General features: G+C 36.3%; 1 protein-coding gene and 1 pseudogene across 2 annotated transcripts; both read right to left on the bottom strand.

Annotated features, from left to right (window-relative positions):
• Positions 1-22,244: 22,244 nt before the first annotated feature.
• On the bottom strand, positions 22,245-41,679 carry LOC124235236 (SWI/SNF-related matrix-associated actin-dependent regulator of chromatin subfamily B member 1-like; annotated as a pseudogene).
• A 6,752-nt stretch (positions 41,680-48,431) lies between these two features.
• Positions 48,432-80,917, bottom strand: LOC124236085 (cytochrome P450 2C42-like). 2 transcript variants are annotated; one of them, XM_046654756.1, is made up of 10 exons: positions 80,781-80,917; positions 80,464-80,660; positions 79,103-79,268; positions 78,785-78,934; positions 68,872-69,032; positions 67,506-67,682; positions 60,126-60,267; positions 57,131-57,318; positions 50,621-50,762; positions 48,432-49,022 (listed from the first exon to the last, which is right to left on the bottom strand). In XM_046654756.1, exons 2-10 carry the CDS (start codon positions 80,629-80,631, stop codon positions 48,841-48,843), a joined length of 1,476 nt encoding a protein of 491 aa, XP_046510712.1. In that variant the 5' UTR covers positions 80,632-80,660; positions 80,781-80,917; the 3' UTR covers positions 48,432-48,840. The 2 variants fall into 2 exon arrangements, with proteins under 2 accessions (XP_046510712.1, XP_046510713.1); XM_046654757.1 differs by lacking the exon at positions 80,781-80,917 and adding an exon at positions 50,240-50,356 and having other exon boundaries at positions 48,936-49,022; positions 80,464-80,684.
• Positions 80,918-123,572: the final 42,655 nt, after the last annotated feature.

The following is a 123,572-nucleotide window of genomic DNA, read 5'->3' on the forward strand; positions in this document are numbered from 1 at the left end:
ATTAAGCTATAATCAAAATAAAATAAAGTTGCCAAGAACAATGAAGTTATATTTAAATATAGTATTGGGGAGATATCCACCAGTAATTCATATATGAGAGGACTTGGAGCCCTCCTTACACTGGAAATAATGAAGAGGCTTTACAGTGTCCCTGATACCCTCAAAATGTGTACAAAACTGGAAGTGCTGCATACAAGTAAATTCTTCTGAAAGGTGGTGACACATTCTGGGGAGATCTCTCTAGTGTGTTGGTGTGTTGGGCAATGTAGCCTTTGTTGAGTAACGGATGTTTCACTTGTTGTATATTGAAGGGGAGAGATAATGAGACCTTCTCATGGTGCCATGATGATGGCATTTCCCAGGAATACGTTTTTGACAGGAATACTGTGTAAGTTATCTAGTGGCCCTAGCACTTTGTATGAGGAAGCACTTGATTTAAATTTGCTTCACTATGGGTGATGTTCACTTTGATCACTTAGTTAAGGTTCTGTCTACAAAATTTCACCCATGTGATTACCATTCTACTCTTTGTAATTGTGGCGGACAGACAGCAAGGTGACCTTCAATAATCCTTGACTCCCAGTATTCATGCCTTTATATCGAATGTGGACAGAATCTGTAGTTTGCTGATAACTTATATGGGAAAGGTGATGGCATGTCACTTCCATGACCATATTACATTATATAAGACTCTGTATTAATAGAAGATTTACTTACACTCTCCTGCTGTACCTGCATAATTAAGTGGCCAAGTTGGAGAAACCCAAGTTGAAAGGAACTGTAGGTAGGTTAAAGGAACTGTGGGCATCTGGGAGCAACCTCCATCCTATAGCCAGCAAAAACCTGGGAACCTTATTTGTATAGACTCAAGGAAACAAATTCTACTAACAACCTGAATGTCTTTAGAAACATATTCTTCCCCAGGACAGCCTCCATACAACAACAAACCTGAGCAAATGCTTTGATTGTAGCTTTGTAAGTCAGTGAACAGAAGACCCAGCTAAGTGTGCCTGGACTCCTGTTCATCAAAGCTGTGAAATATTAAATGTGTTCTATTAAACCACTGTTTAAGGCAATTTGTTATGCAGCAATAGATAATGAATACAAGAATTAATTAGGGATTAATGAGGAGAGGATTTGAGATTCCATCAATATCTTGTATCTCATGAAATATCTCATGAAATTTTTTTCTTGATTTTAAGAGGTATTAAAGATATTTGCTTAAATTGATTATTAGTCTAATGGTGGAAAAATGGTAATTTTCTAACACTATCAATTCTCCTACATACAATAGTTGGCATTCTAATGTAAGGAATAGTTTTCCATTATTCCTTCTATCCTTTCCCATTTATTTCATTTGTTGGCTTTTAGTTACAACTCTGTGGTGGGCATAATAAAGACGCCCAAAGAAGTTCACACTCTAATCCCCAGAACCTACATATGTTAACTTATGCAGCAAAAAGGATTTTGCAGATGTGATTAAGGTTATAGATGTTGAGACAGGGAGTTTATCTTGGATTATACAGGATAATATAATCAAATCACATGAGTCCTTAGAAGCAGAGACTCTTTCCTGGCACTGGGTAGACAGATAAAGATGATGGAAGAAGGGTCACAAACATGTAATTTGAGAAGGACTTGTTCTGCCATTGCTAGATTTGTAGATGGATAAACGTGGCCACAAGCCAAGGAATGTGGGAAGCCTCTGGAAGCTGAAAAAGGCAAGGGAACTTATTCTCCCCTAGAGCCTCCATAAAGGAATGCAGCCTTGCCAGTACCATGAATTTTAACCCACTGAGGCCTGTGTAAGACTTCTGACCAGCAGACTTGTAAAATAATAAATTTGTGCTACTTTGACCTGTTACATTTGTGGCAATTTTTACAGAGGTTACTAGATAGATTATTATAAATATCTTTAATTTATCACAATCTTCCTTCAGATAATATTACACTACTTCCCAAATATTATAAGGACCTTGTCGTGATATAGTTAAATTTTCTTGCACCAACATTTATACTATTGTATATTCTATGCCTCCATGTGTTATAGATCACACAATATCTAACACATTGTAATTGTTTTGGCAATAAGTAATAAATTGTCTTTTAAAGATATTTTTAAAACAAGAAAAATTCATTTATATTCACTCACATATTTACCATTTTAGTGTTTTGTGTAGATCCGTATTTCCATCTGGTATGATTTTTCTTCTGTCTGAAGGACTTCATTGAATATTTCTTAGGGAAGGCAGCTGTAGCAAAGGTCTGCTGTTCTCTTTCAGCTTTTGCATGACTGAAAAACTCTTTATCTCACCTTTGGTTTTAAAAAATGTTCTCATCCCATATAGAATTCTAGTTTGATTCTTTTCTCTTTCCTTTAAGTGCTTTAAGATGTTTCTCCATTTTCCTCACAGTTGCAATATTTCCAACAAGAAGTCTTCTCTCAAGTCATTTTTGTTCCAATGAAAGTAATCAGTTTTTGTTTTCCTCGATTGTTTTAAGATGATCTTATGACTGGTTTTAAGTAAATCAACTATAGGGTGCATTACTGCAGTTTTTTTTTTCATATGTCTTGTGCTTAGGGTTTGTTGAGCTTCTTGAAACTGTGGGCTTCTACTTTTCACCAAATGTAGAGAAATTATCGCCATTATTCTTCAAATATTTATTTTCCCCCACCCTCATTTTGGGAGTATAATTACAAATATTGTAGGCCACTGGACATTGTCCTATAGCTCATTTATTCTCTAGTCATTTTATTTTGGTCTCTTTTTCTCTCTCTATTTCATCTGGGAGAGTTTCAATTGTTCAGTCTTCAAGTTTACTAGTCTGTTCTGCAGTTTCTAATCTGTGGATAAGACTATCTAGAATATTTTCCATTTCAGACACTGTAGTTTTCATTGCTAGAATTACAATTTGTGTCTATTTCATATATTCCCTTTTTCTAAGTATACTCAATCTTTTCTCTGCTTTCCTAAACATATGGAATATAAGTGTTCTAACTGCCTTACTGTCCTTGTCACAAACTCAATCATGTGTCTGCTGTTAACTCAGTCTGCTGTTGATTACTTTTTCTCCTCATTTTGGATCATGTCTTTTTGCTTATTTACATGCCTTGTAATTTTTGTTTGAATGCCAAACATTGTAGTTTTAGCTTAAGACTACAGAATATTTGTATATTCTTACAAGTTTTTCTATACTTTCTTTGGAGCTATAGTTAAATTACTTGAAAATAGTTTTATCCCTCTCAGGGTTGTGTTTAAGCTTTATTAGTGGGTATCAGAGCAGCAGTGAGCCTAAGGCTTATTTTGTCCCACTGCTGAGGCAATATCCTCCTGAGTACTCTACCTGATGTCTCATAAATTTGAGGTTGTTCACTCTGATATTGGCTAAAGGAACAATCTAGCTCAAGAATTGTTCCCTGTTCTCCTTTCAGGTGGTTATTTCTTTGATCTCAGTTTCCTCACACACATAAGCTGATCAATACTCAGCTGAAGACTTAAAGGCAGCCTCAGAAGAACTTTGGAATTCTCTCTTTGTGAAATTTTCTATGCTCCTGAAATCTTCCCTGTGAACTCTAGCTTCCTCCCAAGATTCCCAGCTCCTTAATTTCATCAGCTCGGGAGAACCACCAAGTTCTACCACAGTTCAAACTCTCTGCTTGGAAACTCTCTGTAGGCTGTAAGTTGAGGCAAGTATGGGTCTCATCTTCTTTGTTTATTCTCTCTCTGGGACTACTGTCTCATTCCAGCTGCTGTTCAGTGCTTGAAAATGGTTTCATATATTTTGTAGTTTTTTTTGTTTGTTTGTTTCAGGCAGAAGGGTAATTGCAGCCTCATATTGTAATTTTCCATATTGCCTGGAAACTAGAGTAGAGATTTAAACTCAGATTGTAATATTTTGTCTCTAAAAAGCTTTGTTTGGTCTGACATTTTAGACTGAATGTCTTGAAAAATTCCTAGGCCAATAAATTCTCAAGGTTTTTAAAGTTTAGTAAAACTTTACAAAGAAGATACAAAGATATTTACAAAGAAATATCTTCTATTTCTGGTGTGTGTTTGTTCTTTTCAAAAAAAGTCACTCCAAACAAAAATTTCATTCAAGATACCAAACTCCTTTTCAAATATTCGTTTGGAGATATTTTTTCTTTATAATTATAACCTAAAAATAAACTCATCTTGTTCATATTCTACTTCTCTATTTCTGCTTTTATCTTTGAGTGCACTAACTTGGTAACTAAAATATGTGTCACTTGTGTTGAGCTTTGCTGATTTAAATATTTAAACACATGCTTACTGTATATATTAATATAAGTATGTGTAAATATATTATGTAATCATTGTTTAAAATTTATTCACACCAATTTCATAGCATTCCATATATCAAAGATTTTATCCCTTGCTCTTTTATGCTTCAAAAAACTAAATTTTGTGCTTTTAGAATTTGAGATTTTCATAGCTCTTATGAACTCCAAGTTTACATAAAAAGACAAACTACAGTGCTCCTTTCCTCATAAAGAGGGAGAGATATCCATATTTTGCTTTAGCAGCATTGAGTCAAGTTTCAGAATCTCCTCCAGCAATGTATTATTTTTTTCTCCTTTTCTCATAAGTTCTCACTTGTGCCCTGCTAGCTAATGTCCATGAAGAGATTGACTGTGTGATTGTCAAACACTGGAGCCCCTACATGCAGGACAGGAGCAGTATGCTATGAGTATTATGTTGTACACAAGATCAAGAGATATATTGACATCCTCCACAGACTGCCCAGACCATGAACCACGGCATTTATTTCAGAAACTACCTCTTCCACAGGATGAGACTCTTTGTCCCATGCCCTTGAGTATCCCACTTGCACAGTAGAATCAGAGTTTTTCAAACTCTGCATTACACAAGAGAAGAGCAGTAGTTGGAATGCTGACATATGGTTGTCTATAGAGGTCAGGATTTGAAAGAGATCTACAGTTCTGGGTCTACTCTTGACCTTGACTGTTACTAATTGACTTGATTCTTCCAATGGAGCTTTCTGATCAAGGAGCAAGACGTTTTCCTTTTAAGGCTTGCTTCTAAGTGTAGTAGAATGGCCAGTCCATCTCTTGACATTATGATCCGTTGTGATATCTAAGTTATTTCTTCTGTATTGCTTCTAGATTTATCTTTGATGTGGTGGACTGAACATATCATAGCCTCCTTTTCTTGCCATAGATTTCTAGGCATGACACAATATTTATGTATACAAATATATGTCCAAATACAAACACAGATGCACCTATGTTTATTTTAAAATCTATAACATCATTGGAAAAAACATCCAAAACACAGAAAATCTCTTGTGAACATGAAAACAGAATATAACAGACAACACAACAACAAAGGACATTACTGCCTCAAAATCTAAAAGGACTCAAAAATTACCCAAAGCCTGAAAGAGATGTAGGAGTCTCATATCTGAAGTAATGGGCAGAAAAGCCACAGATGGTCTGGAAAAACCTAACATAAGATACCCAATCTCTCCTCTCTCTAAGACTTTTGGAGAAAAATGTGCTTATCTTGACATAGGAAGTCCAAATTGGAGAAAGTTAGTATTGAGGACTGAGAGGCTAGGGCTTTTCTGCCCAGATTCTGGAATAGCAGAGAAGAAAAAGGGAAAAGGGGGTGTGGACATCAGGATGTTTTTAGGTAAAAGAAGGGAGGACATGCCTCTCAGACCCACAACCCAGGAATATTACATTGAGGAGACTCCAGAGAAATGAACCCAGAACACTGTAGAGTTTGAGAGCCCAGAGTCTGGAGCCAGACCTTCTGTTATTACTCCAGCTTCATTATTTAATGGCCTTGTGATTTTGGACACTGTAATAAACATGTTTATGTCTTCATGTCCTTATTTTAGTTGGTCCTAATTGTACTAACTTCACTTAATTATAAGGAATGAATTAATTAAAGTTTTTGTAAGATTAGAATACTGTTTGCCACATAACATAATTGTGAAAATCATTTTTGAGTATTGTATACTTGTCCATTGTAAAGATGTGCCATAATTTATTCAACATCTCTTGTAGGATTTTTTCAAATTTATTATGAATAATCATGAAATGAGCATGGACATATATTGACTAATGCACACATTCAAGGATATCTATGAAATAAATACCTAAGAAGTGGGATTGCTTGAAGGATAGGTATGTGAATTTACATTTTAATAGATATAGTCAAATTGTCCTTCAAAGTGAATGCATCAATTCACCTTCCCGCAAAAAATCACCTCATTCTTACATTTATTCAAGTAGTCATTCATTTATCAAATATTTATTGAGTCGATATGAGACAGGCATTGCTCTAGGTGATTGATATTCATCAGTGAGCAAAACAAAGATCCTTGCTCATATAGACCATGTATTTTAGTGGATGAAAACAGATAATAAAAATAAACATAAGATAAATTAGCAAAGTGATTGGCAACCTCTACTTTCCAGACATATGGCCCTGGTTCAATTCATTCTGCCACTTAAAAGCTGTGTGATCAAGGGGCTGGCCTGGTGGTGCAATGGTTAAGTTTGCACATTCTGCTTTGACAGCCTAGGGTTCTTCAGTTTGGATCCTGGGTGCGGACCTACGCACTACTTTTCAAACCATGCTGAGGCAGGTGTAACACATATAAAGTAGAGGAAGATGGGAATGGATGTTAGCTCAGGGCCAGTCTTCCTCCGCAAAAAAGAGGAGGATAGGTGGCAGATGTTAGCTCAGGGCTAATCTTCCCACCCTCCCAAAAAAAGCTGTGCAATCTTGAACAATGTACTTAGCAGAGCATCAATAATATACATAATTTGATGTGTATAAAATATTCAGTTGATTGGTTGTTAAAATGAGTATAATAATCGTGTATTAGGCTGAATAATGTCTACGTTTTAGTCCTCAGAACCTGTGAACCTGAGAATATGTTACTTTACCTGATAAAAGGGATATTGCAAATCAGATTAAAGATATTGATGTGAGGAGATTATTCTGTATTGTGTAGGTGGGGTCAATGTAAAGGGTCTTTATAAGAAGGAAATAAGAGGATAAATGTCAGTGATAGAGATGCAACAACAGAAACAATGATTTGGAGTGATTCAAGGAAGGATTCATGAAAAGAGGAATGCAGGTAGCCATTACAAGCTGAAAAAGGCAGGGATAACAGATTCTCACTTAAAGCCTCCAGAAGAAATAAGCATTGCTAACTCCCAGACTTTAGCAATGTGAGACTGATTTTGGACTTTTGATCTCCAGAACTATAAGATAATAAACTTGTGTTCTTTTAAGCAGTACTTTTGTGGAAATTTGTTATGGCAAAATACTAAACTAATACAAATATTGAGTACCTCACAGACTTAAGAGAAATATTAAGTAACTTAAAACATTCAACGTGCCAAAAACAGTGTAAGGGGAACAAAATGTCGAGCCATGGTAGAAAGTGGTGATGGAAGGGAAACTAAAAGTTTCAGCAAGATATCAGGGTTGGTTTCCTTGAGAAGTTGACTTTAAATATATGTATAGATTGCCTACTGGCTGACACATCTGCCAACACTCTTATTTTTACATTTTCATTTTCCAATCAAGTAGGTTTAAAAGGCATGTAATGTAGTTTTATTTTTTAGACTTTTTCCTATATGTAAAACCCTTTTCTATTTCCTCTTCTGTAATCTGTCTATTTGAATCATTTGCTTATGAGAAAAACCTCTTATGCTAGAGGTTTTCCTGGCATATTGTTTAGTGGAAATACAAAAAGTTTTAGAAAAGTATGTATAGCGTGAGCTGAATATGACATGAGTAAAGAACTACTTTTAACTGCTTACGCATGTATGCATAAATATACATGGCATATTATGTGTGAATGTATTCTTCTGTACATATATTTTTACAGATACAGTAAGCCCTCAGTATCTATGGGTTCCACATCCATGAATTCAACCAAGGGTGGATGGAAAAGCCTACGAGTGTACTGAACAAGCACAGAGATTTTTTCTGTTGTTATTTCTAAAATAAACCAGTATAACAAATATTGACATAGGCTTTACATTGTATTAGGCATTATAAGTAATCTAGAGATGACTTAAAGTATATGGGAGGATATGCATAGGCGGTATGCAAATACTCAGCCATTTTATATAAGGGACTTGAGCATCCATGGATTTGAGTATCTGCAGAGATCCTGGAAGCAGTCCCCCATGTACTATAAATATGTGTCTCTACCCTTTATATTATATTAAAAATGTACACAGAAGTGTAAGTAGCTTCCATAGGAGAGGAGTTGGGAGAGGATGATGAATGATGTCATTTCTCATTATATACACTACAAGGAGAAGAAAGGGGAAAAGATGACTACAATTTGATGTGTAAAATATGTTTTATTGTCTATACTTTGCAGATGACATAAGGCTAATGATTTCAGGACCATACCATCAAATTACCATCACACTGATGTTAAGTGTAAAATGATGTAATATAAACTGAAAAAGAATAAAACCTGGTAATTGCTTCAATGACTTTGTTTTTATTGGGGAGAATAGAATAGCACTCAGAACACATGATTAGAAATATGAAAGCATATATTCATACTTCACTTTAACTCCATATGAATGTGTTCATAAGTATACATAAAATATTCTGTGTGAATATATGCTTTAAGTTGGAAACATGAAGTAACAAAAATATTTCAAGTCTTCATTTTGTGTTAACAGCAAAGTAGGAGCATGAATTCTAACACTTAAGTTCATTCCTCCCTTTCACTGAACCTCTCAATATTTCCTTGCAGATTGGAGCTGCTTCTGGACACAATTTTTCTCACTCAAATCCAGACCTGAGTAGCTTTAGGCGACATTCAGCTAGGAGAGATTTTCTATCCTCTTCCTCTTTGTCTGTCTCTGTGCTTATCATTATGAAAACTAAATGGCCTCTTTCGACTCTATTATCTTTTATTTCCTGTATTATGTATAAAAGAAGGAAAGTCTGAGAACCGACCTAGAAAATAATAATGCTTTTTGTTTTGAACACACGGATGAGAAATGGCTGTGTTATATACTAATCATTGTTTGCTCTGTTTCATAGTGGTAACATAGCAATAATTCAGATTACATAAGTATTTACATATTTGGTGGCCACTACAATTGTTGCAGAGTATAGAGAACAGCAGATCTATTTTTTTCAATGACTCAGGAAAGTCTCATTTAGCGGAGGTTGGGTCTTCAGAAAATGGGGTAATGAGGAGAGGAGAAGTCAAAGAAGGCATTCCTGGGAAGGGGTTGAAGTGGGAAAGAGGTGATTGATACCCCAAAGAGAAGGAGTAGCAGAGGACAACACAGCAGCAGATGAATGATCATGCAGGAATGAAGCAGAGCTGGTGGAAGGGTGGCAAGAAACAATTTGGTAACCTGGATGATGTCCATGTCCTTTGGGTTAACCAGAGATTTCAGGGTAAATTTCTGTAAAATGGTGGTCAAGAATAAAAACATGTCCATGTGGGCCATGGCCTCTACCACATAAATTCATTTCCCTGAAAATAACAGAGGGTAGACACTCCGTGAACATGTGTTTCTGAACTATCACAGAAGAAATACAGAGCAATTACTCGAAAAATGATTGCATAGATGTACAGATGAAAGACAGCATTTCTGGAAGGCAGGATGGCTGGAAGTATGGTTGGATAAATGGATGGACATATTTGCTATCCATCTAATAATTTAACTAGCACCATTCATTCAAAAATATTTATTGAATATCAGCTCTATGCCAATCATTTTGTTAAGAATCCCACCTTATAACTACTCTTTTGACTTTTTAGGTTTCCATCATTTGATTTGTTTTATTCCAGGAACAGACCCACATTCTCAGTGGGTTGAAAGAGAAATAACTGAGACAGGGAGACTCCCTTTCTGTCTCTGAAAAAATTAGGCAAAGATATTCTTCCTAATGCAGTTTCAAAAGCAAATGTGATGTCTTCACTTTAAAACTTTAAATGGCTCTCTGTGCCTATCTTATGTAATAAATTCAAATTTATATGCTCTGATCCTTCATATTCATTTCACAGTTTGATATGCCATGATTTTGCCTTCCTCTCTCTTTTTGTGAAATTTTCATTGTGGAAAAATATGTTACAAAAATGTCCATTTTAACAATTTTTGACTATGCAATTCAATGATATTAATTGAATTCACAATGCTGTCTATCCATCACCACCTTTGATTGATGAAACTTTCCATCACCACAAAAAGAAATTCAGTAACAATTAAGCTATAAGTCCCTGTTCTCCCAGACCTTAATAATCAATAATCTGTCTGCTACCTCTATGAATTTTCCTATTCTAGATATCTCATATAAGTGAAATCTTATAATATTTTTCATGTTGTCCTGGCTCATTTCACTCAGCATAATGTTTTTAAGATTCATTCATGTTGTAGCATGTATTAGCACATCATTCCTTTTATGGCTGAATAATATTCTAAAATTTGTATAGACCATATTTTTTTATACATCTATCTTTTGATAGACACTGGATTCCTTACATCTTTGGGCTATTAGGAATAATGCTACAATGGACATTGGTGTACAAGTATGTGTTTTGGTCCCTGTTTTCAATTCTTTTGTGTATATACCCAGAAGTGCAATTGCTGGGTCATATGGTAATTCTATGTTTAGATTTTTTGAGGAACGAACAAGTTGTTTTCCACATTTGCTTCTTTGCTTTACTTTCCAACACTGTTGTACAAGGGTTCAAATTTCTCCACATCATTCCTAACACATGTTCTTTTTTCCATTTTTTTAAAGAAAACTGTAGCCATCCAGGGAGGTGTGAAGAAGTATTTCACTGTGATTGTGATTTGCATTTCCCTGGTGACTAATGATCTTAAGTATCTGTTTGTCTGTTTATTGCTCATTTGTATATCTTCTTTGGAAAACAATCTGTTCCAGTATTTCATCCATTTTTTCATTGGGTTGTTTGTCTTTTTGTTATTGACTTTAGGAGTGATTTATGTACTTTATATATTAAACCCTTATTAGATATATGTTTTGGAAGTATTATCTCCCATTCTGCAGTTTTTTCATCTTTTTAATAATGTTCTTTGATGGCCAAAAGTTTTTAATTTTGATGAAGTCCAATTTATATATTTTTTCTTTTGTTGCTCATGATTTTGGAGTTATATCTAGGAATTCATTACTAAATCAATGATCATGAAAACTAAAGTTTATGTTTTTCCAATTTTTTAATGATTTTAGTATTTATGTTTACATTATTTTAGGTGATACTTAAGTCATTGATTCATTTTTATATAGTGTGACATATGGTCTAAATTCATTATTTTGCATATATAAATCCAGATTTACCAGCACCATTTGTTGAAGAAACTGTCCTTTCCCACTGAATGGATTTTGCACATTTGACAATAATCAATCTGCAATAAATGTGTGGATTAATTTCTGGACTCTCAATTCTACTCCATTGGTCTTTATATCTTTCTTTATGTCAGTACTATACTATTATGATTACTACAGAGTTATAGCAAGCTTTTAAATTGAGAAGAGTAAGGTCTCTGACTTTGTGCTGCTTTTTCAAAATTTTTTGGCTATTCAGGTTGATTTGCAATTCCATATGAACTTGAATATTGACTTTTTTATTTCTGCTACAAATTCTGTTGGTATTTTGGTAGATATTGCATTGAATCTGTAGGTTGTCTTGGTAGTATTCACATCTTAACAAAATAAGCCTTCTTACCCAAGAACATGAGACATCTTCCCTTTCATACAGGTCTTCTTTAAAATCTTTCAGTAATGTTTAGCAGTTTTCAGGAAAGTCTTCACCACCTTGGTTAAATTGAGTCCTAGGTATTTCATTCTCTAGATTCTAATGTAAATGGAATTACTTCTTTAATTCCATTTTGGATTGTTCATTCTGCTGTATAGAAACACAATTGATTTTTGCTTGTTAATCTTGTACCCTGCAACTTTGCTAAAATTTCTTATTAGAGTAAATTTTCAGAGTCTTCAGGATTTATAGAAAATATATGACCATATGGTCTGCAAATAAATATAGATTTAATTATTCCTTTCCAATTTGGATGACTTTATTTCTTTTTCTTTTCTAGTTGCTGTGGTTATGGATACTTGTGCCCCAGAGCTCAGTACAAGAATGTGGGGGCACCACATAGAAGGTATTCAATAAAGTTGTGGCATTTGATACTTTTCTAAGGGCATGTGAGAAAAGTTTGAATGAGTTTTGCTATCTTTGAAAACTGCTGGGTAGTGCAGTGATGTATCTGGAGACAAATGTAATCAACTCATTCTCTAGATTTACTTTAGACCAACTGGGTCAGTTTTGCATGGCCTCACTGATATGGCTCCAAAATGAGGCTATACCTTGAGGTGGGAAAGCACGTGGGTTTTGGGAGTGGTCCTACTGATCTTGTACAAAGAACAATTTTATCAGTCCCAGATTAGGCAGTATTCAAGTTCCAACTGATCCCATAATGGTATCTTATCCCTTGATGTACAGATGAAAATGACTTTTTATTACCTGCTGAGAAAGGCATGAAGTAATGGCTCTTCTTAAAATTGCCACTCTCATCTAGGAAGTGGTCAGAGTCAAGCATCTCTATTTTGGGGAATTATTTGTCATCATGTAGCACAGAAGTCAGAGATGGCAAATGGTCATGCTCTGACATGAACAGACAAAGATAAACTGAGTTATAAAGAAGTTATAGAACTAGAAGAAACTTTGGAAGTCACTTAGTCCAATCTCTTGATCTGTATGTGAGAAAACCCAAGTCCAAAGAATGTAATAACATTTCCAGCCAGATAAACAAAGTAATAAACAAGGATGTGTTTGATGTCAGTGGCAATGATCTTAGCAAAGTGACCACCTACAGCAGTTGAAGTAGTGATGTTATAGGACGACTGTTAGTGTTCCCTCAAAGTTCATATTTTGAAGCCCTAACCCTTAATGTGATGGTATTTGGAGGTGTGGAGTTTGGGAACTAATTAGGTTTGTGAGGGTGAGGCCTTCATGATGGGATTAGTACATATATGGAGACAGAATAGAATGCTCTGCCAACCACCCCATTCCACCATGTGAGGACACAACTAGAAGGCAGCAATTTGCAAGCCAGAAAGAAGGTAGTGACCAAGAACTGAATCTGCCAGCACATTGATCTTGGACTTCCCAGGCTCCAGAACTTTGAGAAATAAGTGTTTGTTGTTTAAGCCACCCAATCTATGGTATTTTGTTACAACAGCCTGAGCTGATTAATACAACCGAGTATGTAAGTGGCAGAACTTTTGAATCCCTTTTCCTTGTCACCAAGTTTGGACACTGGGGTCTGTTCCTACCTCCTGCTTTATTTCATCATGCAAGCTTTCATATGTCTCATATGTAGATTATAGTTTTATGTGGAAGTTTCTTACGGTTCTTGAAAAAGTTAGGATTTCTTGGAATATGATGTAAGCTCTTCCCATAAAATCTCCCCTATAAAATACAATGAAAAAGACATTCATATTCCAACAGAAGAAATCCACAGAACATGAAAAACATCTGCAAGACTCAGGCAGCCATATGTCAGAAGGTGGAGGTGCTGGAATGGAATCAGGTATGAGAAAGCTTCTCTTTCTCCCCAAAAGGCAGTGACCCAGAGACCACAAAAAGCTCTGAGAGGAAAGCAGGGAGAGGGTGGTGGCTCCCCTTGGGAATATCATCAATCTCTGACGTCCCTCACAGCCTTGGGTTTTGGGGAAAGCCCCAAACAGAGGTGACTAGCTATCGTGGTGGTATCTTCATCAACCTAACACCTGAGGGGAGCAGACAGTGAGGGTAGAGTGAAGAACCCCCAAGATCACACAGGAGAAAAAAAGCACCTCCCTCCCCAGGGCCCCAGTTCAGCACCTGGGAGCTGTGCCATGGATTTCAGCATGCTCATAACACACAGCTCTTGGCACCAACCCTGTGGCACCATGTGGAAGCAGCAATCAAACATTACCACAATGTGGAAGCTCAAAGCCAAGATTTATACCATTATGAAAAAAAAATATTAAATCTCCAGACCAGACAGAAAATGACAAGTACCCAGAAATCAATCCTAAAGGCACAGAAATCTATAATCTAAATGACATAGAATTCAAAATAGCTATCATAAAAAAAATCCAACAGCTTACAAGAAGATGCAGATAGACAGTTCAATGAATTCAGGACCTACTTCAAAAGAGATTGGAACTATAAAGAACCAATCAGAAATATTAAATGTGAAAAATACAATGGATGAGATAAAGAAAAATATGGATTCTCTGAACAATAGAGCTGATATTATGGAGGAACAAATCAGCAATATTAAGGACAGAATATAGAAATGCTTCACATGGAGGAGGAGAGAGAACTAAGACTAAACAGAAATGAAGAAATTCTCCAAGAAATGTCTGACTCAATTAGGAAATGCAAAATAAGGAATATAAGTATTCCAGAGGGAAAAGAGCAGGAGAATGGAGCAGAAAGCTTGCTCAAAAAAAGAACAGCAGAGAAGTTCCAAAACCTGGGGGGAAAAATGGAAATGCAAGTGAAATAAGTCAACAGATCTCCTAACTATATCAAGGTAAAAAGACCTACTTTTATATGGTATATATAAAATATAAACAAATATAGTATATATAAAACGTATATAGTAGGATATAGCAGTGAAGTTGGCAAAAGTCAATGACAAAGAAAAAATACTAGGGGCAGCAAGGCAGAAGAAAATAACTTACAAAGGAACCCCTATCAGGCTTTCAGTGGATTTCTCAGCAGAAATCTTACAGGTTAGGAGAGAGTGGAATATATATTCAAATCTTTGAAAGACAAAAGTTTTAGCCAAGAATACTCTATTCAGTGATAATATTCTTCAGATATAAAGGAGAAATAAAAACTTTCCCAGATAAACAAAAACTAAGGGAATTCATTGCCACAAGACCTGACCTAGTAGAAGAAATCCTCAAGAAGGTCCTCATACCTGAAAAAAAAAAGAAGAAGAAGAAAGGGATTACAAAGCCCTGAGTAAGGAGATTAATAGGTAGACAAAATTAAAAAATTGTAGATATACATCAGAACAGGTTAGCAAGCACTCAAGCATAACTTTAAAGATAAAGGGAAGGAAAACATCAAAACCAAATATAATTTTGTTATTCTAAACACAAACTCACAACACAACAAGGAATAAGATGTGACAAGAATGACTTAGAAGGGGAAGAGGAAAGGGACCAAAATGGCTTAGTCTAAGGAAATAAGAGGTTATCAGAAAATAGACTATCTCATCTACAAGATTTTGCATACAAACTCCATGTTAACCTCTAAACAAAGAAGTAGAACAGAAATACAAATAATAAATAAGGAGAAAACCAGAGTAAAACAAAATATGTAACCAAATTGGTAGTCCAAAATCCAAGGGAAGAGAAACAAAGAAAATACAGGAGAACCAGAAAATGAGTGAAAAAACGGCAGCATTAAGCCCTCATCTATCAACAATCACTCCAAATGTAAATGGGTTGAATTGTCCAACCAAAATACACAGAGTGGTAACATGGATTAAAAAACAAGACCCAAAAATATGCCAGGAAACACATCTCAGCTCCAACAACAACCACAGGCTCAGAGTGAAGGGATGGAAGATAATACTCCAAGCTAATGACAAACAAAAAAAGTAGATGTTGCCATACTTATAGCAGACAAAGTAGACTTCAAGATAAAACAGATAAAGAGAGACAAAGAGGGACAGTATATAATGATAAAACAGACACTCCACCAAGAAGACGTAACACATAAATATCTATGCACCCAACACAGGAACAGCAAAGTACATAAAGCAACTATTAACAAACCTAAAAGGAGAGAATAACAACAACACAGTAATAGTAGGGGACCTCAACAATCCACTCACATCAAGGGACAGATCATCCAGACAGAAAGTCAATAAGGAAACAGCGGAATTACATGAAAAACTAGACCAGATGGACTCTACAGATAGATAAAGAACACTCAATCCCAAAACAGCAGAGTACATATTCTTCTCAAGTGTACATGGAGTGTGCATATTCTCAAGGATAGATCATAATATGGGAAACAAGTCAAGCCTCAATAAATTTAAGAAGATTGGAATAATAACAAGCATCTTTTCTGACCATAATGCTATGAAACTAGAAATAAACTACAAGAAAAAACTGAGAAACGGACAAAGATGTGGAGACTAAACAACATGCTACTGAAAGATCAATAGATCATTGGAGAAATTAAAGCAGAAATTTAAAAAAATCTTGAGACAAATGAAAACAAAAACATACCATACCAACTCATATGGGACGCAGCAAAAGTGGTCATAAGGGGAAAATTCATCTCAATAGAGGCTCACCTTAACAAACAAGAAAAATCTCAAATAAGCAATCTCAAAATACACCTAACAGAATTAAAAAAGAAGAATAAACAAAGCCCAAAGTTAACAGACAGAGGGAAATAATAAAACTCAGAGCTGAAAGAAATGCAATTAGAACAAAAAGACAGTAGAAAAGATCAATGAAACAAAGAGCTGGTCCTTTGAGAAGATAAAGAAATTGACAAACACTTAGCCAGACTCTCAAAGAAAAAAAGAGAGAAAGCTCAAAAAATAAAATTGGAAATGAAAGAGGAGAAATTGCATTGGATACCACAGACATACAGAAGATATAAGAGAATACTACGAAAAGCTATATACCAACAAATTGGACAATCGAGAAGAAATGGATAAATTCTTAGACTCTTAAAACCTCCCAAAGCTGAATGAAGAAAAAAATACATAATCTAAAGAGACCAATTCCAAGTAAAGAGATTGAAATAGTGCTCAAAAACCCTCCAAAAAATAAAAGTCCAGGACCAGATGGCTTCCCTGGAGAATTCTACCAAACATTGAAAGAAGATTTAATATCTATCCCTCTCAAACCATTATAAAAATTTAGAGAAGATGGAACACTTCCTAACACGTTCTGCAAGGTGAATATCACACTAATACCAAAGCCTGACAGGATAACACCAAAAAGGAAAACTACAGGCCAATATCGCTGATGAACATAGATGCGAAAATCCTCAACAAAATATTGGCAAGGCGAATAAGCAATACATCAAAAAGATCATACACCATGATCAAGTGGGATTTATACCACGGACAAAGGGATGGCTCAACATCTGCAAATCAATCAACGTGATACATCACATTAACAAAAAGAGGAATAAAAACCACATGATTGTCTCAATAGACTCAAAGAAAGCATTTGACAAGATCCAACATCCATTTATGATAAAAATTCTTAAGAAAATGGGGCTAGAAGGTAGGAAGCTCAATATAAAAAGGCCGTATATGACAAACCCACAGCCAACACTATATGCAACAAGAAAAAACTAAACACCATCCCTCTGAGATCAAAAATAAGACAAGCATGTCCACTATCACCATTGTTATACAACATTATACTAGAAGTTTTGTCTAGAGCAACTAGCCAAGAAAAATGAGTAAAAGGAATCCAAATAGGAAATGAAGAAGTAAAACTCTTGCTGTTGGCAGATGACATGATTTTATATATATAAAACCCTAAAGAATACATCAGGAAACTATTAGAAATGATACACAACTACAGTAAAGTTGCAAGGTACAAAATCATCTTACAAAAATCAGTTGCATCTCTATACTTTAATATTGAACTAATAACTAGAGAACTCAAGAATGCAATCCCATTTACAATCTCAACAAAAAGAATAAAATATTTAGGAATAAATTTAACCAAGGAGGTGAAAGACCTATACACTGAATACTATAAGACGTTACTGAAAGAAATCAGTGATGACAAATAAAAAGGAAAGATATTCCATGCACATGGATTGGAGGAATTAACATACTTAAAATGGCCATAGTACACAAAGCAATCTACAAATTCAATGCAACCTCCATCAGAATCCCAATGACATTCTTCATGAAAATAGAAGAAAGAATCCTAAAATTCATGTGGAGCAACAGAAGATCCTGAATAGTTAAGCAATCCTGAGAAAAAAGAAGAAAGCTGGAGGAATCACAATCCCTGACTTCAAAATGTACTACAAAGCTATAGTAATCAAAACAGCTTGGTACTGGTACAAAACAGGCACACAGATCAGTGGAACAGAATTGAAAGCCAAGAAATAAAACCACACATCAATGGACAGCTAATCTTTGACAAAAGTGCTAAAAACAGACAATCGAGAAAAGAAAGTCTCCTCAATAAATGGTGTTGGGAACACTGGACAGCCACATGCAAAAGAATGAAAGTAGACCATTATCTTTCACCATACACAAAAACAAACTCAAAATGGATCAAAGACTTGAAAGTAAGACCTGAACCCATAAAACTTCTGGAATAAAAAATACGTAGTACGCTCTTTGACGTTGGTCTTAAAAGGATCTTTTCAAATACCTTGTTTTCTCAGACAAGGGACGCAAAAGAAAAAATAAACAAGCGGGACTTCATCAGACTAAAGAGCTTCTGCAAGGCAAAGGAAACCAGGAACAAAACAAAAAGACAACCTACTAATTGAGAGAAAATATTTGTGAATCATATATCCAACAAGGGGTTAATCTCCATGATATATAAAGAAGTCCTACAATTGAACAACAAAAGAATAACCCAATCAAATAAAGGGCAGAGGATATGAACAAACATTTATCCAGATAAGATACACAAATGGTCAATAGGCACTTGAAAAGATGTTCAACATCACTAATCATCACAGAAATGCAAATCAGAACTACACTAAGATATCACCTTACAGTTGTTAAAATGGCTATAATCACCAAGACAAAAAATAACAAAAGTTCGTGAGGTTGTGGAGAAAAGGGAACCATCCTCACTCTGCTGGTTGGAATGCAAAATGGTGCAGCCACTATGAAAAACAACATGGAGATTTCTTAAAAACTAGAAAAAGAAATACCGTATGACCCAGCTACCCCAATACGTGGTATGTATCCAAAGAACTTGTCATCAACAATTCAAAGAGACTTATGCACCCCTACATTTCTTACTGAATTATTCACATAGCCAAGACATGGAAGCAACCCAAGTGCCCATCAACTGATGATTGGATAAAGAAGGTGTGGTATTATATATATAGAATAGAATGCTACTCAGCCATTAAAAAAAACAAAATCCTCCAATTTACAAAAACATGGATGGAACTTCGGGGTGTTATGTTAAGTGAAGTAAGCCAGACAGAGAAAGACAAACACCATGTGATTTCACTCATATGTGAAAGATAAACAAACACATGGACAAAGAGAACAGTTCAGTTGTTACCAGGGGGAAGGGGACTGAGGGGTGGGCAGAAAGGGTGACAGGAAGCACTTATATGGTGACAGACAAATAATAATGTACAACTGAAATTTCACAATGTTGTAAACTATTATGACCTCAATAAAAAAGAATGACCTCTTCTGGGATGATTAAAAAAAAAGTACAGTAATAGCTTTTAAATGTTTAAAATTGCTGTGCAACATATTTTTCTTAATTTAAAAACATGTGTGAGCTCTTCTTTACAGATGAATTAAAGATTAAAAAATAAGGAATGGTAAAATTAGAAAAATTATCATTTTAAAATAGTTCTGGCAAAGATCACAAATTTAGGCAACTTCATCATTTAGTGCTAAAACTGCTGGGTTAATTATTTGGGAATCAAGATATTCACAAGGCTTAAAGTATCATGCCATAAATTTTAAAATTGATTACCTATGAAAAACCACTTCCCTGCAATGGTGGCTTCTGGAGGATCCTCTTTACTAAGCGAGGAACTCAACATCACCAGTGTAGGGATAACCTGATATTATGTTCCCCCACCACATAATCTCATGCAATGGCAGATATGCAACATCACCTATGTGATTTTCTTGCCAAAACATGTAACTAGAATCTAATCTCAAGAAAATAATCACACAAAAACAAGACTAAGAAACGGTGTACATGACAACTGGCTGAAATCTTCAAAAAAGGTAGCGTACTTAAAGGAAACAAACAGCAAAGGAAAGGGAACTGTTCTTGATCACAAGAGACTAAAAGGACAAGATAACCAAATTTAATGTTTGTCCCTTGGCTGGATACTAGATTTAATTTAGAAAAAAGCTTTAAAGGGTATGTTAGGAGAGTTAAGAAAATTTAAATAAGGCTATGTATGAGATATTATTGAATCTAAGATAATTCCTTCAGTATAAATGCAATTATTGTTATGTAGAAGAAATTCCTTGTTCTTGGAAAAGACATACTGAAACATTTAGGTGTTAAATATAATAGATACGTAGATAAATAGATATACAAAGTAGATATACACATGCTTCATATTTGTTTTCTGTAATTATATGTATGTTGTTAGAATTTTTCCTAAGTTTTAAAATCCAAAGTGGGGAAAAAATTCCAACCACTATTTATCACATATTGCATATGTAATTTTGTTTTTAAAACCATTCCTTTTATGTTTTTAAACAAGTAACATATGAAAATGCTTCTTTAAGGTAAATTGAAGATATATTTTCAACATATGGTGCTGGAAAGTTGGATATCCATATAGAAAAGAAATAAAGAATGACCATTACTTCACACTATAAACAAAAATTAACTTTGATGGATTATATACCTAAATATAAGAGGTAAAACTAAAAATTTTAGAAGAAAAATAAGGGTACATCTTTGGTAACTTGTGTTGCAAATATTTTTATATATAAAACAAAAGCACATATCATAATAGAAATAATTGATTAAGTGGACTCCATTAAAATTAAAAATTCTACTCTTTGAAAGATGCTCTTAAGAAACTGAAAATATAAAAAGCCCTAGAAGGTGTATAAATATTTGCAAAACACATATATGATAGTGGATTTGTACCTAGAATATGTAAACATATACAATTCAATAAAAAGAGGGGGAAAACTAAATAAAAATTTGAATAGACACTTTACAACAAAGATTATAAATCAGAGCATGAAAAGCCAAACCTCAGTATTCATCAAGGAAATAGAAGTTAACATAATGGGATATATATATCACTGCACATCCACTACAGAGCTAGAATTTAAAAAGACTGATTATGCCAAGTGGTGAAGGCTACATGGACCAACTGGAACTTGTATCCATTACTAGTATGAATGTAAAATGGCACAGCCACATTAGGACACAATTAAAAAGTTTTGCATAAAGTTAAGCATACACTTATGTAACAATCCCACCCTTAGGTGTTTACCTAATAAGATGAAAATATATGTTCAAATAAAGATCTCTATACAAATATTTGTAGTACCTTTATTCAAAAGACAAAAACTGAAAACAATCAAAATATCCATCAATTGGTGAACGGATAAACAATTTGTAACAGTACTGAGTAATAAATAAGAAAAACTAACTAACCAATGGAAAAAAAAAACTACTGATAATTGCAATAAGGATGAATCTTAAGGCATTCTGCTAAATAAAACAGCCAGAAATAATAGGCATATAACTGATTATAAATTATTCCATCTATGTCACATTCTATTGTATGACTTTTTGAAAGTCAAAACTGTAGTGAAAGCAGACAGATAAGTGGAAAAAATGGGTAGGTTGCAATAAGCGCATAAGGGAACTTTGGGGTGTCATGGAAATGTTTTATATTTTGAGTGGTGGTGGTTACATTACTGCACTTATTTGAACTGTACACTTAATAGAGTAAGTTTTATTTTACATAAATTATATCTCAATTTACAAAAATAATATTACATTGTCACAAAACAAATATGGTAGAAAGCAAGTCTCTCTCCTGTCTAATCACAGAACTTTATTTAAACTTTCAGAAACAACCATTCTCACTTACTAGTCATATGCCATTCCAGAAAATACATCTTCCATATATATTCTAAGCAGATCACATAGATAAACTTATACACACTTATGCTACTTCTTTTTTTACCTGTTGTCTTTTGTTTAAAAAGTATTGCTAACCCTGCCTGGGGTTCCTACTAAAACATACACACACTCCAAAATGAGGCTTCTTCCTACAGCAGGGTGGTGGGAACTGGGGCTCAGCCAATATAATGTGTGCCCAGGGGGAGGGTGACATGGAAGTTCCCCTGTCTCCCCGCTGTGCCATGTTCCTCAAAATGCCATCCAGCTGCCGCCTTGCTTCCCTCATTGCCTGAAGATGAAGGAGAGGCTGTATCATCTTCTGAATGCTCTGTGGGAGCCAAAGGCCAATTACCATGACCCCAGGAAGTGTTGGTGGAGATATCTCAAATGCCTCGTGTTCTTGTCCTGGTCACAGATCTTATTTTTCATCTCGACATCATCAGTGTCTCTCAGTAGTGGGCACCACTAATTAGCACCGCCTGTGTTCCGATGGCAATCTTCACCATAGGCAGGGCATTCTCCCTGAAGGTGTAGGTCTTCCTATGCCAGCTAGACTGTTCCTGAATGTTGTATGCAGCGGTGGTGACAACCTCCTCCATGCCCAGCCCCAGCTCTGAAGACAGCTTCAGGGCAAGGTTCTCTAGGGAGTTCTCCTTCTCTGACATGTCCCACTCTACTGATCCACTACGGCAACATTTCCCAAAGGGTTGTTCAGCTTAATGATGACGCACTGCTCCAACTGGTCCTCCAGGATTCTGTGGGTGGGTAGGACTTGATCTTCTGTGTGATGGCAGAGGTGATAGCTGAAACAATGTCTGCAAGTTCAAATCTAGGTGGTCACAGAAGATTTCCGAAGATGTCTCAGGGGTCATTGGCTTCTCATTCTGGTTTCAGGTAAAGGGTCTGGCACCTTCTGCCCCTTGGTCTCCATTTCCAGTGAGATGGGGACTAACACCACAGGCTGGGACATGTTGTCATGGATCACAGGTGGGTCGTGATCATCAAAGCAGAGAGGGAACGTTCTCTTCTTGTCCCAGCCCGTGAGGCTGCTGTTAATGGTAGTAGAGCATGGCACAGTATCCAGATGGTGAGAAATGTTGGGCAAGATGGGCACCCACTGGCTGTGTCTCTTGGTTTTCTGTTCCCTGAAGTAGTTTGGGGGCTCCATGCTGATGGACACATACCTTGTATTTCTCATCCTTGCTGTCTACTATCTCTTCCACCTCAGAGGCTTCTTCTCTGTTAGAGTCATGCTGGTGGCCAGGGTCGTGTATCCATGATCATGTGAAGATAAAAGTGTTTTCTTCCTCTTTTCCACTTTGGCCATTCAACTCCAGAGTGAGGGGACTATGGTACAGAAAGCCTCGGAAAATACCTTTGAGATCTTTCTGACCTTAAAATTAGAGAAACAAATGGGATGGATGGATTTTTTTGGCAGGAAAGAGAGGTAATAGTTGCATCAGCTTTCTTTTAAGCTAAATATATTTGAAGTAGTCACATTTATGTCTTTTTCACAAGAAACACAAAAATTCAACTTTTCCTTCATATCAATACGAAAGTCAGAAATGACTAATCTCAGTCTGTGTTCCATGCAGGATCATGGGCATCATTGGATATTACAGAGGGTTCTTGATTGTGACAATGTAAGTAAAGCTAGAATGAGAAATTACTGCCTTCCACTGGAGAAAGTCAAGAGGAAAAAAAAATTTACACTAGGCTGCCTTTTTGACTGCTTGAGTTTTTGGTGATCTTGGTGTAATGGTCTCTCACTCATGCTAACTGCTGGCTGTGATCACCTCTTTCTTTGTTACAGAGAGCTCTAGCTGACCTCTTCCCACATATTATGTTAAATCATAATGACCATTTTCAGAAGGAAAAATTAATTTTATATCAAAATAATATGTAGTATTTGAAAAACTAAATTTTATTAATTGTTGTATAGGTATGTGTGGACGCGTGTGTGTGTATGTGTATGTGGAACCTGTAATAGTAACGTTTTCATCCTTCCCATGCCCCAAAGGAGGCCACTTTTATCCATTTTAGCAGATCCTTCTAAAATTTATGTTCATATTTTAAAGTAATGATTCTATTTCTATTTATTGAGTCATCTATCTTTAGGCAATATCTAATGACTTTCTGGTATCAGAAATGAGGAATTACTTGTCCACCCCCACCCATACAAAATACACACAGAGATACCCCAAACCAACAAATACACACACGCACCCACACACACACATACACACACTCACAGACACACATATTCCCCTCACTCAATTTTCCCCAATAGATTTACATCACAATATTTGGATATATCAATAATAAATGTTTACAATATTGTGACTATATAAATACTGTTCATTGGTGAAATAACTATGATTATGTTTCCTTTTTTTACAGATTTGGAGTTGAAAGTGTCTATTTTACTTCTAATTTCCAGATGCAGATTTGAGATTTTTTCTAAATGTTCAGATAGATGTTTCAAACGCCTAGTAATAATTTTTCAAATGCTTAAATTTCACATTACCAACCACTTCTCTCTTGCTCTTGGTGTCTCCCCTCATGCCTGCTTTATCCACCTGGACCACTTTGAAATGGACATTTTCTAGGCCTGGTGCTCAACACCCTTCCTGACACACCCAGTCTCCTTCATGAGGTCTCCTGATTCCTGGAGCCCATGAGTTCCTCTGACTTGGTTTCAGTCATTCAGATGGAGCACATTCTCCACTATCTTTCTGAGTAAGTTTTAATAGAGGGTAAAACTTTCTTTCAAACTTTCAATTCTGAAAAAACTCTCTTTTCTATTTGGATGGCAGAATATGGTGACTTTTGCACTGCGGCTATTTATTCTCTGCAGTTCTTATCTGGCTGCTGAATTTCAGAAAGCAGGATGGAGAAAGGAGCTTAGGGTCTCAGAATTTAAGAAGTCTTACCACCCTTTCTTTTCGGTCCTGCACCTCACCCTTTCTCTGTCACTGTCCCTGAGTGCAGAGATTCTTATGTTCAGTTTCTCTAGACAGTAGACCTCCCTTTTCCTGGGAGAGAAAGAGTCACCTTCTCACAGAAGTCTGGAGGGAGGCTTGGCAGGGACAGCCTCCATTTTCAGCCTCATTCTCCCAGTGTTCCTTTGAACTTGGTACTTCCAAATAGCGAGCTTTATGAGGATTTTAGGGACACAAATTAGCTTCTCCTCGTTGATAAATCTTCCTGTTAATACATTTTTGTCACAGCTTTGTCCTCTTTACTGAATTAGTTACCACTTTTCAACCTACTCTCCATATTTGAGAAATTTGTTGAAGACTGTTTGCTGTTTCTTGTACAACTCTCCCCAAATTTAAACAGGTATAATTCTCATTTATAATTAGTTTACAGTTCTTGAGTGAGATGCTGACACAGAAAAAATATAATGTGTGTGTGTGGCTAATCTGTTATGTGTAATCATGATCTCCTTAAATGTAAATTAAAAAAAAATAGTTGTTCACAGCAGATAAAACTATTGACCCACAGAGAATTTTTTATCTTGGCAAAAAACAGTTTTTGTACACAGAATCCAAGAAAAATAAAATTTCTTTAGTCATATCTTCTGCATAGACAGGAATACCTTTTTTTTGGATGTAATCTTTGAGAATACTTCCCAGACTGTGGAAATTGTCTCAGGCTGCCTCATTAAATTTCAAGAATTTCCACTTATGTCTCAATAGGCACAGTCTCATCTTTTCTACTCCAGAATAAAAACACTGTATTTACAGAATAAGGAAAGATTTCTGCAAGAACATACCTGTTGTTCAAAGTGGCCTTATCTTAAGAAATCCAATTTGCAGTCCTTAGCCAACTTGTGGTGATGATGTCTGCTGCAAATGACGGGCCATGAAATCTAGACACTGCAGTAAAGCTTAATTGCTTTTCCTACTACCATGCTGTCTTCATTTTTCTCAGTCACCCTCTCCTATTGTGTGAAAATATGTTATTTTTATCCCTTCATCAAATTTGTACAAATTACAACTATTGGCACAGAAAGTTCAATAATGAAACTTCTCTAAGAGAAACAAGACGGAGTATACTAGCAGTGTCTCACCAAATTATATTCTGACATTCACCCTGCCCAACAAGTGTGATCACACCTGTGACCTCTGGGTGCTTCATAGGAAGTAGGAGTCCATATCTCAGGCTGATACTTATTGAGTGTGTCCCAGCACCAAACACACCAAATACAGGTCATCAAGTTTTCAATAGTAAATTCAGACTATTGACTGTGGTTCTCCTATGAATGAGTTGATGCAATTATTTGACAAATTAATTTCCCAGCATATGTAATTTAATGGCTCCAAAACAACTCAGGTTATTGGCAAGTTAAGCAAACTTAGAAACTGGAGATTGCAGTGTTAGTAACAACTATTGTATGATATGGCACATATTGCAGATTGTTTAAATTACTTAGCCCCTTTCTATTTGCTTACCTAAATTTTTATTTTCTTGCATCTTTTGCAGCTAGATTGGCCATAAAATGCAGTTCTTGCCAATGAAATATAAGCAGGTGCTATTGGTGCTACTTCATTTCTTTCCTTCTTACTCAAAACACTGAGGAGAAAGTGTAGGTGGGGCAGACATTATCTTGGGACATGAGGGTTTAAACATGAAATTAAGGCCTATATACTAAGTATGGTGAAGGGAAATGGAAGACCTCTAATTCCATGATGCTTCAGGGCTACTGTAATAGTTCTAATCTGCCCCAAACAGGATTCCTTGTCTGTGAGATAAATATACCTACTGTGAGGGTTAATTTTGTGTGTCAATATGGCTAGGCTATAGTTCCCAGGTACTTAATCAAACACTAATCTAGGTGTTGCTGTGAAAGCATTTGTATATGTGGTTAACATTTACAACCAGTTAACTTTAAGCAAAGGAGATTATCTGCAGTAATGTGGATGGATCTCATCCAATCACTTGAGGCCTTGAGAGAAAAATTAAGGTTTCCCAGAAAAGAAGAAATTCTTTCTCAAGAAACATCAGTTCCTGCCTGAGTGTCCTGCCTGCTGGCCTGTCCTACGTATTTTAGGATTTCCAACCCCACGATAATGTAAGCCAGTTCCTTAATTATTTTTTTCCTTTTTTTTATTCTGGTAAAATATACATAACATAATAGTTATCATTTCAACCATTTGTAAATGTAAAATACAGCAGCATTATGTATCTTCACAATGTTGTGTAACCATCACCACTATCAATACCAAAAACTTTTTTTATCATCCCAGCATAAACTCTATACCCTTCTTCCCCCTGCCAGTGATAACCACTATCCTACTTTCTCTATGAATTTGCCTATTCTAGGAACCTCATATGTGTGAAATCATACAATATTTGTCTTTCTGTATCTGACATTTTATTCAGCATAAAGTTTAATGGTCCTTCCACATTGTAGCATATATCAAAATTTCTCTTTACGCCTGAATAGTATTCCATTGTATGTATTAACTACATTTAGTTTTTCCATTCTTGGGTTGATGGACGCTTAGGTTGTTTCCACTTTTTGGCTACTGTGAATAATGCTCCTGTGAACACTGGTGTACACATATTTGTTCAAGTGCTTTACTTTTGGATTCATACCTAGAGGTAAAATTTCTGAATCATATAGTAGAAACATGTTTAAATATTTGAGAAACTGCCATCTTGCTTTCCACAATGGCTGGACTATCTTACATTACTACCAGTAATGCATGAGGATTCTAATTTATCCACAATCTCACCCACTCTTATTTCCTGTTTTGTTGTTTGCTTTTGTTTTACTATAGCCCTCCTAGTAGGTGTGAAGTGGCATCTCATTGTGGCTTTAATTTCCATTTCCCTAATGACTAATGATGTTGAGTACCTTTTGTGTGCTTTTTGGACATTTGCATATCTTCTTTGGAGAACTGTCTAACAAGACCATTGCTCATTTTGTAATTGTGCTGTTTATTTGTTTGTTTTTGAGTTGTAGGAGCTCTTTATATATTCTGGAGATTAATCTCTCATCATATATATGCTTTGCAAATATTCTGTAAGTTGTCCTTTTGCTTTATTGATAGTGTCCTTCAATGCTCAAAAGTTCTTAATTTTGATGAAGTCTATTTATCTATTTTTAAATTTTATTCCCATGCTTTTGGTGTCATATCCAAGAGATTTTTGCCAAATCCAATGCCATGAAGATTTTCTGTAATGTTTTCTTCCAAGAGTTTTATGGTTTTAACTCAACTATAGGTTTTGATCCATTTTGAGTAAATTTTTGTATGTGGTTTAAGGTAAGGGGCAAACTTCATTCTTTTCCATGTGGACACCCAGTTTTCCCAGAGCTCTTTGTTGAAAAGACTGTCCTTACCCCAGTGAATGGTCTTGGCACCTTTGCCAAGAATAATTTGACCATATAGGGGATGGTTTATTTCTAGACTCTCTATTCTACTCCATTGGTCTATATGCCAGTCCTTTACTATTTTAATTACTGTAGCTTTGGAGTATGTTTCAAAGCCTGAAATTGTCAGTTTTCTAACTTTAATCTTTTTTCCAAAGTTGTTTTGGCTATAGCAATTCCCTTTCCATTATCAAGATCACAAATTACATCTTTATATATTTTGTGCCTATTAACATAAATTTATTTTTATGCTTTTGTCATTTAAATCTTGTGTAAAATAAAAAGTGGAGTTACAAACCAAATTTACAAAAATATCAGCATTTATAGTAGCCCATGTATTTATCTTTATCGGCTTTCATGTGGTTTTAAGTTACTGTCTAGCATCCATTCATTTCAACCTGAAGGACCCCTTTTAGCATTTGTTGTAGTATAAGACTAGTGATAATGGATGCTTTGAGCTTTTGTTTAAATTTCTCCTTCATTTTTGAAGGAAAGATTTTGAATTGTTTTCCTAATGTGATTAGATTTAAAGGTTACTAATAACTCTGTTTCCAGCAGTAAAGAGGACACTGGTAGTCCATAGCATGATGTGGCAATAGAGATGCAGAATATCACCATTAAATACTCATAATGAAAGACTTCTAAGAGGCAGGGTCTGAGAGATGATGTATTTGACACCTTAGAACACGCTTTTCAAACTAATGAGTATGAGATTGAATGTAGATCCTAACCATGCTGGAGAAAGTAAAGAAAAGGATGAACTCAAGGTTTCAAGTTTGCAGTTCAACCTCTGCATAAATGACCTGACAGTTTTTATATCCAGCCTACAATAAACAATTATCTTCTGTAGGTGTAGTGCTGAGGTTGATGAAAACCAAGTCCCAATTCTCACCTTGAGAGTAGCTGAATTACAAAACAAATTGAATTCCCCCAACTTGCAGTGTGTCTGCTGTTAAAATGATGGCACTGAATGGGAATGAATGGAACCCTGAAAACTGTAATGGGGTCATGTTGACATACAGATTCTGATGATGCTGAGGACGTAGAACCCAAAAGTTCTGCTGAGTCTTCTTTGTCAACAGAAACAAACTTCCACCCCTGTCTGAAGAGATTAACTCTGCTTTGCCTGAAGAATCTGTTTATAATGGCTTCCACTGATGTATTTGTCTTGCAATATCCTGGTGATTCTCTACTAACCCTCTTTGTTTCTTTACTTATAACTAGACTCAATTCCTAGCAGGTCACAAATGGTAAAGTACAGAGTGTGCTCCATGAGGAGGTTCAATACACTCCAAAATAGCTGCATGCTTTTCAAATATATACAGATAGAAATCCAGGAAATATGTCTGACAATGAATATTAGAGGTATGGGATAATGGTGGAAGAAACACAAAGTTGGATCAGGCCAAATCATTGATATGAGTCCAGTAAGCAGAGATTCTGCATTCAATGTTATAGTCTGAGAGGTTAGAAAGGGCTTAACAAGATGTTTTGTTGTTTGGGTGAAACATCAACCAAAAAGTGGCTGTGATGATTAATTTGTCAAGTTGGTTGGGCCATGGTTCCAAGATATTTGGTCAGTCACTATTCTGAATAATTCTGTGAAGGTGTTGTTTTTTTTAACATTTAAAAATGAGTTTAACATTTAAGTTGATCAATTTTGAGTAGAGCAGATTGCCCTCCATAATGTGGGTGGGCCTCATCTAATCAGTTAAAAACTTTAATAGGATAAGGATTGGCCTCCCTCAGGCAATGAGGAATTCTGCCAGTAAATGGCCTTCAGCCTTGAACTGCAATGTTGACTCTTCCCTAGGCTTCTCCCACCAGTTGCCCTACTCTACAGATTTTGGACATGCCAATTTCCTTAATAACATGAGCCACTTCATATATATATATCCTAGTGATTCTGTTTCTCCAGAAAATCCTGACTAATATAGTGGCCTACACTAAATTAAGCTTAATTTCCAGAATTGCCTTGGCATACTGTAAAGAAAGGCACCCAAAGACCTAAAGAGATTGAAATATTAGATTGAATTTATAATTAAGATTTTATCACCCACTCTGAGAAGGTCCAGAGGAAATAACTTATGCTATGACTGAGGAATAAATTTGTGGGGGGACCCCAGCATCCTTGAATAACTCTGTGACCATTCTTCTCTGCAGGTCAGGGATTACAGTGAGAACTGCTGCCATGGAACTGGGATCTTTAAATACAAATGAAGACAATTGGACCTGATGTGGCAGGGGTCAAATAATGGCATTTAATCACCAAAGACAAGGTAGGCTTGGTCACCATAATGTAAAGTGAAGCCAAAGCAATAATCATAATAATCTCACTCACAGAGACCTATAGTATTGGCTGGTCAATCCTGGTGCCCCTAGAAGAGAAACAGATCGCCAGTCTACTAAATTCTACTTGATCTGCATAAATAGGAAAGTTCTAGGTCAAGTGAACAGAAATCTAACTTGAATCACCCAAACATAGAGTCATGGCCTTTCAATTAATTCTCCAACTTGAGCCAGTTTATATACCCAAACCCCTTGAATGAAGGGGAAACTGAGTCCCTTTGATGAAGGTCTCCAGTACACTACTGAAAATTAATACTGATAATCATCCTCCCAACCTTCCTCAAAGGGGCCTATGGCCTTTTATCACGATAACTATACATTGGGGAAAAGGAAATAGTCAGACCTTCTGGGGACACTGGCTCTGAACTGACATTAATCCACAAGACCCAAAATGTCACTGGCATGATGTCAGAATAGAGGCTGAGTAGGTGCTTATGGGGGTCATGTGATCAATGGAGTTTATCTCAGGTCCATCTTGCAGAATTAAGTGTGTCCACAAACTCATCCTATGGTAATTTCCTTAGTCCAGAATTCATAACTAGAATAAACATACTTTGCAACAGGTAAGTGCCGCATATTGGATCCCACATTAGGAGTGGGTAGTAATGGTCAAATGAAAGTACTAGAACTACCTTTACCAGGAAAACAGTAAATCAAAAGTAATTCTGCAATCCTAGAGGGATTACAGAGATAAGTGCTACCATCAAAAACTTGAAGGATGCAGGGGTTTTGATTCCCACCACATCTCTACTCTGCTTGCCTATTTAACCTGTGTAGAACACGGATTGATCTTTAAGAACAATAGTGGATTATCATAAATTAACCAGGTAGTGACTCCAATTGCAGCTGCTGTTTCAGATGTTTCACTTCTTCAGCAAATTAACAAATACCCTGATATCTAGTATATATTTACTGATCTGGCAAATGTTTTTTACTTGATGCCTCATCATAAAGATACAGGAAGCAGTTTCCTTTGAGCTGGCAAGGTGACTAATAGCACTTCACAGTTTCACCTCAAAGGTATATCAACTTTCCTGCTCCAATGTCATAATTATGTCCACAGGGAACTGATTGCCTTGCCCTTTCACGAGACATCACATTGGTCCATTAAATTGATGGTATTATGTTGATTGGACCTAGTGAACAAAAGTACCAATTACTTATTGACAAGACTTTTGTTTGTGAGAGGGTGGGAGAAAAAGTCAACAAAAATTCAGAGGCCTTCCATATCTGTCAAGCCCATAGCTAATACTATACTCAATGGTGAAAAGTTGAAAATTTCTCTTCTAAGATCAGGAACAAGAAAAGCATGCACACTCCCACCACTTCTATTCCACATAATACTGAAGTTCTAGCCAGAGCAAGTAGGGAAGAAAAAGAAATAAAAGGAATCCAAATTGGAAAAGAAACAGTAAATTATATCTGTTCACAGTTGACTTGATGTTTACATAAAACATCCTAAAGACTCCGCAAAAAAACTGTTATAAATGATAAAGAAATTCAGTAAAGTTGCAGGATAGAAAATCAACATAAAAATTAGTTACATTTCTATACACTAATAATGAACCATCACAAAATGAAATTAAGGAAACAATTCCATTTATAATAGCATCAAAAAGAATAAAATTCTTAGCAATGAACTTAACCAAGAAAGTGAAGCATCTTTACCTGTAAAAATGCAAAACATTGAGGAAAGAAATGAAAAAAAAATACATATAAATGGAAAGAGATCCTATGTTCATGGTTTGAAAGAATTAATATTATTAAAAAGACCATATTACCCCAAGGCGATTTACAGATTCACCACTATCCTCTTCAAAATTCTAATTGCATTCTTTACAGGAATGGAAAAACAATACCAAAATCATATGTAACCATAAAAGATGCATGTTAACCAAAGTGATCTTGAGAAAGAAGAACAAAGCTGAAGTCATCACACCTCTGGTTTCAAAATATATTTCAAAGCTACAGTAATTATAAAGGAATGGAACTGGCATAAAGACAGACATATAGAGCAATGGAACAGATAAGAGAGCCCATAAATAAACCCACGAATATGTGGTCAACTGATCTTCAACAAGGGTGCCAAATACACAATGGAGAAATAGTAGTCTCTTCAACAAATTATGTTGGGAAACAGGATATCCACACGCAAAAGAATGAAATTAGAACTTTATCTTACACCATACATAAAAATAAATTCAAAATGGATTAAAGCCTTAAATGTAAGACCTGAAATTATGAAACTCCGAGAAGAAAACATAGGGGAAAACTTTCTTGACATTGGTCTTTGCAATGATTTCTTGGATGTGACATCAAAGGCATAGAGAACAAAAGAAAAAAATAGGCAAATCGGACCACATCAAACTAAAAATCTTCTCCCCAGCAAAGCAAACAATAAACAGATTGAAAAGGCAACATACAGAAGAGGAGAAAATATTTACATATCATATATATAATAAGAGGTTAACTTCCAAACTATATAAGTAATGCCTACAACTCAATAGCAGAAATACAACCCAATTTAAAAATAGGTGAAGGACTTGAACAGATATTTCTCCAAAAAGGACATATGAATGTACAACAGGTATGCGAAAAGATGCTCAGCATCGTTAATAATAAGGGAAATGCAAATCAAAACTACAACGAGATACCCCCTCACACCTGTTAGAATGGCTGTTATTTAAAAAAAAGTGTTGGTGAGGATATGGAGAAGAGGGAAGCCTTGTACACCATTGATGGGAATGTAAAATGTTGCAGCAGCTATGGAAAACAGTGTGGAGGTTTCTCAAAAAAATTAAAAATAGAGCTATTTTTAATAGAACTATAGAATAGGTATAGAAGTATAGAATAGAAATAGAACTATATCACATCAAGATGGTGATATAGGTTGCTACCAATTTAAGTCCTCCTCACAAAATGACCAACTCACAGCTATACATAGAACAGACACTATTGTGAAAATTCCAGAACACAAGGGTGATTCATAAGGTTCCCCCTGGACCATACACACTGAGGACTGCATTAGAAACATAAGGGGAACAGCTACACTCTGATTGCTTCACCCCATTCACTGGCCAGCACAGCACTGCACAATGGGCCCACCCCACCCCGGGACTACCATTTTTATCAAGTGGGAAAAAATCCAAAGATGACAGATAGCTCCCCCAGCATTGTGGGATGCTTCCTGGAAGCCTACTTGGGTCTAGCCTCATAGGGATCACAGAGGGAATCTGCAGACCTTGGCCACTGGAGATCAGATTAAGATGGAGAAGGGGGTGGGACTTACAGCAACCAGTGCTCAGACCTTGGAAGACCACATTTCCCTCTGCAGTAGTGCCCAAGTAGAGATCCCAGCCACCAGATCTACCCATCTTCAGAGCTGAGATGGTGACCTGATCTGGCCAGGGATCTTGGTAAGCAGTTCTGACTGACTCAGGTGCCCAGTCAAAAAGCCATAGAGGTTATGAAGGCTGTTCCACTGAAAGAAAGCAAATTTCATTCAGGAAGATCCTGTATTAAAATTCCTTTCTCAACTTACCATAAAGGTTAAGAACCTCATCATAAATGTTTAGAATCTTATCATAAATGTTTAGAACCTTACCATAAATGCTTGGAGCCCACCAATCAAAACGTATCCTGCCTTCATCTCCACATACCAGCCTGTTCTCCCTAACCTCTTTAATTTCACCCCAAATCCTGAATTGGGAGGCATGCCCCCTGTCTCCCTGGAGACTGATTTTGCAGATTAAAGCTGATCTCTCTCCCAAAAGCTGATGCCATAATTAATTGGTTTGTTTATGCACCTCAGGTGGGAGATCCCCATTTTTGTGCAGTAACAGTAGTATCCTTGGAGCCTGTTCTACTCCTCCAACCAGGCAGGAAAGCAAATCCAAAGCTCCATTTACTGCTGAATATAGTCCCCAATCCAACCCAACTGGAAACTAAACAGAACACCTAAGGAACTGCATAGCTCATCCTAAACCATGCTTACAGTGACACACAAGCAGAGAGCCCAGCCAGTAGATCTACCCATCTGCAGAGCAGAGCTGATGCTTCTGTCAGGCCAGGGACCTGGGTGGGCAGATTCATTTGATATGGGTCCCTAACCGGTAAGCCAAACCAGCTGTGAAGAAAATTCCAAGCACTACCTACTGGTGATCAAAAAACACTATGCAACTGTATTTTGTCAACAAGAATCCCACTTTAAATATAAAGACACACATAGATTAAAAGTAAATGGATGCAGAAAAATACACCATGCTAACATTAAACAGAAGAAAGCATGAGTAGCTATATTAATTTCATATATAGCAGACTTCAAAGTAAGGAAAGTTATCAGAGATAAAAAACAGCATTGTGTGTGATAAAATTATCAACTAATGATCAATTCTCCAAGAAGACATAACAATTCTTAATGTATATATGCTCATCACAGAGGATCAAAATAAGCGAGGCAGAAATTAATAGAACTTAAGGGAGAAATAGATAAATTCACTATCATAGTTGGAGACTTTAATACCACTTTCTCAGAAATGGAAAGATTCAACTGGCAGAAAATCAATAAGGACATAGTTGAACTCAACAACACAATCAACCAACTGGATATAATTGACATCCATAGACTACTTCACCCAATGACAGCAGAATACACATTTTTCTCAAGCTCGAATGGACAGTCACCAAATTAGACCACATTCTGGGCCATAAAACACAGTTTAAAAAGTTTGAAAGAATAGATACCATACAGTGTCTGCTTTCAGATCACAATGGAATTATACTAGAAATCAACAACAGAAAGATAACTAGAAAATACAAAAATACATGGAGATTAAACAACATACTTCTAAATAACACATGGTTCAAAGGAGAAGCCTCAAGAGAAATTTAAAAATCTTTTTAACTGAATAAAAATCAAACACAATTTGTCAAAATTTGTTGGATGTAGCAAAGCAGTGCTTAAAGGGAAGTTTACAGCATTGAATGTGTATATTAGAAAATAAGAAATCTAAAATCAATAATCTAAGTTCCCAACTTAGTAAACTAGAAAAAATGCAGTAAATTAAATCCAAATGAAGCAAAATAAAAAATAAAAATTGGAGGAGAAATCATTGCAATTATGATAGGAAATCAATAACAAAAACAAATTAAACCAAGAGCTGGTTCTTTGAAAAGATAAGTAAAATCAATAAGCCTCTAGCCACGTTAACTAAGAAGAAAAGATATAGGATACAAGTTACTCATATCAGAAATGAAAGAGAAAATACCACTACAGATCCCATGCAGATTAAAATAATAAAGGAACATTATGAACATCACTGTGCCCACAGATTTGATAACCTACATGAAATGGACTAATTCCCTGAAAGACACCATCTGCCAAAATTCACACAAGAAGAAATACATGATCTGAATAGGGCTATATCTATTAAGGAAATCGAATCAATAATTAATAATCTTTTAAAACAGGAATCATCAGGCCCAGATGGGTTCACTGGTGAATTCTAGCAATGATTTAAGGAAGAAATCATAGCAAATCTCTACAACATCTGTCAGAAGACAGAAGAAAAGGGAATACTTCCTAAGTCATTCCATGAGGCCTGCATTACTCTAATACCAAAACCAGACAAGGAAATTGCAAAAAAAAGAAAACTACAGAACAATCTCTCTCATAAACATAGATGAAAATTTCCTCAATAAAATATTAGCAAGCAAGTCAAATCCAACAATATATAAAAACAGTTATACACTATGACCAAGTTGGATTTATCCCAGGTATGCAAGACTGGTTCAATATTTAAAAAAATCAACTAATGTAATCCACCACATCAAAGACTAAAAAAGAAAAAAAATCACATGATCGTATCAATACATTTAGAAAAAGTATTTGACAAAAATCCAACACCCATTCAGGATTAAAACAATACCAGTAAACTATGAATAGAGGGGAACTTTCTCAACTTGATAAAGACTATCTACAAAAAACCTACAGCAAACATCATACTCAATGGTAAGAAACTCGAAGCTTTCCCATTAAGATCAGGAACCAAGCATAGATGTCCCATCTCACCCCTTGTTACAACACCACACTGGAAGTCTCTACTAATGCAATAAGGCAATAAAAGTTATTCATATTGGGAAGGAAGATATAAAATCGTCTTTGTTTTCAGAGAACAATCATCTCTATCAAAAATCTGAAAAAATCAACAAAAAACTCCTGGAACTAGTAAGCTCTTAAATTTACAGGATACAAGATTAATATAAAAAAGTGAATTGCTTTCCTATGTTCTAACAATGAACAAGTGGGATTTCAGATTAAAAGCACAATACAATTTACATTATCACTCCCAAAAATGAAATACGTATAAATGTAACAGAATATGTACAAAATCTATATGAGGGAAATTATAAAACCAATGAGCAAAATCAAAGAACTAAATAAATGGAGAGGGATTCCACGTTCATGGATAGGAAGACTCAATATTGTTAAAATGTCAATTCTCAACTTGATTGATAGATTCAATGCAATCCCCCCAAAATCCAGGAAAGTTATTTTATGGACATTGACAAACTGATTCTAAAGTTTATATGGAGAGGCAAAGACCCAGAATAGGCAACACAACTTTGAAGGAGAAAAACAAAGTTGGAGGGCTTATACTACCCAACTTCAAGAGTTACTATAAAGCTACAGAAATCAAGACAGTGAGATATATGTGAAATAACAGACAAATGGATCAATGGACTAGAACAGAGAACCTAGAAATAGACCCCCATACATACAGCCAACAAATCTTTGACAGAGGGGTAAAGGCAATGTGATGGAGAAAAGATAGTCTCTTCAACAAATGGTACTGGAACAACTGGACACCTACATGCAAAACCTGAATCTAAGCACAGACTTTCCACACTTCACAAAAATTAACTCAAAATGGATCATAGACCTAAATGTAAAACAGAAAACTACAAAACTCCTAGAAGACAGCATAGGAAAAAACATAGATGACTTTGAGTATGGTGATACCTTTTTAGATATAACACAAAAGACAAAATCCATGAAAGATATAAATGATAGACTGAACTTCATCAGAATTCAAACTTCTGCTATGAAAAAGGTAATGTCAAGAGAATTAGAAGACAAGCCAGGAGACAAACTGGGAGAAAAATATTTGCAAAAAACATATCTGATAAAGAAAGTGTATCCAAAACATACAAAGGACTCTCAAAACTCAACAGTAAGAAAACAAGCTGATTAAAAAATACACCAAAGATCTTAACGGACACCTCATCAAAGAAGATATATGAATGCCGAAGAAGCATATGAAAAGATCCTCCACATCATGTATCATCAGAGAAATGAAAATTGAAACCATAATGAGGGGATGGCCTGGTGGTATAGTGGTTAAGTTTGCACGCTCTTCTTTGGCAGCCCAGGGTTCACCAGTTTGGCTTCAAAGAAAGGGTCAAGATTCAGGAAGGAATGCAACTTCTCCAAATCAACACAACAAACTATAATTCATTAAATAAAAGGCCTTAAACATTCAAAGAGATATTATTTACAATGTAGAAACCTATGCCTTGCCAACTTTAAAGTAAATGACAAGGAAAATGTCTGAAAATTTACCTTCCATGCACCTTTCCTAAGGAAAAAAGTGTGCTCTGCCAAACAAGAGAGTAAACCAGAAAAAGGAAGACTTGATGTTGACATAGAAGATGAAAACATATAGCTGAAGAGAAAACTTCAGACAATGCTGAAGGTAGACTCTAAGAGGTGAGCTTTGCTCTAGATTTCAAGAACAACTAAAGCAGTTAAGAGTAAATAAGAAGATTGGGATATTTTTCTTCGAGAAGATAAAATTGATAGAATTTATCATGTATTTGATTGCACTGATAGTTAAATTTTACAACTCAGCGAGAGTTTAGAATTGAGCCAATGATAAGTATCTAGACTCGTCTAGAGAATTAAGCATGTGGGAATAAACAGACTACTTCCAGAGAAAACAAAATGTTGTAAAAGTGAAAGAAGAGTAACTATCATATACACTGCTAAGCTCTTTCAGTCATGAAAATGTAAGCACTGAATACTGACCTAATCAAAATTGTGTTACAGCTCTATTGGGAGGATCTGGGAGGGCAGTGGGTCATGCTCAGTTTGTGTGGTAATATGGTAAGATGAGGTAAGGGAGTCCACTAGGAGAGTACACTTGGAAGCTTGTGCCCGGTTTCCTCTGACTTGTATATACGTGACACCAATCTCGGTCTCCATCTTCACATGGCATGGTATTTAATATTTGGTCCTGGGCATGGGCTGCTCACTTAGGCCCCCGCTGAGGTCACCAACACCTATATAATGATGGTCAGGAAGGATCTGCCCAGGCTCAGCACCTGGGCATAACTAGGACCTGTGGGACATTACCTCAGGACTAAGTGAGGGTGTCACAGAGTTCCAGAAGATGCCTGAGGCCCCTCTCTGGCAGTCTACACAGTGGCTTCAACAGCAGGAACAGTACGTTCTAGAAGCTGCCTCTAGGTTCTATGGTAAACTTCAGCTCCTCCCCTCTCAAGATCTATGAGGGAAGGAGTCTTGAATTCCTGAACACTGGAATCCTTTTCTCCCTGGGGACCTGTGCCTAGCTGCTTTTCCTCTGTGTCCTTCAGAGTCTTCTCCCCACTCCTGTCTGCCCTAAGATGTAACCTTCTAGATAATGGCCTCTTAATCATTTAATGGACACATTTCTATATGTCCATGGTCAAGTTTCCTCTTTAATTACTGTTGCACATTGATTGTGAACTCTTCACCCCCAAGTAGTGGCTTCTCTCCGAACACATGCTGACTAAGCATCTCTAGTGATCTTTCTCTAAGGGGGTTCAGTTGAATGGGAAGCATGGGAAGAAAAAATGGACCATACTCTTTAATGGAGCAGTGGCTTTCTGGGATAGGGGTTGAAATGAACTTAACCTCTTATAAACACATGCACACACACTCACACTCACATACTCCTGCATGCAAACCCTCACACTTAGACACTTACATTTGTGTATACCATCACACATTCACACACACATACACAAAAACACACTTTGCATGTTACATTCTGTGTAATCATGGTCTCCATGAAACCCCTTGTGTCTCTCTTCGTGTCGACACAATCTAGTGTTGAGCATTGTGTTGTTATGGAAGAATGCTCCTTATAAAATTCCCGTTAGTTTGGAGGACAGCACCTATGCCAGGAAGCAGTAGTGCCTGATGGGGTTGGAGCATGCGCAGAGGACAGGAATTCCATCTTTGAAAGCCTTATGATTAGAAGAGTCAGAAAACTGAACTGCTCTCTTACGTGGTAAGCTCCTTGTTGACAGTGAGCATGCTTGGGATGAATATCTTCTTTATGAGGATCTATTGTGTTGCACTATTTCCATTCTGTATATTTAGCAATTAATACAATATATTAAACAGTATATTAGACACATCAGGAAAAACTTTAAAAATCACTGAAAGTGGTGTATCCTATGTAATTGATTAATCCTAAATTCAAATTTACAGATTTATAGATAATTAGGGGGAAGACTTGGGCTGATCTAATGAACAAAAAAGTTTTATATTAGAAGTTACAGATAACATCTCGATGTCGTCTGCCTTATTTCAGCTACAGTATCCAGTTTAGCTCTGTCTTTTTATTATCTGCAGTTATCACAAGAACTTCATTCCTATGGATGAAATAGACAAATGGCATCAGTGTCCCTTCAAAGCTCTCCTGTAATACTAGACTGACCTCCTACCCATGAGTCCCACCTCTTTAGCCTATGCCTCACTCTTTATCTCACCTCTCCCACACACCTGTAGACCTCAGTGGCAGAGGCTAGGAAAAGCACAGAATTAGGGGTGAGCCAGGCTTCAGGACAGTCGAACCCTTGTAACTGGATTCCTGAAAAGTGGAGCTGTGATCTCTGCATAGCTCACAATCAAACCAGGAATCAAATGGAGCCAAGGCTGCAAAGGTCCTAGACATGGAATGATCTCAGGAAGAAGACGATTGAGAAAGGACACATCCATCCAAGTGCTGCTCTGCCTCTTTGCTTTCCAGGCAGTGGTTTCCAGCCCTGTTCAATTGATACAGCATAAATACATAAGATCATAAGAGACTACTATAAACTAATATATGCCAATAAATTGGATAGCCTAGAAGAAATGGATAAATTCCTAGAAACATACAATGCACCAAGACCAAATCAGGAAGAAATCCAAAATATGAACTGACCAATATTTTGATGTTTGTGCTACTTTTTTTGTTGGTCAGTGTCAGAAATAGTGGAATGAAAGAATGCATTTTGGGAAAGGAGAAACATTTACCCATTTTAAGGTAGAATCAAAATAATAAAGTAAGAAAAAGGGAATGTTGCTGCCTTTCATTTTTTTTGCTAGTCATTAGCCGTGATTTTTTGCCTGAAGATAAATGATAATGGAAGTGTTTTGTGATTAGAGATTTTATTCAAGAAGTCAACTACTGTATATGCTGTGTACATATATTTTACATATATGCTTGTTCAGATTAACCATGAAAATTAAGGTTCTCTGAGAAGCAAATTACACCCGGTGTCAAGAAAGCAGATAAGTATGCACAATAGACATAAGCGAACAAAAGAATTTTTCAGTGAGGGCCTCTGGATGATAATAGATCCTTTTTAAGTCTGCAAAAAGCTGTTGCCTGAACTCAGTGGATGCTGCACAATGGAATGTCTGTGCTTATCATTATGAGAACCAGCATGACCTCTTTGAATTCTATGTCTTTTAATTTTTTAACCTGCATTATTTACAAAAGAGGACAATCTGAGAGCTGACTCAGAAAATAAGAAGAATTTTTCTTTGGAACATGCAGAGGAAAAGTGCCTGTGAATTAGCATACGTTAATAAAATATACATACCTGGTGGATTCCAAGATGATTCCAAGAATCATTTTGAGAAGGCAATTCCACACCTAGGAGTCCAACTGCCTGACCATGGTCCATAGCTAGAGACCAAGACACAACTCCATACCTTAAGAACTTGGCTATAGCCATATTTGGCCTAGATTCTGTCACCAGCACCATATGCAAAGGACCTGGCAAGAGTCATGCTACCCATACCTTAAGTAATAGGCACACAGACACTGGTACGGGCTGTGAATCCTGAAGTGGCCCATGAAACAGCTTTAGGCCATCTTGGCTCCAAACTGGAAAACCCTGGAGTTAAGCCCATAAAAGTCAGTCTGACTGTAGATTATGAAAGGGTCCTATAAATGGTCTCTAGCCCCTCCCAGCCCAGTCCTTCAGAATAGAAATAAGAAGAAGAAACTCCTGCCTGTGCCCACAGAGATCCTGAAAGTGCCCTATACTCAGCTTCAGTCCTTCCAGCTATGGTTAGAGAGCAGTCCAACCTGACCAAGGACCCAGCAGGAGATACTCCCATTTTTCCCCCTAGAGATCCTAAAAGGGCCCTATAGCAGGCTTAAACTGCTCCAGCAATGGTGAAGAAGCAGTCCAACTTACCCAGGGACCTAGAGGGAGAGACGCCCATCCATGCCTCCAGAACCACATCTGCATACCTCAATCTTGTCTATAGACCCTAAATCAGCCCTGAGACTCAGTTCCAGCCTCTGTCAGTCACAGTCCATGATTAGTCCTGCCCACTCAGGGAACAACCCAGGGACCCTCCCAGGGATGTGGCAGAACTCTTCCCAGTGACTTGGCAGGACCCGCACCTACTCACACACCTGGTAAGAAGCCTGCTGTCAGAGGACCTGATTGTGGACCCTGAAGTAGATCCTTGTTCCATCACCACCATACTGAACAATGTCCTGGAGGTGGTCCCCATCCACCTGCTGACCAGACAGAATCCATGCCTTCCTGAGACCCTGATAACAGGCCACCTACCACAGAACCCACCGCAGACCCAGCAACAGGTTCATAACCAGACTCCTCCAACCCATAGAACTGTGATTCCAGAGATAATCCCATGAGCATGAGGAACCTACAGGAGAAGGTATTTGCCTGTGGAAACCAGACTGTAAAGACTGGAATTGAAAAATTCAGTTCAGAGCTTCAACAGAAGACGTAATCATGCAGAATAAAGAATCGGTGAACATGAGGACAACTTATTTGAAGGCAGCCAGTTAGAGGATCAAAAATAGAATGAAAAAGAGTGAAAAAAGCCTATATGAATTACAAGACAATATTAAAGGAGCTAATATATGCATTATGGGAGTCTCATAAAGAGATGAGAGAGAGAAAGGGGCAAGAAGTTTATTTAAAGAAATAATGCCTGAAGACTTCCTAAATCATGGGAGAGATATGGACACCTAGGTATGTAAGCTTAAAGGACCTCAGGCAAGATCAACCCAAAGAAGATTACCCTGAGACATATTATAATCAAAATGCTAAAATTCACAAATAGAGAAAGGATTTTGAAAGAAGTAAGAGAAAACTGACTTAGCACATACAAGGGAATCTTCTCACTGTTGTCAATGGATTTCTCTGCAGAGATGTGTAAGCCAGGAGGGAGTGTGATGATATATTCAAATGTGCTGAGGGGGCAAAAAAACCAGCCAACCAAGCATACTATACCCAACAAAACTATCCTACAGAATGAATGAGAGATAAAGATATTTTCACACAATCAAAAGCTAAGAGAGTTCATCAGAACTAGACCTGCTTTACAAGAAATGCTAAAGACAATTATTAAAGTTGAAATGAAAATATGGAACTTAACAACATGAAAACATATAAAAGTATGAATTTCACTGGCAAAGCTTAATATATAGTTAAAGTAAAAAGTGCCCTAATACTATTGGTGGTGTGTAAATCAATTTTATCTCTAATTTAAAATTTTAAAGACAATAGTAATAAAATAAGTGTAGCTACAATAATTTACAAATGAATTCACAATATAAATGATGTAGAATGTGACATCAGTAGCATAAAATGTGGGGGAATAAGAAGTAAAAGTATAAAGCTTCTGCATGCCGTTGAAGGTAAGTTCTTATCAGCTTAAAATAGACTGTTATAACTAAGATAGGTTTTATGTGAACTTCATGGTAACCACAGAGAAAAAACCTATAGTATACACACCAATGATAAAGAATTAAAGCACTGAAAACATATCAAGTATCCTTTACGACCACAATGGTATGAAATTAGAAGTCAATAACAAGAGGAAAGCAGGAAAATTCTCAAATTGTGGAAATTAAACAACACATTCATGAACAATGAATAGGTCAAGGAAGAAATCAAAAGGAAATCATAAAATATCTACAGAAATTGAAAACAAAAACACAACATAGCAAAACTTAAGGGATGCAGCACAAGCACTCCTAAGAGAGAAGTTTAAAATGATAAATGAAAGATCTAAAATAAACAAGCTAATTCTGTACCTCAAATAACTGGGTGAAAAAAGAATAAAGTCCAAAGTTAGCAGAAGGAAGGAAATAATAAAGATTTAAGCATAAATAAATGGAGACCAGAGAACAATACAAAAATATCAGTGAAACTAAGGGTTGGTTTTTGGAAAAGATAAACAATATTGATAAACTTTTAGCTTGATTAACTATTAAAAAAGAGATAGAACTCAAGCATGTAGAAATAAAGAGAGGCATTACACTGATACTATAGAAACATAAAGCATCATAAGAGACTCATATGAATAATTGCATGCCAGCAAGTTGGGTAACCTAGAAGAAACAGATAAATTCCTAGAATCACACGATATACCATGACTGAATCATGAAGAAATAGAAAATCTGAACATACCAATAACAACAAAGGAGATTGAGCAATAATCAAAATCTCCAAACAACAACAAAATCCAGGACCAGATGGTGTCACTGGTGAATTCTACCAAAACTTAAAGAGAGAATTAATGTCAATCCTTCTCCAAATCTTCCCAAAAAATTGAAAAGGAAGAAACACTCCCAAACTCATTTTACAAGGACAACATTGTCCTGGTACCAAAGAGATATAAGGACACTATGAGAAAAGAAAACTAAGGCCATTATCTATGGTGAATATACATGCAACAATTCACAGCAAAATATTAGAAAACTGACTTCAATAGCACATTAAAAGGACCATACACCAACCATTATCAAGTGGGATTTATCCTTGGGTTGCCAGGATAGGCACAAATCAATAAACATGATAACATCACATTGACAGAAATAAAGATAAAAATTGTATGAATCTCTCAATAGATGCAGAAAAAGCATTTGACAAAATTTAATACCCTTTCATGATAAAAACTCTCAACAAATTCAACATAGCAGGATTATATCTCAATATAACAAAGACTGTATGTGACAAATGCACAGCTAACATCATAGTCGGTGAAAGATCAAGAACAGGACAAGAGTGCCAACTCTCACCACTCCCATTCAAAACAGCAGTGGAGTGCTAGCAAGAGCAATTTGGCAATAAAAAGAAATAAAAGGCATCCAAATCAGAAATGAAGAAGTAAAATTTTCTCTGTAGACAACCTAATCTTATATAGAGAAAATCCTAAAGACTCTACAAGGAAACTGTTAGAATGAATCAACGAATTCAGTACACCTGTAGATACAAAATCAACATACAGAAATCAATTGGATTTCTAATTACTAACAATGAAATGTCTGGAAAAGAAATGAAGAAAACAATCTCATTTAAAATAGCATCAAAACAATGAAATACTTGGGAGTAAATTTAACCAAGGAGGTGAAAGATCTTTATGTGGAAAACCACAAGACAGTGAGGAAAGAAATTGAAGACACAAATAAATGAAAAGATATCCCATGTTCATGGTTTGGAAGAACGATATTGTTAAAATAGCTATACTATCCAGTGTAATCTAGAGGTTAAATGCAAACCCTATCAAAATTCCAATGGCATTTTTTTCAGGAAAAAAGCCCTAAAATTTGTTGGGAACCATAAAAGACCCCAGATATCATAGATACCCTGAGAAAGAAGAACAAAATTAGAGGTCTCACACTCCCTGATTTCAAAGTATACTACAAAGCTATAGTAATAAAAATGTTGTGGTGCTGGCATGAAAACAGATGCAAAGACTCATGGCACATAATTGAGATCCCAGAAATAAACCCACACATATGTAGTCAATTATTATTTGACAAGGGAGCTGAGAACACTCAATATGAACAGGATAAATCTTCAATAAATGATGTTGGAAAAACTAGATACATGCAAAAGAATGAAACTGAACCTCTATTTTATACCACTCACAAAAATTAATTAAAAATGGATTAAAAACTTAAATCTAAGAACTGAAACCATAAAACTCCTAGAAGCAAACATAGGGGAAAAAATGCCTTCATGTTGGTCTTGGCAATGACTTTTTGGACATGACACCAAAAGCACAAGCAACAAAAGCAAAAGTAAACAGCCGAGACTTGTTGGTACACAACCTGCCTGGAAGCTTCCTGAATGTAATCTGAAACTGGCCTCTGTACGTGGAGGACAAGGAGAGACTGAAGAAAATAGCAGACCATTTCAGATTGGTGGGTGGCAGGTTTAATAATCAAGGATAATCAAGGGAACTTACTTGTGAGGTTTGTCTAGGGCAGCCACAAGATGAATAATTTCTTCCCTCCTCCTCCAAATCTTATAAGTTTATATAGAGAGGCCTTAACTGGATTTAGTCATGTGCACATGGAGCCTTTACTGGGCTCAATCATATACCCAGTCCGTATGGGCTCAACACTACATTATTGTCTCAAGGCTGTGCCCCTGGGCAGATGCCTCCTGGGGAAGGCAAGCAAAGGATGCATTCCAAGGACAGGGGAGGGGGAGAGGAGCCTCCAATTGCCTGAGTCCAACTCACAAGCCAAACTGGTGGTCATGTCTTCTTGATGACCTGCCTCAATAGTACTAAATCAAACTAGAAATTTTCTGCACAGCAAAGAAAATGATACACAAAATGAAACGGCAACCTATGAAATGGGAGAAAATATTTGCAAACCATAAATCTGATAAGAAGTTAATATCCAAAATATACAAGGAAGTCATACAACTCAGTAGCAATAGAACAAAAACGGTAGTTCTCCCCTTTACTAAGGTTTCACTTTCTGCAGTTTCAGTTACCTGCAATCACTTGCAGGCCAGGAATATTAAGTGGAAAATTCTATAAATAAACAATTCATAAACTTTAAATTCTACACTCTTTTGAGTAGCATGATAAAGTCTTGTGCCATCTTGCTCTATCTGGTTTGGCATGTAAGTCATCCCTTTGTCCAGTGTACCACTCTGTATACAGAACATGCATTGCTAACCTGCCCATTACTCAATTAACAGCTGTCTTGGTTATCAGGTCTATTGTTGTGGTATTGCAGTGCTTGTGATCAGGTAACCCTTATTTTACTAAATAATGGCCCCAATATATAAGAATAGTCATGCTGGCAATTTGGATATGCTAAAGAGAAGCCATAAAATGCTTCATTTAAGTGAAAAGGTGAAAGTTCTTGAATTAAGGAAAGAAAAAAAATCTTATGCAGAGCTCCCTAAGATTTATGGTAAGAACGAATCTTCTATCCATGAAATTGTGAAGAAGGAAAAAGAAATTGATCCTACTTTTGCTGTTGCACTTCAAACTGCAAAAGTTACAGCCACAGTGTGTGATAAGTGCTTAGTTAAGAAGGAAAGGCATTAACTTTGTACAATAAGGTATTTTGAGATAGAAAGATAACAAATTCACATAACTTTTAACAGTTTCTTATTATAATTGTTCTATTTTATTATTAGTTACTGTTGTTAATCTCTCACTCTTCCTACTTTATTAACTAAACTTTACCATAGGCACACCTAGGAAAATACATAGTATATATAGAGTTTGGTACTTTATGCAGCTTCAGGCATCAACTGAGGGTCTTGGAAAATATCCCATGTAGATAAGAGGGGACTACTGTAATCTAATTAAAAATGGGCAACGGACATGAATAGACATTTTTCTTAGGAAGACATACAAATGGCCAACAGGTGATCAATATAAGCAATCATCAGGGAAATGCAAATTAAATTCACAATGAAACATCTCTTCATGTCTTTTAGAGTGGCTATCACCAAAAAGAAAAGAGATAACAAGTGCTGGTAGAGTTGTAGAAAAAGAGAACCTTTGTGCACTGAGGTAGGATTGTAAATTGGTACAGCCACTTTGAAAAACAGAATGGATGCTCCTCAAAAAAATAAAGACAGAACTACCATATGATATAGCAATTTCACCTCTGGGAATATATCTAAAGGAATTGAAATCACTCTCTGGAAGAGATATCTACACCCCAATGTCATTGCAGTATTATTCACAATAGTCAAGACATGGAGGCAACTTAAGGATGGACATCCATGGACGAATGGATAAAGAAAATGTATATACATATACACAAACAATGGAATATTATTCATTCCTAAAAGAAAAGGAAATCCTGCCATTTTCAACCACATAGATGAACCCTGAGGGCATTATGCTAAGTTAAATAAGTCAGACAGAGAAAGGTAAATCCTATATGTTCACACTTAAATGTGGAATGTTAAAAAAGCCAAACTCACAGAAACAGAGATTAGACTGGTGGTTGCCAGAGATTAGAAGTGGAGGAAATGGGGAGATGTTGGTCAAAAGGTCCAAACTTCAAGTTGTAAGATGCATAGTTTTTGTGGATTTAATGTATAGCAGAGTAACTATAGTTAACAATACTATATTGTATACAGGAAAGTTGCTGATAGTAGATCTTAAACATTCTCACCACAAAAAAAGGCAACTATGAGAAGTGATAGATACATTAACCAATTTTATTGTGGTAAGCTATTTGCAATATATCAAATCATCATGTTGTACACCTTAAACTTACACAGTGTAATATGTCAAATAAATTTCCATAAAACTGGCTGAAACTGTTTTGCTGTTTAGTATTGATAGCATAGTAACAACTCAAATAAGTATTAATGACTGTGGTGGTCAATACAAGTGTTACACAGTATGATGAATAGAAGGCATATGTTTTTGCCATTAAAATAAAGAAATTTTCCTTAATAGAATTTGAATGTTCACTTAATGTTGAGGGAAGAGGGTAATGGAGAGAGGAGGGGATAGAGAAGGCATTTCAGGGAAAGGGATGAAGTGGGAAGGAGGTGAACAATATCTTGAAGGACCCCTCCTTCAGGAGTTGCAGATGACAGCCCATCAGCAGCCAAATGGTCTGCCCTTCTTCATACAGGAACGAAGCAAAGCTGATAAGAAGGTGGCACAGAAGCAAACCCATTGACAACTGGAGTGGTGTCAATGTCCTTTGGATCAACCACGGATTTCAGAGTAAATTTTTGTAAAATAGTGGTCAGGAATAAAAACAGCTCCATGCGGGCCAGGCTCTCTCCCACACAAATCCGTTTTCCTGAAAATAGCAAACACAGAATGTGGATACTCCTAGGACAGTATGTTTCTGATTGGCACAAAAAGAACAAAGAATACACAGCAGCTATCTGAGCTATGATTGATTGGGTGGGTGGATTGAAGGACGGACGGATGAATGGAAGACAGGACAGCTGGAATGGTAAATGGACAGACAGATGGACAAAAGATGGACTCACATCTTCTTTTAACAGGTACACTTCACGCAACAAATTTTACTGAGTATCAGCTCTATATCAAGCATTTCATTAAATATTCCCACTTTATAACTGCTATTTTGACATTAGGGGTTCTATCAATCTCTTCCCAGAAACACATCCATGTTGCTTGTATTCCCTGTTTCCAGCCTGATGGTCCATGATCTTCCTTGCATTCTTCATACTTTTTTCACTCTCAGTTCTCTATACACATACTCTTCATTAATCTTCAACATGCCATAAAGTTTCAAGATATATCTGATATTTTTCCCTCTGGCTAAGATGCTCTTATACTTCTCTTAGAAACCAGGTCAAATCTACTCTCCTCCTTATAATCTTTGCAATCCCTTCAGGCAGTAGAGTCTTACTCTCTCTGGGTTTCCTCAGCATCATCTTTATGCTACCAACAAAACATAGATCACCTTGAATCATAATTCTCTACTTTTCTAGCCTGTTAAAAAATGAGTTCTTGAAAGGAGGATTCAGTCCTTGTCATCTTAGTATGTGCAATGCCAGATCCAAAAGCAGGCATCAAAAGCCAAAGAATGAATGCAGGCAACACTATGACCAGAAACTCAGTGCACATCTCAGGTGCAGAGGCCCCAATGTTAAAAAATGAGATCTTTATCCTAGGAAGGTCTAGATGCCAGGGAATCATTAAAGGGTAATCTTTTACATTCCCAAGTTTTCCTTGACCCACAGGTATTGGCAGGATTTTCTGACATTCTTGAACTAAAGCACATGTCCTGCTTCTATGGTCCATTACCTCTGTTAAAATGTCCTGCCTCTATTCTTTCCTTTTTCTGTGCCTTTTATGAGGCAGCTCAAAATTCCTTTCTTCTAGTATAGTGTTTCCCAAATCGTTCTCCCAACAGTTTTAATCCATTTTAGGCCTCACTTTGAGTGTGGTATGAGAGACCAGGAAGGAGGCAGCTCTTTCTCCCCACCGCCGCCCACCCCCCTCCCCCCCCCCCAGCAGACAAATTGTGCTTCCCTTTCTTACAGCACCAGTCATACTGGATTATAATCATCTGTTTATTCCTCTGCTTCACTCCCTGAGATGTGAGCCCTTTGAGTGCCCATTCTGTGTTTGTGGATACTCGTATCTTCAGAGCTAAACCTGGGGGTAAGAGGCAGAAATAAATCAAACCACTCTCTAGCTTTCTTACTTTGGAAGAACTAGGTCAGCTCTTCAAATCCCACTAATGTGGACCAATAATGAGATGTATCATGAAGTAGGAAAGTGCATGGACATTGGGAACTGGTGTTCTTGATCATGTACAAAGGTAAATTCTATGAACCTGAGAGTAGACACTTCAAGTTTAACTGATCCTGTGAAGGTAACCTGTCCTCTGAAGTATCCATGGAAATAAATTTTTATTACCTGCTGAGAAAGCCATGAAGTAGTCACTCTTCTTAAAGTTGCCACTCTCATCCAGGAAGTGGCCAGGATCAAACACCCTTGGGTTGGGGAATTCTTTCTCATCATGCAGCACAGAAGTCAGGGATGTTAATATGGTCGTTCCCTGGAATGAATAGGTGAAAGTAAACTGAGTTATAAAGAAGTCATGGAGCTGGAAGAAATGTTAGAAATTACTTACTCCAACATATAACCTATAGATGAGGAGATTCAGGTCCAAAGAAGAGCAATGACATTTCCAGACAGCTATACCAAGTAATAAACAAGGATGATTTTAAGGCCAGTGTCAGCGATCTTACTAAAAGTAGCCTCTAATTACATTTGAAGTACTGAGTACTTGGGTACTTGAATGGCAAGCCTTCTGAAACTTACCTCTCTTCCTTAGCATCACATTTGGACACTGGTGTATTTCCTCACCTGCTGCTCTAGTGCATCTTTTCCGTTTTCATGCATCTTATACGTGAACTATGGTTTAAAATGGATGTCTCTTTAGGCTCTTGAAATGTCCAGAGTATCTGTTCAGAGGGAGTTCTAAAATAGAGGTCTGATCTAAGTAGAAATTATCTCTTCTGGGATGAGAACAACAAGCACTGTAACAACTATGGAGTGTTTATCATTGACATGAAATTTGTTTCTCTTAATTTAAAAATGTGGAGGAGCTCTTCTCTACAGATGAATCCCAGAAAAACAAAATAAAATAAAAGGTAGAAGGGATGATAAATTAGAAAAAATTGTCATTTTTCAAAAACAAAGGTCTTCAATTAATGCTAAAACTGTTGGGAGAACGATTTGGGAAACTGGATATTCACAAGGTCTTAAAATACCATGCTGTAATTTTGTATTAATTACATACGAAAAACAGAACCTTTGCAATGGAGAGATCTGGCAGCCATCATCCTATTAAGTGAGGAACACAGCATCAAAAACAATGGAATAAGTGACATTATGGGCTCCTGCCTCCTCTGTGTAATTCAATGGCACATACACACCAAGAACTATGTAGTTTTCTTGTCAAAATTGTAACTGGAATATAATCTCTAGAAGACAATGACACAGAACTAGACTGAGGAACATTTTATATGACAACTGGCCTGGACTCTTCAAAATGTCATTGGATTGAAATGGAAGTAACAAACAAAGGGAAGAGAGCCATTCTTGATCACAGGGAACTAAAAGGATAAGAAAATCAAATTATAAGCTTGTTCCTTGATTGAAAATTCAATTGCAAAGGAAAAAAAAACTATAAAGGGTATATTTTTTCATTTTTCGGTAAGATTCACCCTGAGCTCACATCTGTGCCAATCTTCCTCTGTTTTGTATGCGGGATGCCTCCACAGCATAGCTGATGAGTGGAGTACGTCTGCACCCAGGATCCAAACCCGCGAACCATGGCTGCTGAAGCAGAGTATGTGGCACTTTGACCACTTAGCCATGGGGCTGGCCCCTAAAGTATGTTTTTTAAAAACTGGGAAAGTTTGAATTGATATTATTATGTCAGAGATAATTCCTTGAATGTGAATGCTATTATTGTTATGAAGGAGAAAATCCTTGTTTTTAGTAGATACATACTGAAGTATTGAGGTATTAAATGTGATAGATAGATATTTAGATATACAAGTACATATATACACACTTTCATATATAATACATATATAAATGTATACAATTGTTTTTAAATGTTATTTAGATTTAAAAGGTTTTTTTAAATATAAAGTTGGGGGAAATTCCATCTTCTGAATTTATCATATATAAAGTCTATAATTTTGATTTTAAAAGTTTTCCCTTGAATGTTTTTACACAATTAATATGTCAAAACATTTCTTGAAGATGCAAAAGTAGATATATTTTAAACAAATAGTGCTGGAACACTTGGACATTCATTAAAAAAAAAGAAATGATGTATGACCGTAACCTCACACTACAAATAAAAATTAACTTGAAATGGATCACTGATGTAAATGTAAGAGCTAAAAGCATAAAACTTCTAGAAAATGGTACAAATAAGTGCCTGGGAACTTGTGCTGGAAAGTATGTTTTAGACAGGACACAAAAGCACAAATAATAAAAGAAATAATTGATAAATTGGACTCCATTAAAATTAAACACTTCTGTTCTTTGTAGGCTGTTCTTAAGAAACTAAAAGAAGAAGCCACAGACCGGGAATAAATATTATAAAGCATGTATCTGATAAACAACTCATATTCAACATACATAAAGAGCTAGAGCAATTCAATCATAATAAAAAATGATATCATAGAAAATAGGCATATAATTTGAGCAGACACTTTGACAAAGAATATACTTGATGGCCAGTAAGGACGTGAAAAGAAGTCATACATTATTACTCATGAAGGAAATGATTGTTCAAACAAAATGTGGTATCATTACACCACCCGTATAGTAGCTGATATTTAAAAAGACTAAACATGGCAAGTGATGGAGGATACCTGGCACAAATGGAACTCTCATGCATTGCTGGTGGGAATGCAAAATGGCACAACTGCATCATAAAACAGTTTGTCAGTTATGTATAAATGTAAACACTTCTGCAACAACCCCACTCTTTAGGAATTTACTGAATAGAAATGAAAACATATGTCCATACAAATATCTGTATGTGAATGTTCATAGCACTTTTATTCAAATAGCCAAAAACTGGAAACAACTAAAATATCCACTACTGGAGAACAGATCTTCAATTTGTGGTGTTCCACATCACGGAATATAACTCAGAAATAAAAGGGAATGAACTACTGCTACATGTAAGAAAGCAATGATTCTGATCAAGTGTTTTCCCAGCTTCGAAATAAAAACTTAAAAACATGAAGGCATAATCTGGGCACATGAAATACAAATCACCAATCTGCACTCAGAGGAAGTCATCCTTCCCTAAAAGTGTTTTCTCAGCCATCACAAGATTATCACTAGGCAAACAATTTTACCCTCTTCCTACTTTTCTGCATCAGCTTATTAAATTTGAACATTTGTCTCTTCAAGGTATAAATATACAATCCCTTAAGTGAAATCTCTGGATCCTAATGTATTCCCATTTTCAGAGTTGTTTAATATTTTAGAACGGATTATGTTGTATACACTGTAGAATTTATGATACTTGCAAAAGATTGTAGAGTTATACCATATCATAAAATACATTGATACTTTTTAGCAAAATATAAATATTCACACAAAGTAGGATAAGGAGGAATATAAATGGTTCACTTCAGTCCAAGTCAGGTTTTGACCACCAATGAAACTATACGAAACTTATATTTATTTGTATTTTCAGGACTTTCAGTATTGCAAAGTTGAGGATGAGGGATTTCTAACTCTGGATTTAAAAAAAATAATTTAGATCCACACTACCCAACACAGTAGCCACATGCCACACATGATTATTTTTATTTAAATTAAATTAATTAAGAGTAAATAAAATTAGAAACTGGAGCTCAATAAGCATATGGGACAAGTGGCTACTGTATTGTACAGCACAGATAGAGAACATTTCCATCACTGCAGGAAGTTCTATTGTACAGGGCTGTCTTAAATCAGTTGTCAGCAAAGCACAGCTTGTGCAAATCCAGTCTGACACTTGTTTTTGTATAGCCCATAAGCTAAGAATTTTAAAATTGAAAAAATCAAAAGAAAAATAATATTTTGTGACGGGTAAATTATATGAAACTTAAACATCGTCATCCATAAATATTGGAACAAAATCTAATTTAATTTACGTACGGTCTATGACTGCTTTTGTGTTACAATGGGAGAGTTAAGTAGTCGCGACAGAGACCCCCATTGCCCCAATATTTACTATATGGCCCATTACAGAAAATGTTTGCCAACTCCTGTCTTAGATCAGTATCTCCACATAGCTCAGTGGCTCCACCCTGTGGTAGAGAAATCATTTATCTGCTTAGGAAGAGGGTAGATAGAATCAGCCACTCAGTCTTGCTTATTTCTATACTAGGCTGTCCCATGCAGAGAGAATGGGTCATTCCCTTGGGCTCTTGGTTCACCCTACTCAAAAGTCACCAGGAACAACATGATCTGCCATGCAGAGAAATTTATGGGTGTGCTCGGTAGATGCAATGCTGCCCTCAAGCAGGTACTCAAATCTGATGTAGCAGATGGAGGAGACTGGCAATCCTTATCTGATTCCTCAGTCTACTTCCAATTTAGTTAGTAACAGGAGGAGAAGCAAGTTTTATTAATATTACCCTCATGCTCCAAAATTAAAACAGAAAAGCCTTTGCCTGGTAGCGTTTTTTTGTTGAAAAAACAGTGGACTTGAAGTCCTAACCTTTGCATCTGATCTGTGGTCATCAGGGCAAGACCCATTACTTGTTGGTAAAGTCCTCAATTCCCTCTTCCCCAGAGGATGGTGATGGTAATTGCAACCTTACCAAGCTTACAACTCTTTTTCCCTCATAGAAATAGAATTTTTAGTTAAATTATTTCTTATTTTGCTAGTAATATGTGTTAGTTTCAAGTGGAATGAAGCAGCTTGCAGCATAGCAACTATAAAATCTGAATAAATATAAAAATATTGTGTTAGAAAGCATTGGAAATCTGCTAAAACAAAAACTTTTCTCAAGATTCTAGAGATGAGAGAATCTCAGAGAGGTCAGCTGACACCTACAGTCAATTTTAGACTGTCTTCATTTCCAATTCTGAATGAGAGCAGGAAGCATTACATTATTCTGACTGCCTAGTGGAGAAGAGCAGAATTCCTTCTAGAGGAATACAAACCTCTCTGAAACACTCTCGTTTTTCATATGTAATATCTTGTATTTAACCAAAATTGATTAGGCATTCAAAGACACTACTATGCGGCCAGAAAGAGTGAGAGGAGAAGGCAGTAAAAATAGACATAAACTAGGTAACATTTCCCACCTCATTTTATGATGCCAGCAATACTTTGATATCAGAAAACCATCAAGAAAATTTTGAGAAGGAAATATTGCAGATCAATCTATCTTATGAATGTAAGAATAAAAGCCAAGAACAAAACATAGCAAATCAAATCCAGCTGTGTACTTATAATGTGTATATTTAGTGGATAAAGGAGGGCCAACGTATACGATTATATCAATAGATGCAGAGAATCTTTCTGACAGAATTGTATACACATTCATGACAAAATATCATACAAAAATAATAGAAAGTGAACTTCCCTAATCTATAAAGAATATCTACCAAAATATACGTAATAAATCATTATCAATAGTGTAGTGTTAAACCTCCAACACCTCCTGGAAATCAAAAATGAAACAAGGAGGTCCATTAGTACCATTTTTTGAACACTATCTTGAAAATTCTAGCCAATGCAATAATTCAATAAAGAGAAATTAAAATCATGAGTATTGGCAAACAAGAAATAAAACAAATGACCAAACAAAACTAATAGATACAGAGAATAGATTAGTGGCCGGCAAAGGGAAGGGGGGTTGGGAGTTGGGTAAAATGGGTAAAGGGGGTCAAGAGGTACAAACTTCCAGTTATAAAATAAATAAGTCATGGGGATATAATGCACAACATGGTGACTATAGTCAATATTGTATTGCATATTTGAAAGTTGCTAAGAGAGTAGATCTTAAAAGTTCTCACCACAAGAAAATAAAATTTGTTCACTTTGTATGGTGACAGATGGTAACTAGCCTTATTTTGGTGATAATTTCACACTGTAATAAATATAGAATCGTTATGTTGTACACCTGAAACTAATATAATATTGTATGTCAATTATATTTCAATAAAAAAGAAACACAATAAACATTGACCCATACAGCAGGATTGTGCACAATGAAACTCCAAATGAATCTACACACAAACTATTAGCAATGATTAGTAAATTTATCAAGGTTGCTACATAAAAGGTCATCAAAATAATAAAATTAATTACATTTCCATATACCAGATGCAAAGAAATGGAAAAGACATTTTTAAAATTATACAATTTATAATAGGGTCAAAAATATTAATTCCTAGGAAGAAACTAATAAAAGATATGCAAGCTGTTGCAATGAAAGAAAACATTATTTAAAAAATAAAGAAAGCTCAAATAACTTGGAAGCATATGCCATATTCATGAATTCAAAGTGTAACACGTCAATTTTTTGTGATGCCAATTCTTTTCAAAATGATCTGTAAATTTAATGTCACCCTGATAAAATCCCAGGAGAGTGTTTTAGGAAATTAACAAACTAATACTAAAATTTATTTGGAAATGTAAATAGCTATGGTTGGTCAAAATAATCTTGAAGAAGCAGAAGAAATCTGCAAGACTTACACTGCCAGGTATCAAGAGCTGTTATAAAGCTTGTTAGCCCAAATTACATACAATACAAAGTCCTTTAAAGCTGCCAAATGCATGACTTTTGCATTTCTCTCTTCTTGTGTTGGTAGAAGAGTGGAACTGTATTGTGAATATGGGAACTTCAAAAATGTTCAGGTCACTATAAGAGAAACAAATCTTACCTTGGGGATGAGGTAGTTTCTGAACTTTATATCATGTGTCACTGCGTGAGGCAAGTTGGTGGGAATGAGGTCAATGTATCTCTGAATCTCGTGCACCACAGCATCCATGTAGGGCATGTGGCTCCTGTCCTGCATGCAGGGGCTTCGGTGTCTGCCAATCACGCGGTCAATCTCTTCCTGGATTTTGGCTGATAAGACACAAGTAAGATTAATGGATAAGAAGTAAAATGGCTCATTCGCCACAGCAATTTGGGGTTACATTAACAATTATGAAGGTTTTCCAATGTCACTACAAATGTAATTTGTATGCCTGTAAGTACACCTAGATTTGGAGAATCGCTATACTATAACATATAACTCTCCTACAAGGTAGGCATTAGATGTATCTGTACATACCTATACATTACCATTATGGATAATTAATACAAATAGAAATGATGAAATTTTACAAAATATGAAGCATTGTCACATAATTAACTCAAGAAATTATTGTCACTGCAGAAAGAAAAACAGGAATAAATATTAATTTACATAAAAATAATACACAATGTTTTAGATCTGTATGGATGTAAGTCTTTGTGTGTGTGTTTGCATATGTGCACATGCAACTTGCAATGGATCCCTTTCAACCCCCCACTCCCCAGATACAGCCTCTGAATCACTCTAGCAGTTTCTTCTGAAATGTATATTCATATTTCTAAATAGTGACTCTTTCTGATTGTACTTATTCATTTATCCAACTTTAGGCCTTATCTAATGAAGTCATGGTATGAGAGATGAAGATTTACATCTCCATTTCCACTCCACACAAAATACACATGAAGAGACACACACACAAACATATACACACACTTCACCTCATTCCACTTTCACCTATACGTTTTGATCATAATTTTGAGTATATCAATACACATTGTTTACGCCATTATAACCACATAAATATTGTTCACTGGTAAGATAACTATGATTATTTTTCACTTTGCATATTTTGAAGTTATTTTTAAACAATTTATATCAATTCCTAAATTTCTCGTTGCCTATTTAGAATTGTTCCCAAATGATCAGGCAGATGCTTTAAACTCCTAGTAACAATTTTTTCAAATGCTCAAACCTCAGATTGTCAACCATTTCTCTCTTATTTTTCTTAACTTCCTTCACACTTGCTTTATCTATCTAGTACAATGTAAACTGGTTGTTTCCCAGGCCTGGGCTCAAGTACCCTCCCTGAAACTTCCATCCTCCTACAGGAGGTCTTCCAATTCCTGGAGGCCATGACCCTGTCTGACCTGGTGTCAAGTATTTGGATGGCTTATATCCTCCAGTATCCCTCTGAGAAAGTGGAAAGAGGAAGTAAAATTTTTAGTTAACATGCACATGTGAAAATATGTTTTTTCTACTAATACACAAGATGATAGTTACTCTTGAGAATGCTGATACCATTCTATTCCTAATCTTTTATATATACGACCTGATTTATCTCTGAATGTTTTTGTGGTTTTAACTTTTCCCTGATGTTCTGAAATTTCGTGATGCTGTGCTCCACGTGCATGCCTTTATTTCATTTACTCTGCTAGATACTTGGAGAGAATGTTGTATCTTGATGCTGGAATATACAGGCAATTCATTTGGGAAAACTCTCTTTCCTGTGAGAGAAAAACAATTACCTGCTCCAAAAAATTACAGAGAGAATCTGTACAATTATACAAACCTGTACACATTGTAGAGGGAGCCTCCTGTCTTCTGCCTCATTCTCCCCTAACTTATCAGACACTTGGTACTTCCAAATAGAGAGAATTGTGGAGATTTAGGGACACAAATTAGCTTTTCCATGTGGACAAATCTTCTGACATTTAGGTTCTAACTTCATCCTCTCTGCTGAGGTAATTATCACCCTTCCTTCTGCTCTCTGTGTTTCATAAATTTGTTAAAGACTTGTTGGCTGCTTCCTGTACTCCTCTTCTCAAACTTCAAAGAACTAATTAATTCTCATTTGTAATTATTTTATAATCATTTCAATGAGATCCTGACACAAAGAAAGGCAATGTATGTTTCTAATCTACTATGCACAACTGGAACTCTTTTGAGGTAAATTGGTAAAATAAAATTGTTCATAAAAGATAAAATTATTTGGGGCTGGCCCTGTGGCTGAGTGGTTAAGTTCGCGCGCTCCGCTGCAGGTGGCCCAGTGTTTCGTCGGTTCGAATCCTGGGCGCGGACATGGCACTGCTCGTCAGACCACGCTGAGGCAGCGTCCCACATGCCACAACTAGAGGAACCCACAACGAAGAATACACAACTATGTACCGGGGGGGCTTTGGGGAGAAAAAGGAAAAAATAAAATCTTAAAAAAAAAAAAGATAAAATTATTTGCCCACCAAAATTCTTATTTTGGCAAACTCAGTTTCCTGGAAACAGACTTCTGAAATAATAAAATGCCATTAAGCACGTCTTCTGCTTAAATAGCAACACCATTCTTTGAATCTAGCCTTTTGAAATATTTCTCAGACTGTGGAAATTTTTCCAGGCTGCCTCACTAAATTTCTAGAATTTCCACTTATGTTTCTGTAAAAATAGTTTCCATATTCCCTACCCCATCGTTAGAATGCTGCTTTATTTTCAGAATAAGGAAAGATTTCTGCAAGAACATAACTGCCATTCAAAGTGGCCTCTTCTTAAGAAAACCAATAAGCAATCTTTGGTCAATTCACAATGGCTGTTGCCTGACACTAATCACCTCCCAATGGAATCCAGACACTGCACCAAAACTTTATTGCTTTCCTATGACCCACACTGTCATTCACTTCTCTCAGTCACTAACCTCTATTGTGCAAAGCTGTGTCATTTTTATCCATTCATTAAGTTTCGACAAATTACAGCTCGTGGTACAGAAATTTCAATAATGAGGCTTCTAAAGAGACATAAGATGCAGAACACTAACAGTGTCTTGCCAGATTTCTATTATTAAATTCACCCTGTTCACAATCTGTAGTCATACCTGTGACCTCTGGGTGCTTTATCAGAAGCAGGAGTCCATATCTCAAGGTGGTGCTTGTTGTCTCTGTCCCAGCAGAAAATAAATCAAATACAGCGTTTATCAAATTTTCAGTAGTAAATTCAGACTGTAGATTGTGCTTGTCCTAGGAATGATTTATTGCAATTATTTGCAAATTAGTTTGCCAGCATATTTAATTACAATAAATGCAAAATAACGTAGATTGTTATAAAGTTAAGCCATCATTGAAACTGAATAGTGCAGTATTAGAAAAAGCCACTGTATGGTATGGTAGATTGCGGAATACTTGGCCCAATCTTCGTTTCCTACTCCATGACTCCTTGCTTGCCTAAAAATTTCATTTACGATTATTTTTTTTTTAAGATTTTATTTTTTTTCCTTTTTCTCCCCAAAGCCCCCCAGTACATAGTTGTATATTCTTCGTTGTGGATCCCTCTAGTTGTGGCATGTGGGACGCTGCCTCAGCGTGGTTTGATGAGCAGTACCATGTCCGCGCCCAGGATTCGAACCAATGAAACACTGGGCTGCCTGCAGCAGAGCACGAGAACTTAACCACTCGGCCACGGGGCCAGCCCCACATTTACCATTATTTTTGCAGTTATATGGGCCATATAATATATTTTTGGCAAATGAGATCAAGCAAAATCTTATTGGTGCCACTTCTCTTTCCTTCTTCTTACTCAAAACACAGAGGCGAAAGTGGAGGGGAGGTAGACATCATTTTGGGACAGCAATATTTAAGCATGAAGATGAAGGCCTGTATACTAAGTATGGTGAAGGAAAATGGAAGGTGCTTGACCCTGTGATGAGTCAGGGCTACTGTACTAACCCTAGAATGGTTCACTACAAGACTCTACGTATGTAAGATAAATCAGCAAACTATTTGTTTAAGACATTGTTAATTGGATTTTCTCTTATTTGTAAGCAAATATAATCTTAATTGATTCTAATGAGTAAATTAGAGCCATATCATGGAAGATGTAATAAGCCTAAATCAAGAGTATGCAGTTCTCTTTTTTTATTTTTTTGAGGAAGATTAGCCCTGAGCTAACATCTGCTACCAATCTTCCTCTTTTTGCTGAGGAAGACTGGCCCTGAGCTAACATCCGTGCCCTTCTTCCTCTACTTTTTTTATACGTGGGACACCTACCACAGCATGGCTTGACAAGTAGTGCCATGTCCGCACCCAGGATTGGAACTGGCGAACCCTGGACCGCCGAAGCGGAAGGTGCGAACTTAACTGCTGCACCACCGGGCCTGCCCCAGTTCTCTTTTCTTTTAAAGAGCTTAGCTGGATTCACTATTACCTAAAGATTCATTATGAAATTGAAATTGTACAACAGCTAAGATGGCAGCACATCCTAGAACAGGTTATAGAGAAAGAGAATGGATTCACAAAAACAAGATGAGGCTGACCACTATTGTATTCCAGATGTAAGGCAATAGGCAACTTGGTCTAGGAAACAAGTGCAGGGATGAATAGAAATTATAAATATGAGGGACACCACAAACATGAAGACAGAGAGTTCAGGCATTAATTCCCCAGAAGAGAAAGTTGAGGGTAAGGGTAGTGCAGATGCTAAAGATAAGCGACTGAATAAATGGAACTCTCAACAATTGGTGATTGGAAGAGGGAAAGCACTTGATAAGGACAACTAAGGTTGATTTAGGACTGAGGGGATTATGTGACACAAAAGTGACAACAAGAGGTTAATTTTTAATGTTGACTAGACAGTCAAAAAATATGCGTTTATATATATATATAAGTGAACCAGTCCTTAGGCCAGCATTAATTTAACGGTGCTCTTATAATCTCCAGGTGACCTGTGGCATGTCTAATATTATGTAATCAACAACATTAAGACAGATTTAACCCTCTGAACAGATGTACTTCCTAGACAGAGACAGTTATAGCCCTTATTAACATTGGCTTTCCATGATTTTCTAAGCTTTTCAAATCAAAATTACCTTAAAGTCAGTAAGAAGAGCAGTATACTCATAAACTAATATTAATATTTTATCTGTTGACATGAATTTGGATATTTAGTGGCAATGTGCATATATTCAAACAAAATTAAGCTAGACTATATAGAGCAATGTTGAATGAAATCAAAGAAGACCTAAAAATATAGAAACAAATTCCATGTCATGAATCAAAACACTTAATATTGTTCAAGTGGCACAAAGATGGCAGAGTAGAAAGTTTCAGAAATGACTCCCTCTACAGAAAGAACTATTGACCTGGTATGAGCTTCTGAAGCAACTATTTTGGAACTCTGGAGTCTAGCTGAACACTTAGAGCATCCAGGGGAGTGCTTGATGAGAAAGAAGTTCATAAATTTTCCTTTCAGTTATTATGTTTTTCAGCTCTTATTGATTCTTTCTTATATTTTCTATCTCTTTGTTGAAGCTTTCACTGTGCTCATTCATTCTTCTTCCAAGTTCAGTGAGCATTTTTATGACCATTATTTTGAACTTTTTATCAGATAGGTTGCTTATCTCCATTTTGTTTAGTTCTTTTTTCTGATATTTTGTCTTGTTCTTTCATTTGACTCATATTCCCCTGTCTCCTCATTTTGACTAACTCTCTGTGTTTGTTTCTATATATTACCTAAATCAGCTACTTCTCACAGTCTTGAAGGAGAAGGCTTGGATAGGAGAATTCCTATGGGACCCAGAAGCTCAGAGTTTTCTGGCCACCTGAGGCAAGCACTCAAGAGGCATCCCCTATGTGATCTGCATGAGACATCCTGTTGCAGCCAGGCTGTAACTGTGGAATGTTGATCGGGGCTGGCTTTCAGCCCGATGCAAGGTGCAGTCATGACCACTGTGGTGCATTGGTAGAGGAGGCAGGCCCAAGGCCCAGTTTCTGGTTTCATCCATACCTGCCACAAGCACATTGGCGAGTGGGGTTTGCCTTGGGCTTGCTGCTAGGTGCATCTTTGAACCACTTTCACACGTTAGTTGATGGAGCAAGTCAAAGGCTGTCTTCTAGGTATGTCTGTGACTGCTGTGACACATTGGTGGGCAAGACTGGTCCCTCGTCTGTCTGAAAGGCATGTCTGTGACTGCTGCAGTGATTTTGTGGGTGGGGTTTTCACTGGGGTGCACCCACTGGCACTAACAGATTAGAGGGAGAATTTCAAAATGGTACCCATCAGTGCTGGCATTAGCAAGGTAGACTGAAATCACAAGAATGGCTCCTGTTACTGTCTCAGTGCCTGGGGGAAGTTTCTGCTGATTCGTGCCTCTCTGGCCAATCCTTTAAAGTCAGTAATGAGTCTCCTTTACCTATATTTTATGCATTTTCCAAACTGCTGTCTTTGGGCTGGTTTACAGGTTGAGTGAATCAGCAGGCAAGCACTTTTAAGAGTGGGTTTTCCATTTCCTATTGTTTTATAGTTTTCCTGGACATATCCCCATTGATTTTCGAAGCCCAGTGTTTGAGGGGCTTGTCTCTCTTATGCAAGATCTAAAGTTTGTGGTGGCTGATGTGGAGCTCAAATCCCTTGTTCCTAAGGGGAGCAATTCATACCTTTGAGATCTCTCTAGATTGTGAATTGCAGTGGCTGCAGTGTGTTTTTTCTTTGGTGGGCCCATAACTCTACTTTTTTTTAAAATTGTTTTGATGCTGCCCCTTTATCACTCATTGTGGAGGCTCTGTTCATCCAATCTTCAGGTCCATTTCAGAAGAAATTATTCCAAACCGTTGTAGATTTGGTGTTTGTGGGAGGAGGTGAGTTCAAGATCTTCCTATGCCATGATCTTGAGCCTCCTTCTATTTACGTAATGAATCTAAAATGAATTGTAGACCTACATGACCAAGCTAAACTTATACCACTGTTAGGAAGAAACAGAGGCATAAATCTTTGTGACCTTCTATTAGGTAATTTTTCTTCAATATGACACCAAAAGCTCAAGCAACCAAAGAAAAACAGATAAAGTGAACTTCATCAAAACTAAAAAGTTTTCCACTTTAAAGGACATCAAGCAATAAAAAGATAACTCACAGAATGGAGAAAACATTGGTAAATTATCTGATAAGGAATTTCTATCTAGAATACGTAAGAACCTTTACAACTTGATAATAAATAAAAACAAATAACCTGAGAGTAAAAGGGGAAATAATTCCAAGATTATCTATCTATCTATCTATCTATATAAATGGCTAATAAAACCATGGAAAAGATGCTCAACATCATTAACCATCAGCAAAATGCAAGTCAAAATACAATGAGAGACCATTTCACATCCATTAAGATTGCTATAATCAAAACTACAGAAAATAGCAAATGTAATGGGGATATGGAGAAATTGGAACCCTCATATGCTTCTAGTGGGAGTATGAAATGGCTCAGCTACTATTCTGCCTGTGTTTTCTTCTAAGAGTTTTATAGTTTTATCTCTTCCATTTGGATTTTTGATCCAGCCTCAGTTCATCAAAAGATTAAACATAGAGGGGCTGGCCCCGTGGCCGAGTGGTTAAGTTCGCGCGCTCCGCTGCAGGCGGCCCAGTGTTTCGTTAGTTCGAATCCTGGGCGCGGACATGGCACTGCTCATCAGACCACGCTGAGGCAGCGTCCCACATGCCACAACTAGAAGAACCCACAACGAAGAATGCATAACTATGTACCGGGGGGCTTTGGGGAGAAAAACGAAAAAATAAAATCTTTAAAAAAAAAAAAAAGATTAAACATAGAGTTACAACACGACCCAGGATTTCCACTCCCAGGTATATATCCAAGAGATATAAAACCATAGGTCCACACAAACAGTTCTACAGAAATGTTTATAGAAGTATTATTCATAATAGCCAAAAAATGGAAGAACTGAAATATCCATCAATTGATGAGTGAATAAATAAACATAGTATACCCATACAATGGAATATTATTCATCCGTAAAAAGGAATGAAGTCCTGACACATGCTACAATGACGATAAACCTTGGAAACAGGCTAAGTGAAAGTAGTGCTTTCAGTTATGCCAAGTGAAAGAAGGCAATCACAAAAGTCCACACATTATAAATTCAGTTTCTCTAAAATATCCAGGATAGGCAGATCTACAGTAACAGAAAGTAGACTAGTTGTTGCCTAGGGCTGGGATGTTTGGGGAAAATTGGGGAATTACTGCTAAAGAAAGGAGATTTCTTTTTAGAGTGATGAAAATGTTCTCAAATGATGATGATGATGGTTTCAGAACTGTGAAAATACTGAAAACCATTAAATTGTGCACTTCAAGTGGGCAAGTTGTATGATATGTGAATGCTATCTCAACAAAGCTGTTACAAAAAAATTTAATCAAGATCTTAAATACATTGTGAGACCACAGAAACAATATTTTTCTTTTTTTGAGGAAGATTAGCCCTGACCTAACGGCTGCCGCCAATCCTCCTCTTTTTGATGAGGAAGACTGGCCTTGAGCTAACATTTGTGCCCATCCTCCTCTACTTTATATGTGGGATGCCTGCCACAGCATGGCTTGACAATTGGTGGGTAGGCCCACACCTGGGATCCAAACTGGTGAACCCCAGGCCACTGAAGCAGAACATGTGAACTTAATCACTGTGCCACTGGGCTGGCCCCAAAACAATGTTGTTTTTAAATGTAGTACTCAGGAAATAACAACTTGAAATAGAAACATCAGAGATCTTACAGCTCTCCCTGACCTGAGATTAATGAAGAGGCTTCACAGCATCAAGGAAAGTCCAATAATTATAAGAAAAATATGGTGAAGTCATGTAGGTGCATTTTTCTGGGAAATTCTCCACACATTTAATCAGTTTTTCAAATTAACACACCCCAAAAAGAATGTCATTGCTTTAACAGAAAAGAAGGCAGAGAGGCAAAGTAATTTGCTTTTTCCCTCTTCTAGTTTCTTCAAACCATTTCATCTTGTTACTTTATTACGGTTATAACACATGATCTTAAGGTCTAGCTCAAATTCTAAGGGTGATTCGTTGAATATCATCTCCTTCAGCATCTGTGACTCACTTCACATCTTGCCCTAATAAGTGATTTTTCATATCTTCTCAGTGCTACAAAGTTATTGAGTAAAATAATGGTAGCCCCAGGGGAAAGAATTTTCTTCTCTGAAGTTAGCTTTTTACAAATTATGCTGGAGTCTACCTCAGCTCACATCAATGAGAACCTTGTTCCAACACAAGTGTCTTCCTGGTAATGGTATCTATTAACTTCTTTACTTAGTTTTTCAACTTGACGCTACCACTATTGAAATTCACCATTCAAATCTTTCCCACCTTAATCGAACTTCCCAAATGGGACATTTGATCTCATCCTTGAAGTTTCCTATACAAGTCCCTGTAATTTGCCTTCCATCCTTCCCTCTCTACTAAAGCACTCTCTGTAGAATTCCTCTGGCACAAAATCTAATAAAATCCAAGGACCTTCCCAGGGATGGCATTCTTTATTTCCCAATTTTATCTGTTCCATTTCTTCTAAAATGTTGCTTCTACTTTGACTTCTATGGTACAGTCTAATTAATTCTCTCCCTAGATCTCTGAAATTTGATATGATGGATAAACCTGATTTTATTTGAGATTCCTCTGCACTTCTATGGCCCAGACCGCCATCAAGTCTAAGTTTAAAGAGATGAAAAATCTCCAAGCTAGTCCTTGAACTCCATTCTCATCATACAGATCCCTCCATAGGATAACTTTTCTTAATAATTATCTGAATTGCATTCTTGTTTTGGCTCATATTTCTTCCTGAACAAATCAAAATTTTCCATGCCAGCATTCATGCTTACACATTACTTGAGAATATCAACTTCCAACTCTTTATCATTCCAAATTCATTTTCAGTTACACTCAGTTACGGCTTCCCTTTTTCATCTACCTAATCTTTTTGCCAACACACACCTCTGAACTTTTGCATTCACCAGTCAATCCACCAGAAATTCCCTTCCCTGTCCCTTATTGAAAACATTTTAAGATCTACTCAAACCTCAGAATATTCAAGAAGCCCACCTTGGTCAAGCTGTTCCTTCCCATTCATCCATATACTGAGTACAAATGATCATTTCCATCTTCATTTTATTGCTCAATACTTTGTATTTTGTTACTTTTTGTAATTGTACCCATATCACCTGAGTTGTGCATCTTGTTCTTCCTTGAATATATTATTAGCACCTAAGAACAAGGTCCATTTATTCTAGTCATCTAACAATTCAATTTTAAATTTTCCCTGATGCCTAATGCAGATCCACCCTCACAATAAGTACTTAAAGTGCTTGGAAAGTATTTCTTGTCTGACCATTTAAACATCCCTAGTAACTACAGTATTAATCAATGAACCACAAAATGCACAAGCAGTCAAATAATTGAACTGTTGTTAACATTTACCTGTTCCATTTTGATCAGGAAACAATCAATGAAGTCCCGAGGATTGTTAATGTCTAGAGATTCTTGGTGTTCTTTTATTTTCTCCAAAAGATAACTTTTTGTATAAGTAAAATTTTTAGATAATTTATTATGACTCCCTGGGAAATACTCCATTAAAGCAGGAAAAGCATTGCAGATCTAAAAGATAAAAAAAAAGTTTATTAAGTAAAAAACACTCAGTGAAGACATGTAAATCATATGCAAAGTCCTGGCTAGAGACTGTTAATATACAACCAATAAACTATGGTCTTTCCCTTAAGGGAGGAATTTCACTGTGCATATAGTAATTCTCTATGCTTACAAAAACTTCAGGAAGAGAATATGACCAAAGAATAAAATGATAATCATTTCTTAGACTTATAGATCATTGTCAAAAATAAATAACATGTTTATATCAAATCTCTCATGTGTAACATCAACTTATCCTACCAACTGGAAATATAGGGTGACATTAATTGATATGATTCACATTTTGTAGATGAGGACAGAGGTTAAGAGAGTTTGAGTAACCTGATAAAGAGCATAAGCTAGTGTCTGCTGTTTCTCACTTGCATCAAACAACCTCACAAACAGAATCAGTACGTTATTATGGAGAATGTCTTGAAAATAACAAGAAATCCAATTGAGCATTTTATGTATAAAATAACTGTGCACAAGAGCAGTTAAGTGAGTTCTCTAAGATCACACAATTATCTCTTAGACGGAATATAAGACATGGCAGCTCAGCATAGGGTGATATTGTGTTTGTTTAGGGTTCTTACACCACAAAGCCCAATCATTTTGTCATTCCTAACCCAGTTATCCTTTCAGCTAGGATCCCAACTGAAGCATCAAACATCCCCTCCCAGTTCAGAGTTTCTTAGCAGCATCTATGCTCTCAAATATTCTCCTTCCTTGATATCCTAAATTAGGATATTACTGACAAGGAATGCGATGGGGAAGTTTCTAAGTGTTGGTTGAAAGGCAATCCTTGTGGGTAATGGAAGTCTTTCAGCAAGAGTTTGGGTGCCCATTGAATGCTATGGCCATATTTAGTGGACAGTCAACAAAATGACTTATGGAAATTAGTCTTTGAAATTCAGTGGAAAAACTACTGGACAGGGAGCAAACGGACTCAAATTCAAGATCTGTATTTGGGCATTCATTTTCTTGTCTGTAAAATAAAGGGCTCAGCCATCTTTCCCAGAAGTTTACTCTATGACACTAAGCTCTGGGCAGGACTGTGGTATTCAAATATCCACTTCACAGTTTTGTCCATAGAGAATTTTGGTCTTGTCAGAGAAAGGAGTATCAATGGTTTCTCAGAAAGAAAGGATCTTGGTCTCACCTGCACCCATGGGGAGCTCATAATACTGACGGCTTCATTCAATAATTTCAACAAGTTAAGAAAATTCTGATCTGTATAATCAAAACGATTCTGGAAAATAATGGAGCAGATCACATTGCAGGGAGCACAGCCCAGGATAAAAGTGGGATTGCAAGGTGAGGCTAAAGAATCGGAAACATTAAAAAAAAATTAAAATGCACATATAAAAGTGTTTGCATTTGAGATAACAGAGAAAAGTAATTTTAGAAACTTTAAAGCAATATCTCCCTAGATATTCACTTAACAGGAAAAATTGATCGTGCATTAAATCAACATATCACTTCTATATTAAACCTGAGTTGACCATTACATACTAGCCAGTTAAATAATGGTTTTCCCTATACTCTATTCACATCCACCACCTTTTTTTACATCATTCTAACCCAACATACCTCTTATTTTGGAGGGAACTAGAACGCATTTAAAAAGTCCATTTCTTAATTTATCTGTGCAGAATAACTTCTATTTTCAAAGACTGTAAACAATTAAGGACTGATATAGGAAGAAAAAATTGATAGAGACTTCCAACTTTTTACATTTAATGAATAGTTGAAATAATTGTAAAACATAAGGGGAGACTAAAGAGACAGAGATTATGGGTGAATTTATGTATTTGAAGGAATAAATGTATAACAGAAGAATGCATCAATGATTTCTTGAAAAAAAACTAATGTATATGAACAACAATAACCTCAAGAAATGAGGAAAATCTCAAGTAAACAATCTTGCACAATGCTTAAAAGAATTAGAAAAAGAATAACAAAGCCCATAATCAGTAGAAGGAAAGAACTAATAAAAATCAGACCAGAAATAAATGAAATTGAATCTAAAAAGTCAATAAAGATAAGATTGATTCTTTGAAAAGATAAACAAAATTGATAAACCCGTAGCAAGGCTCACTAAGGAAAAAAGAGATAAGACTCAAATAAATAAAGTCAGAAATGAAAGAGAAGAGATTTCAACGGATGTCATAGAAATACAAAGGATTATAAGAGAATACCATGAAAAGCTATATGCAAAGAAACTGGATAACCTAGAAGAAATGGATAAATTCTTAAAATCATAGAACCTCTCTAAACTGAACCAAGAAGAAACAGAGAATCTGAATAGACCAATCACAAGCAAAGAGATTGAAACAGTAATCAAAAACTTCCCAAAAAACAAAAGTCCAGGACCAGATGGCTTTCCTGGTGAATTCTACCAAACATTCAAAGAAGACTTAATACCTATTCCTGTCGAACTCTTCAAAGAACTGAAGAGGAAGGGAATCTTCCTAACTCATTCTATAAGGCCAACATTACCCTGACACCAAACCAGATGAGTGCAAGGCACATACAAAAAATTAAGGCCAATATCCCTGATGAACATAGATCTGAAAGTGCACAACAAAATATTAGCAAATTGAAAACAACGGTACATTAAAAAGATCATACACCACGATCAAATGGTATTTGTTCCAGGGACGTAGGGATGGTTGAATATCTGCACATCAATGAATGTGACAAATCACATTAAAAAAAATGAGGAATAAAAATCACATGATCGGATCTTGTCAAGATGGCAGTGTGACGACATGCCAAAATCTGTGGGATACAGCAAAAGCAGTTCTGCAAGGGAAGTTTATAGCAATTCAGGCCTACCTCAGCAAAGAAGAAAAATCCCAAATAGACAATCTAAAAGTGCACCTAAAGGTACTGGAAAAAGAACAACAAGCAAAGCCCAAAATCAGCAGAAGGAAGGAAATAATAAAAATCAGAGCAGAAATAAACAAATAGAGACTAAAAAAAAAAACAGAAAAAATTAATGAAACCAAGAGCTGGTTCTTCAAAAAGATAGACAAAATTGCCAAACCCTTAGCTAGACTCACCAACAAAACAAGGAGGAAGGCTCAAATAAATGAAATCAGAAATGAAAGAGGAGAGATTACAACGGACACCTCAGAAATACAAAAGATAATAAGAGAATGCTATGAAAAGCTATACGCCAACAAATTGGATAATCTAGAAGAAATGGATAAATTCTTAGAAACATACAACCTTCCAAAATTGGACCAAGAAGATGTAGAAAATTTGAATAGACCAATCACCAGAAAGGAGATTGATACAGCAATCAAAAACCTCCCAAAAAACAAAAGTCCAGGACCAAATGGCTTCCCTGGTGAATTCTACCAAACATTCAAAGAAGACTTAATACCTATCCTTCTCAAACTCTTCCAAAAAATTGAAGAGGTGGGGAGGCTTCCTAACTCCTTTTACAAAGCCAACATCATCCTGATACCAAAACCAGACAAGGACAACACAAAAAGAGAAAATTACAGGCCAATATCACTGATGAACATTGATGCAAAAATCCTCAACAAAATACTAGCAAATCGAATACAACAATACGTTAAAAAGATCATACATCATGATCAAGTGGGTTTCATTCCAGGGATGCAGGGATGGTTCAACATGTGCAAATCTATCAATGTGATACACCACATTAACAAAATGAAGAATAAAAATCACATGATCATCTCAATAGATGCAGAGAAAGCATTTGACAAGATACAGCATCCATTTATGATAAAAACTCTAAATAAAATGGGTATAGAAGGAAAATACCTCAACATAATAAAGGTCATATATGAGAAACCCACAGCAAATATCATTCTCAATGGAGAAAAACTGAAAGCTATCCCTCTAAGAACAGGAACCAGACAAGGATGCCCACTCTCACCACTCTTATTTAACATAGTATTGGAAGTCCTAGGCAGAGCAATCAGGCAGGAAAAAAGAAATAAAAGGGATCCACATTGGAAAAGAAGAAGTGAAATTGTCACTCTTTGCAGACGACATGATTTTATATCTAGAAAACTCTAAAGATTCCACTAAAAAACTGTTAGAGGGGGCTGGCCCCGTGGCCGAGTGGTTAAGTTCGCGCGCTCCGCTGCAGGCGGCCCAGTGTTTCGTTGGTTCGAATCCTGGGCGCGGACATGGCACTGCTCATCAGACCACGCTGAGGCAGCGTCCCACATGCCACAACTAGAAGAACCCACAACGAAGAATATACAACTATGTACAGGGGGGCTTTGGGGAGAAAAAGGAAATAAAAAAAAAAATAAAAATAAATAAAAAATAAAAAAAAATAAAAAAAATAATTAAAAAAACAATACTGGGAGGTGTACCAGTATTGTTAAAAAAAAAAAAACTGTTAGAAATAATAAAGGAATACAGTCAAGTCACGGGATACAAAATCGACATGCAAAAATCTGTTGCATGTCTATACACTAACAATGAAGTAGCAGAAATAGAAATTAAGAATACAATCCCATTTACAATTGCAACAAAAAGAATAAAATAACTAGGAATAAACTTAACCAAAGAAGTGAAAGATCTGTACACCGAAAACTATAAAACAGTGTTGAAAGAAATCAAAAAAGACACGAAGAAATGGAAAGATATTCCGTGCTCTTGGATTGGAAGAATTACCATCGTTAAAATGTCCGTACTTCCTAAAGCAATCTATAGATTCAATGCAATCCCTATCAAAGTTCCAACGACATTTTTCACAGAAATAGAACAAAGAATCCTAAAATGTATATGGAACAAGAAAAGACCCCGAATAGCTGAAGGATTCCTGAGAAAAAAGAACAAAGCTGGAGGTATCACACTCCGGGATTTCAAAATATGCTACAAAGCCATAGTAACCAAAATAGCATGGTACTGGCACAAAAACAGACACACAGATCAATGGAACAGAATTGAGAGCCCAGAAGTAAACCCACGTATTTATGGACAGCTAATATTCGACAAGGGAGCCAAGAGCATACGATGGAGAAAGGAGAGTCTGTTCAATAAATGGTGTTGGGAAAACTGGATAGCCACATGCAAAAGAATGAAAGTAGACCATTCCCTTACACCATGCACAAAAATCAACTCAAAATGGATTAAAGACTTGAATGTTAGATCCGAAACCATGAAACTTCTAGAAGAAAATATAGGCAGTACACTCTTTGACATCAGCCTGAGCAGCATATTTTCAATCCCATGTCTAACCAGGCAAGGGAAATGAAAGAAAAAATGAACAAATGGGACTACATTAAACTAAAAAGCTTCTGCACAGCAAAGGAAACCATCAACAAAACGAAAAGGCAACCTAACAATTGGGAGAAGATATCTGCAAACCATATATCAGATAAGGGTTTAATATCCAAAATATACAAAGAACTAATACAGCTCAACAACAAAAAAAACAACAATCCAATTATAAAATGAGCAAAAGATATGAACAGAGATTTCTCCACAGAAGATATATGGATGGCCAACAGGCATATGAAAAGATGCTCAACATCATTAGCTATCAGGGAAATGCAAATCAAAAGTAAAAATGAGGTATCACCTCACTGCGGTCAGAATGGCTATAATTAACAAGACAGGAAACAACAAATGTTGGAGAGGATGTGGAGAGAAGGGAACCCTTGTTCACTGCTGGTGAGAGTGCAAACTGGTGCAATAATTATGTAGAGCAGTATGGAGTATCCTCAGAAAATTAAAGATAGATCTACCATATGATCCAGCTATTCCACTGCTGGGAATTTATCCAAAGAACTTGAAAACACAAAGGCATAAAGATACTTGCACCTCTATGTTCATTGCAGCATTATACACAATAGCCAAGACTTGGAAGCAACCTAGATGCCCATCAAGAGACCAATGGATAAAGAAGATGCGGTATTTATACATGATGGACTACCACTCAGCCATAAGAAATGATGAAATCCGGCCATTTATGACAACATGGATGGACCTTGAGGGTATTATGATGAGTGAAATAAGTCAGAGGGAAAAAGTCAAATACCATATGATCTCACTCATAAGTAGAAGATAAAAATAATGACAAAGAAACACAATGCAACAGAGATTGGATTGGTGGTTACCATAGGGGAAGCAGGGAGGAGGAGCGCAAAAGGGGTAATTAAGCTCACATGTGAGAGTATGGACTATAATTAGTTTTTGGGTGGTGAACATATGTAATCTACACAGAATTCGAAATATATTATGATTTACATCTGAAAATTAAAAAATAAACATTGTTCAACCTCAAAACAAACAAACAAAAAATCACATGATCATCTCAACAGATGCAGAGAAAGCATTTGGCAAGATCCAACATTCATTTATGATAAAAACTCTCAATAAAATGGTATGGAAGGAAAGTACTTTAACATAATAATGGCCATTGATGCCAAAACCGCAGCAAACATCATACTCAATGGTAAAAAACTGACAGCTGTTTCTCTGAGAACAGAAACAAGACATGGAAGCCCACTCCATCCACTCTTATTCAACATAGTACTAGAAGTTGCAGCCAGAGCAATAATACAAGGAAAAAATTAAATGTGATCCAAATTGAAAAGGAAGAAGTAAAACTGTGACAATTTGCAGATGACATGATTCTATATATAGAAAACCCTAAAGAATCCACCAAAAATTATTAGAAATAATCCACCAATGCAGTGCAGTTGCAGGGTACAAAATCAACATACAAAATCAGTTGCATTTCTATACACTAATAACAAACTAACAGAAAGAGAAATCAGGAATACAATCCCATTTACACTCATAAAAAAGAATAAAATACTTAGGAATAAATTTAACCAAGAAAGTGAAAGTCCTAAACACAGAAATCTCTAAGGTATTATTGAAATAAATTGAATAAGACATAAATAAATGGAAAGATATTCCATGCTCATGGATAGGAAGAATAAATATAGTTAAACTGTCTATATTGTCTAAAGAAATCTACAGATTCAATGCAATCCCAATCAGAATCCCAATGACATTCTTCATAGAAATAGAAAAAAGAATCTTAAAATTTATATGGAACAACAAAAGACCCCAAATAGCCAAAGCAATCCTGAGAAGAAAGAACAAAGTTGGAGGTATAACATTCCCTGAATTAAATTATACCACAAAGCTATAGCAATCAAAACAGCATGGTACTGGCAGAAAAACAGACACATAAATCAGTGGAACAGAATTGAGAGCCTAGAAAGAAAATCACGCATTTATACTTAGTTATTTTTTGACAAAGGAGCCAGGGGCATACAACGGAGAAAGGAAATCTCTTAAATAATTGCTGTTGGGAGAATTGGACAACTAGGTGCAAACGAATGAAAGTAGACACCACCTTACACTATACACAAAAATTAACTGAAAGTGTATTAAAGCCTTGAATGTAAGACTTGAAACCATAAAACTCCTAGAAGAAAATATGGGCAGTATACTCTTTGGCAATGGTCTTAGCAGTATCTTTTTGAGTTCCATTTCTACTCAGTGAAGGGAAACAAAAGAAAAAACAAACAAATTGGACTACATCAGACTGAAAAGCTTCTGTGAGGCAAACAAAACCATCAACAAAACAAAAAGACAACCCACCAACTGGGAGAAAATATGTGCAAATCATATATTCGATGAGGCATTAATTTCCAAAATTTGTTACGAACTCAGACAACTCAACAACAAAAAATGAACAATCTAATCAAAAAATGGCAAAGGATATAGACAGACATTTTTCCAAAGAAGATATACAAAACATTAATGTGTAAAGATATATTCACCCTTATGTTCATTGCCTCATTTTTCACAATAGTCAAGACTTCGAAACAAGCTTAGTGTCCATCAAGAGATGAATGGATAAAGAAAATGTGGTGTATATATCTACAACAGAATACTACTGAGCTATAAAAAGGGTGAATTCTTGCCATTTGCAACTACATGGACGGAACTTGAGAGTATTATGCTAAGTGAAATAAGTCAGATGCAGAAAGTCAAATTTGTTATAATGTCACTCATAAGTAGAAGATAAAATCAACAACAATAAACAAACACATAGATACAGAAATTAGATTGGTGGTTACCAGAGGAGAAGGGGAGAGGAAGGCAAAAGGAGTGACAAGGCATGTGTATATAGTGATGGATGATAATTGGTCTTCGGGTGGTGAAGAGGATGTAGTGTACACAGAAATCAAAATACAATGATGTATATGTGAAATTTATATAATGTTATAAACCAATGTTACCTCAATAAAAGATTTAGCCAAATTAAAAATAAAATAAAATTCCTTAATCAAAAGAAAAGAATGGACAATGAAAACAAGACAATTTCATTTTTAAGGAATCATTGAAGAGTAAACATTTTACATCATAACGTTATTTGACCACTACTAATTATCACAGTAGATATTATGCAAAATAGACTGGAAATTTACAATACCCTTATTGAGTATATTAAAATTGTATACTTTCTTGCATCTTACATTTGCTTTCCTCAAAAGAACGTTATAAAACACAGACGTATTTTGTATGGCAAAAGAATTCTGGATAAAGCATATAAAATTCTTTTAAAAAAAGATATACAGATGTCCAAAAGGTACATGAAAAAATGTTCAACATCACTAATTATTAGGAAAATGCTAATCAAAACTCCAGTGAAATATCAACTTACACTGGTCAGAATGGCAATAATTAACAAGACAAGAAATAACAAGTGTTGGAGAGGATGTAGAGGAAAGGGAACCATCGTGCACTGCTGGTAGGATTGGGAACTGGTGAAGCCACTATGGAAAAAGAGTATGGAGGGGTCTTGAAAAATTAAAAATGGAAATACCATATGACCCAGCTATCCTACTATGAAGTATTTATCCAAAGAACAGGGAATCAACAATTCAAAGAGATTTACACATCCTTATGTTTGTTGTAGCATTATTCACAATAGCCAAGACTTCGAGGCAAGCCAAGTGACCATCGATGGATGAATGGATAAAGAAGATGTGGTAGATATAAGCAATGGAAGACTACTGAGCCACAGAAAAAGACAAAAGGGTGTCATTTGTGACAACATGGATGGACTTTGAGGGTATTATGATAAGCAAAATAAATCAGAGAAAGACAGATGCCATATGAATTCACTCATATGTGGAAGATAAACAAACACACATGTGGATAAGGAGAACAGATTGCTAGTTACCAGAGGAGAAGTGGGTTGGGGCAGGGTAAAAGAGGTAAAGGGGCACATTTGTATGTGATGGATAACAACCAGATGATTGGTAGTGAACATTTCACTCCATACAGTAACTGAAATGTACACCTGATATTTACACAATGTTATAAGCCATTAAGACCTCAATAAAATAATTAAAAAATAAGAAGGTAGATTTGTTTATCTAAAATAAAAGTAAAATGAGAAATTTTTATTTCAAACTGAATCCAGGGTAAGGCAAACAAAAAAGTTAAAGTTGATAAATGGAGTCCTTTTACTTCCTCATTTCATATATAGAAAACAAAAGCAGTTTTCTGCAATTAGGAAATACAGTGCTCCACCATCACTAATTAGCCCCTAAATTTAATTTATTTGGGTAAAACTACCCTTTGTAGACCTGTGGGAAATTATTCTGCATAGTCATCAACAGTACAGTGTATTTTAATAAATTTTAAAATTTGACCATCATTTTGTCAATTCTATCATTTTATAGGTGAAGAAATAAGTAGAGGAAAGGTTTTCTTTTTGGTGGGGAACTTTAAAATGAAATCATAATCAAATGACCAATAAACTTTATATGCAAAATGCTCCCAAATTAACTTTTATAGCTTTACTTAAAGGTAACTTGAATAATAAATGATATAAAGAAACAATAGGGCATTGAATACTAGGAAACCTGTTGAGTTATCTGCTTCTATGCCAGGCTCCTTTACACATTCTAGGGTTCTGAAATTTCAAAAAAAGTTTTATTTTAGCTAAGAAGGTGGACAATAATTTGCAACAACTAGGGGATGTGTGTATGTGAGAGAGATTCACAGGTAAAATCAGATTTGTAGTTTTTCCTTCACTTCTTTTGGGAGATACATTTTAAAATAGGGCAAATTGGAATCAAAGCAGAAAATCAGTCATTGTGAAAAGCATGTGATAGGTTTGTAGAGTTGGCAGAGGAAGGTAAATAATTACCATTTAATTCTAATCCAAAATCCAATAAAGAGGGGGGGAAAATAAGTAACATTGAAAACAGAACCAATTATAGTTAGGGAGAGGGATTAGTAGCAGTTGAAGTTTAGTTAAATGAATCCTTATAATACTTGGTATTTGCATATTTTGCAGAATTATGCTGTAGCGTATACATTCATGAAACATATAACTCAAGACAATATAGTAAGTGGTGGCTAATATGAAATAATTCATGCTGATAGTTTTTAAATCATGCTTTGTTTATATGAAAATTATAATTGGTGAGAATTCCACAAAGATATGCCAAAGCAATTAAAACCATATAATTAAATCATAAACCATATATAGCATTATTTCTGGTGGGACTGGAGGAAGGTACATTGGAAAAAAACATCAGACACATCAGTGAGGATGACCATACAAACACAGTCCAATTAAATGAGAGCACATGTCAGTTGGTTCAGCAACATAAGGGTGTGAAATTTTATTCACACTTGACAAGTGTTCCCTGGTGAGATGTTCTGGAATAGGTAACTCACGATTATGCTATGGGAAGAACAATGCTCTTTAACTTTTAAAAAATGACTCAAAACCTTCTACTTTTACAATCTAATGATTTGAAAATAAACAAACAAAGCTGGGACAGGACAGGATTAAATGACCTTTTATGCCCACACTGTATGCACAATCATGAGTGTACACTCACAACAAGCAGACATACACAAAATCTCCCTTGGCTCTCTGCTTTACACTCTCCTTCTTCCATCTGAGACCTCATAGCCACTACCCATAATGAAAGATTTTCCTTCCCCTGAAAAATTTCAAGGACGTTATTAGAAAAGAGAGCTAGCTGTCTGTTAAGGTCAGAGGTAGAGAGTATGAAATCACTCACCACCAGTTTTTCTCAACTCCTCCACAAGGCAGCTGGCTTCCTGTTGAACACAATCTTCAATGCTCCTCTTTCCCATGCCAAAATTCCTCAAGGTCACGAGGGAAAAGCGCCGCATCTCCTTCCATCTCTTCCCATTGCTGAGCACTATTCCTATCAGAGGGGAAACAGAAACTGGAAGGGAGGTTCTCTACAAAGAAAAGGAAGCTGACACTTGGCACCCTTGTGGATGGGCCAAACTCTGCTGAGGAGATTTTCAAGTCTCTGTTTTCTATTTTCTCATTCCCATTACCACTGCTGAACATGCACACACACACCTACCATGTCTTTTATTATTAGTTCTTTCAACTATTGGGATACTGCCTCTTCCAGAAAACTCCTCTCCCTGATCAATCAGGGCTTCCTTCACTGCTTCATATCCATGCAGCACCACAGTGGGCTCCAAGCCCAAATACAGAGTGAACACAGGACCATAGACTTTTGAAAGCTGGAAATGGAAAGATAATACCAGTAATAACAAAAGAAGTCACAAATTGGTCTACATTTTGTACATGATATTATCATCGTGTATTTTATATGTTTATTCTGCCATCACAGCTTTAAATACTTCTGAATTTTATTCCTAAACATGTTGATTATTATAGCTGCCACATATGGAGGGCCTATGCTGTGCCATGATCTGGGCAATTGGTACACAACTTACATATAATCCTCACATCAACGCATTCAGCAAGTTTATTTGCTGTGTTTCACAAATAAAGAAATTAATGTCAGAGAAGTACAAATTCTTTTGCAGTGCACATTGGCTAATAAATAGAAGATCCAAATTTGAACTTATGTTTTGTCAACTTCTGATGCTTGAGCAATTTCTCAGTCCCCAATGTCTCCCATCTTTGGAACAATATGAGGCTAATTGCTTCAGTATCACCTGTGGAACTTCTCATTGGAATTCTGTTTTAGTAGCCTGTAATGAATACTAGAAATCTATATTTTTAAAAATGAGCACAGATGATCTAACACCTACTCCACTTTGAAAGCACTGGTATTACTAACATGGAAAGAGAGGAAGCATCACAGAGGCAATGCATGAACATATAGCATCTCATGGAAGAACAATTTCTTCTATCCTGCATCATTCATAGGGCATAGACAGCAGCTTTGTGCAGAATCCAAAAGAGCACTCTTACCACCCAATGGATCCTGAATGATTATTTCTTTCACTCAATTTTGCTGATTATGAGCCCATAGCTATTTCTTGAGATTAGACATAATTTGCTTCTTCAGAGAACTTTAATTTTCATGACTAATCTGAACAAAACCCATAGCTCATAAAGAAGGTAACTTCTTGAATAGGCTCTCTAATCTTTTTCTCCTTCAGGCAAAATATCTCAACAAATGACTATGAAACAATTTAGACCAGTGGCATTCCAGACTTTTGCCACTTTATTATTTTGATCCTATTTTAGGATTACTTAAATTTTTCTCTTCTTCCAAAATGCATTACTTCATTCCACTATCTGACAATGACAAAGAAAAAAATCAATGGAAACATTGACGTGTGCAGTATTTTCTGTACAATGATCTATTTTAATCATTTGCCACTAGGAATGCATTTTATTTAAAAGTAAAGGTTAATTTACTTACCCTTTGCAAGCCACAGAAGGAGCACAAAACATACTTACATTGAGTAAGGATTTGCTTATGTCCTTAACATCTAACCGCAGGATATTTCCAATAATAGGGAGAGGAGTGGGACCAGGTGGCAGCTTCCCTTTCCTGGAGCTTTGTTTCCAGAGTGAAAGGAAAAGCAAACAGGAGAGACAGAGCCCCAGGACCACAACTGGATCCATTGTCTCTTCTTGCTTAGACAGCTGTGAGCCTGAAATCCAAATCTTTTATGACACTCTCTGTTAATTCAGCAAGTGCCCCCTCTGACGTATAAAAAGACTAACCAGTTAAATCCTCTTTATATTCTCTTTTGAGTGGACTTTTGACCCACCGATAAAGATGGAAATAAGGTGTTCTTTGGTCTTGCTCTTCTTCTTTCCGATCTCTTATCCTTGAGATTCAGGTTTAGTTTGCCTGGAATGGGCCAAGAAGTAGCAATTAAAAAACAAATAAACAAAAACCCTCACGTAGTTTCAAGTGCAGCCGAGATAAAGAACCACTGAAGTAAGCAATTTGGTCCAAAATATTGCGCAATATTCTGGATTCTCAGATTGATGACCAGTTGAGAATTTATGACTTTAGGGGAAATCAGTGAATTCTATTTCTTAAATATAAAAAATATTTATCTTGTAATGTTTTATCAAACATTAAGATACTTTCTCCTTAAAAATGTAAGCCTTTTAAATATTTTACTGTACTGTACTAACATTACAGACACCTAAACATAAAATAGCTACCATAACTCACATCTTGTATAACTATATATATATATATATATATCAAGTAAAGTGCTAAGTAAATATACACATCTTTTACTATTAACCCCCCTAAAAATCACAGAAAAATAGAGTTTGTTATCTTTTATTTTTAAAATGGATAAGGGAGACACCAGGATCAGACAGTTCACAGGTGGGAGGACTGAGATTAGAACTGAGACTTCTGATGGCCACTGTGGTGCACTATTGCTTACACTACTCTGCCTCAAGAACAATTTTAGAAAAACAAAACAAAACAAAATAGTATTTACTCTGAATTTACACCCCATTGACCCTGTTCATGAAATAACAGGATTCACATTAAATAGATGTCCCTTATTTGATTCCAAGGATAAAAAGACCATAGGTTCTCCACTCTCTCTGTCACTACAGAGGTGAAACTTGCTCAGTGTAACTGAGGGAAGAGTGAATCTCAGAGAATTTAGGCAAGGAGAGCTTGAGAACTATGGCTCCCTCCATCTCCCAGTTGCCTCCAGAGACAGCTGCTTCTGTGCTTTTTTGGCCTGTCATTGTCAGAAATAATGAAATACTGTAGTATGTAGTAAGCAGATGGAGATTGTAGACAGAACAATAGGTGTGGTGTGGCTTCAGTGAAGGATGAAAGGCAGAGACTTCATTAAACAGACCCACAGCACAGAACCACCACAACGTGCAGACCTGATAAGAGATGACATTTAGTGGTGGTGAGGATCTAAATATTACTGTAATGATATACGTTAGTAGATAACTAATGGGAAAGCTTGAACAAAGACATGCTCTGTAAAGATATCATTGTAGTGTTCCAAATTGATTAGAGCAGTTATTTCTAACCTCTTTTAGGAAGGGAAAAATTAAAATGTGTCAAGACCTCTGTTACAAACTGTTTTAGTTCTCATGTTTACAGGGAGGCTGACAAATAGAAATTTTCGCACCCATCATAATCCTTTCAGTTCTCTAAATTATCTTTGCCTAAGGCGAAATTATTCCCATTTTAATGATGAGGAAGCTGACCTTGGAGTTTCAGCATCTTGACTAGGTACACAGACTGCGGGTGGTAGAGCTCAGACCTCACATCCCCTGAGTCCTGCATGCTACCTCCAAGAAAAACATTGAGTTCAAGTAAGTTCTCCAAATTTACTGAGTGTGTACTCTGACTCAATATTCCATGATTCACCCTAAAAAGTGACGTTAAAAATAAACATTAATTTAGTTAATGATTACAGCAACTGCTGATTAAAATGGGGTTCAGAAAAGTTTAGTTTTGTAACCTTTAGAACTTGAGTGAGTCCAGGTCTCTGTGAACCTTGTATATATGACAAAGAGAAGCAGTAATTTGCTGCTTGACTCACTTGGATGTAAACTCTAAGAGATATTCACCAGCTTATTTTAGATAAGATAAGTTCAGTCTCTCTCTTTAGAGTAATTGTTTTACTCCCAGAGAGACAAGTATGTCTTCCCTGCTCCTCCTTCCTTCTCCTCAGCGTCCTTCCTGGCCTTTTCTTTACTAGAATGAAAGAGTAATAGATAATTTGGAGATAAAAGATATCTCTGAGGTCAGTTAGTCTAATCTTTAATTTTAGAAATGAAAAATTTATGACTCAGTGAAGTGAAGTGTCACCAATGCATCTGTTCAAGACGTTATGTTAGAGTCCAGGTTTCCCCACTCCCAGTTCAGTGACTTCTCCCATTGAAGAGATTTCCCATTGCTGACCAAATAGATGGACAGGAGAGCATCAGTGTGAAGTCCTCCACAGTCACAAAGTAATGCAAACTTTGGCTTGGCTTGAGTTGTGGATTAGACTGTGATTTTTTAAAATTAATAGACCTTATTTTTAGAGCAGTTTTGAGTTCATGGCAGATTAAATAGAAAGCACAGAGAGTTCCCACATACTCCTTCCCACACTCACACATTGGCTCTCCCACCATCAACATCCCATACCAGAGTGGTACATTTTTTACAATTGATGAATCATCATTGGCACATCATTATTAACAAAAGAGGACAGTTTACATTTGGGTTACTCTTTGTGTTCTACATTCTATGGATTCTGAAAAATGTATACTAACATGCATCAACCTTTGTAGTATTATACAGAATAATTTTACTACCTTAAAAATCACATCCCCTGAGCTATACTTATTCATTCCTCCCTCCCTCAAATGCTCGACAACCAGTGATCCTTTTACTCTCTCTATAGGTTTTGCTTTTCCTGAATGTGGTATATTTTTGGAATCATACAATATATGTCTTTTCAGATTGGCTTCTTTCACTTAGTAATACACTTTAAAGTTTCCTGTGTGCCTTTTAATGACTAAAGAGGTAATTTCTTTTTAGTACTGAATAAGATTCCATTGTATAATAGTACCAGGGTTTATTTATCTATTCACCTACTGAGGGATATCTTGGTTGCTTTCAAGCTTTATCCATTATGCATGAAGCTGCAACAAAAGTTCATGTGCAGGTTTTCGTGTGACGTAAGTTTTCAACTAATTCAGCTGATACCAAGGAGTGCGATTGCTGGATTTTATAGTAAAGCTATATTTAGTTTTTTAAAAACTGCCACACTGTTTTTCAAACTGGCCATACCCATTCCCACAAGCAATGGATGAGAGTTCTTCTTGTTCCACATCTTGCCAACATTTGGTGTTGTCAATGTTTTTAAAATTTAGCCATTCTACAGTTGCGTATCAATATTTCATTGTTGGTTAAATTTGCAACTCCTAATAATGTATGATATTGAATATATTTTCACATATGTATTTACCATCTGTATATCTTCTTCGGTAAGGTGTCTCTCAGACTTTTTGCCCATTTTTCAATTGGGTTCTTATTGTTGAACTTTAAGAGCTCTTTGTATATTTTGTATAACAGTTCTTATCTGATATGTCTTTTGAAACTATTTTCTCTCAGCCTGTGGCTTGTGTTTACATTCTCTTGATAGTGTCTTTCATAGGGCAGAAATTTTTAATTTTAATGAAGTCCAATTTATCAATTCTTTTTTTTTCATGAATTGTACGTTTTGTGTTGTATTTAGAAAGCTGTCACCAGACATCAGCAAGATGATAGAATAGAAGATTTCTCATTCATATCTCCACAAAGAAACAATAATTTGGCAGCAATTAATGGACAAAATTGCCTTTGCAGGAGCTTTAGGATCCAGGAAGGAGGTTTCAAAACCCCAGTGGAACCCAAGACTGAAGAGGGCAATTCTGAGAAGAGGCTTGCCAACCATGGTCCTGACAACAGATCTGACAACAGCTCCATCCTCCTGTGGACTCAGCTACAGCCCTCTTAGCAATGGTCCTACTTCCAGCACCATTCACCAAGTGACCCCGGAGGAACCCGACACTCCCCTGCTTTAGGTAAGAGGCCATTGAAACTTAGTCCCAACTGTGGACCCTGAAGTAGGTTATGATACATCTCCAGACCCTTTTAGTCATAGTCCTGGAGCAGTCCTGCCTACCTAGGGATCTTATAAGAGACCCACCCGTTGTACCTTAAATATATAAATTTGTCAATTACACCTCAAATATACCTCAAAGATAAAAATTTGTCAATTATATCTCAATAAATTTGGTAAAATAATATAAAATTTTTATTTAGTGTTTTTCCATATTTTCTGTGTTTTTTATTCTGGCATTCTTCATCTTTCCATTTATTTCTATAAATCTTTTCATCAAACTTGCTAAATTGCCATTTTCAGATAGTTCTAATACTTAGATTTAACAGGTTTTTCTTTCTATTGTCTACTTTTTATTCTCAAGCTTTTTGTGTACCTTGTTTGTAGGTCAGGTTATTGATTTATCTTTTGTTCTGTTGAAATATAAAATGCATCCAGTAAAGTGCATTGATCTTAAGTATATACTTGGGTGAATTTGTACATATATATACATTTTTATAAGCACCATCCATGTCAATAACTAGAACATTTCCCAATACCCCAGGAGGCTCTTTCATGGCCTTTTCCAGTACTTTCACCACACAGAATTAACCATTATTCTGACTTCTGTCAATGAAGGTTAGTTTTGCCTATTCTAGAAATGTACAAGATTAGAATCTTCCAGAATGTGCTTTTTTTAATAAAAATGAGGTCATATTGGCTTGTAAGGTTGTGTAATATCAAGTGTGCACTATTATATTTCAGTTTCTGTATAGACTGCATCGTATTCACCACCAATAGACTAGTTTTTATCCATCACCATACATGTGTGCCCCCTTACCGCTTTTGTACTACCTTCACCCCCTTCTTCTCTGGTAACCACTAATCTGTCTTCCTTATCTATGCATTTGTTTATCTTCCACATATGAGTGAAATCATACAATATTTGTTTTTCTCTGTCTGGCTTATTTCACTCAGCATAATATCTTCAAGGTCCATCCATGTTGTCACAAATGGAATGATTTTGTCTTTTTTATTGCTAAGTAGTATTCCATTGTATACAAATACCACATCTTCTTTATCAATTCATCCATCAACGGGCACTTGGGTTGCTTTCAAGTTTTGGCTATATATATAATAATTCTGTGATGAACATAGGGATGCATAGATCCCTATGCATTGGTGTTTTCATCTTCTTTGGATAAATACCCAGTAGTGTGATAGCTGGATCATATGGTATTTCTATTTTTAATTCTTTGAGAAATCTCCATACTGTTTTCCATAGTGGCTACACCAGTTTGCATTCCCACCAGCAGTGTATGAGTGTTCCCTTTTTTGCACATACTTCTTCCTTTCCCATTTGGATTCATTTTGTTCCCTGCATAATTGCTCTGGCTACAACTTCCAGTACTATGTTGAATAAGAGTGGATAGATTGGGCATCCTTGTCTTGTGCCTATTCTCAAAGGAATAGCTTTCAGTTTTAAACCATTGAAGATGGTGTTGGCTGGGGGTTTATCATAAATGGCAGTTATTATATTGAGGTTCTTTCACTCCATAACTATTTAACTGAGAGTTTCATCATAAATGAATGTTAGATCTTGTCAAATGCTTTCTCTGCAACTATTGAGACGATCATGTGATTTTTATTCCTCATTTTCTCAACGTGATATATCACATTGATTGATTTGCAGATTTTGAACCATCCGTGCATGCCTGGAATAAATCACACCTGACTGTGGTGTATAATTCTTTTAATGTATTATTGTATTTGATTTGCTAATGTTTTGTTGAGGACGTTTACTTCTATGTTCATCAGAAATATTGGCCGGTAATTTTTTTTTCTGTGTGTTGTCCTGGTCTGGTTTTGGTGTCAGGGTAATGGTGGTCTCATAGAGTGAGTTAGGAAGTTTTCTCTCCTCTTCAATTTTTTGAAGAGTTAGAGAGGGATAGGTATTAAGTTTTCCTTGTATGTTTGGTAGACTTCACTGGGGAAGCCGTCTGGTCCTGGGCTTTTGTTCTGGGGGAGGTTTTTGATTATTGTTTCAATCTTTTTGATTGTGTTTGATCTATTCATATTCTCAATTCCTTCTTGATTCCGTTTGGGAGGTTGTATGAGTTTAAGAATTTATCCATTCCTTCTAGGTTTTCAAGTTTGTTGGCTTATAGCTTTTTATAGTATTCTCTTCTAATCCTTAGTATTTTTATGGTCTCTTGTAATTTATCCTCTTTAATTTCTGATTTCATTTATTTAATTCTTCTCTCTTTTTTTCTTAGTGAATCTGGCTAATGGTCTGTCAATTTTTTTTGCCTTCTCAAAGAAACAGCTCTTAGTTTCATTGATACTTTTTATTTTTTTTTTAGTCTCTTTTTAATTTATTTCTGCTCTGCTTTTTATTATTTCCTTCCTTCTATTGACTATGGGCTTTGTTTGTTCTTCTTTTTTCCAGTATTTTTAGATACAGGGTAAGATTGTTTATTTGAGATTTTTCTTGTTTCTTGAGGTATGCTATAAGTTTCCCTCTGAATACTGCTTTTGCTGCATCCCATAAGAATTGTTTGATTTCGATTGTTTCTAGGTATTTTTTTCCTTCTTTATTGGTCCAATAGTTATTCAGGAGGATGCTGCTTAGTCTCCACATATTTATGAATTTCCCCACATTTTCTTTTAGTTGATTTGTAGTTTCACAGCTTTGTGATTGTAAAAGATGCTTGATATGATTTCAATCTTCTTAAATTTATTGAGGCTTGCCTTATTTTCCAACATATAGGCTATCTTTGAAAATGTCCCAAGTTCACTTAAGAATGTGTATTCTGCTATTTTGGAGTGGAATGTTCTATATATATTTATTAAGACTATCTGGTCAAGTGTTGTATTTGAAGTCACTGTTTCCTTGTTGACTTTCTGTCTGGATGATCTATCCATTGATGTTAGTGGGGTGTTAAGGTCCCATACTATTATTGTGTTGCTGTCAATTTCTTCCTTTAGTTCTGTTAATAGTTGCTTTATAGTTTGGTGATCCTGTGTTAGGTGCATATATATTAATAAATATTATGACATCTTGGTGGAATGTAACTTTTATCATTATATAATGGCTATCATCTCTCATTATCTTATTTATCTTGAAATCTGCTTTGTCTGATATCAGTATGGCTACACCCACTTTCTTTTGCTTGACATTTGCTTGGAGTATCAACTTCCATCCCTCACTCTGAGTCTACGCTTGTCTTTAGCACTGAGATGTGTCTCCTGTGGGCAGTACATTGTTGGGTCTTGTTTTTTAATCCATGCAGCCAGTCTGTGTTTTTTGATTGCTGTATTCATTCCAGCTTAGATGTAGAGTGATTATTGATATATAAGTGCTTAATTCTGCCATTTAATCTTTTGCTTTCTGTTTGTTCTATAATTCCATTGTTTCAGTTTCTTTGTATTTCCTTTTATCATTTCAGTTTGGTTCTTTTCTGTGATGTATTTTCAGTTTTCTCCTTATTTAGGATTTGTGACTGTGCTCTGATTTCTTCTTTTGTGGTTACCATGAGGTTGGTATAAATGATCTCATAGATGAGATAGTCCATTTTTTGCTGATAGCATCTTATGTGCATTAGCCTATGCAGATTCTCTCCTTTTCCTCTTCCCCTTCTATAGTCTTATTGTCAAAAAGTATTCTTTCTTTTGTGCTGTGAGTTCATAACTAAAGTGTTTATAGTTATTTTTGATGTTTTCTTTGCCTTTTTCTTTTAAGTCCTAATCAAGTGTTTGCTAACCAATTCTAATATAGAGCTGCAATTTTCTAAATTTGTCTATTTTTCTCCTTGCTCAAAGCTTTGTAAACTTTTGCCTTTTTGTTTCAGGGAGGTGGGCTCCCTTCATCATTTCTTGTAAGGCAGGTCTAGTGGTGATGAATTCCCTCAGCTTTTGTTTATCTGGGAAAGCTTTTATTTCTACATCATATCTGCAAGAATTTCACTGGATAGAATATTATTGGCTGATGGGTTTTGTCTTTCAGTATTTTGAATATATAATTCCATCTCGTAGCCTGTAAGGTTTCTGCTCAGAAATACTCTGAAAGCCTGATGGCGGTTCCTTTGTAGCTTATTTTCTTCTACCTTGCTGCCCTTAATATTTTTTCTTTGTCATTGACTTGTGACATTTTTGACATTATATGCCTTGGAGAAGGTCTTTTTGCATTGATGTAATTAGGATTTCTACTGGCTTCATGTATTTATATGTCCAATATCTTCCCCTGGTTTGGGAATTTCTGAGTTATTATTTCTTTGAACAAGCTCTCTTCTCTTTTATCCCTCTCCTCTCCCTCTAGAATACCTATAATACTTATGTTACTTTTCCTAACTGAGTCAGATATTTCTTCCAAAATTTCTTCATTTTTAAAAAAGTCTTAGTGCTCTCTCCTCCACCTGAAGCATTTCTAGGTTTCTGTCTTCAAGATCACTAATTCTCTACTCTACTAGGTCTGCTCTATTTTTATGCTGTCTGCATTATTTTTTTACCTCAATTATTGTGATCTTCATAACCAGAATTTCTGTTTGGTTTTCTTTTAGGTCTTCAATCTCTTTGGTGCAGTATTCTTTCTGTCCATTAACTTTATTCTTGATTTCATCAAACTGCCTTTCTGAGTTTTCATGTAACTCATTGAGTTTCTTTATGACAGCTATTTTGAAGTCTCTCAGTTAGATTGTAATATTTTTTGGCTTGAGGTTTGGTTTCTGGAGAGCTGTCATTTTCCTTCTATTATGCAGTGTTACTGTAATTCTTCATGGTGTTTTATGAATTGAATCCCTGCTGGCACATTTGTGGTAGCAATCACCTTTTCTTATTTGCATATGGCTTTGATTACTTTGGTAACCACCACTGTGCCACTCCTCCCAGGTTTTCTTGGGGTGCTGGTTGGATTGCTGCTAGAGGTGCTGGGTTCATGTATGTCCTGTTGCTTGTTGGGGCCAGAGACCTGGGGACTTGTATACAGCCCCTGTTGCTGTTGAAGCTGGTGTCAGGGTTGCCATCACTGGGGGCTGGCTCATTGGCTCTGGTGTAGTTCCTGTTGCTTCTGGTTGAAGATTCCACCTGCTGCCACTGAGGAGGAACAGGGGCATTTTTTCCATTCTTGCCCTGTCTGCTCATACTTCTACCAGTTGGACTGTTCTGTGTTGATGGGGGTTGGGCCACAGCCATTCAGCAGGGCACATTTGCAGGCACTGAGCAGTCGCCACTCAGCAGGGAGCATCTGCATGGATGTGGCCACTTAGGCAACAGTAGGTGCACCTTCAGGCTGGAATAGTGCCAATCCACAAGCATTTAAATGCACGCTGGGCTGCTGCTGCATCCATTTACAGATGTTCAGGCTGCTATGTGAGGATCTGTGACCTGGATTGCTGCCACTTGGGAGGGAGAGGGGACCACTGTCTTAGTTCTACTGTTTTCTAGGGGCCCAGCCCACCCACATTCAGATATATAGCTTCATGGATCTCTCAGTACTATTGTTGTTCTGTGTAGAGAATCCTCTGTTGGTTAACGGATGTCTGTTTAGCTGTAACTTAGAAAGGACAGACAAAGGTGACAATGCACTCTGCCATCACACTGATGTCCCTTCAGAATGTACTTTTTGATGTCTGCCCTTTCATTAAAACTTATATCTATGAGATTCTTCCATGTTTCGACAAGTAGCAGTGGCTTGTTCTTTTTTATTGATAGTAGTGTTCTATTGTATGAATATACCATGATATGTTTATGTAATGTTAGTGGGCACTGGGTTGCTTCCACTTTGGAGTTACTATGAATAAAGCTATTGTAAGCACACATTGATGTCTTTTTCTTAGATATATGCACATATTTCTTTAGGGTGTGCAGCTAAGAGTAAAGTCCCTGGACACTAGGGGTAGGCACATATCTAGAATTAGAACATATGATCAAACATTTCAAAGTTTTGCAACAAGTTATGTAACCAAGTGAAAAGGGACTTGTTCTGCTTGCTGCAATCTGGTGCCAATCAATTGCAAATGAGCTGATGGTTGAGCAAGGAAAATATACAATTAGCTAGCATAATCAGAAGATAGCAGACTAATGTCTTGAAGAACCATCTTTAAATCACACAGAATCTAGAGGAAGTTACGGGGGGAAATGGATAGGGAAGGAAGGGGTTTAGGGATGTCGACCATCCAGTGTGATGAACTTCAAGGCACCACATTATCTCTTTCTTTGTCATTTGTGTTGGGTACCAACACAGATTTTTCTTTCTGAAGGTCATTGTGTTCCTGGGGAACTCAGAGAGCAAAGTTGTCTTATCACAGCTGGGAGATGTACGTAAGCAAGAGTCATGGAACTAAAAGACAGTGTATTTTGTAAAAGGAAGAGGCACTTAATCATCTAGGCCACAAGCAGGCTAGAATGTATTTACAGAGACTAGTGAGTCAGGATCATAGTCACAATATTGCTTCTTTTCCCTAAGATTGCTTCCTTAATGTTAACTTAAGATCTACCTGTTAGAGTTATTCCCCCACCAGCAATATATGAGAATCCAATTATACCATATCCTCATGAATACTTGAGATGTCAGGCTTTTCTTGTTTCCATTCTGGAAGGTATGTATTAGTAATTTATTGTGGTTTTAATTTTTATTTCCCACATAACTAACAAAGTTGAGTACCTTCTCTCATTTTTATTGACTAAATTTATATTCTCTTCTGTGAAGTGGAGGTTCAAGCAGTTTGCCCTTTTAAAAATATTTGAAGTGTCTTTTTCTGTTTTTAGTTGTTTATGTAATCTGGGTATAGGTACTTTCATGGATATATTAAGTGCAAATATTTCTCTCAGTTTGTAGCTTGCCTTTAGATTAACTTAAGTAGTACCTTTTGATAAATAGGAGTGTAAATATTAATTTAAAGAAAGACCTATTCATCAATCTCTTATAATTAGTGCTTTCTGTGTCCTGTTTTTAAATTCATTTCCTAACCATAACTCCTAAAGGAATTCAAGAGCATATCACCTCATTCCAAATGAGGAGATTGAGTTTCAGAAATATTAGTCAACTTGTCTAAGACATTAAACTATGATAGAGCTAGAACCCAGTATTCATCCCAGTTTACCCTACACATATTTCTACAGAGTCACCTGAAAAGTTTTCAAGGCTCATATCTCTTTTTGTAATGAAGAAACTGGGTCATAAAGATTAAAGAAATGTCCAAATTACTTAGCTTATTTTTATTAGGCATTCCAAACCCTCAAGAGTGTGCACATTGCCCTTATTCATCTGGCCATTCCCAATCCTAGAGTTTGCTGACTCTGCTTTAGACAGTACCTTCATGAATTAAGAACCTTGGTAAACATTGAAACAATTTACTCTGGCTGGTAGCTTGTATCAAACTAGGTAGAGAATCGAGAAATCTAGATTCTAGGTCTAACCTATTCCTTTTCTTGGCCAGGTTATTTTGAAAAATGTGCTTAATATCTCTGGGTGATATTTTCCTGTTTGAAAAAAAATGAGAATACGCTATTTGTTCTCTAGAATCCTTTGTAGGTGGAACGCATCATAACCTTATGATCCATGCAGAATTTTAGTTGTTAATGATTGCACAATGTAGATTACTAACATTTTCTGGCAGTGTACTATAGCAAGAAATACATTTCACATCACTATCCTCTTTATCTCTAGATATAAAAATCAGAAAAAAGAAGTTTCTCAAATAATATCTTGTTATAATTGATGCAATATGACATTATTTTTTCTTTCTATTACTTTATTTCACGTTTTAAATTTAATTTCAACACATTAAATTGATTTGATAACTCACTATTTGATTACAAATGATAGTTTGATATTCATTACTTTAGCCATCTTGAAATAGGTCAAAGGGATGTGGTAGGCATGAACAATAAACTAGCTTGAAAATTCTTTTTCATTTAAAGAAAATCTTGACCTTACCCGTATCCAGGAGGTGCCTAAAATTCTGAGGCTTAAAATTCTGAGGCTTTTATGAAAATAATGTATCAAGGCTGGCAATTTCTCACCACTGTTCTCAAAACGATCCTGGAAAATAATGGAACACATCACTTTTCTTTTTTTAAGATTTTATTTTTTTCCCCAAAGCCCCCCGGTACATAGTTGGATATTCTTAGTTGTGGGTCCTTCTAGTTGTGGCATGTGGGACGCTGCCTCAGCGTGGTTTGATGAGTCCGCACCCAGGATTTGGACCAACAAAACACTGGGCCGTCTGCAGCGGAGCACGCGAACTTAACCACTCGGCCACAGGGCCAGCCCCTGGAGCAGATCACTTTTAAGAGAGCACATCAAATTGCAAGAAGCATAGGCCAGAAGGATAGTAGGATCACAGGGAGATGCTAATAACAACATAAGTTAGAAGTTAGAGCATATTTTCATATAAATCTTACATTGTTTAAAATAACTGAGAAGGGTTGACTTCTAAGATTTTTTTAGGTATAGAAACAACTTGGACACTCCATCATCACTTTAGACTCAACATGCTTAAAATGAAATTTATTCTGTTTCCCCAAGCAAAAGTGTCTAATCTAGTCAAATTTATTTATTAATTTACCTCAAGTATTCTCCCATTTGTACCATCTTCCAAATAGGAGTCACAAGGCAATTCACAAGAAGGAAGCTATTTAAAAATATCTTTAAAAGTATAAAATTTAGCTCTCAGTGAGGATACTTCTTCATGACGCCCACAGGAAACAAGAAATCTAATAAAAATATCAGGAGACTTGAAATTATACTTTACGAAACATAGCTGAAAAAAAGTTGGGTGTGCTTTTCTTGTAGAAGAGAAGAATAATGAAAGAAATTGGAGTTACATTAAAATATTGGAAAAAATGTCCTAATATTGGAAACCGGTTTCCTATCTGTAAAAAAGAATGTGACTCCATTTTTTGGCGTTTGGCTGCTGACAGCTTTTAAACATCACCTTTTATTCTTCTTCTCATACCTGGACACGTTGATTAAAAAAAAAAAAAAGCTCAAGTACTCCCTCCCTTGGCACATGCAGGAAGTTTGAACCACCAAACCCTGGCCTCACACAGGAACAGTCATCCCCAGCCCCTAACCACTATAAAAACCTCAAGTCAGTATCCTTTCCCTGGTCTCTCAAGTCATTTTTGTATCTGCTTAGGAGCCACCCTCTTCTCCACAGAAAGCCTCATCACATGAGTAATAAACTTTTTCATATCTGATTAGGGTGTGTGTGTGGCACCATCGTGTCTCTGTGAGGTGACTACCACAACATTATAATCCCAAAAGTAAAGTTCTTAGCAGAGATCAAAAAGTAGAAGTTACAAAAAAAAAAAAAAGATTCTGCTCAACGTGTGGAAGAAACTTCCAACAGTTAGAGTTATCCAGTGATGAAATGGGCCAAGAGTGTGAAGTCTCCATAGCTAGGTGGAGTCACGCAGAGTCTGGGTGATCATAGGTCAGAAAGCTGAGAGGTCATATTCACTATGGGAAAAGTTGAGCAAATTAATGATAAGTTCTGCTTGAAAGATAAATTAAGTGCACAAAATCATTTCCCAGATAATGAGTATCAAAATCCAATACTCACTGATTTACTAGTTCATTTCCAAAATACCATTCTAGGAAAGTAGTCAGGTATATGGAATGATTAAGATGGATTGCATTTTTCACACTAATAGCAACAAAGAACTGACAGAAAATAAAAGGCTGGTTAAATAAATGATGCTACTGTCAAAATAATGGCATACTAGAATTTTGTTAACAATATTCTTGACAAACATTTAAAAATGGAGCATGTGGAACTATTTATTTAATACATTAAGTTTAAGCATAAGGTTACAAAACAAAATATGCAACATAAGTCTTGTTTTCTTATCCTTTTTTCTGCCTGGTCTCCCACCCATTCCTAGGTAATACGCATCAAAAGTCTGAATGACGTTCATTGACACTCTACAGCCATTTCCAGAATTTTATTCTAAAGAAGAAACCAGAATCATGCAAATATTTGTAATAATTTCATTTTTTACATTAATATCAGAAAAAAGGGAATAAATTTGTCTGGAAAATAATATAAATGCTTAAAAAACACAATGGCAATTCACCATATAGAATATAGTATTATTAAGTTAATAACATTCTTGAAAAATATTTAAATATTGAAGTTAAAAAACCACATACATCTTATGATCCTGATCTTACGCCTTCCTGCCAAGTCTTCTGCCCACCCCTTTCTCCTTCTACCCCCTCCCAGTCCTGCATGTGCATACATACACACACACTGAGTAGATTTGTGCTACTGTGGCTCCCTCTCTTCACAGTCACACTCCTCCAGGTAAGCTGTAATGCAGCCCTACGCACTGAGAAGGATTTGATGTGAACTCCTCCACTGAGCCACCAATGCTGTTTTTTTTCAGTTTCATTGAGATACAATTGATAGATTCCACCATATATGTTTAAGGTGCACAGCATAATGACCTGACATACATATATTTCAAAATGTTTCTCAATAAGTTTCTAGAGAAATTATTTAGTTTTTCAAGTTATTATGGCCAACCTACCAGCTGGTTCCCAAAATTCATGTTCTCTTCTTCTTCCTGTGCACACAGATAAGCACATTTCCCAGCTACTCTTACAGTTAGGTGTGGGACTATAACTGAATTATGGCTCACGGAATGTGAAGGAAGTTTTGCGTGCCATCGCCATACCTGGCCTATTAAAAACACAGTTTGCTCTTTTCCTTGTTCTTTGCTCTTTCTACTCCCATGCAAAGAGATGAATCCTGGGTGACACTGGAAGCCACATGTTGAAAAGGTCAAAATCTTTATCAACCTGGTGACTGAAAAGGCTGTTATGTCAACCACTTCACCTCTCACTTACTGTTATATGAGCAAAAGTAAATTTCTCTTGTACTTGATCCATCATATCTCTCTACAGTCTATTTGTAATAGCATTTAGTCTACCCAAACTATTAACATTAGTTACATAGAGAAATAAACACCATTGGTTTTTTCAAATGCTTCCACCAGACACAAGGCTTCCTCTTGAATTCCGTCTTCAATTGTCTTCTTCCCACCCCATATTGTGCAGAACCATGAGAGAGAAGCACAGAGTTTGCTCCCATCTTTCTCTACTGCTGAAGGCAATTCCTATCAGGTAAAAAAAATACAGAAGAATGAATTCCATTGCCATGATTTTTAGCTGAGTCTTTATCTCAGAAAATGATAATGATGCTTAAGCAGGGCTGTAGACATAGTGGTTACAGCCTCAGGAATTCCTTGAGCCCTACTTCACCTACCTCCTCGCTTAAACAAGCTGAGTGTCTTACTGTCAAGACTCTTAGTTTTCCATATTACTAAGCTCTTCTTCATCCATTAGCTCCTCTAAACCTTAGAATAACTGTGAACCCATTTTTGTTCTCATTTTACTCGTGAGGATGCTGAAAATCATGGAGGCAAAATGCTTACTCTATGATCACACAACAAATAAATCATGATGAGTCCAAGTCACGTGTTAAATTTTCAGGGACGACAGGTGCATTGTAGGTGAATTGTAGGAGAAGCAACAAAAGGAGTCAATTCTCAAGAGAAGGAGAGACAGCACTTGTGCATTGGAAGGAAGCTCATGAAAATCTATTCTTTAGATCAGGGACACACTACAGTCCTTCTTGTTTTAACATTTCCCCTCTATTTGTTAAATTTCTTCCAAGAAATGTGATCTTAACACCAGGAAAGTTCAATATCTGACTTCCAGAGACAAGAAAAGATCAGGAGAAAAAAACAATGCTCATAGGAAATCTTCAGAAAGATCGTAAAGAACAGTGTAAAGGAGGAAATGACCCCATTCAGGCTTTATCTCCTTTTGCAGGAGCCCAGTGACCCACCAGAGAACTGGACAGTTTAAGGACAGCTCCAAAAAGAAATAGAAGGTAGTTCAAGTACTTAATTTGAAAATATTTATCTAATATCAATTCCAATCCGTACTCAAGATGTGTTTCTCCATGATCCTCTCTTCAGAATATATTTGTACTTTGTGCCTTGTATTCTATAAGATTCAAATATTATGCTTTTTTTAGAAGAATTGAAGATTAAAGGCAAGATTGGAAATATTCCAAATCTTCGTTTGTTCCATGCATACTATGTATGTAAGCTTCCTAAAATAGTCTCTTGGCAACCTTGACTCAGGCCAGAAACCAAAATGTTTGGTGAATAGGATAATTTAGTCATCTTTTTCAGTACTCTTTTCTCTCTCTCCTTCTTATTATCCTAACTGGCCATAATTTAAAATGAACATGACTTAGTCACAAATTTATAGACCATTAGTTGTTATATGGTTTACTTGTATCACTTTCATATTTTTAGGTAGAGATTAATCATCCTTTAGAGAAAAAAGTTGTAATTTTGAAGTTTTCATAAATATCTCTAAACACTTATAATTTCTCAATCCCTTAGCCTATTGGGAGTCTTTGCAACTTTTAAATCCATACACATTCCCCAAGTGGAAGCATACTTCACCCCTGGATGATTTTGTCTAACACTGTGAAACCACCTCTGCAAGAAAACTCCTCACTCCAATCAATTAGATCTTCCTTCATCACTTCATATCCTTGCAACACCACAGTGGGCTTTATGCCAAAATACCCAGGGAATACAGGGCCATAATAATTCTGCTAGCTGGAGAAGGAACAGGAGATGAAGGAACAGTGAGAATTTCATTACTAAACTGTAGTTAAGTGAGGGAAATATCTTTAATCTTACCAAAGAAACATTTTAATATTCATTCACCCATTATAAAAGATCTCAACTCCCAAAACCAGCAATTTAGTAAGAAATCACATTACTTAAAAGGTAATTATCATTATATTATTAGTAATATTGCTATTATTATTATCACCGTCACTAGTTATCCATTCTCCAGCTCCTACCATGTGATGGCGATAGTATGGATTTTGTTTGTATTATTTTAACACCTTTATTCTGCCAAACATATAATCACATCAAATTTCTCCTTCCTTCCTATAGTAACAATAAATGAAATGTTTCTCTTCACGTTTAAAGAAAGTTTCTCCATGTCACCCCATGTGTAAACAAATAATCATCCTTCAATAGCCATTTTCCACATCATTTTAGCACCAAAGGCTGCTAAGTTTTAATAATACATAAGGAAATGGCAATGTAGTCAAAGACATTTCCCAGCTTCCCAATGTGGCCAAGTGACTTAGTTTCCATGAACTGATGTTAACAGAAATGATGTGTGCAAATCCTACATTTGCATTAATGGTAATTGCATGCCCTCCATTTCTGCCTCTACTCATTGTTTGAAAGGACAGCAGGGAGAAGGACCCACTGTGACCATGCAAATGAGAACAAAAGCCTAGGGGCACAGGATGTTAAACTGCAAGACTGGGAAAAACTGGCTCTCTGAATAACCTCATGTAAGACAGGCAGCCCATCAGCACATACCTCTGTATCATTATGTGAGAGAGAAATAAACTCTTGTCTTCTTTATGCCATGTGTTATTGGGATCTTTCCATCATGGCAGTTTTTTTTTTTGGCATATGAAATGATGTAGGACTTACACCTTTCTGACTTGTCCAACCTTTGAGTCCTTCTGCTACTTTAAAATTCATTCTCCACAAAGCAATCACAGTGATCTTTTCACAAGGCAAATGTTAACATGACAATCCATTAATCATGTTAACGGCATCACAATGATCTTATACTAAAGACCAATGTCCTTAAAATCCTTGTAAGGCCTGCATGCTCTGACTCTTGTTCCCCTCTCCAATCTCCTCACACCATGTTTTTACTTACTCCCTTGTCTACAACCAAATAAGTCCTCTTTCACAGACTCCAACAAGTAATTCTCCTCCAGATAAGAAAACCTGAAAAAAATTCTTACCTGTATTTTGTCTGGTTAGTGCCTAATCATTATTTAGAGCTGAACTCCAACTTCACTTCCTCAGAGAACCCTTTGCTGACTGTTCCTCTCATCCTTAGTCTTCCAAGCAACATAACATCTTTCTACTATGTCCTGTTATGTGGTTTGTAATCATACACTTATTTACATGATTGCTTCATAAATATATGCCATCCTCTAGACTGTAAATTCCATAATGCTAGGATGGTTTTGTTCATTCACCATTGAAACTCTGCAGCCTATTACAAAGCAGTCCTTCAATAACTTATTGAATATGTGATACACTCAAGTAACCTGTGAAAAATTATTGTTATTCACATTGTAAAGAAATGGAAATAAATTCTCAGGGAAATTTTAAAAATTTTCCCAAAGCTATGAGTTAACAAATGGATGAACTGGGGTGCTGACACAATCTCTTCGAATTCACAGCCCAAAACACAGGAAGAAGGAGCTTCCAGGGTCAGGGCTCTGGTAACTAGCTGTCTCAGGAAAGACAGATTTTAGCTAAGTCCTTCAAGATTAAGAGAGCTATTTCTATATAAATAAGTAGGAGTAGAGCAGTTATTCACTCATTCATTGACCAAATATAATAGAAACTCTGTAAGTTCCTGAACCTTTAGTTATTTTCTTGACTTCAAATCAATGTGAACTTTTAAGACATTTTTAGGGTTGTGACTCTGTAAATAAGCAGACTTTTTCTTTTTAATTGAAAGCTGTTTCATTGCCATTAGAGTTCACCGAAAAATAATTACTAAAACAGGGACTTAGATCACAATATGGACAGGGAATTCCTAATTTTGGTAATTTCAACATTCATCCAATGGATTTAATTCCCTTCTAGCAGCCTTCTAGTTGCATGTCTTAAAATCACGTCTGGGCATCCAATGGACACTCCCTTTAAAATCACTTCTTTAAAACATGATGTCTGGGACCATAATATATTTAGATATAAAGCTGTCTTATTTACTTATTGCAAACAATTGGAAGAAAATTTGCTTATAGATTTGCTGATGTTCTTAGTATTTATCTGTAAAATATTTCCAATGATTGGGAGAGGAGTGGGGCCAGGTAACAGCTTCCCTTTGGCATAGCTTTGACTCCACAGATAAAGGAGAATCAAATAAGAAAGACAAATCACCAAGACTATGAAGGGGCCAACTGATGTGTTTTTGTGTAAATGCAATTAAAAGTTTAGAGTCCAAAGATTTTATAAATACGACATGGGAGCTGATCACCAAACTTGCACGAAGTCTTAAACTTTTGAATAAATATGGTTTTATCTTCAGCGCACTTTGGCCTACTGTAGAGATTAAACCAAAACCAGCCCCCTTAGTGTTAGTAAATATCTAATCTTTCAATGGAGATCCCAAGTAAAAGCAACTCTCACTTCTTCAGAGATGGCCGTGTTTTAACAGTAAAATTGAAAGCTATAAGATTTTCAAAGGTCTGAAATTCATGATCTTGACAAATGAAGAACATCTTTTGTGTCAGAATTCATCATCATATGAGCAGAAGAAAGAAACATTTTCTTAGTGCCTTTTCCTGGAAGATCTAGAGAAAGACCAGAATCAAAGACAAAAAGGAGGAGGCAGGGCAAACAGAAGGGCATAGGGAGCTGGTCTAATCTTAGAGAAGAATGGACATATCCCAAGTCTCCTGAGAGAGCCGTTTTCTACATATCAGGAGTTCTGACACCACTGACTCCCAAAGTGGGTGCAGAGTCAACAGACAGTAGACAGAAAACAAGAACCTACCAAGTCAAGGAAAGAAATCACTCAAACACAGCAGTGAAAGTCCTTTGGCTGCAGTCAGCCATCTGTCTCCTTGAACATCCATTTCCAATGAGGATCCTATAACCAGAGCCTACTTTGCCTGTTCTCACTTGAGTGAAGACATATATTCCAGTATTAATGCTATAAATATTTGACAGTGTCTAGAAACTCACAGATATGAACAAAACTTTAAGACTCAAAAGATATTTGAGGGAACCCAACAGCATAACAAACATCAAACTGAAAAATCAGAAAACTACCCCCTGAAGAAGTTAACTTAGAGAAAACAGAAAAATGTTAAAATACATATAATTATCATCAGATAAATTTAGCCACATAAAAAGAACAAGTCATTTAAAAAAGAAAAGTTCTTGGTAATTAAGAATATGATGGCAAAAATATTTCCTGAAATAAGCAGATATGCTGAGCAATAAAACAGATTTAGCTGCAGTTTGATTTATTTAGCAGGAAGATATTGAGAAAACAAGACTTTCCCCAAGAATAAAAATAATAATGGCAAAAACCATTAACAAAGTTAAGTGGTATGGAGTGTAGTCTTAAAAGTGCTAGTGAATTTATAGTAAGAGTTTCAAGGAGAGAGAAAAATAATCAAACGTAAAAATAAGCAAAGGAAAAGAAAAGAAAATTTTCCTAAACTGATGAAAAAGCTAAAGGATCCACCAAGTTCTAAGCAGGATTAACGTGTAAAGAACTACACTTCCACAACCTTCTGAAATCTGAGAACATAAGAAAAACAGAAATAAAAACATGATAAGTTCTAGAGAGGAAAAGAAATTTATAAAGAATGAGACAGTTTAGAATAAAGCTGCCCAAACAGGATGCTTATAAATGATAGATTCCAATGGAGCAAAGTCCTCAAAGGTTCATCAGGAAATGATTTTCAAAATCGTTACCCTATACCAGATAAACTAGAATTCAAATATAAGGTCAAAATATAGACATGATTGGACATGTAAACATTCAGACATTTTATAACCTTGAAAGCATTTCTGAAATAATTTGAGAAAAAGTCCAACAAAATGAAAATATATCCAAGAAAAGGGAGAATGTGGAATAAAAAAAATAATGTGCAAAAGACAAGTGAATTTTTTTGCATCTAAATAATTATTGATAATGTAGGAGTAAAGCTTAAAGAAATTATTAAATTATTGTTTTAAGAAAAAAGGGGCTAAATTTCTAGATGTTTTCAAGAAAAGAAACAAAATGATATAGAATAAAGGGTGTTTTCAGGATTCCAAGTACTCTGTCTTATTCTCATAGGAAGGCTCTTGATACTAATTCTCATCTTTGACTGTATAGATGGATAAAATAATTATAACATAAATCTTTTTAACTAAAAATTTGAAGTCTATCACCTAAAATGAAACACCTTCTTTGTAGTAGAGGAAAGCCAAAATGAAATGAAGATACTTTGATCAATCCAGCTAAGAACAATATAAAAGCATGAGATCTATTAAGCATAAGATAAAAATCATCAGGTGAGAGACTATGACTTCTCATTTCCTGCAACGATTGGATAGGTACTTTAAAAAAGCACCTCCTGAATATACTGTTCAATGACCAGTATGCACAAAATAAATATGAATGCTAAAAACAATTTCTGTGTATCAAAAATTAAGTGCAAAATAACAATGATATAAAATACAAAGTTAAGTGATATGGACAATAGTTCTAGAAGTTCCTTCATTGCTAGCAAGTACATGAATAACATTTATTTTGGATAAATTTGGGTATTTATTAAGGATAACGTTTTTCAAAAATAGTTATTTTTGAATATTTAAATATCCTAATTTCATAATATAGCTACATCAAAATACAACAACCATATAACAAACACCACACGATTGAATGAAGAAATATTTCAGAGGCTCTTCTGTACCAGATATTTTCCATGCTGTTGGCTCACTTAGTCTTCAAAAAATGCTTTATGGGGCTGGCCCCGTTGTGTAGTGTTAAGTTCATTCACTCTGCTTCAGCAGCCTGGGGTTCATGGGTTCAGATCCTAGGTGCAGACTTACACACTACTCATCAAGCCATGCTGTGGCAGCGTCCCACATACAAAACAGAGGAAAATTGGCACAGATGTTAGCTCAGGAACAATCTTCCTGAAGTAAAAAGAGGAAGATTGGCAGCAGATGTTAGCTCAGGGCCAATTTTTCTCACACACACATAAAAACGCTTTGTAATAGAAATGTTTAGGTTGCGTTACCTTGAAAAGATTCAGATACCTCCTCACCCAGTTAATAAAGAGTGAGATGGAATTTGAGCCTAGGACATCTGACACATCACATATGCCAGTTATAATTTCAGAAAAGAAGGAATGAGTGCCCATACAACAGCAGCCTGAAGTCCCCATCTTAGCAGCCACGCACATATAGAGCCCAGTGCAGGAATCTCAATGTTGCTTAGTCTTCTACATTACTGGTGATGAACTGTGATCAGTCTTGCAGCAGGAAGAGTCAATCTAGAGGAAGTCAGCAGGGAAGTCCTGAGAGACAAGGGCTTCCCTCCAGAGCTTCTGTAGCCGCAGAGAAGCAAGGCTAATGAGCAGTCAACAGGTATAAGAGCTTAGTGTGGAGAATAGAGAATCAACTAGATCAAAAATACCTCCGTCTAGAAAGACCACCGTGTCCAGATTCCACAGACAAGAACATAATAGATTTAGCTAAGCACTAACTGTAATAAAATCAAAATGTCACTGTATGACACTTAAAATAATCTTATTTAAAAAGTTTTCTGTAAAACCCACATTAGATTTTTAAAGTACCTAGAATTTTAAAGTAACTTATAAAAAGAAAATAAATTGATTCCCTTAATTCAAAAAGAGTAATCGTTCTTATTTGTAGAATTCTATGATGTTTGTGAAGGCATTTTTTTGTGAATATCTTATTATTTGAATCTCATAATCAATCCATGATACAGGTATTTTTTTATCCATTTCACGGACGAGGAAAGTGAGAATCAGAACTGAAGGGATTCACCCACATTTCCACTTACAAGAAAAGGGAAAATACTCCAACTCTGATTTTTTAATTTGTGAACTCTGCACTGGAAAGTATTTCAGTTCAATTGCATGCCACAAACATGCTGAGTAATTATTATGTATCTTGCAATCTCACTTTGGCATTAAACAATCTGCTTAAAATTAAACAGTTACTAAGTCAAAAATTTCACCATGGGTAAATAAAAATGAGAGTTCAGCAAAGTTTGTCCCTTCGTAATCTTTAGAACTTTAAGGAGCCAGGATTCAAAGATTCAAAGAACTAGATTCCAAAGAAATGGAGTTATTAGCTGTCTAATCTCATATCTGACATAAACTGTCTCAGAATTTTTCTAGTCCTGGAGGAAGAACAGATTTTCAAACAATTGCATATTCTCTCTCTCTCACTGTCTCTCTTTGGAGCAATCCCTTTGTCTAAGAAACTTGTGCCTTAGCTCTGTCTATGCAATCTTTCTGGGATTCATATGCCTGGCTACTTTACTCTTCATAGGAGGAAGAAAACATAGAAATAATAGAGCTGGAATAGATCTCAGAAATCATGTAATGAAATTCCTTACTTCCTTATTTTAAGAGCAATGCAATAATGGCTCAGACAGGCAAAGACCTTTGCATATGACTCAGTGGGTTTATATCCCAGCTGCTAGTTGAAGTGTCTTTGTTTCCTCAATTATGAGATTTTTTTAAATAATCAAATCTGAAGGAGTTTTGAACATAGGAAACACTTGCTTTTAAGTTTTAACTCCCTTATACCCAAACATGAGAGAGCTGAAAGGTTGTGAAAGTTTGCGATAACCTGTCTTACCCCAGATGGTAAACTTCAAAGTTTAGGACACAGCATTCTTTTACCTGAAACCCTCAGTCAGAGCACAAATCTGGCCTATTAACCCAAGATATAGTCTTTTGATTTTTGCTCTTAGTGACCATCAAAATCCTTAACAAAGAGTCTATGGGAATATTTGAGTACAGAATCTACTTCCTAGGTATCCTGGCCACAATTCTAATTTGTTGGTAGGTAGAGGATAGGCATAAGTGCACATTAAAAATCAACCCATCCCCCAAGCTGGCATTATTCATCACCAAGAGGGAACTTCCCAGCCAGAAAGAGCTCCCCTCACCAGGAAAGGGAGAGCCAATGAGCAACTACCAGCCACACAAAGTTATCACACAAAGTTACCACACAAAGTTACCACACAAAGGCCCAGCTTTGGTTTCACCCCACCCAGACCTGCAAGGCTGAGATGTATAGGAATGGTTAGGAATAAATAAGAAAAGCAGGGGCTACTAATAGCAGACACACAGTGGGAGTGATTGAAGTTCACATTGACCTTCTTCGCAGGCAAACCAAACAGATTTCGCCACTGAAAAAACCAACAGCCAGCACAGCCACCTTGGAACCCTTGCAGATTATGCCAGTTTTGCCCCACAGGGATTTTTATTTGCTGATGCCAGCCTCATGAGTTCCTCCTCATTCTGTGCTCCCATCCCAGCCAAAGTCTGACAACTACATCAGAAGCCAGTTCAAGCCTCTGCCTCTGTGTGAGTACAAAACACCAGTTTAGACACCCCAGCTGTCATCCACTTCTAGGCACACACTTGGACATAGCCCCTCCAGCTGAGCACCGATTGCCCCCAGTGCAACTCCCACTACCTGCCTTCACTGCAGTGCACACACCAGGGGGGAGAATGTGCACCCACAGAGAGCATGCTGACAGCCAGGGCCCACTTAGCTACTTATGGATCCAGATAAGGCCCTGTCTTCTGTCACCAGCCTGCATCACCACACACACCTGTAGATAGCCTCTCCAGCTGAGCACCTGCATGTCCCCAATCTAACACCCATCATCAACCTTCACTGCAATGCACACACCTGGGTAGAGAGTGGGAGGGCATGCCAACAGCCAGGGCCCCAGTAACTTCCAGTGAGTCCTTAGTTTGCCTGAACTTTGATGCCTACCCTGGCCCTTACACACTACACATGTGTCTGTACTGGGCCATGCCCACATGTAGGACCAGCTGCTGGCCCCTACAGCTGTGTGTGCATACCACTGTCTCTGGCCACGACTGAAGCCTGCCCTTTTCCCTAGCCACTGGACCTAGAGGCACCACTGAGGATCCTTATAACTCTTGCAGCCATTGTGGACCTCTGCCATTGCTTACCAAAGTCCACACAGTTGTCAAAGCAGTGGACCCCTTTGGCCTGAGCCAAAGAAACATCACGCCCCAACCCAGACCTAGTGCTGCCACACACTCCCACACTTCATGCCCTGCACCACTTGACTTGGGGGTCACAGCATATTCCATCATTCCCTACCCACAGGTGAAAGTCTTCTCTACCAAAGTCAGTTCATAAACACAGGAAAATGTGACTGCTTTTTCAAATGTGCAGATACCTCAGCAAGGCTTCAGAAATCATGAAGAATCAGGGGAAAATTACTCCACCAAAGGACTTCAGTAAGTCTTCACTAAATGGCTCCAAAGAAATAGAGTTCCAGGAATTGCCCAACAAAGAATTATAAATAATTGTTCTAAAGATGTTCAGAGAGCTACATAAGAACACAGATAAGAAATTTAATGTTATTGGGAAACAATAAAAGAATAAAATTAGAAGTTCAGCAAAGAGATAGAAAATATAAAGAAGAATCAAACAAATTTTGGAGCTGAAGAATACAATTGCTGAAAGGAAATATTCAATAGAGAGTTTCAATAGCAACATCTAAAATGTATATAATGTTATATATCAATGTTACCTCTGACAAGTAGAAATGACAAGTAATACGATATATTGGAGTATATGAGGAAGTCTTTTGGCACAAACCTAATTCAGCCTGACTTTGTTTTTCCCAAAGGGGCTGACATGGCCATTGAGCATGCATTGTATATCTGCTTTAAACATTTCCTATGGCAAGAACAAATGCCCTTAAGATAAAGGTGCAACTTCCCCCTACATTGGCATTTCCTTAAGGATAGGGATCTTTCCCTAGGCTAGAAACTGATTACTGTGCTGACCTGTGACCACCCAGCTTGAGACAACAGATCTGCCACCCTGCTGTGTCCACTGAGACAGCAGACCTACTACCTGCTGTGTCCATCAATCGCTGTGCTTGTGACTGTTGTAAAAGGGGCATTTCAATCATATGTGAAACATGCTCTTTGAGGGTATATAACCACTCTGTACACCCCACTTCTTTGGTGCCCTTCCTGGGGGAAGGAAGGCCCTGGCTGTGGTCCTTACATTTGGCTCAGAATAAACTCATTCAAATTTTCATTTATAGATTGGTTATGGATTATTTTCATTGGCACCTCAATAAAAAAGTAATAAAATATTTAAAAAATGATTTTCTTAAAATACACCTATAAGCAGAATACTCTTCCTGCATCATTTACATAAACTTGAGAATTTTTGGAAACTTTGATCTTTACTGATAACTGAATTCCTTTCAAAACACACTTACATTAACCTCAGATATATTTATGCTAAATTAAAAGTGAGCAAATTAATGACAAGAATGCATTTTTATTCTGTCTCCAGAAAGGAGCACATATGTCAGGTGGTTTGTATTCAGTGCTGATGTTTCACTAACCGATCCACATTGTTTTATAAAACATATAGTTTCAAAAAATTTTTAAATAGAAAACATAAAAAATAACCAAACAAATATTCGGAACTGAAGAAGACAAGGACTGAACTGAAGAATTCAATGGAGAGTTTCAATAGCAGGCTGGAACAAGCAGAGGAAAGAACCAGAGAACTGGAAAACAGATCAATTGAAATTATTATTTCAGAGGAGCAAAAAGAAAGAGAAATGAAATGAAATGAAATGAAGAAAACTTACGGGACTTATTGGACACCATCAAGAGAAATATTATATGCATTATTGGGATCCTATTAGAAAAAGAGAGGGAAAAAGGAGTAGAAGACTTATTTAAAGAAAAATGGCTGAGAAATTCTCAAGTCTGGGAAGAGATCTGGGCATTCAAGTTCATGAAGCCTAATAGGTCACCCTAAAATTTCATCCCCAAATTGTCTTCTCCAAAACTCATATAATAAAAGTGTTTAAAATTCAAGACAGAGAATTTTAAAAGCAGTCACAGAAAACATGTTTCTCTCATAAAAGTAACTCCCGAATAAGGCTATCAGCATATTTCTCAAGAGACACCTTGCAGACCAGGAGAGAATGGGCTGATATATTTAAAGTGCTGAAAGAAAGAATCTGCGAACAAAGGATATTTTACCCAGCAAAATTGTACTTCAGAAATGAAGGTGAGATAAAGATTATCCCAAATAAACAAAAGTTGAAGGAATTAATCACCACTAAATCTGCCTCACAGGAAATGCTGAAAGGAGTTGTTCAAGTGGGAAAAAAAGGAGGCTACTAAGTAACAGGAAATCACAGGAAAATGTACAACACGCTGGTAAAGGTAAGCATACGGTCAGAATCAGAGTACCCTAATACTGTAATATGGTGATTTGCTAACTACTTAACTCCAGTAAGGTTAGACTTAAACCATACTTTAGACCAAATGGACCTAACAGATGTATACAGAACATTCCATTCTACAGCAGCAGAACACATTCTTCTCAAGCACACACAGAACACTCCTTAGGATAGATCATATGATAGGCCACAAAAGAAGTCCTAGCACATTTAAGACAATTGAAATCATATTGAATATCTTTTCCAGCCATGATGATATGTATTAGAAATCAATAACAAGAGGAGCTGAAAATTTCACAAATATGTGAAAATTAAATGACAAACGCCTGAAAATCAAGAGTGAAAAAAGTCAAAATGGGAAAATATCTTAAAACAAACAAAAAGGGAAGCACAACATATCAAAAACTATGGGACTTTGCAAAAGCACTTCAAAGAGGGAAATTTACATTGGTAAACACCTACATTTAGGAAATAAAAAAGATCTCAAATTAATAACTAATTTTACACTTAAGGTGCTAGAAAAAAGAAGAACACACAAAACCCAAAGTATAAAGTATAATGATTTGAGGAGAAAAGAGGAAATAGAGAATAGAAAAACAATAGAAAAAATCAATGAAACAAAGATTATTTTTTAAAGATCAACAAAATTAACAAACCCTTAGCTTGAATAACTTAAAAAAAAAGAGAGAAGACTCACATAAATAATATGAGGAAAGAAAGAGTAGACATTACAACTGAGGACAGAAAAATATGTAGGATCATAAGAGACCACTATGAGCAATTATATGCCAACAAATTTGATAAGCTGGAAGAAATGGGTAAATCCCTAGAAACATACAACCTACGGAGACTAAATTATGGAGAAATATAAAATCTGAAGTGATTAGTAACAAATAGGAACATTGAATCAGTAATCAAAAACTCCCCAACAAACAAATGTCCAGGACCAGTTGGTACACTGGTGAATTCTACCAAATTTTTAAAAAAGAATTAACATTAATCCATCTCAAACTCTTCCCAAAAAATGAATATGAGGGGAAACTTCCAAACTCATTTTATGAAGTCAGCATTAATCTGATACCAGAAAATACACTACAAGAAAAGTAAACTACAGGCTAATATTACTGATGAACATAGATGCAAAAAACCCTCAAAAAATTACTTGAAAAGTGAATTCACCATCACATTAAAAGAATTCATACCATGACAAAGTGAAATTTATCCCAGAGATGCAAAGATGGTTCAATATCCACAAATCAATTATTGTGATACACCACATTAACAGAATGAAGTGTAAAAGTCATATGATCAACTCAATACATGCAGAAAATGCATTTGACAACAGTTAACATCATATCATGACAAAAACACTAAACAAAATAGGTATAGAAGGAATTTACTTCACAATAAAAATCAAATGTGAAATATCCACAGCTAACATCAGACTCAATGGGAAAAACTGAGTTTTTCTTCTAAGATCAGAAACAAAGCAAGGATGTCTACTCTCAACCTTTCTATTCAACATAGTTCTAAAAGTCCTAGCCAGAGTAATTAGGAAGGAAAGAAAAAGAAACAAAAGTCATCAAAATAAGAAAGGAAGAAGTAAAATTATCTCTTTGCAAATGACATGAATTTATATGTAGAAAACCCTAATACTCTCCCCCCACAAACACACAGAAGATTTTGCATTTGAAGTAGGAGATATCCTTAAATCTTTACTGATTGTTTTCAGATGATGGTACTGTTCATGAGTCTTCCTATGCTTTTTCCCCTATGTTTTGTATGGAAAAATGTACACTCTTCTTGTTTCCTCTTGTGGCAGAATTCTTGAGCTCATATGTTTTCTTTCTTCTTACAACTCACTAGGCTGGTTGCTGAAAACCTCTCTTTTCTTTTTCAGAAGATGGCACTATTGCTCCAGTTTTTGGTTTCTGCCTTGCTCATACATCCTGGTCTGTATTTCTGAGAGCACTCCAATTGTTGGACCTGCTTTCACTTCAGCAAGCAATCAGGAACATGCGCAAGGATCTAGCCACAGAGTGAAATCCTCCAGTGAGGTATTCCCAAAGGCTTGTATGTAGATTTCCTTCTGAAGTCCTGAAACAGGCAGTAGGGATAACATCTCTCTAAAGCCCTTTGAAATACTTATCTGATTCTTTCCCTTTCTCTTCCTCTCCCTCAGACATGTAGATCCTGCCTCCGTACTTGGATCCACACAACTAGGATAGCCAGGCACTCACTCACTGCTTTCCAGCTCCTCCCTGGGAGAGGTCACTGCCACCAGACAGCTTAGCTCCTTGCAGTGTTGTGGGGGAGAGGGAGCAGCTCTGGTATAGTTCCTCCCTTTCCACGGAATGTAAATCCATATGCTTCCCACTCCCATGAGATGCTGGAGTCTCCCCTGAGGCAGGTTGGACTTCTACAAATTTTCTCTTGCCTGTGTATATCTGCAAGTCAGCACTCTCCATGTTTTTTCCCCAACCACAGCAAGAAGAGATGGGAAGGTTCTCTGACGCCCTTGGATCTGCAGCCATTACTGGGGTCTGTTTGTCTATTTTCAGATGCACAGGTTGGCAAGAGTCCTCTGAGTTCCCCCGGTGTTGAGTGCTGGACCCCACAGCTCCCAGTGAGGCACTTTTGTTCATGGATGGATTGATTATTTGTTAAAAAAAAAAAAAAAAAGAGAGAGAAAAGAGAAATGTCTTATGCTACCATGATGCTGATGTCACTCAGCTTCTCTACTTTCTTATTACATTACTTATACTTGTTTTTATTGCTTTTTTTCTTAGTGGTTGCTGTAGAATTTGCAATATATATTTACAAATAATCCAAGTCCACTTTCATATAACACAATAGTGCTTCATATGAAGTGTGAGTACCTTATAAGAAAGTATACCTAATTCTTCTCTCCCATCAGTTATATCATTGCAGTTATTCATTTCACTTATCCATAATCTATAATCACAAAATGGATTGTGCTATTATTATTTCAAACAAATATTCTGTTATATCAATTAAGAATAATAAAAATAAAAGTTTTTTGCACCCTCCATTATTTGTCTTTAATGCTCTTCCTTTGTTTACATAGACCAGAGTATTTTTTCCCCATATTATTTTTCTTCTCTCTGAAGAAGTTCTTTCTAACATTTCTTGCAAGGCAAGAACTGGAGACAAATTCTCTCAATTTTGTTTGTCTGAGAGTCCTTATTTCTCCTTCACTTTTAAAGATAATTTCACTGGATATATAAATCAAGCCTGGTGGGGATTTTTTCTTTCAACATTTTAAATATTTCACTCCACTCTCTTCTTGCTTGTGTGGATTCTGAAGAGAATCCCAATATAATTCTTATAAAAGCTATTATTACTATTCGTCATAGTTCTTCTATAGGCAAGACATTTTCTTCATATGGCTTCTTTCAAGATATTTTCTTTGCCTTTATTTTCTGCATTTGCATCTGATATGCCTAGGTGTAGACTTTTTGGAATTTATCCTGCTTGGTGTTCTCTGAGTCTCCTGAACCTGTGGCTTGGTGTCTGACATTTAATTGGGAAAATTCTCTGTAATTACTTCTTCAAATATTTCTTCTGTAGAGTTTTTTTGTTTTTAAATAATCTTTTTCAATGAAGCACAATATACATAGAGAAAAATACACATGTGCTAAACGTGAAAGCCAACACTTTAACACAGTGTGAACATATCTGTATAACCAAGACACACATAGTGAAGAAGAATTCCACAATTCTCATGGAGGAAGTTTCTGTCTGGCCTCAAACTGAGCACTGAATGACCTACAGAAACTAGTCCTTAGGGACAGCTAGGCAAAAAGGAAAGCAGGAAGGTGAGCCAGCCATGACAGCCAACCCTGCTCTGAGAGATTGGGAATAGATGCAGAACTGAGGTTTTACCAGTTTCAACACTTCCTAGCTGTAAGAACTTAGCTAACTCACTTACCATCCTGTCGTTACGACTTTTATTTCATTCCTGATGTTGGTAATTTGCTCTCTTCTCTTTTCTTGATCAATCTATTTTCTTCATTTTTTTAAGTTTCTTTTAATTGATTTCTGTAATTATCTGTATTATCTCCTTGCTTTTCTTTTTTTAGGTTAGTTTGCTTTTCTTTTTCTCATTATTTCAAACTGGATGCTTAGATCACTGATTTCTTTTTTTTTTTCTTTCCTAGCATAAGCACTGAATGCTATAAACTTTCCTCTAAGCACTCCATTTGCTGCATGCCACAAAATTGATATATTCTCTTTTCATTTTCATTCACTTCAAAATAGTTTCCAAGTTCTCCTATGATTTCTTCTCTGACCTCTGGAATATTTAGAAATGTTATGTTTAATATCTAAATATTTGGTGGTTTCCCGGCCATCTTTCTGTTGTTAATATCTAATTTAATTCCACTCAGAATTGGAATTAAATCCTTTTCAATTTATCAATTATCAATTTCTTTTGTACTTCAGAACGTGGTCTATACTGGTGAATACTTCATATGCACTTGAAAATAACATGTATTCTTATGTTTGGGATTGAGCGTGTTATAAATTAGGTTAATTAGGTGAAATTGGTTGATAGAAATCTTCAAGTCTTCTATCTTCTTACAGATTTTCTATCTACTTGTTCAATTATTTATTGAGAGTGGAGACTTGAAATCTCTAGCTATCATCATGAATTTGTCTAGTCCTTTCAGTTCTATCAGTTTTTGTTTTATATATTTCAAAGCTCTATTTTAGGTGCATATGCATTTAAAATCCTTAGAGTTTGCAATGATTTTACTCCTATGTTTACGAAATTGTCCCAATTGTCCCTTCGCTTTTTTTCTTTTTGTTTTGGCTCATTGTTCAATCTAAATGAATGAAAAGAAAGAGTGAAAATCAGTTTTTAGCCTGACTATCAAAATAGTTGTACTTTACGGGTATACCTCTCCAAAAGAAACTTTCTTATTACTTATAAATTCATCTAGAAAATAAAGAATTCATCTAAATTATGGTCAAATTTTAAAACATGCAAACTACTGTGTTCTGGTATTGACTCCACATGGCAATAACCTAAAATCCACAAGATGGCGTGCCTTCCAGTATTAAAGCAGGTCTTTGGGCCTGAATGGACACACATTCCTAGAATGCTGATTTGATTTTTGCTTCATTGAAACAAACAAGACCTTTTCTTCCTTTCCTTTCCTTACCTATGCCTGTAGCTTGAAAACAAAACATCTTTTTTTACTTCCTTTTTATACAGAAAATGAAAATAAAGTTATTTGTATTAATTTTTACTCATTTTTCTTAGTTTTTCTTTTAGAGCAATATGGACAACTTTTTCTTTCTTACCTGTAATCTTTCAGGTATCTGACTTCATCTGTCTTCTCTCTCTCTTATTATTCTCTCTGGACCTACACTCAGTCATTTCAACTTCTCAATATAGAAAAGAGTTTCAAGATTCTTAACTCTCTTGTTCTTTCTCATATCAATGCTTAATCACCCCCAGGCTTTGCAAACAGCTTTGAGTCTAGGGTGATAGCTGTAATCAATATGTACAAAGATTTAAGAGAGTGGTCTCCCTTAATATTTTCCTTTTCTTTGGAGATAGGTTTTCATTCCGGAAGAGTGTATAAATAAAGGCAGGGCAGGTGAATGGGTATTTGGAAGATCACTATTAAACAAGCTTGGATGGACCAGTTAATTGAGGTTTGAGGGAAAGGTGATATGTTTGATTTTATTAATGTTGACTCTTCGGTGATATGGGGCTCTTTCAGTGGATATTTCTTTAGAGATTTTAAAAGTTAACTTGACTTTGATCTGAAAGATAGAGTTACAGCATATGGTTTGTTGCTTCTAAATGAATATTTTCCACTATTCACTTCACCCTTTGATCTTACTAGTTTTCCTGAGCTATGCTGCCTGCAGTGTAATCTGCTCCTATATATTCCAGAGCCGTTTTGATTATAAAGATCAGAGTTTTATTAAATCAATGAAGAAATCAATTGCAAATATCAGGATTCTGAGCTTTCCATGGATCTAAGCGAGGTCAAGGTACCTTCTTTCTGAGTAATCTTTCACGTTCTTGTCTCCTCCAAGTTTAAAATTTATCTAGACCAATCTGCGACCTCTAAAGTTTTAGCACTAAAATCTGGCCCAGAGCTCAGAGTCATCCACCTGGGAAGTACCCTGGGGATTACTTAGTCCTAGCCTTTTATTTTATGGATGAGAAAATGAACTCTCAGAAAGATGAACTAGAAAATTTTAAAGTCTTTTAGAAAATAGGAGCAGAAGATAGGACCATAAACCAAAACCAATGACTTCCTGTACAAGAGTTTTTCCACTCTACTCCAAGGCTGGGTTTCCACAAGATATTCTAGAACTTTAAAAGGACTGCCCACACCAGTCAGTAGTGGGCCAAGAACCTTATTGAAATGCATACATTTCCATGAGGTTGCCCTCTAATCAACACTTCAGAGGCTTGATCCTCAACTACTTAGTTGACCTTACCCTGGGGATCAGGAAGCACCACCCTGGAACAGAGGACAGTTGGGTTTGGGGGATGGAGAAAATTGGGGGAAGTGATACTGTCAGGAAAACACTGACTAGGGCTGGGTTTGGTTGCTACAGTATGGACCTCGGCAGCTTCCACATAGTTGGGTTGGGGATGCTAAAATGATTGGATGTCTGGATCAGAGACACATGTCACAGTTTTACCCTGCATTGACCTGACACGCTTTGCACTTTGCATAACTGGCAATTAACTGAGTGATCTTAGAGAAATCACTTACCTAACTGTGGCCTATGGCTCCTTCACTGAAAATTGGATTTCATGATATCTTAGGAACTTTCTCTTTCTAAAGTATTGATTCTATTTTGAGAGTCAGCTCATAGATAGAAGAACACTGACTAGCTGTGTATTCTGTAAAGGGTTGAACCTCTCTCCCCCTCTGCAATTCTCAAATTTCTTGAACCTCTCTCCCCCTCTGCAAATTGTGCATCATAGTAATTCCTGACACCTAATGCCTCAGGATTGTGTGAAGAATTGCTTTAAAAAGTGAAAGAATTGATGTAGATTGGTTATAAACAGCAAAATGATACATGAGTATAAGGAATGATTACTTTGGTTAATTATACTCAGTTTTTTATGTCAGTTTCTTTCTGAGTTCCAGTATAGAAAATTATTTTATATGCACAGTACGTTTCACCCCCCCGTGTAGGGGCAATGTCATATTCATCTTTATGTTTCCAAAATCTTGTGCTATGCTTGGCATAGGTATAAGTGTGCTCTGTAATTTTATTTTTTTAATTACATAAAGGAAGCTTCCTCTATTAAGCTTACCATACTTCACCTCTCATTCATTACATCCAGGCGAGCCATAATAAGTTATTTAACAATACTGCTGATTTAAATAGTTTTGCTTTGGAGAGAGTAAAGGAATACTAAGACTTCATGGAAGCTAATAAGCATTGGAACTTCTTTGTTTCTGGTTCAAATAGAACAGGAAAAATGTGAACTGGGTTATGAGGTTGTTCATTTTGTTCTTTCTGGAGGCATGTAAATGATTGGGCAAACATTACTTCCAAAGCACTGTAAGCAGCTACCGTGTGTATGAACCTACACTAAGCACCATGGGGCATTTTCAGTTTTGTAATGTTAAAGAATCATAAAATGTGGTCCCTGTTTTGTAAGTGATAAATGTCTAACAGAAGAAAGGCAGAATATATATATTCTTACATCTTGGATGAAATCATAACTTTTTAAAAAGCAGCACATACAAAATACCTTCTCTAAACTGAAGCTGTAGTTGACGATTGAACATAGTGCAATCATAGTGCACTTAGAAGAGATGGCATAAATTGGTCATGAAGGATGGAGAAGGGAGTTTCAGATTGGAAAAGTGGATTGGCAGAGAAGAGTCTGGGTAGATGGAGCAGAGGGGCTTTAAAGGGTTTAGTGAAATTGCGCTTTGAATTGATATGGAGCTGGATTTTGGTGTTTATGAAGTCATCTGAATACTGAGTTATAAAATTTAAATTGAATAATAAGAAATTTGAGCAAGAACAAAGATCTCATAATGAAGATGTGATGGCAGATATCAGACGATGAAGGGGGAAATTACAGTACTTTGAACAAGATGTACTATTTGAGAAGTTAAACAGAGGTGGGAAAGATCTGGATGACAGATTTTAATGGTAGTTGGGTGAAGTGGAAAAATTGTGTGGGACACACGTAAGTGTGGGTGCAAAGTTTCCACTGAAATGGGAAAGTCAAGATTCTAGAACACATGGAAAAGAGCTACTTCTAGAAGGCAGAAGGGCATTTCTTCCTCTGAAGTTACAATTACTTTAACCAACTATTTTCTGTTACACTTGGTGAAAATGGAGAAATTGTTTAGTCGGCAGGACCTAGGACCCCAAATGGGTAGAGTCTAGGAGGCCAGAAGGAGTGACACTCAAAGAATTTTCTATGGAGTTTGGTCTGAACCACCAGTTTCATGTGGTTTGTATGAGGTGCAATGAGTTTAGTCAAGCATGTGGTTTAAGAAGGTGGAGGAAGAAGTAAATTTCTTCCAACATCTCCTTTCTTCATCCTTAAGGAGTGATGCTTAACACTTTGGGGTTCGTGATTCTTTCTTGTAATCTTCCCAGAATGTGTAGCCACCTTTCAGAAGAATCCACTGGTATTCAGCACTTGCTCTTTTCTTCACATTTCAAGGGTGTCATGGACTACAATGAAATCTCTTCATTATTCCCAGGGTAAGGGGAGCTCCAAGTCCTTTGATATCTGAATTACTAATGGCTATCTTCCCAATACTATATTTAAATATATCTTCATTTTTCTAGGCAACATTATTTTATTTTGATTCTAGCTTAATTTTGATAGGCCAGGTGTAAGAAACCACTGAATCGCTCAATACACTTGAAAAGATGGGTGTGTCCAGGGAGAACTTGGACAATTGTTTCTCCATATTGGGCCATATGTGGGCAATTATTTTGTCAAATAATTGGATCTAATCACCCCATGGGAAAGCACCTTCAATGCTCAAAAATTTACCAATGAAAACATGATGATGATTGTATCTGACTTTTCTGGTGCTGAGATAGACGTAATGAAACCTGCCTTGAGATATAGACTCTTTCTTCTGTTGAAACGTTGTAAGAGCACAAGTTTAATAATGAGAAGAATGAATTGGAATAGATTAGAATAGAATTATGAAAGGTGGAATGATGTGCATAGTCCTCACCTTCACTCATTTTCTTAGAAATGTTTCATGATCATTTAAATTTATGTGTCCCTGTCTGTCATGTGTTCAAATTTAGCGGCAGGACTGGAGAGGAAATAACATATTGTGAGAATGACAGGAAAAATTGAAGGGAAGAGTGGATAGTAGGAGATGTGACAATTTTTCCAACCATGTGCAGAATCCCAGTTTCATGGTAATGATCCAGGGCAGGCACAGCCAGCTTGACTTGTTTTAGGTGTGAGCATTTTTTTCTTAACAGGTAGCCACTTTGTTGATCAGTGTGCATTCTTTCAGAATTCATTCTGCATAGTGAAATGCTCAAAGTAGTGTTCCAATCCTGGAGTTGGGAAAATGGATACTCTATTCTGTATGACTGAAGAATGAAATAAGTTTTGGAATTCTGTATGAAATAGTCTCAGAGTATTTTGCAGTCTGAGAAGCATTCTAAAATTGATATTTAGAATAAGGGAATTGCTATGAGTGACAAAAGATGTAGCTAAAGAAAATAATTCTGGTTATGTGTTTACCTTTACCAGTGTGCTGTATATTTTCATGTGTTCTCATGCTATTTATTATCATCCTTTCATTTCCACTTGAAGAACTCCTTTTAGCATTTCTTGGAAGGCAGATTTAGTGGTGATGAATTCCCTCAGCTTTTGTTTATTTGGGAAAGTCTTTATCTCACCTTAATTTCTGAAGGATAACTTTCCTGTGTACAGTATTCTTTACTGGCAGATTCTGTCTTTCAGCACTTTGAATATGTCATCCCATTCTCTGCAGTCTCTGTTGATAAACCTTTTAATAGCTTTATAGTATTTCCTTTCATGAGAGAAATATGTTTTCTTGCTCAGCTTTTAAAATTCTTTGTGTTAAATTTTAAACAGATTTATTCTATGCATTTTAGAGAATTTTTTTTGGATTGAAATTTTGAGATGACCTATTAGCTTTGTGAACTTGGATGCCCAAATCTCTTCCCCGATTTGGGAAGTTGTCAACCATTATTTCAGTAAATAAGCCCTCTACCCCGTTTCCCTTCTCTTCTCCCTCTGGGACTCTAATGGTGTGTATGTTATTCCTCTTGATGATGTCCAATAAGTCCCATAGGCTTTCTATTTTCCTTTTTCTTGCTTTTTTTTGGTTTTTTTTTGCTCCTCTGAAATGATAATTTCAATTGATCTGTCTTCATGATCACTAATTCTTTCCTCTGCTTGTTCCAGTCTACTCTTGAAACCTCTATTGGATTCTTCAGTTCAGTCGTTCTATTCCTCAAGCTCTAAAATTTCTGTTTGATTCTATCTCTTTCTTGAACTTCTTATTTTCTTCTTTTATTGTTTCCTGATATCATTAAATTGTTTATCTGTGTTCACTTGTAGCTCCTTGGGCATCTTTAGATCAATTATTTATATTTCTTTGTTGAGAAATTCCTGAATCTCCATTATTTGGGGCCAGTTGCTGGAGACTTAATGTAGTCCTTTGATAGAGTCATTTTTCCCTGATTCTTTACGATCTCTGGAGACTTGTATAGATATCTGTATGTTTGAAATAGCAGTCACCTCTTCCAGTCTCTATGGACTGACTTCAGTAAGAGAAGTCTTTCACCTGTGTGTGGGGGCATGCTAGAGTATGCCCTGACCCCAAGTCAAGTGGTGAAGGGTATGAAGTGTGGGAGCATGTGGCAGCACTTTGTCTGGGGTGGGAGGCAATGATGATGTCCCTTCAGCTCAGGCCACTGGGGTACACAGCATTGGCAACCATGTGAACCTTAGTGAACACTGCCAGGGGTCCACAATGGCTGCAAGTGCTATTGGGGTCCTCAGTGTTGCCTCCAGGACTGGTGGCTAGGGGTCAGGGCAAGCTCAGTGGTGTCCAGAGCCGGTGGTGTGCATACACTCAGCTTCAGAGTCCAGCTGCAGGTCCTATGTTGGGGTAGGGGCCAGGTGGAGACACATATGTAGGGTGTAGGAACCAGTGTGGGTAGCAAGATTCAGAAAAACTAAGGGCTCACTGGCAGTTGTGGGGGGCCTGGCTATTGGTGTGCCTTCCCATGGCTGCACACTCTCCCCCCAGGCTTGTGCACTATTGTGAAGGTTGATGATCTGGATTAGTCCAGGGGTGTGCAGGTGCACAGCTGGAGGGGCTAGGTCCAGGTGTGTGGTCAGTAGTGTATGTCAGCTTGGGAGTCTAGGCTGGTGTCTTGGACTCACAGCAGCAAAGGTCTGACCTGCCTTCTGGTGTGGTTTTCAGGCTCTAGCTGGGGTTGGGGGGAAGGGACCATGGAGAGACTACAGCAGCTGACATCAGCAAATGGAACAAAAGCTGGTGTCATTTGCAGAGGGTCCAAGGTGGCTCTGCTGGCTGTTGGTTTTACAGATGGTGAAATCTGTTAGGATTGTCTGCTGAATAGGTCACTGTTAACTGCAATAACTCCTACTGTGTGGCTGCCATTAGTAGCCCCTGCATTTCTTCTTTATTCTTAGACAACTCTATCTATACATCTCAGCTTTGCTAGTCTGGGTGAGGTGAAACCCAAGCAGGACTTTTGTGTGGTGATCCGAAAGGCTGGAGATGCTCTTTCACTCTTCCTTTCCTGGTGAGGGGAATTCCTTCTAGCTGGAAAGTTCCCTCTTGGCACTGAGAAATTCTGGCTTGGGGGATTGGATGATCTTTGACATACGCTTATGCCTGTCCTCTACCTACTTACAAATTAGCATCCTGGCCAGGGGACCCAGAAAGTAGATTTTGTACTCAAATATTCCCACGTATATTTGGTTAAGGATTTTGATGATGACCAAGAGCAAAAGGCAAGAGAATATATCTTGAATTAATATCTCAGTTTCTTTTTGAGTTCTGATTGAGGGTTTCTGCTAAAAGAATTCTGCTCCCTAAACTTTGTTGCTCCTACCATCTGGGGTAATACAGGTTATCACAAACTTTCACAACCTTTTAGCTGTCTCATGTTTGTGTATAAGAGAGTTAAAATTTAAAACCAAGTGATTCTTATGTTCAAAATTTGGATAAATGTTACCCAAAGTAAATATGCAGATTTATCCAAAATAAATGTTATTTATGTACTTGCTAGCAATGAAGAACCTTCTGGAACTATTGTCCATACCACTTAATTTTATAGTTTTCATCATGTTATTTTGTACTTAATTTTTGATACACAGGATTTTCTTTTAGTCTTCATATTTATTTGGTCCATACTGGTCATTGGGCAGTATATTCAGGAGGTGCTTCTTTTAAATACCCATCCAATCTTTGCCGGAAATGAGGAGTCCTATTCCCTCATCTGATGATTTTTATCTCATGCTTTATAGACCTCATGCTCTTATATTGTCCTTAGCTGGATTGATCAAGCTTTCTTCATTTCATTTTTGCTTTTTCCTTGCTAAAAAGAAAGTTATTTCCTTTTAAGTGTTATGCTTTAAACTTTTGATTAACAAACTGTATATTGCAATTGCTCATATCTATCTATACCATCATAGATAAGAATTAGTATCAGTAGCCTTAAAATGAGAGTAAGAGACATAGCTCTCAGAATGCTGACAACTCCCTTTACTCTATATCATCTTGCATACTTTGTTGGAAATACCTAGAACTTTTGCCTTTTTCTCCTTATGAAAAATAACTTAGTTTTTCAAGCTTTATTACCATTATCAATCATTATTTAGACTCAAAAAGTTTTACTTGTCTTTTGCACACTATTATTATTGTATTCCACATTCTCGCTTTTCTCGGATATATTTTCATTTTCTTGGACTTTTTTTCAAATTATTTCAGAAGTGGATTCAAGGATATAAAATGTCTGAATGTTTACTTGTCCAAAAATGTCTATATTTTGACCTTAAATTTGAATTCTGGTTTTATCTGGAGTAGAATAATAACTTTTAAAATCATTTCCTATTGACCTTTTGAAGACTTTACCCCACTAGAGTCTGTTATTTGTAAGCATTGTATATAGGAAGCTTTATTCTAAACTGAGTCTCATTCTTTATAAATTCTCTTTCCTCTCTAAAACTTCTGAGGGTTTTGTTTTTGTTTTTCTTGATGTTCTCCAGTTTCAGAAAATTGTGGGAGTGTGCATATTTATACTTTAATCCTCAGCACTTGGTGGATCCTGTAGATTTTTCATCAGTTTAGAAAACTTTTACTCAATTTCCTTCGCTTATTTTTACATTCAATTATTTTTTTCTCTTTTCTTGAAACTCCTATTATGAATTCACTGGAACTCCTATAGTACTGTCCATTACACTTAGCTTTGTTTATAGTTTTCACCACTATCATTTTGCACTCTATTCTTGGAGAAACTCTTGTTTTCTCAATATCTTCCTGCTAAATAAGTCAAACCACTGCTAAATCTATTATATTACTCAGAGTATCTGATTTAAAAAAATATTTTTGTAATCATATTCCCTACAAGCCAAGAACCTTTTTTAATAACTTGTTCTTTTTATATGGCTAAATTTATCTGATGGTATTATATGTATTTTAACATTTTTTCTGTTTTCTCTAGGTTAACTTCTTCAGGGCTTTGTGTTCTGATTTTTCAGTTTGATGTTTGTTATACTGTTGGATGTCCTCAAATATTTTTCAAGTCTTGAAGTTTTATTCACGTCTGTGAGTTTCTAGACTCTGTCAAATATTTATAGTATTGAATGTGGGAGTATATTTCCTCACCTAACTGAGAACAGGCAACAGGCAACGTAGGCTCTGGTTATAGGATCCTCATTGGAAATGGATGTGCAAACAGTGGGATGCACAATTGTTACCAAGGGATTTTCCATTTCTGTGTTTGAGTGATTTCTTTCCTTGACTTGGTGGGTTCCTGTCTTCTGTCTACTGTCCGTTGATCTTGCACCCACTTTGGGAGCAACTGGTGTCAGAACTCCTGACATACAGAAAAGGGATCTGCCAGGAGAGTTGGGATATGTCCACTCTTCTCTAAGACAAGACCTACTCCTTATACCCTTCTTTTTAACCTGCCACCTCCTTTTTTGCTCTGATTCTGGCCTTTCCCTGAATCTTCTGGGAAAAGGCACTAAGAGAGAGCTTCTTTCTTCTGCTCATGTGATAATAAATTCTGATGAAAGAGACATTCTCTTTCATCATTTGTCAAGATTATGAATTCCAGTCTTTTGAAAGTCTGATAGCTTTAATTTCACCATTAAAAAATGGCCACCTCTGAAGACGTGAGAGTTATTTTTTAGTTGGGATTTCCACTGCAAAATTAGATATTTATTAAGACTAGGTGACTGTTTTTGTTTCCCTCTCCACCATTAGGCCAAAGTGCACTGAAGATGAAACAATATTTATTCAAAAGTTCAAACACTTAGTGCAGTGGTGATCAGCTTGCACACGGTATTTAGAAAACCTTTGGATTCTGAACTTTCAATTGCATTTATGCAAAGCACATCAATTTATCTCTTCATAGTCCTGGTGATTTGTCTTTATTTCTTGTTTGACTCTCCTTTTTCTATGGAATTGAAGCCATGCCAAAAGGAAGCTTCCACCCAGCCGACTCCTCTCCTGATCTTTGGAAATATTTTACAGATAAATACTGAGAACAACAGAAAATATGTAAGCAATTTTTCTTCCCTTTGTTTTCAATAAATAAATAAGACAGCTTTATATCTAAATATAATATGGTCCCAGATACCTTGTTTTAAAGAAATGATTTTAAAGGGAAATATCCCTTGGACATTCAGACATAATTTTAAATGATATACAGTTGGAAGGCTGCCAGAAGGGAATAAGATCCATGAGATGATTAATGAAATTATAAAAAGTAGGAATTCCATGTCCATAGTGTGACCTAGGTCACTTTTTTTAGTAATTATTCTTTGGTGAACTCTAATGGCAATGAAACAGCTTTCAAGTTTAAAAAAATCTACTAATTTACAGAGTCACAACACTAAAAATTTCCTAAAAGTATGCGGTGATTTGAAGCCAAGGAAATAACTAAAGTTTCGGGAATTTTCGCTATTTCTAGTATATTTAGTCAATTAATGAGTGAATAACTGCTCTACTCCTAGCTATTTATATTTCAAAAGCTCTCTAAATCTTGAAGGAATTACCTGAAATCAATCTTTCCTGAGACAGCTTCTCACCAAAGAACTACCTCTGAAAGCTCCTTCTTCCTATATTTTTGTTACTGAGCAATGGCTTGCTGTCTGATGCACACAGAAGTCAACACTATGGTACCCGCTTTTGAGAGAAGCTTTATTTCAAGGTCGACAACTAGGAGACAAGACGTAAGGTTCAATCTGTCTCCCTGACATGAAACAGTGACAGACATTTAAGGATTTGGGAGTGGGAGTAGTTATGTAAAATGCTAATTTGGCAGAGTCTCTTAGAGGATGGAAGTGTAGCAGTCTTATAAGACAAGTGTCGTACAGATTAAGGGACCAATTGCTTCTTATTACGTTCTCGACTCCACTTTATTTTCACATTGTGTTCCATAGTTATGGAACTTTTGTTTCCTAGGCAGTTTGAGGCCATATGAGGACAAGGTTTCCATCCTCTGAGCATGTTCCAGCTACGACTTACATTTTTTGCTCATCGTCCCTGCAAGATAACTTTGATAGTTTGCTACTGATACAACAGGATATGATACCAACTGGCCTATGTTGGTTAATCTTT

The sequence above is a fragment of the Equus quagga genome, chromosome 2 (assembly GCF_021613505.1).
Source record: "Equus quagga isolate Etosha38 chromosome 2, UCLA_HA_Equagga_1.0, whole genome shotgun sequence".
NCBI classification, from domain to species: domain Eukaryota; kingdom Metazoa; phylum Chordata; class Mammalia; order Perissodactyla; family Equidae; genus Equus; species Equus quagga.

What these genes read in the sequence shown, in the direction of transcription:
- LOC124236085 (XM_046654756.1), bottom strand. Translation starts at nt 80,631, where the DNA reads ATGGATCCAGTTGTGGTCCTGGGGCTCTGTCTCTCCTGTTTGCTTTTC. An exon ending in AACTAATAATAAAAGACATG is followed by an intron (nt 78,935 to 79,102) that starts GTAGGTGTGTGT and finishes CCCCTCTGATAG; the next exon opens with GAATAGTGCTCAGCAATGGG. An exon ending in GAAACTACCTCATCCCCAAG is followed by an intron (nt 50,763 to 57,130) that starts GTAAGATTTGTT and finishes TATTCATTCCAG; the next exon opens with GGAACGACCATATTAACATC.